Source organism: Thunnus maccoyii, chromosome 8, assembly GCF_910596095.1.
Source record: "Thunnus maccoyii chromosome 8, fThuMac1.1, whole genome shotgun sequence".
NCBI lineage: Eukaryota > Metazoa > Chordata > Actinopteri > Scombriformes > Scombridae > Thunnus > Thunnus maccoyii.
Window position 1 is genome coordinate 34,131,857 of NC_056540.1, and position 144,179 is coordinate 34,276,035.

At 40.3% G+C, this 144,179-nt stretch overlaps 4 protein-coding genes and 2 long non-coding RNA genes across 8 annotated transcripts; 1 reads left to right on the top strand and 5 right to left on the bottom strand.

Moving 5' to 3' along the window:
• Positions 1-10,039: 10,039 nt before the first annotated feature.
• On the bottom strand, positions 10,040-15,145 carry LOC121901564. Its single transcript, XR_006097308.1, has 3 exons — positions 13,118-15,145; positions 12,563-12,642; positions 10,040-10,128 (listed from the first exon to the last, which is right to left on the bottom strand). It is a non-coding gene; the product is annotated as an uncharacterized LOC121901564 (long non-coding RNA).
• A 33,056-nt stretch (positions 15,146-48,201) lies between these two features.
• On the top strand, positions 48,202-61,370 carry LOC121901481 (serine/arginine repetitive matrix protein 2-like). Its single transcript, XM_042418271.1, has 21 exons — positions 48,202-49,619; positions 49,823-49,884; positions 50,133-50,171; positions 50,438-50,514; positions 50,593-50,624; positions 50,738-50,860; positions 51,557-51,682; positions 51,983-52,099; positions 53,297-53,421; positions 53,516-53,997; positions 54,871-54,958; positions 55,410-55,560; positions 55,700-55,765; positions 56,142-56,227; positions 56,387-56,423; positions 56,514-56,642; positions 56,761-56,891; positions 56,974-58,336; positions 58,966-59,017; positions 59,187-59,308; positions 60,549-61,370. Exons 1-21 carry the CDS (start codon positions 48,564-48,566, stop codon positions 60,579-60,581), a joined length of 4,497 nt encoding a protein of 1,498 aa, XP_042274205.1. The 5' UTR covers positions 48,202-48,563; the 3' UTR covers positions 60,582-61,370.
• Positions 61,371-63,434: 2,064 nt separating this feature from the next.
• On the bottom strand, positions 63,435-83,342 carry LOC121901522 (NLR family CARD domain-containing protein 3-like). Of its 3 annotated transcripts, XM_042418356.1 has the most exons (16): positions 83,205-83,342; positions 76,776-76,834; positions 75,992-76,093; positions 75,766-75,894; positions 75,461-75,580; positions 72,784-72,885; positions 72,558-72,686; positions 72,250-72,369; positions 69,713-69,791; positions 69,076-69,304; positions 67,126-68,929; positions 66,845-67,018; positions 66,333-66,506; positions 65,948-66,121; positions 64,881-64,927; positions 63,435-64,720 (listed from the first exon to the last, which is right to left on the bottom strand). In XM_042418356.1, exons 3-16 carry the CDS (start codon positions 76,078-76,080, stop codon positions 64,167-64,169), a joined length of 3,924 nt encoding a protein of 1,307 aa, XP_042274290.1. In that variant the 5' UTR covers positions 76,081-76,093; positions 76,776-76,834; positions 83,205-83,342; the 3' UTR covers positions 63,435-64,166. The 3 variants fall into 3 exon arrangements, with proteins under 3 accessions (XP_042274290.1, XP_042274291.1, XP_042274292.1); XM_042418357.1 differs by lacking the exon at positions 72,784-72,885 and having other exon boundaries at positions 83,205-83,340; XM_042418358.1 differs by lacking the exons at positions 72,250-72,369; positions 72,558-72,686; positions 72,784-72,885 and having other exon boundaries at positions 83,205-83,336.
• Positions 83,343-89,697: 6,355 nt separating this feature from the next.
• LOC121901526 (NLR family CARD domain-containing protein 3-like) lies at positions 89,698-104,092 on the bottom strand. The gene is made up of 11 exons (XM_042418362.1): positions 104,041-104,092; positions 99,357-99,404; positions 98,982-99,083; positions 98,556-98,675; positions 96,362-96,440; positions 95,972-96,200; positions 94,022-95,822; positions 93,729-93,902; positions 93,067-93,240; positions 91,980-92,026; positions 89,698-91,825 (listed from the first exon to the last, which is right to left on the bottom strand). Exons 3-11 carry the CDS (start codon positions 99,068-99,070, stop codon positions 91,227-91,229), a joined length of 3,312 nt encoding a protein of 1,103 aa, XP_042274296.1. The 5' UTR covers positions 99,071-99,083; positions 99,357-99,404; positions 104,041-104,092; the 3' UTR covers positions 89,698-91,226.
• Positions 104,093-124,256: 20,164 nt separating this feature from the next.
• Positions 124,257-129,465, bottom strand: LOC121901535 (NLR family CARD domain-containing protein 3-like). The gene is made up of 6 exons (XM_042418374.1): positions 129,340-129,465; positions 129,137-129,256; positions 126,961-127,039; positions 126,571-126,754; positions 124,638-126,432; positions 124,257-124,516 (listed from the first exon to the last, which is right to left on the bottom strand). Exons 1-6 carry the CDS (start codon positions 129,402-129,404, stop codon positions 124,315-124,317), a joined length of 2,445 nt encoding a protein of 814 aa, XP_042274308.1. The 5' UTR covers positions 129,405-129,465; the 3' UTR covers positions 124,257-124,314.
• A 206-nt stretch (positions 129,466-129,671) lies between these two features.
• Positions 129,672-134,324, bottom strand: LOC121901560. The gene is made up of 3 exons (XR_006097304.1): positions 134,265-134,324; positions 129,955-130,002; positions 129,672-129,706 (listed from the first exon to the last, which is right to left on the bottom strand). It is a non-coding gene; the product is annotated as an uncharacterized LOC121901560 (long non-coding RNA).
• Positions 134,325-144,179: the final 9,855 nt, after the last annotated feature.

A 144,179-nucleotide genomic window follows, 5' to 3' on the forward strand; every position in this document is an offset into this window, starting at 1 on the left:
ATATCAGGACGGTAATTTGACCTCATTTGACTCATCAATATGTCAGATGTTTCTCCTTCATACAGAATCTCCATCTGCAGTTGAAAGTGATGAGACCAGAGGTGATAAAAGTGCAGGAAAGATGATTGATGACAGAAAGAGTCATTCAACACAACAGCCACATTTTTATGATCAACTTTTTAAATGTTGGTTGTTTTTGAAGCAGATTTCAACAACAAGGTGATTCAAAGTTCTTCACATAGAACATAAAAGACATTAAAACAGAATATAAAAGCAACACAAGTAAAAAGACATAAAAACAATTTAAAAGTGTTAAATTTGGAAATAAAAAAGAAGCTAAAAAGGGAATAAAACAGATAAAACATGAGAGTAAAACAGTGCAGTGTAAAATATTAACCCTTAATGTGGTTTAATGAAAAGTCTTCAGCTGTGATTTAAAGAACTGAACGTCGCAGCAGATCTGCAGTTTTATGTGGAGCATAAAAACTGAACGCTGCTTCTCCAGGTTTAGTTTTTACTCTGAGGACAGAAAGCAGACCTGATCCAGACCTGATCCAGACCACCTGAGAGGTCTGGATGGTTTAACTTTATCTTTTAACGTCTGGATCTTAAGTTGTTAGAAAAACCAGCTGAGCAAACGTTAGCAGCAGCTCGGCTAGCAGCCCGAACAGCGTCAGACAAACATTGATTTTTTAGGTGAAACAGCTTCATTCAGTGTTTTTACCTGTTTTAATCATCAGGTCCGTTTGTTCTGGGAGGAGGAGATGTCTGCGGATAAAAACATCCTGAACGATGAACACTGTAGTAACCCTAACCGGAGGAAGCTAGTTGTTTAACAATGAAGACAACAAGTCCCATGATCCCTTGCTCCTTCACACCGTCATCACGAAAATACTTACTGTGTGTTTAATATCCAGATAAATAATCAGAGCTGCACTGTGAGGACGGAGAATCTTATGCTCAGGTATATTTAATAAGACATCATTTCATTAATCTTTACTGAGGTAAATATGACAGTTAATCCTGATATTGATCCGTATATACGCCTACAAGATAACACGTCAGCGTTGTTGTTATAAATAGACTTTTATTCAGTTTTAAGCCACATTTTTATGATAAACTTTTTAGATCTTAGTTGTTTTTAACTATATCTTTTAACCGAATGAAGGATTTAAGTCATCGGACGTCTGGATTTTAAGTTATCAGAGACACCGGCTGAGCAAACGTTAGCAACAGCTCGGCTAGCAGCCCCATGATCCCTTGCTCCTTCACACCGTCATCACGAAAATACTTACTGTGTTTAATATCCAGAGTTTTCTGTCTATTTTTCAGCCCAGATAAATAATAAGATATCATTCTATTAATCTTTACTGAGGTAAATATGACAGTTAATCCTGATATTGATCCATATATAATAAATAGGAGCGAGATGGAATACATGTGTGTGAATGAGAGGGAGCAGCAGAACAGTGAGGATGAGAGGTGGCGAAGGTGGATGAGGTTAAATACTGTTCAGAGTAACAGGAAGTGAAGAAGAGATGAAGAAGAGATGAAGAAGAGATGAAGAAGCAGCAAGAGTGAAAGGAAGGTTTATAAGACAGTAGTGAGAGCAGCTGTTACATCACTATCATTTAAACTCTGAATCAAATCATTCAGATGAAAACTTTCAGGTCAGATTAATGTTTTTACGTCTGTTCATGACTCGTACGACGGCTTTGAACTCGTTCATTTTGTTGGTACCTCAGAAAAAATTGCAAGAAAATTGGTGAATGTTTCTGAATTGAAGATGTTTCTGTCTGACTCCTCCTCCTCTGACCGTTTCTTCCTGTTTAAATGTTTCTGTTGTGACTTTCATAGTTTACATCAAAACTTTTTTTTTCACACATCTACAGCAGATAAATAATGAAACATCCAGAATAAAACTGAACCAGACTGACCGCTGATGTACAGACTGCTGGTTGCATTTTATTTTAATTTTATTGTTAAATTTCTGCAGAAACACAAAACTCTGATTCATATTCATCTCCGATCCTGCAGATCCAGGTGTGTGTGTGTGTGTGTGTGTGTGTGTGTGTGTGTGTGTGTGTGTGTGTGTGTGTGTGTTCGCCCTGAGGCTTCGTCTCTCTGTTTGTGCGGCCTGTTGAGGCTCGCTCACCTCACAGCAACACACACACACACACACACACACGTTGTTCAGCAGCAGAACGTTGAAACACTGCAGGAGGATTTAAACGCCTCCTCTCTCTCTCTCTCTCTCTCTCTCTCTCTCTCTCTCTCTCTCTCTCTCTCTCTCTCTCTCTCTCTGACGTTCACATCTGCAGCTCTCTGCAGCCACTCGGCCTCTTCGATGTTCAATATTTCAGACGATGCGACAGGGATTCGAGCTAATTACCTCGCCAGCGATCCCTGCGCCCGGCAGGAGAGGCTGCATTAACATGTGAGGATGCAAATGAAATCTGTCCCTCCTCTCCGCTGCTGCTAGCCTTTATCAAAAAATGATGACCCCCGGCTAATTATCAGCGAGCGGGGCCGCCGCCGGGGGACAAGCCATTGTTCTGTCGGAGGCTCCTACATTAAAGATGGATGTCGGAGGGGAGAGCGTGTAGGAGGAGCGGGGAGCAGGAAACGGGCCGGTTGACTCGGACGCTCCGGCTCTGACCTCTTAAATCTTCACCTCGGGTGTTTTTCTGCCGCATCCTTTTTATCCTGCGGCGTCCAAACTCTGCAGCGTCCTCCGAAGTAATGCGAGACAAGTGCGTGGCTGCGGGGCACAACAGTGCCGAGGCCCCGGCGGGGACATGACCCCCGCTCGCCGCCCCGTCCGACTCCGTAATCAGATCATCACATCGGAGCGGGTGGTTAACATAAAACCCTCGCAGACACGGTGGCGGCGCCGTCTGACGCGTCGTGTTTGTGCAGATGTTTCAGCCGAGGAACATTTAGAGGAACAAAAGCAGCGGCGAACTCTGCAGCGTCCCACGTCGCGGGACGAGCGGCTGCGGGGGGAAATGTGCCGCTGCTCATTTAGAGAAGCAGCCAAACAAAGAGCAGCGCTGTAAACAATAGGGAGTGTCTCCATGGCAACCAGGGCCCCATCTGTTCAGCGCTAATGACCTCTCCTACGCATACACTGTTTTAATTAAACTGTACACACACACACACACACACACACCTTCCTGCAGGTCTGCTCTTCAGTCCAGTTTCCAGCCTGGGGGGGGGGGGGTCGGTAAATCTGGGGGGGGGGGTTACGAGACGATCATCTTTATAATCTTTATTCAACAAACTGCACAAGAATTTGTTTCAGTGCAGGTTGTTTAGATTCTCATATTTCCAGTAATTTCCACCAAAATGTGGTCTTATTTCCAGGTAAAACCCCCGCAGGTGTGTGTGTGTGTGTGTGTGTGTGTGTGTGTGTGTGCAGCACCAGTCAAAAGTTTTTTTACTGTTTTCTACATTGTAGAACAATACTGAAGACATCACAACCATAAAATAACACATATGTAGTAAACAAAGGCCTTGAATGAGGAGGTGTGTCCAAACTTTAGACTGGTGTGTGTGTGTGTGTGTGTGTGTGTGTGTGTGTGTGTGTGTGACACTGAAGACTAAATGTAATATAATATAAAACAAAGACTCCAAACCTCATTAACACTCACACACACAACAGTCATAGATGCAGTTTATACTTCAACAAACTTCATCTAAAAACACAGATCTGGTCTCACAGCTGAACGCCGTAAAACTACACACCGAAGAGTCTGCAGCTCTGATATGAAATAAAGGGGGGGGGGTCACTACTGGAAACTCGTCCAGCCAGAAACGTCGAGACTTGAATAAATGAAGTTAGTTCCACTACTGGAAACTATTCTTTGACAACTTATTGACTTTTTGTGCAGGTTTAATGTTTTGTGTCTCTCTTCACATGTTTAGATAAGGACGGGAATTTCCTGAAAAACCATCTAATATCTTTGTTTATTCGATATTCAGGCCTTTAGCCAACATCGTTTCCCATAAGTCCTAGAGGTTTGTGGGCTCAGTTCATGAGTGAGTGGAGGGCGGCGGCGAGTTCAGACATGTCAGTGATAACAGCAGGACAGATAGAAGAAGTCTTTACAGCTCAGGAGGAAGCACAGCGGAGCTTCGACCACCGTATAAAGATAGATGTAGTGAGATGTGATGTCACCTGTTGGTTTGTATTAGAGCCTTTTTCTTTTCCGTTTGGAGTCAGGACCTTTCGAGTAAGGAGTTCAGGGTTTTGCCTTTCAGGCTCTGGAAACACGCCGCGCTACCTCGGAACGAAGCTAACGCTAGCTTACAGATTTGTGCTAACATTAGCTAAATAACACGACAGGTGTCGTTAGAAAGTCACATTAAACTAAACGTATAAAATATTGTAAAATATTGCGACAACAGTCTGACTGGAGTGAACTGTCAATCACAGCTGTCACTAAACGCCCACATGAGTGAGCAATAACTTCCAAAATGACCACCAGCACATTTACTAGTAGGGCTGTAGTCTCCTGGTCAACCGGTTGATTAGTTGGTCGATATGCTCTCATCCGACTGAATTCTCATTGGTCGAATAATCGCTGTGTCACTTTCATAAGAAGAAAAGTGCTTCATCATTAACCTTCCAGGATTAATCCATTATTTCCTGCGGCGGGAGGAACACACTAACAGATCACCTGTGAAAACAACTTTTCACAACTTTGAACTCCCCAACCTGATGGAGACTGCTGAGTCTAACTGTACTCAACATTTACTGAATCAGTGTTTTAATTATGTGTTTAATTATAACAACAGGAACCCGGCCAGGCGAAAAAATATTTATTACTGCCAAAAATAACCAATAATATCCATTCACTCAGAAATCAATAGCATTTGGGAGTCTCTGTGCAGCGCTGTTCCAGTCATAGACTGTATATAAATATGGACGCAGTTACCGTGACGTCACCCGTTGGTTTCTGAAGAGCGGTTTCGAAACTCATGGCGTCGCCATCTTGGCAGTGCGTGACACTGCCTAACTCCCAGCCAATCAAAAATGGGCAAAGAGGCGGGGCCGAATGGCTGAAACAAGCCACCTAGCGGCTGGCGGACCTGTCACTCAAAGCAGCCATGTCCTTCATTATGCAGAACTTTACGGCTTAATAAAATTTAAACAGGTGAGTTATAAAAACATTCACCCCCCGTACAGTTGTCATGAAAGAGGAAATTAGCTACAGAGACCAAAACCGTTGTTTGTACCAGGCTGTAAACATGTTTATTTCTGCTGTAAAGTTGGACATTTTAACATGGGGATCTATGATTGACTCGCTTTTGGAGCCTCAAGTGTCCATTCAAGGAACTGCAGTTTTTGGCTTCATTTATCAGCCCCGGAGGTTGCTGCTTGGTTCCGATATGTGAGTCAACCTCTGTGTCGTCGCCTGGGAAACTATTGGTAGCGTAACTCCGTTTAGGAATACAGCAGCATGTGATATGTTTGCGTAGCGAGCGGCAGAGAAGTGAGGGTGGTCAGTAGTAAGTTATCAGTCTGGCAGTAAATGTTCAGTACAGACGACAGTGTGTCTGTTAATTAATGCTGCAGCTTCTCAAGATCAAGAAAAGTCTGTTGTTTCCCCAACTGCTGGAAGAATGACGGGTTCAGGGGGTCTGTAGTGAACTGCACATCACTGCCCAGATATGAGGCAATATAAAATATTAAGATATTAACATCTGAATATAAATATATATAAAAACATCAACTCCTTCTCCTTCTACACCAGACGTCTCCTCCTTCACTATGAAGTTTATTCTCAGTGTTTGTGCTCTGGACGCTTCAAGTTTCCACATCACACTGGTGTCAGTTACTGGACTGCGACTGGCTCCAAACTAGGTGTGATGTCATAAATCCTGCAGGTGTTAAACTGAGATTTTTAATGTGAACTCAGAGAAACTTTCAGAACAGAGAAGAACAAGAAACGCTGTTTTTATTCTGGAGGACCACTAGTTTTTAAAGACATTTCATCCTCAGACCTTCAGTAAGGTCATGTGATCGACAGTTTGCAGGATTTTTTTGGTTCTTTCACAGTCAGAGTTTATGACCTGATGACCTGCTACCTGATACCAACCCGACCAACCCGACAGACGTGGGTCTGGGTCATCGGGCGCCTCAACTGATAGTTTCATCCTGTGTCGTGAATCACAGTGGACGACTACCGACGCCACATCTGGGACGCCTCACGACGTCCCGACAAAGAGACGAGCGTGTCAGAACGTTTTATCTTCTCTCACCGAGTACGACAACTTCCACATGACGTTGACCAACAGGAGCACAGGTAAACATGCCGAAGCGAAAGAGGAACGATGTTGTCGGTGCTGCGAGGTGGCGCTATGGCAACCAAACAGCCATACATTCTTGTTCCTGGTACTTCCTTCCAGTGACATCACACAGGTCATAAAAGACGGCAGGCTGTGATTGGTCGGGTGCCGACTCTGTAAACTCCTAGTTTAACATAGAAACATCTTATCAGACAAAAATAAGGTTTAGTCTGAACCTGGAATAAGACTTTACAATCATAATCTCAGTCTGGATGATGTTCACAGTGATGAAGCTACATGTATATATGTGTCTCTGCAGTGGGAGGGGGGAGGTCAGAGGTCAGAGGTCAGGGTGGATGCAGAGACCCGGGTTCACATCCTGAGTCCTGTGTGAGTCTGAAAACAACCACAAACTCTTTCACGCTGCTGCATCTTCTACCAGCTGATGTTTTACAGCAACGTCAGAGATTCAGGTTAGTTAACAGAGAACTACGTTCACTCAGTTTCAACATTTCTGATACGTTTAGTAACTTTTTCTCTTCAGCAGCGTCACATTTCTAACAGAACGTATTTGCTGTTGCAGTTTGGACTGAATCTGGGATTGAATCATGGTGAAATTAACAGATTATAACATATTAAGGCTTCTTAAAGGATTATCACAGTTTAACCTTTGACCTTTTAGCAGGGCTATGGACCAGTGGTTCTATAGGTTTCTGTTTTGTTGATCTACAGGTGGCAGCAGACGAAGGCAGAGAAGAAGAAGAAGGCTGTCACTGATTGTGGATCAGTTCCAGGTGTGAGATGTGTGTGTGTTGAACTTGAGAAGACAAAGTCTAGTTGAGACGTCGGTTATATTATAAAGTTATTGGAGCTCAGTTGGTGTTCAATAAACACTGAGAGAGCGTTCATTCCTTCCAGGTTTTAGTCCTTTTTAAAGCAAAAATATGGAAAATTCACACGTTCCTGTTTCTGAGACGTGAGGGTTTATTTCTCCGTGTTTGTGTCTCAGACCTGCTGACGGGTCTGAAGGTTTCCTGCAGCACACGGTTCACTCAGACAGCAGAGGTGATGCATTTAGAGCTTTTCTGAAGAGTTTACATCACAGAACATGAAGCCAATCAGTGTCCTGCATCAAGTGCAGGTGTGTGTTTACTCAGGTGGAGCATCTCCCCCCCCGAAAATATAAAAAACTCTTCCAAAATGTTTGGTTTCAGACGTGTGGAGACACGGTGAAGTCAGACAGGAAGTATAGAAATATAAAAGCCACATTATGATGCACAAACCCTAAAATCACCTCCAGCGTTCTCCATGAAGACCCAAAAAATACTCAATGAATGATGTTTCGTTTCCATCTTTACTACAATACGTGATCTGCTGCTGCTTTATCTGACTGATGATCAACTCTAGTGTCTTGTTTGGGTGAATTATCTGTAAATAAAAACTGGTTCATGTAGAGCAGGTAAAGGTTTTCAGCCCTGAGTTTTGTCTGCAGGCTTCCTGTCTGTCAGGCAACAGGAAGCTGTTTGAGGGAGTTTAGTGAAAGTTTTGTTTTCTTGATTCCTCTATTAGTTGTTTGTTTTGTCGATCACAGTTTCCCAAAGTCCAAGATGCAACCTGAAATATCCCCAAAGATATTCAGTTTACTGTCAGAGAGACTAAAGAAACCAGAAAATATTCACATTTAAAAAGCTGGAATCTTTGTGTTTGGACACAAGAAGACATCTGAAGACGTCACCTGCAAACAAAATGCAGATTAACAGCCGATATCGACTTTCTAACACAGCGTCATTGTTTATATTATCAGCTGAATGTCATTGGTCATCTTGTTTACTTTTTGTTTTCTTGTTTGTTTGTTCTAATATGTTGCTTTTATATATATATATTTATTCCTGTTTGTCTGTATAATAATAAAACAGAGAAGAAGACGAGTCAGTGGAGAGAAAAGGCTTCAGGTTGAGTCTGAAGTCTTTTTTTCTCTCCACTGACTCATCTGGGACACAACTCTGAATTCTCTGGCACGACGCCATCTTGACTGGCGATAAAACTCACTCCTGATTGGCTGCGTGGTCCGGACTTGTGATTGGTGGAGGAGCTGATTATCAGACTCAGTGGAGACGCTGTGATGCATTCTGGGAACAAACAACAACAACAACAACAATAACAGTCTTGAGTGTTTCTGTTTTTTTGACTCCAGCGGCGGCGGCGTCTCCTTGACCCAGAGCCGGCGGACATCTCCACGCCCCCCCCCACACTGCCCCCCCCACCTCCCCACCTCCCACCTCGGGCTGTGTTTGGGTCTTCGGGGCCTCTCAGACCTTGACTGACTGATTAATGGACTGGACGGCAGTCAGCTGGTGAGATTACAGAAACGCCGCCTCCTCGTCTGGGGACGCCGCTGCAAAGAGAAACATCCAGCAGCCTCGGTGCCAACAACCCCCCCCCCCCCCCCCCCCCCACTCACCCACCCACCCCAACGCCACCCCACCTACCCTGGAATCTCAGACGTTGGGGAAATTAACGCTGGGATGGAGGAGGGAGGAGGGAGGGGTGACTGCAAACCACTTGCCAAGCCATCTGAGATCTTCCTCCTCCTCCTCTCTCTCTCTCCTTTTTTCGATTTTGTTTGTGCCCGCTGCCGATTCCCCGGCCGGAGTTTTTCGGCTCGGCGTCAAATCCCCGCCGTCCTCACGGATTCTCCAGATCTCATTACAGTCAATGAGGCTGCAAAGACTTTCAGATCAAAGTGAAAGACTTCAGCCTCTGAAGGAAGCATGAGGGCCTTTTTCTTTTTTTTTTTTTTAAATTCAGAGGAGGAGGAGGAGGAGGAGGTTCATCGGCGGCGCTGCCAAAGCCGTGTGAGAGCCGTCCAGGAACGTCAGCCTAATAAATAATCAGCAGTCAACAAACCTGTGAGTTTCCTCGTCTCTGCATAAACATCAGCCTCGCATGCATACATTCACAGCTTTGTGTCGGACATAAATCCTCCGGGCTTCCTGTTTTAACATATTCATCACTCTCGGCCCCCGCTGCTGCTGATTTCCAAGTCGGAGGTGCTAAGCAGCGATAATGCGCGGCGCCGGATGTCCGGGGCAGGACTCCGCGGGCCTGAGCGTGAATAAATTGACCGGGTCGCTGGCGGAAGACGGCGCTCCGCGTGTCATAATGAGAGCGAGAGCCGATGTCGGTGCGGAGATCCCTGAACCCTCGCTGTGATCCACTGTACACACACACGCCGACACCAGATTTATGTCTCACACACACACACACACACAGACGGGTTTTTATTTACAGACGTGGCGTGTTTCCTCTCCGCCGTGACGCCGTCTGGATTCAAATGTGCTGTTTTGTGTCTTTATGTTGCAGCATGCAGGAGGTTCAGGAGGTTGCAGGAGGTCACATGACACTAAATCAGCCTGACATCACCTCATCGCCGCTTCAACATGACTGACACATTACTTAAAGAGGCCTTTATGGTGTTTTTATTGTAATGAAAACGCTGGAAGTCTTTGTTTTTATCTTTAATTTGTTTGTAAACATGAAATAAGACAACAAATATTAAAATAAAGACGGGAATCTGATGGAGGTGAAGCATTTATCTCTGAAATTATGTTTACAAAAGTTTAAATAAAAAAAAAAACATGAAACAGAAGATGTGATTTCCTCCTTTGCAGACGGTTTTCTTCTTCAGGTTATAAAAGCTTTCATGACATCCGTCCTACGTCGTCGTCATCATCCGCTCTCACTGGTTTCCACACTGCCGACGGCAGCAGCTCAGCTTCAACACACCTGTACCTGCCTGCGCTGTGACATCATCACCGTCTCCACGAAACCGACCTTTTAGCGAGAAAACAACAAACTCTGTTCGTTTGAATATATTTATAGAGTCACAGACGCAGCGCTGTTCTTCTGTCCAATAAAAACATGAAGCTTCATTTTAATTTAACTCACGAGGAAGCAGCAAATATATAAAGTATAAAAAAATGACATTATTTGTATAAACTGACCACATGTTAGAAATCTAAACGGTTACTTTCTTAGTAAAGTGACGTGACAGTGGTCTGAGGATAGTAGTGAAATGCATTCTGGGATACCTGGACTGGAACAAGAACACACATGAACGCAGACCGAGAAACAGCTGATAGAAGATAATGACTCTGGTTATGTAAGAGAGAGTTCATCACTGTTTAATGTCCTCTGGTTAGAATCACTTTGAGTCGCCTTCATGTTGAGTTAAAACTTATATAATTATTTTATTTTGTTTTAATTCTTTAACTGTATTTTACATTTTTCTCTGTAAAGCACTTTGGTCAACTGATGTTTTTAAATGTGTTCTATAAATTAATTGGACTTGGTTGTGTTTGTGTTTTGTCTTTGTTTGTTTTGTGAGTTGTAGTGCATTGAGCTCTCCGGGCCACCGTACTTTACTGTGAATCCTGCATCAGACAATGCCCCAATCAGAGGACACTGGACTAAACTAGCTAACTGTATATAAAGTAGTGTAAACTAGCTCCACCTCCAGCAGCTACAACAGTAACATGCTGCTCTAACACTGATGCTTCACTATTAATAATCTAATGATGTCATATATAATAATATATCAGTCAGAGGGACCAAACCACTACTTTTACTGCAATACTTTAACTACATCAAGCTCATAATACTTATGTACTTTTACTGCAATACTTTAACTACATCAAGCTCATAATACTTATGTACTTTTACTGCAATACTTTAACTACATCAAGCTCATAATACTTATGTACTTTTACTGCAATACTTTAACTACATCAAGCTCATAATACTGATGTACTTTTACTGCAATACTTTAACTACATCAAGCTCATAATACTTATGTACTTTTACTGCAGGAGGATTTTTCTTGCAGGACTTTTACTTGTAATGGAGTACTTTTACATTGCAGTATTAGTACTTTTACTGCAGTAAAGGATCTGAGTTCTTCTTCTGCTGTAAGTATAAAACAAAGCTGCAGACTTCAGGCAGAAGTTGATAAAGTGAAACCAGTTCAGTTCAATAAATCATACAAATGTCCTTTTAACTGCAGATTAAAAAGTAAAGCAGGAGCAGAGTAAGATGGGGGGGGGGGGGGGACAGTGAGAGCAGCAGCGTTGTGAACAAATGAACCTGTACTGTCACTCAGCCAGGGGACGCTGGGATGTTACACTTAAAAGTGAGATGCACTCGGAGCACGCTCAGTTGGAGCTGAGCCAGGCTGAGCTGCTGTTGCTGGTGTGGGGGGGGGTGGGTGGGGAGGGGGGAGGTGGCAGGGTGGAGGTGGCGGCGGTGGGGGTGATGGTGCTATGACCCGGGGAACCTGCGGGGCCGTGTTTGACCTTGGGCTGTACAAGTGGTTAGCACTCTGCGTGTGAAACAGGAACCCTCAGAGTGTGTTTGACTCTGGATGCTAAAGCACTAACCCCCCTTCCCCACCCCCCCACCCCCCCCCAACCCCTCCTCCTCCTCCTCCTCCTCCTCTTCACATATCAGGTCTTTTGTTTTGCTTTTGTTTTGGTTCGTGGCGGGCCCTCCTCGCTGCTCGCCCTCCTCGCTGCTCGCCCTCCTCTGAGGCTCACAGAAGAAGAAGAAGAGGGGAGAGGAGGAGGTAGATGGTGGATTTCTGGGGGGGGGGGGGGTTTGAAAACTTCTTCTACAACCACACGCCAGCTCACCCCCCCCCCCCCCCCCCCCCCCCCCCCTCCTCTCTCCTCCTTCCCTTTCCAAGCCCTTCAGATCCCTGAGCTCTCCCTCTCCATCCAAACCCCCACTGCACTCAGCATCTGCTCAGAGGATGAATAAATGAAGCGCTCCCTCCACACCCCCCCTCACCCCCCCTGACTGACAGAGGCCTATCTTAATTGTGGCTGAAAGCTGGCTTTTCTCCCTGCTAATTAGCAGATTGCAGCGTTAAATGATTCAAAAAGTCAGGGCTTATACGAGCGCTGCCGATCATCACTTATTCACGCGGCGAGCGGCGCTTTGTGCGAACATCGGCGCCCGAGGTAAATTAATTTACTCCAATTAGCAGCCGCTGTCAGCGCACATCACCGTCTCCCGACTTCAGGACACGTCTTTAAAAAGTAATGCACTTATTTTGTCCTCTGGTTTTGTTACATCCGATGTTCGCTGGAGGGAAACGGGGCAAACATAAAGAGACCACAGGAAGCTCACACACACACACACACATACACACACACACACACACACACACACACACACACAGAAACATGCGTGCACACACACACACACTCACGCTGTAACACACTCTCAGGGATGTGGGCCAGGCCGAGCTGCCGGTGAAGGTGGAAGCGTCTCTTTCTCTGCAGGCGTCTCCTGCAGGAACACAGATGTAGGACGAAGAGGATGATGAAGCTGCAGCAGCGATGAAGAGCCGAAGGTGTTCACATGTTGTTAAGATATTATTCAGGCTCATTGATCGTTTCTGCTTCACGTGAACGTTCACTTCAGCTCCTCCTGAGATGTGTGTTATGTTTATTAACGAGTAGTTTAATGTTGTCAGTCAGTCTAACATTAATAAAAAGCTACAAGCTTCACAGCAAAAAAAGGAAGTTTAAAGGGCCAGTGTGTAGGATTTAGTGGCATCTAGTGGTGAGGCTGCAGATTGCAACCAACTGAACCCCCCTCTAGAGCCAGTGTTTGGTTTGTCTGTTCTGGGCTACCATACAAACATGGCGGCTCCGTGGAAGAGGACCTGCTCCCTCTGTAGATATAAAGGCTCATTCTAAGGTAACAAAAACACAACAATTGTTATTTTCATGGGATTATACATTAATTAAAACATACTTACGAATATTATATTCCATTTCTGCTAGATCATCAGCTGAAGCTCTTTCTTGTCTGTTAATCTTCAAAAGCAAAAACCTCAACAACGTCTCTGCCTGTTGAACAGATCTGACTGTACAGCAGCGACTGTCAGTAAGCTTGTTAGCTTGGTCACTAACTGGACAGTGTACGTTAACACAGTTTGTTAAAGTTCATAGTTAAGTCAGAACATCTATAGCTTCTGTACCTCCCAGTGAAGCAGAATATGTGGGCGGTACACAGTTACAAGAGGATTACAGTACGATATGACCTGAAAACAGCTGAAATCCAAATACACGTCCTGCTAAGATATCGCTCTGTTAGCTAACGAGCTAACGGTCAGGTGTGAGTTTATACAATGGACCAGGTTAGCTTGTCTCCCCACATCACATTTGATTAAATACACAAATAAAGTTCAAGAGGAGTCATCAAACTTATTTTAATGTTTTACAGGAAGAGAAAAGTGAGAATGACTGAGAGTAAACAGAGCTGCTAGCTAACCTTAAACAAACTGTTTAAACCACTAAAACTGACTGATAGCTAATCCTGTTGTGGTTGATAACTCTTTATCTAACTTAAACTAAACATAACTAACTTGAATCAAACTGTTTTAACTGTTAAAATGAACTGTTAGCTAACTGACCAAGCAGTTTAACTGTCATGCTAAGGTTAAAATCTTTCTGGTCAACCAGTTAATGGTGGACAACTGGTTGAGTTCACTTACTTTAGTTTCACATTTTTGCCCATAAATTCGCTAAATACTCGTCAGATCAAACTTATAAATATCGTGTTAATTTCTAACTGTTTAGTTTGAAGTTAATCAGCACTTTTCAGTCTGTAACACCTACTTTACTGCATATGTTTTATTACATTTGTGCTGATTTCACCAGATGTATTTGTTTGTGAGGTTGTGATCAGTGCAGCTCAGTCACAGCTGAGCGCCATCGCAGCCTGAACGTCCTTCTTCTTCTTCTGCTGCTCGGCTGTATTCCATATGCTTCATCATTAAAACTGCGGATGCTGTAAGGAAGCATGTATAAATGTTGAATCGCAGCACCGCGCGGCGGGACTCCAGAGACGACAGATGTTAGTGCAGAGACAATTAATTAACAAGCGTCAGAAAGCCGGCGGGGAGAGTTTGGTCATGGAGATCTTGTTCTGATCTTGTTCTGATCGAGTGGATCCGCCTGCAGGATTTTATCTGTTAAAGAGTGAAAGCTGTGCTGACTGAGCTCCACCCCGATGATGACCACAAAACATCTGATCTACCGTCTGCAGTCTGCACGGCCTGCGGTTTACAGAGTCAAAGGCACAAAATATGAATTCAAAGGGACTCATTTAGTATTTTGAAGGTATGAATGTGTGTCATGAGCCCAGTGAGCACACTGATGTCATGTCCTGACCTTTATTGGACATGGGGGGTATTTTTTAGAGGCCGACTACAGTAAATTATATTGAAATTTCACCACTTGTAGAGTTGCGTTGACCCCTGTGGGCGCAGCCAATCACTGTTGATCACTGCTTGACTTTTGGTGAAATATCAGCATGCAGATGCAGCTACAGGTTTGTTATAAAAACACTGTTGGAGTCTCTGAAACTTCTACTGCAGCAGCATTAGCACTGTAGCTAACGTAGCATGTGCAGAAATGTTACAGCGCCACCAGGAGTTCTGGCGGGGAAATAGAGGTGTGAAGTGGGAGGAGACCGTGAGTTAGTGAAACTCAATTCTCTCCTCTGCAGTTTGGATCAATATGAAACTCCTTGTTGAGCCATCAGAGCAAAAGATGAACAACTGTGTTAGAAGAAGATACTAGACTGTGGACATAAAGAATTTATTTACTAACAGCTGGTAAAAGCTAAAGATCACGATGTTGAGAAAACTGGTTTCACAATCTGCAGATTAAACGAGTTCACTTTTAACGAGTTTTGTTTAGCAACAGCAGCCGAGGCTCATGGGTATTGTAGTATTCTGACAAAACAAAGTGTAAATAATGCAAACTAGTGTCAGAATATAAACCAGTAGGATTGTTACATTATCCAGGAGAGTCCTGAGTTTCTGTGTTCAGTAACATTAAGATTAAAGAAATATTTGAAATGTGAAAACAGAACGAGGAAAAACGCTTCAGGAACCAGCAGCTACTGTCGCTTCACACCCCTCTGTACAGCAGGAACCAACAGGGAACACGCAACGCCAGACTGCTGTAACGTCAATACAAAAAAAAATCAATAAAACTGGAAATTTGAATGAAATATTCCAATTTTCTTACTATATATGATTTTTTTTTTTTTTTTTTTTTTTTTTACAGTATATGGAAAATTTTAATAATAATAATCACACTGACATTTCATGTAGGGAAATATAATTATATATATTTATATATAAATATATAAATATAATTTACAGAAAATATAACTTATATAAGATTTAAAGAAATGATGAGGTGTGAAACAGCTTTGAGACCGCCACACGGTAACCAGCATCTAACGCGTCCGAAGTGACGTCTGCAGGTACGTTTACATGCTGTTTAATGTGCTGCAGCAGCTAATTAGCTACGTAGCTGCTAACTGACGTTAGCGGTGAATGTTTGTTTGGTGGCTCGTTCAACAAGCTGCAGGACGAGATGTGTTCGTGTTTGTACGTTATCATTGACTACCATGTTTAAAAGAAGAAGGTATCAGGCCTCATATTGGATTAATATAACAACTGAGTACTGAACATTTTATATATTTTAAGATTCTATTTTAACATCGAACATCTTGAATGTTGTTTTCATTTAATATCAGTGGTATCAGTTTCCTGCTTTAAAAGTGTTTTACAGAATAAATTGAAATAAAAGTTATATTTGTCTCCTTATTTTTCTTTTTTTTTTTGCTGATCTGAAAAATGATCCAATCTGTGACTCAAAACCAGGATACGATCTGAAACCGTGAGTATTGTGATCCGTTGCACCCCTAACAAACAGTAACATCACTGCCGTATTTATACGTGCATACCACGCCGAAGAGGGGGGTGAGGTGAGCGGGACAAACACTTAAACCAGCTGCTCTGAACAGGGCTGTTTAGACAGGATGAGAACGCTGCTGTGGTGCTTGATCCTAGTTGTATTTTGACCAAAGCATGTCAGATACATTTTATTAAAACCCCAAGAGAACTGTGTTAACTTGTGGAAAAGGAGTATAATAAGGTCCTTTTAAAGGCAGGTGAACATCAGCGTTCGTACAGCCAACCCATCCAAAAGTCCACGACACATTTTTTTGATGGAAATGTTTTCCCAGGCCCGGTTTTTCTTCTGGTTATCCTTATAAGTAGCCAGTGCTGTGTTGTATAATTCTGGGTATTCAGATACCAGCATCATCAGCTCCTCCTTCTATTTGATTGGCCAAAACCAGGCGGTTTCCGCTAGAAGTCAACACAGTGAACTTTGGGCAGCAGAGCAAAATCTGTGCGCGTTCACATGGGCAACAACCGCCTTATACCCCTACCGCCATGATCTGAAATGACTGAAGATGGCAAGTTACCGCACAGTGGTGTGAAAACCCCGTAAGTGTTGGGATGACTTGGGCTCATATCTTCAATATTTCTAAATCCCTGCTTGCAGCTCTGCTCACAACCCAACCTTCAGTGAGCTCCATCCTGCCGGAGACGTCAGATGATCATCTCTCCACCCTCCGCAGGGGGCCACGACGGTCTGCACTTTTTCACGGCCCATCCACTGGTGAAGTGTTTTCTGCGGGGGCCCGCAGGCTGAGGCCCCCTACTTGACGCTTTGTTCTTCAATGGGACCTCTGGAAGGTCTTGCAGGTCCGCCTTGTGACCCTCCAGATCAGGTGGTCCTGGAGGTTCTGTCAATTTAGATGGCGCTCCTTAGCCCTTAGCACTCCTCTTGCAGGGAGGAAGAGCACCTTCACACCTTGAGTGCTACCCCCTGATTGGGTGGTGAGTGCAGATATTTCTTCTCAGGTGCCGAGGTGAAGCCTTGCAAGGGAAAACCAATAGCAAAGCCTGTTAGAGGGCTACACACCTACTCATAGAACTGGAGTTAGGCCTACATCCAGGTAAGTACTACTTCTCAATAGATGTGCTTCCTGTTTTAGAAACTTATTTATGGACACTTAAAGCAACTTGCTGAAAACCAGTAAAATCACTGTTTACAAGTGAATTTGTGAGCAACAATCATCTTTGCATTTTTTAAAACTTGTTTTTTGTTTTTTGACCACCTTTGACAGACATCAGTCAGCTCTGGCTAACTAACAGTGAGAAACAGCATCTAGTAGCGGTGATAACAGACTACACATAGTTGCACTATGGACAGTGAGACATGAACTGTGAGCGTCCTCAACATCAAGTAACGTCAGCATGGAAACAATAAAACACTGTTACTTGCTTAGTTTCTGCATCCCAACTTACATGTGTCATCACATATGTGAAGTATTTCAATACGATGATCTCTGAGTATCAGCGTCTGTCAGCTGATCAGTAACAGTGACTGTTTCTAGAAAGACTGATCATCAGGAGAGACGTTGAGATGTTTCTTAGTTTAATCTTCGACAGCTCTGCATTATTAAACCAGATGTTTCCAATCAGCTGCAGGATGTGACATCATTTTATTGTCCCTGAGAAGCTTTTAAAAAACAAGTGTCACTTTGTTTCATTGAACGAATGCAGATGTGTCGGAGGGTTGAACGGAGGCTGATGTGCCATTTCCACTGATGTGATCCAGGAATTCAAACTAACACTCAGGTTAAAGCGACGCTGAGTTCGACTGCTGGTTGTGTTCAGACTGAATCATCTGCTGCCCACATGCTGCTGGACGGGTTCAGGTCTTCTGCTGTAAACCAGTCAGTACGGATTATTCTGAACCTCCACCGCACAGTTCACAGTCCGCCATCAACCATTAACCATCAACCAGCAGCTGCTTCTGTGTCTGGTAGTTTCAGCAGAGGTGTGTTAAAGCAGTACAGACAGAAACAGACTAGGGACCAGTTTCAGTGTGTTTGTGTCTTTCTATTGGTCTGTGATGGGAAAATCACCATCTAACTGAATCTGTAGTTGTGTGTTTGTGTTGAACACATCACACAACTCTGTTTAGTTGTATTGGTATTTTAAGATTCGGCGTGCCTCGGAAGTTAGTAATGAGTTCCTGGGCTTTAAGCAGGAGGTTATTGTTTGCGCACCAGGTTGCAGCTTTGGCTGCCTCAGTGCGGTACTAAGCTTCATCATTGTGATGAAGCCTACAATGGTTGTCATCTGCATATCTGATTGTTTTCAGAGAACTTGGATGTAAAGTGGGTGGTGAGCAGTGAGAAGACCTGGAGGAGAGAACAAAGCCCTGAGGAGCTGCTGTGCTGAGTTATTAACCTTCGCTCTCTGTGGCCTGTTACACAGGAAGCTCTGAGCTTTGTTTTGTGGCTTTATTTCTCTTAGTTTAGGTTTAATGTTGGTTCAGGTCAGGGGGAAGTGCCCAGATCCATTGACCCATTGTGGGGTTGGTCCAAGCCCCCAGGAACAGCGCCGGGCCGTGCAGCTGATTTGACATAGCAGCCAAACCTTGTAATTACATCATGTGATGTTATTGGGCCCAAAAAGACTTTTCCCCGTAGATTTCCATTGTGAAAGAGACGTCTGTAAATCAGATCACATTTCTAAAGTGTAGATGATCCGCACGATTTAATTGTTCTATCCTCATTCACGTTAGCTGGAGGGCTAAACCGACAGTAGCCAGCTCAGCTGGTGAAAGTCACTAGTGCGCTTGCTCTATGGGTCCCACAGATGTGGAAGAAGTTGAACTTTTTTGGCTTCATGCGCCATTGAACAACTTCCATAGGAATGAACGGAGCCTCCGACGCTGTATCCAGTTTGTGGTCTTGGTTGCTTCTCTTTGTTTTGTTAACTTTGGCCGGCCCATCATTCTCCTTTTATTACTCTTCATTAGTGTTAAATTGTGACTTGTTTGTTTATTTTTCTGCTACTCTTCAACTCTTTAAGTTATGTTTGACCTCTTTTGTAGAGAACCTTTCTGGGGTCCATCACACAGCCTACGTCATTGCCTCCTTAGAAGTATTCGTAAAATGGCGTCTAGATACAGTGAGTTAGCTGAGCTACAACTTGAGATCCGTTTTAACACCTTATATGTTATGATTTATCAAATAGTCTCCATTAAAAGGGTGCCATGCCATTGGCCCATTACTCTGAAACCTAAATAATGCCCCAATATCCCGAAAACAAGATCCCACTGCTCCGAAGGCCCGTTGCTCCGAAAATACACCCTGGACGTGCAAATGATCATTTTAACCCAAACCATGATCTAAACCTAACCAGACCTCAACAACAGTGATGTCACACCATAAAACATAACTTGTTAATAAGAACATCAAAATACACTAAGATATTAAGGGCAAAAGATGACAGAGGTAGCCTAACCATGAATAACGGCAGTGTGTCATTATTGGTTATGAGAAAAAAAGATCTTTTAGAAGAAGTAGATGTTTACTGATGAGCTCGATTCAATTAAATTTAACAATAAGTTGACGCAGGTTTTCCTTCCACAGTAGGAAACAGTCAAAGACTCTGTTTGCCTCGCTGTCAGTCATATAAAATATAAATTAATTTATCAAACAGACTTTTCACAATTCACTCATTTCTTCTGATAAATTTGGCCTCATGTCTCACGAAGCAGAACTCTGCGTGGACGTGCTGATTTGTGGTGTTTCCGAATATCAAACACTAACGTAACACGTCTTATTTTAGCTAAACTGAGCTGTTGAAGTTAAATATCAGCTGAAATGAAAAGTCTTTCTTTGGGATTATTACAAAGTCATACGTTATGACTTATGTTATTTATATGTTATCTGTTAATTTGAGCAACATGTTAATGGAGTCTGGAGAGTAGTGAGGCCAGCAGTCACTATTTTCAGAGCAGTAGGCTTTTGTTTTCGGGATAACAGGACTTTTTTTTTTTTAATTATTGAGGTTTCAGAATAATGGGCCTTCGGACCAATGGGCTGTCCTCATTAAAATCTGCTGAATCAGCTGTTAGCAGCTCCTGTCTGCAGTGTAACATGATGTACAGACAACTATGACTGATTACTGTGATACTGAAGAAAACTAACCAGATTTATGGAGGTTTATTCAGGATGCACATCAGATATTATCTTTGGGAAGTCACACTGAATCTAAGAATGTATGTTTCATGTCTTTGTAAGTTAAGACTCAAAAAAGGAGTTCAAGTTTCAATGTAAATCTGCCTCAGTTTGAAAACATAAAGTAAAATCACAATTAACAAAAATAACTACATGTATTAACAGTCTTTGATGTCCTGCTTCATTTTAAGCCAAGTTAAAATATATACGAGTGTTAAAAACAGCAGGCGTCAGAGTGAGTTTCAGAGCAGCTCGTCTCTCCTCAGCGACGGCGTTTCCTCCACAGACGGCAGCCTCTCTGAGCTCTGACAGTCCAGAGATGAAGTGAGGAACGTGGGAAGCGGCGAGCATCTCTCAGGAACGACAGGAAACTTGTGCGAGAGTGTTGATGGAGGAGATATTAACCCGAGGAGGAAAAACACAGTCAGATTCATGAGGACCAGTCGGTTGGTGGGAGGCTGTTTGAAGCTGCCAGTTAATGAGAATCTACATCTCAGTATTCACATGTTGGACTGTTGTAGAGTTTTGTTTAGTTTTAATGTTTTTATCCATGACTGAAGTGAAAAACTACCCACTTTCACACAAAACTACACTTCACTACTTTAATGAGATTAATGCATTCTGCTCCAAATCTCCATGTTTAGTAAAGGAGACGTTCATGTTTAAAGGAGAATTCCAGTTTATTTGTAGCTTATGTATTTCCCATCAATGTGTCATGCTCACTGTCGCCTGTATGACCACTACTGCTGCTAAAATTTCACACTATCATTAATATTAATGGGCTACTAATGATTTTCACTTGCACACTGTGTGAGCACAATAACACACTATGTTACCGTGGAATTGTTGATATTATATATGTTATAGGGCAGTGCGTAACGTGCGTGCGTAACACGTGTGCGTAACGCGTGTGCGTAGCTGAGCGAGCTGCAGAGGAAACGGTTATCAGTAGTAAATGTACAGACTAATGTGTCCGTTAATAAATGCTGCAGCTTCTCAAGACCAAGAAAAGACTGACCTGACCAGGCTCATTTAAGGTGGACTGACCTTTAAGGTGACAGATACGTAAATAAACACCATATTGGCCCAAATATAAAGTGACCCTGATTAGAAGATAACCCCCCCCCCCTTCCTCCTTTTCCAGCACCTGTTTTTGGAAAAATACTTTTTGAATATAACTCACATCATATTATAGTTACACACACTCTCTCCTATCAGGCTCTTAAACGAAAATAATTAAACACTTTGCTCATAGAGTCGGAGGACAATCTCCCAGGTTTCGTTATTAAAACTGGGTGGAAACAATTAGAGAGTTAAAACCCTGCATTGCAGAACCAATCCAAAGTCTTTAGGGCGGCTCTTCATTCTGGGGAGGTGACATGCAGTTCACTACAGAGGAGAATGTGGGGGGAGCATCATTTCTGGTAAGACGTGTCCTTGACAAAATCTAAGGGGTTTATATTTGTTAGCAGTCGTTAAAGCAACTAGCGTGCATTTAGAAATCCCAGACCTGGTACTGTGAGACTATACGACTGTCTGTTTGTCTTTCTGCGACTGTGGTATTTGGCGGCTTCGCATGTTCCGTTTCTTGCAGCAGAGACGTCAGGAGACGCTTTGGACTCGTTCTCACTCATCATGAATTTATGTCCTCTGCGGCAGAAAAACACGTTACACGAGCCTTCAGACACTCCTGCAGGTTAAACTGGACTAATGAAACACTTCAGTGCTGACTGACTCCAACCAGACGTTAAGACACTCGCTAGCTTAGCAACAGTGATGCTACAAACAACCCACATTCATTCTTTATGTCAAGCCTGAGAGAATAACTAAAGTCCCATCACATGAGCCGCTCGCTCAGCTTGACTCTGCGGTGGGTGTGATGTGATTGTGTTACAGCTCAAGTTACAAGAAAATTATATTTGTATAACAATAAACCTTTCCTCGGACAGTGTTTCCCTGCTGAGCTGCAGGTGGAAGTATAGTAACAAAAAGAGGAACTTTGGCACTAAAAAGACTGTAATGTTGAAAGATATCTACTCAAGCTTCATATTAGCTTCAGATAAACTTTTAAATATATTTTTGTCCTCCATCACTTCCATTGTAAGGTCATTATGAAGGGATCTTATAATGGTCAGTATGAACAGGAGGAATGATTACAGCAAGAAACACAGCTTTAATGTTCATTTGATGACTGACTGTTGGTTTAAGACGCACTAGAACAGTGAACCTGTCCTTTAAATGAAGTGAAATGTTATTAAACAGAATAAATTAACAATAATATGATTCATCTCGCAGCCCTTTTGGCCCGTCCTCAAGGCGTCCACTCTGGGAACCACCGACCTGTGTGTGGTTCAAGTCCAGGTGACCTTTAGATCAGCTGAGGATCACCTGACTCCCTCTGTGTGGTCCAGACTGTCGATGACAAACTCACATGAGAGTAAAAAACAACAGATCTGTCAGAATCTAGAAGATGACAGAAAGCAAATAAGTGTTTTGTTTGACTCTCCGGCTGAATATTCATCAGCACCTGCCCTCCTGCTCTGCTTAACACCAGCTTCAAAGTCCTGTGTTTATTTTATTTTTTCCTCGTCGCCCCTGAGAAGGACCTCGGAGGTCCGAAGCGCTTTGAAGCGGCGAGCCGAAGACCTTCTCCGTGAACGGCCGGTCGTCCTTCGCCCCGCCGCCTTTCATCGCCATCTGCAGCTTCTTGTAAACGGCGGTTCTCTTCCATCCAGAGAGCCATCTATCAGGATGAAACAAATGAGTCATTACGGGAGCTCACAGTGCGTCCCGGCAAGGCTAATTCTGCCCTCCTCTGAAACGTGTGGGAGTTTTTAATATTGTGGAGAGAAGAAGAACGTGTCATCCTGGGACCAGTTTGGCTTTTCATCAATCTGCCATTTCCTCTTCCTTTTTTTTTTTTAGGGTGTTGTTATTTCTCTGCCTCCTCAGCCTCCCTCTCGCCCACACAGAGAGAAACAGTGATACAAAGAACCCAGAACAAAGCTTTTTCATTGTTCTTCAGTTTAAAATCAGCTCTTGTTTTGTGGAAATCTCACAGGAAACTTGGACTTCACAGAGGTGGATGTTTTTCCAATAAAAGCTCTGGGAATATTATGAAATCTCTTTGTTATGCTCCACTAAGTTTTGCTCCTCTTTAATTTTTTTCTCTCTTTACACAAATTGAATATCAAAGTTATCATTTGTTACGAAGCCAAGGAGCCATTTGAACCTGTGTGAAATGCATATATATATATATATATACATATATAGTGTTTGGCAACAGGTGCAGAAATTCCAAAATAATACTGTCATTAAAAGTGGAGAAGAAGATGAATCAGTCCTAGAAGGACTCAGAAGGATCCGCCTTCTGTCACACTTAAACCTAAATGTCTCCAAAAATGTAAGAAATGTGTCTGCTGGAGACCAGACGCTCTGCTTTTGGAATATGGGATTCATTTAGTTAGTTAATAAAAGTAAAGAAATGTTGGAACACAAAGCATCCAAAAAACAAATGATTATCATTCCAAACTCTGTCAGAGATGAACAATGTGGAAATCACAGCTTCACTGCGACTGTCTTTCGATTTCTGTTTTTGGTTTTCCACTTCGCAAATTTGTCTTTTAGTTTTTTCTGAGAATAACATCTGACTTCCTGTGCAGGTTATTGGACCAATAGAACAGCAGCAGAGCAACAACACACAGAAAATCTGTCTAATTAATGTAAAACTGAGGAGAACTAAAGAAAAAACTAAGAACTGCACCAGAAACACAAACCAAAAAAGAAAAAATACAAAATGTTAACATTATATTCTTTATATTTCACATCGTGGCTCTTTGTAGGATTTTGGAATAATGATAATTTTGAGTTGCAGTTATTGTCTTTACAGTCTGAGACAAATGTCTCTGTGACGTCTCTCTGATTGTTTTCTGTATATTTATGCAACATTTTAAAGAAACTGGATAAATAAAAACTGTAAACCACGAGGCCGCATCGGTTTTCAGGAACGTTTGAAATCAGTGCGGTTTGTTTCTTTCGTGAGGCGTCGGAGCCGAAGTGGAAACATGTCGACACGACTGCAGAACATCAGTGACACGAGGAGGAGGAGACGCTTCACTTCCACCTTCCCTCTGTTTCCTCTCACTGAGAGAGAGACGGATTATTGAGCCTCATAAAGAATGACTTCCATCTGGACGGAGAGGTGTGTGTGTGTGTGTGTGTGTGTGTGTGTGTGTGTGTGTGTGTGTGTGTGTGTGTGTGTGTTTGGGGATTTCTTACCCTGTAAAACATCTGGAGAAACAATCTGCTGTAAATAAGCAGCAGCGACTCGCTGCCACCCGATAAATAAAAAGAGAAGAAGCTGCTGCAGCCGCTTTCTGCTGAATCTACAAGACACACTAACACACACACACACACACATACACACACACACACACTAACACACACACACACACACACACACACACACACTAACACACACACACACACACACACACACACACACACACTAACACTAACACACACACACACACTAACACACACACACACACACACTCTAACACACACACACACACACTAACACACACACACACACACTAACACACACACACACACTAACACACACACACACACACACACTAACACACACACACACACTAACACACACACACTAACACACACACACACACACTAACACACACACACACACACACACTATAACACACACACACACTAACACACACACACACACACACTAACACACACACACACACTATAACACACACACACACTAACACACACACTAACACACACACACACACACTAACACACACACACACACACACACAGTCCTATTGTGGTCACACTTGTTCTTGTTTGTCTGGTCGTTGTTTTGTTGACACACGATGGATGTTCACACACACACACACACATGCAGCAGCGCATGAAGACCCTTCAGTGAAAGTATTGATACAGTAATGTAAAATACTCAATTACAAGTAAAAGTCCTGCATGAATCCTCCTACAGTAAAAGTACATCAGTATTATGAGCTTGATGTAGTTAAAGTATTGCAGTAAAAGTACATAAGTATTATGAGCTTGATGTAGTTAAAGTATTGCAGTAAAAGTACATAAGTATTATGAGCTTGATGTAGTTAAAGTATTGCAGTAAAAGTACATAAGTATTATGAGCTTGATGTAGTTAAAGTTGTAGTTTTGCATAAATAAATGAGCAGATTATTAGTACTGATGAATCAGTGTATAAGCAGCGTTTCATAGTTGTATCTGTTGATGTGGAGCCGGTTTCAGCTGCTTTGTGAGGGTCAGAAGATAAATCTGAGGGTCCTGAGATGATGGATCGAGTAGGAAAGATGAAAAAAATAAATTTTCTTTAATCTTTTTTTTTTTTGGTCTGATTTTCGTGAAGTATTGGAGAATTTTACCTCTTTGACACATCTGAAACGCGTCAAAGACACAAATACACACTGATTCTTTGTAAAGGATCACAAGATAAAAAGTTTGGGAGCCGCTGGTTTAATGTATGATAAAGAAGTGTGATTTATAATCTCATCATTATATTATTTTATGTCAAATCTTCATCTGAAAAGTAACTAAAGCTGCAGCACGAATCACTGAACATTCATCTCCAGCAGACGAGGAAGCAAATACACTGAATTTAAGGAATTCTGACCCTAGTTTACTACAATGTAGTAACTATTACATTTACTACATCTTTTTACCTGAAAACAAACTTAATTTTATTTTTAATTTAATTTTAATTATTAACATAATTTAGAGCATCGTTTTGTAGAACCTCTTCCAACTTGCACCAAGTGCAAAAGCTCCTATCTGCACTTTGAGAGGCATTAATATCTATAACACATAATATAATAATATAGTCCAAAAACAGTGTTTTATGTGTTGGGTGTCCTTAACAAATAACATTCTGCAAGAAAACAAGTTTTTTTTAGTTTTCTCAAAAAAGTGCATTTTTCAGATCGGAGGTTTTGCTCTTCGGTCGTCCAGTATTCATACAGATTATTATTCTGGGAGAAAATCAATACAACAGGTCATAATGAGTCTATAGTTAGTTTGATTGACAGCTGCCATCTAGCGGTCGTCATAGTAACTGTGAGGTGGAGCAGTGATGACGCTCAGATGACGGAGGCTTTAACCCAACAGAGGACTTAACTACCATCGTCCCCTAACCTTTAACCCTGTAGTTATTATTGTTGCCATGACGACGAAGGTGGCCTAACTTTAAGGAAGTAGTAACTTTAACCCGCCACATGTTTCTCTGACCTTAACAAAGTGATCATCTTTAAACCACAGCGCTGCCACATCATCAATCATCATTATTGATTAACAGTGACGTGTTGATGATGTCATCCTGCTGATCACTGCTGATAGAGACGCCAGATTAGAGTCACATGTCATTTCATGTCGTATTCTGATTGGTTGGTTTGTAGATGTGAGTTACAGCAGCAGTGACTGTGTGATAATTTGGTCTTAAATTTCTCACAGTGAGATCTAGAACACTGTTTTGGATCAAATACAAGTCCTAAAGGTCCGATCAATACATTTCCACATCACACATACAGCATTTCTGTATTAATATGAAACACTGGTGACACTCACAGCAAATTGTATCTCTGACACATGACGCCATCTGGGTTGTGTTTCAATTAATTCAAATTTCTTGTTAGTTAGACTTGGTTTGAACTTGACTTTTTGATAAAGTGACAGAGCTACAACCTCGCTGACTGCTGAGGTGATGTAACAGCGATGCGTCACTCAGGAGTCCTCCGGGTCAGGTTGCAGTAATATTTCATTTCAGGTCCGGATTAAACTGTTAGGAGACGTCTCCTCGTTTTAAAGAGTCTAGACGACAGAATTACTTCATGTAGTAATGAAACTACAGACTGAATGTGAGAACTTGTATTTTATTGACTACATTCAGTTTTCAGGTTCTCAGCTGGACTTTAGCTGAGACTCAGAGTTCAGGACATCAGTGTTGTGATGAACACGTCTGTTCTCTGTACACGCGTGTTTGTGTTTCTGATGCACAGATATTCTTCAGTGTGTGTTTTAAATCATCCCTCCCTCCGTCCCTCGGGCCTCTCTTGGCGTAGTCTCCCATCATTCCTCCTGTCCACGCCACAAAGCGTCCTCCCTCAGCAGCCTGCGGTCCATCAGAGAGAGAGAGAGAGAGAGGAGCGCTGAGCCGCCGCCGCCGCCGCCGCCATTACAGCGAAGCGCGGGGCGTCCTCGCGGGAGCGGCGCTCTGCCTCTGAACCTGAAACATGGAGCTGTTTGTGTTGTTGTTGTTGTGCTGTTGTGTTTGCTTTCCTTGCGTTCAGATCGACGCTCTGCACAAACAGCACGCTGGCTGCTTAGGTTGGCAGCGACGCAGGTTGTTAATTATGTTTTCCATGCCAAGCATACAATCACACGGTAATTGGAGTTGGAGCAGAGGATTGTGGGAGTGGAGTGAATGATAATGACTGTGTGGTCATCTGCATCATCATTATCATCAGTATCATCAGCAGCTCGTTCACACTCAAACACACAGAGCAGGAAAACCAGACTGAACCCTCCGAGTCGACGTTACATTCTGAGGAAACACGACGTCTCAGTTTAACACCTTTTTAAAAGAGTCCTTTCACTTCTATAACACCATAAAAAATTCAAAATAACATTCACAGTTTCTCAGAGTCCAGTGTGATGACTGAAGGACGAGTTCACAGGTTTTCAACTGGAGGATTCATCGGGGTTAGTTTCTCCTGTTATCATCATTCCTCCTGTTCATACATCAGACACTACAGAACATCTTTAATACACACACATATCAGTAGATTTCAAAGTATATAAAAATATATTTAGGCTATATCGCCCCAGGAGCAAAAAGTGTTAACAAATATTTAATGGGTATATTGCTGGCAGGAAGGAAAAAAAGATGGATGATGCATGTTGGACCGACCGTAAATAACTGGATAGATGTGATAATGAAGACTTTCTCTTTAAATGTAAAGATGGACGTCTTCATACAACACTGGGAAAAATGGGCACAATATGTCAAACCTCTGAGACCTGATTTTGTTATAATAATGAATTGAGGGAACATCCGTTTTTTTTTATTTATTCCTTTTTGTTTTCTCTTTAATGTCCAAATATCTCACAGTAACATGAAGACAAACTGCTACAAACATGTTATAACTTATATATATTTATATTATGTGTCTTTATTCATATCTGTCCCTTGAAAATGAAAAGAAACAGACTATGAGTCAATCTAAATGAAAACAATGCTGAGAGACTATATTTCTTCTACAAGATACTTTCTTCTTTATACTTATGCTTTGCACATTGCTTGTATATCTATTTGCCTATGGATGAAGAGACAATGCACTATGACATTAAATAAAGAAGATCTCTTCATAATGCACGTATAATGGAAGTGATGGGGAGAGAAGTTTATCTGATATATATCAACAGCAACATGAACATCTGATCTGTGTTTGTTCAGATTTGTTTCTCTGGACCAGAAGTTTCCACCACAACACAAATATCTGTATATGAATGAAATACAGGAGAGTCAATATAAGATTCAGAGTGTTTGTGATGTCATAAAAATATTGAAAAAACTTCATATTCATGGATTTTGTCTCCTGTTATTATTCTTTGTTACTTGTCTGACTTTGATTTTGGGGGATAATCATGTTCTCAGTGTTTGGAACTACAGTTCCCATAATGCTCTGAGGGATTTAGCTGAGGGCTTTTATATTTTTGGCCCATATTTGTTTACATTTAGACAAATAGTCTCCATTAAAGTCCTGTGAATCAGCTGCTCCTGTCTGCACTGTATTTTTTTAGTGGATTTAAGTGGGTTTTATCTCCAGGAAGTCGCACTAAATCTAAAAATATGTTTCATGTCTGTGACTTATGACTTGAAGAAGGACAGATGTTTTCAATACAGCTGCAACTAAAGATGATCTTAATTATTGAATCAGTTATTCTCAATTAATCAATTAGTCGTTCTGTCTATAAAAAGGCATAAAATTGTTAACAATGTCTGTCATCTGAGAGACTAAAACCAGCAAATTTTTGGTGTTTTTTGCTTCTAAAATGAGTGAATCAATCAATCAATTATCAAAACAGTTGCTGATTAATTCGACTGACTAATCAATCAACCAGCTAATGGTTGCAACTCTAGTTTCCGGTTATTTCCAGGACCTGAGCTGAAGTTTCAGTAGTTTTCTGTCTTTTATTTTGTTAGTCACCATCTAACGGCCATTTGGACCGCCACCCCTGCAGAGAGGTTAGGGGGTTTCCCGCTCAGAGCAGCAGGGGCGAGAATGATGGCGAGGGGCGAGTCGGGCCTCGTCTCAACATCCATCAGGGCTCAGTGTTAATGAGTGGAGGGACGAAGGGAGGGGGAAGAAGAGGAGCGAACAGGTGAGGGAGGGGGGAGGCGAGGCTCAGGGGGGAGATGAGGAACGGAGAGGTGAGAGATATTAGTGATGGTGATAAATAAAAAACAACAGGAGGCAGAGAGACAGAGGGGGATGATGCAGCAGGAAAGAAGAGTTTCATAAAAAGAAGAAGAGAAGAAGAAAGTAAAGGAAGAGAGAGAGAGTCACGAACGTCAGGAAAAAAGACGCTGAACCTCCTCTGAAGCTGCAAACATGGGAGTTTCAGCCTGGATTTCTAGATCTTTTTTATCCAGGATGAAGCCCAGCGAACAGGTGAATGTTGGAGTTAATGTGGAGAGAAGATGGTAAAACATGCACATGTACTGTAGATATCTGAGTATGAGACTGAGAGACATCAGTGTTGGGAGAGATGGAGGACTGATGATGGACAGACGTCACTGAAACAGACTGAATAACAATCTGACAAATGAGGGAACAGAACATCTTCCTCCCTAACAAACATTGATGTAATGTCTGAAATGCACAGTGAAAATGTTGCACCCAATAAAAAAATAAAATACAACATTGTCATTTCCTCAGAACTCCTCGTGCACAGCCAGTGTTTTCAGTCAGGTGCTGCTCGGTCGCAGGAACATATGAGGTGAAAATCAGAATATAACACACTGTGACTAATTATCACAGTCTTCATTTTCTCAAAGTGAACATTTTACAACTGACTGAATAGGAAGGGTGTGTTGTGATGTAGAGGGACGGCTGAAGGACCTGTAGTCCATTCTGCTGAAGGAATTTTACTCATCCTCTTCAGTCAGTTGTTTACGGGACTGTGATAATAAGTCATGTGACTCAGATGTATTTATCACACCTGTGAGCACGCAGCAGTTGTACTGAAACGCGTTGTCCGCTCTTAATAAAGTCACGGTAAAGTCATTACAGTGTGCGCTGGTTCATTTTGATTTTCTCATTGTAATTTCCTTGTTTTAACGTAATAATCACCACCTGCACGTTTTGGAGCTGCGCGTTCGTTATATTTGTTCATTAAAAGCATAATCAACATCCTTAAAGTGGCGAAAGAAACTCCTTCTGCTGTTAAGTTGAGACTCGCCTTCAGTTCCTGTTAGCAACATGTATGTTTTATGTTCATTCATCCAGTTACAGTTGTTGCTTAGCTAAAAATATAAATAAATTATTTTTATTTTCACTTTTACAGACTGATCTGACATGAGAAAGTAGGAATATAGAATATGTTTTACAATGTAAAATCAGCTCATTCAGTGTTTCATCGTATGTAAAAGTGAGTTTTCGTAACATTGATGTCAGCGTTTCTTTATTAAGAAGGAAAGTTTCCATCTACCTGTTGTTACGCACAACTTCCAGTTTGTGCAGAAGAAAATCCCATCAAGCGGCGTATAAACAGCACGCTAGTTTCTAAAGTCATTTTTAGTGTTATGCATTTTTTATTTTTCATGTCATTTCACATCATTTAGGTCGTACATTCAGGGGCCAAAAATGATCCATAGTTAACGGGAAGTGACGCATATCAGATGACGTCAATATAACGTGACTTTCTTTTCTTCGATAAGGTGATTTTGGCTTGTTAGTCGGAGGCGGGTTGAGTAGATGGTTAGATAGTCGGCAGCTATCCAACAACTGGAACATTTTGACCACGTTTTACTGATCATTTTAACCCAAACTATGATCTCTCCTCGACTCTTACTAAGTGTTTTTTGTGCCGAAACCAAACCAACAGTGATAAATGACGTGAAAATCTTAAAACGTGTAGACACGACATGCGAAATGGCCTTAAAAATGGCGTCATCTCATCCCATGAGACCATGTTGGTTTTCCCGTCGTTTCAGCTTTGTCTGTCGCTCTTTTAATGACGTCGTCTCGTCGTGTCGTCTTCTTCTTCTGCGACGGTTTAACGGCACCGACTGGAGAATTAGCGCCACCTGCTGTTTATCTGCTAATATTCACACAACAGCGGCGGATGGAAACAAACATTCAGAACATTTTACTTTGGAGAACTGGTTGAGAAAAGTAGAAATACAATAATATAAAGAGAGAAATTATCAAAAGCAACAATAGAATAATGAGGGATGTGACAGAAAAACCTGGAAAGTGATGAAACAAAAACAGAGGAACGAAGGAATATGAATAATAAAGAAGAAGATGTAAACTCGGCGTTCCTCAGGGCGCCACGTCGGGCTCCAAAATGTTTTTCAGACAAACTTTAAAACAGCAGAAGAAAAAAAACAAGAGAAGAAGAAGCTGCCTGTGATCAGAAATTACCTCCCTGCGTCCCTCCAGGAGCTTCACTCCATCACCAGCTCTCCCATCATGCCTCACCTGACAGAACATTACAGATGCATTATGGGATCTGAGGGAGGTGGGCAAGGGGACGCGGAGCTTCATGAATACTTGATAAGACACGAGACGACCAAACGGAGGTCGCCAGGAGAGCAGGAGGGTCATCAATATTACATCACAGCGCCACACGGAGGGAACTGTCTCGCTCTCTCTGCTGCTTCGTCTCTCTTTTCTTTGTTCCAGGCAGATTTTGGAAAGTTTGACCAATAAAATAAAAGTTTCACAGAGAGAAACAGAGAGTATCCTCACCCATCTGACTGCAGCTGAACGAGGAAAACTCTCCTCTAACTCTTCTGTTTATAAGCCGACAGTTTCTCCTTCACAGCTTTTCATGTTGATCCGTGTTGAACAACCGGAGGATTTGTCTCTAATCGTTATCAACAAAGTCGATTATGCGAGCAGAAAAACTCGGTCACTGAAGTCACATCTTCATCACAGAGACTCGGCAAAGATAAGCTGCCGTGAAAAGAGCTCAGCTTCATCCTGTTTGCAGCGTGACTCGCAGCGGGACGCCGCCGCCGCCGCTGTGAAGACAACAGGACTGTAATTACAGGAACGTCTCCGAGGGACAAACCACTGACCTGATTACAAACTTAACTTTATAATGTGGCTCGCTGTGGCGTCACACTGACAGGACTAAAGAAAACACTGAAATAATATGTGTACCAGGTTCAGTAGATCCTCTGAAACTCTTTAGATTACGTCAAAAAGTCTTTGGAGGATTTTTTTTTACAGAGGATTTCCCCTTTTCAGGCTCTTAACAGCCGAATAAACATTTCTCCTCATTCAGTGAAGGACCACACAGAGGTTTAATAGAGGAAACCTCTGAACATCGCCTGTTTCTGTTGTAAATTCATACAAATATCTGCTGCAGCTGATTTATCAGCACAGACTGCAGCAGGAAACGTTTAACATCAGCAGCTCAGACGATGAAGATGCAGTTATAAAGAGACACTACAGAGTGAGTTCAGCAGAGCTCTCTGAACAAAGAGCAGGAAGCATCAGTCTGTTATGTTTCTCTTTCTCTCAGCTCCGTCCTGCATGTTGTTCCTGTCTGAAGCACACAGTTACAGTTATTGTTTATTAAAACTACCCTGTAAAAGAAGTTTAAAAGTTCTGCTAATAGCTCATGAGATAAAACGTGATAAGAACTTGGATTAATAAATACAAACAAAATTAAAGCTGCAAGCAGCGTTTGCTTTTTAAAAATGAGGGATATTTATTACAAGTGTGGTGTGCTTTTATTTGGAAAGTTTGATTGACAGGATGAGAATTTTCTGCAGGATGAGACATGTTTTTAATAACTTTTTTAATCACAGTGTCATAAGTCATGTATTAAACCATTAACGCCCTCGGAGGAGACAGCGTTTGTTCGGGGGGCCAAAATTGAGACAAAGTCTTATTTTGAAAGGCTGATTGTGGACTTCCTGTTGGATTTAGGTCAGGGGTGTCAGTGTATGATTTGTAGGTCTTGATGAGACGAATAATTGAGTTTTGGTTTGATCTCTCTACGACATTCCTACGGGCCATGGTGGCCATTTTTGTTACATAGGTGGCGCTGGAGAGCACAGTTAATTTTTACATTTTATCAAATTTTTCACCAGACCTGATGCGCGCGCCAAATTTTGGTGAGTTTTTGAGCATGTTTAGGGGGTCAAATTTAGGGTTTAAGTCCCGTAATAATAAAGAAAGAAACAAACAAACAAACAAACACACGAAAAACAAAAACAGGACTAGTGTTTTACACTACTGTTTTACACTAGTGTTTTACACACTAGTAGTGTTTTACACTAGTGTTTTACACTAGTCCTCTGCCTTTTGGGCTCGGTCCCCAATGAGAAGTCAAGTAAATTTCAATCTATATACATTATAAACATTACAGTGCTGAGACTGTATACATGACCTGAAATTAAGTTGTGCATAATATGTGCAGAAGTAAAGGTTCTGGTGGGTGTAGCTCTAATTATATATTCAATTCAAGTCAAGTCAATTTCATTCATATAGCGACCAATCATAACAAAAGAAAGAGCAGATCTAGACTGAACTCTTTCATTTACAGAGACCCAACATTCCTCCATGAGCAGCAGCAGGAAAAACTTTAACAGGAAGAAACCTCGAGCAGAACCGGACTGTAGCTGGACGCCATCTGGGTTGGGTTGAGAGAGAAAGGGAGAAAACAATAACAACAAATAACAATATATGTATGTTATATAGGTGAAGTAGTAAATACTAAATAAATTCAGTCAGTGACGTCTTTGTTGAGCCGACAACATCAGGAGATTTAACTCGTATTACAAGATGAAAACATGCTCTTCAGTCGACGTCCGCTCCGACTGAGCAGCACTTTAAAGTAAATCAGATGAACTGCAGCTCATTTACATCTGCAGCCTCAGTGAAAACCTCACTAAATAAAAAACTTGCAGTGACCCAACAGTTTGCACCCCTGACAGTAATACGCAGCAGCCTCATAAATATCCTCCTGTGTGTCATCCAGCTGCTGCTACAGCCGAGCGTCTCCAGGGTCAAAAGCTCAGGAACAGAACAGCTACTAAATGAAACCTTCGTTTGCTCAGGTGGTGACAGAAGAAGCAGAAAACATCCAGTATTTCATAAAAACATCAGCAGGTCGTCACACTGCGTCGTTCCCTCAGTGATCGGTGACCTCCTGCAGGGCCGCGGACCTCAGGTTGGGCCACAGCGCAGGATCTGGTTTATCTGCAGTCTGATGGCTCCCAGCGGGCGGATTCAACATAATAGTTGTTCTGAACGTCGCTCCGTCATTTAAATTGCTAATTATGATGGTGATGGTGAACAAATAAATAAAACATGACCTTCACGTCTTTTATCTCTGACTGTAAAAACTTTGGACGGACGTAAATCAGCTGATGACTCGCCTGTCGTCGGGTAGACGCCGGCGTCTTTTATCAGCTGCTCTGTGAATGTCACAGGAAGACGCGTCGTTTTACCTTCTTCTAGTTTGGATCTGAGGAGTCAGCGGATCAGTTCGTTAGTGACGTTTAATTTGTGAAAGACACCACATGATGATACAACATATATTTTTCTTCATGTTTGGATCCAAACCAACATTGAACTGATCTCCTAACAGTGAGTCACACCGCTAAACATCATGAAGAGTTTGGTCAAAGACTAATAACAGCATCATGTAGTTCTGTGTCAGGCGGACGCTACTGAGCATGTGCAGGAAGCCTGTTGTGCTGCAGATCACAACGTCTGGACTTTATACTGGAGTTCTTTGAGAAATTTACAAGTGCAGTTATAAAAAAATATATTGATTATAGAGGCTTTAAGGATTCTGGTTTCTTCTGAATGCAAAGAAAATGAATCATCAATCAGTAAATTAAGTAAATGTTGATTTCTCCAACGTTTTCAATCTTTGATCTCAGATTTTAAATCTATGACAAAACTACAGTCTAAAAAACTCTAAACTAAAGATTATGTGAACAGATGGCCGTATATATTATGTAAACACCCCACTTATTTATTTATTTATTTTATATATAATATATATGTGTTGTTGTGGAAATTTTCTTGAGAAAGAGGCACATGGAGACACAAAGAAAGCATTAAACATTGTTACTTGTTGAAGCTGTAGACGCTGTACAATCCATCACATCATCAGTAACAATTATACAAATAATTGTCCAAACACAAACAAAAATATAATCATCTTGTATTTTTGGAGAGAAAGCTTGTTGTTCAGACGGTCCTTTCTCTAAAGATTATGAACCCAAACTAGACAGCTTTATACGTCTCCAGGAGCAAAGCTACAAACAGTCTGGTCCCTAAACGGACACTTCCACGAACCGTTACACCTTCTTATAAACTAGTATGGTCTCTAAAACAGCAGGTTTAAGACAAAGATATCTCTAGTTAACCCCAGAGGTCAGCAAGCAGCCTTCAGATAGACTCAGGGTCAAGAGTTCAACTAGACTACTCATTAACATGTATCCCCAAAATGACATTACATCACATTCAGTTGACAACAAACATTGACTCTTTAGTTTGAAAACATTTGTAACATCTATACAAAAGATTTATAAAATGATAACCTACTATTTAATTTTCTTTCACAATGTGTATATATATATATATATATATATATATATATATACACACACACACACACACACACACATATATATACGTGTATATATATATATACAAATATATATTTATGTATATGTATATATATATACACACATATATGTGTGTGTGTGTGTATATATATACACATATATGTGTGTATATAAATGTATATATTTGCATATATATATATACACACACACACACACACGTATATATACGTGTATATATATGTGTGTGTGTGTGTATATATACGTATATATACACGTATATATACGTATATATACACGTATATATATGTGTGTGTGTGTGTGTATATATATATATATATACACACACACACACACACACACACACATATTTATATATGTATATATATATTATTCATTTATTTTGCATCGTGTTAATGGATTTAACTGGGTTTTATATGGATGCGGTGTTGAAATGTTTGTGTGTTAATTAAAACAAAAATGTAAATGTTGAACCTCTTCTTTTCATCACAACTAGACAAACTCCATCCTGTGATGAAGATCATGTTCTATAATCAAAAGCTCCACATCTGCCACTAAATGAACCTTGAGGTCAGATTGTTTTGAGGTTTTATTTCTTCTTCAGGGATCATATTAAAATCTGATACATGGAAACATGATGATATTCAATAATAGTTTTTATATGTACATATGTACAAATACATATATTAACATATATTTATATATTTATATAAACTGTATGTACTAACATGTTAAAGACACATATCACATGTAATCATATTCATGTTTGCATGCATGTATTTCTAATATGTGTAAAATAAAAACATATATTCAACATAAAAATGTATATTTGACCTTTTAGTTTTATGAAATCATGACCATTAAAATTTGTCTGCAAAATGTTTTAAAATTGTTGAAAACTTGAAAATGATAATAAATTATTAAGTAAGAAATGTGCGCTTCGGTTTGTGTTGTTGTAATAAAAACTGTTACATGACTGCAAATTAACCTCCACTGATGAATATTTCATTTCAATTTCAATTAGCAGAGACGTGAGTGATGTGAGCTGCTCTGTCATTTTAACGACAAAACAAACTGCAGCTCAGACAAAACACTTCATTTAAACATTTATGTTGCTGCAGATGTAAATCCAGAGAGGAGGAGGAGGAGGAGGAGGATGAAGAAGACAACATACATAATGCAGAAACATGCAGCTATTGGACACACAGCAGCCAGAGAAACATCACATTATTATTATTATTATTATTATTAATCTCAAATCTTATATCTATATGAGCAGCAGGAAAAAGTCTGGATCACATCAGCAGAAGTGAAAACAGTTGAACAGACTCAATAAAAACGTCGCCTCTAAATGTCGTTAATTCTATAATTTGGGGAAAGTTTCACTTTGATGAAAAGGTACAAAAATAACGTGATTTCTGGATAAAATAATCACTTGTTCAAGATAATATTTTCCTTCAGTGTGATATAATTCATACATTCACATGGACAAATTTGTCACTTTTGTCTTAATTGACTCACTGTGTTCTCACATCCAAAGATTCATAAGTGACAAAAGCATCCAGCAGTCGCAGAGCTTCAGACGCCTCGGCGGCGGCGGCGGCGGCAACGAGCAGCGTGACGTCAGCGCCAAGAGCGACGAGTTGAAGTTGAGCAGAGTTCAACTTTCGTCCTGTAGCAACTAAACTAAAGTTCTTAGCAAACATGTCTTACTACTGTATTAATATTAGACTATTATTGTTGTAGAAGTATTCGATAGCTAGCATATAATACTTTACTCCCTAAGCTACTAAGCCAACAATGTGATTTTGAAAGTGAATTTTTTATTTTCTAAATCACAGAAATAAGACTTGGAATATTTTTCTTACTAAATAAAACACAGTGGAAACATGAAAAATTGTATATTTTATCATCCTTGTCATAGTTCAAACTTGATATTGGCCACAACTGAACGTGACGTCTGCAGCGCTGCATGAACGACCCGCAGCCAGCGAGCAGAGCGCCCCCTGCTGCAGCCAGCGAGCAGCTAGTGAGCAGAGCGCCACCTGCTGCAGCTAGCGAGCAGAGCGCCCCCTGCTGCAACCAGCGAGCAGAGCGCCACCTGCTGCAGCCAGCGAGCAGAGCGCCCCCTGCTGCAGCCAGCGAGCAGAGCGCCCCCTGCTGCAACCAGCGAGCAGAGCGCCACCTGCTGCAGCCAGCGAGCAGAGCGCCCCCTGCTGCAGCCAGCGAGCAGAGCGCCCCCTGCTGCAGCCAGCAAGCAGCTAGTGAGCAGAGCGCCCCCTGCTGCAACCAGCGAGCAGAGCGCCCCCTGCTGCAGCCAGCGAGCAGAGTGCCCCCTGCTGCAGCCGGCAAGCAGCCAGCGAGCAGAGCGCCCCCTGCTGCAGCCGGCAAGCAGCCAGCGAGCAGAGCGCCCCCTGCTGCAGCCGGCAAGCAGCCAGCGAGCAGAGCGCCCCCTGCTGCAGCTAGCGAGCAGAGCGACCCCTGCTGCAGCCAGCGAGCAGCCAGTGAGCAGAGCGCCCCCTGCTGCAGCCAGCGAGCAGAGCGCCCTCTTCTGCAGCCAGTTACTGTATCTGTGAGGCAAAAACAACACATAAAAGAAGTTTTTGAATCTTGAATTTTGAGGCACAGGGGTCCAAGTAGAGCCAAACCAAATAACCAAATAATGAATAAATGGTACATTAAAATCAATATTCAGCAGAACAGTGTCTGTTTAAGATTTTAAAACCTGTTGATGAGGAAGAAAGGGAACATGTGTATGTGAATAATATGTAGACTGATATCTGTAAATGCAACAGCGACACATCACAGGTACGAACTTAAAACAGGATATAAATATCATAACCTACAAGTCATTTATGTCTGAAGATTTCTATCATGTTTCTGTGGAGCACAAAAAATGACACAAGTATAAATAAATGCAATAAATAATACAATACATGAATAAATTAAAAATAAATACATGTTGGTAATGAAAAAGGACATCATTAAATTAATGTCTTGGATTTATTTTCTACTTTTCCATGAATCATCTTTTATTTAGTCTATTTCTATATTTCTACAATCATTTATTTATGCATTTCTTCATGTATTTACTTGTTTATATTACATTTATTAATTTATTTATTTATGCATTTCTTCATTCATTTATTCCTGTATTTATTTATTTATACTTATGTCATTTTCCGTCCTCCACAATATAAAGTAAAATCATGTTTGTAAAATCAGTGAAATGTCCCTTTAATCCTCATGATTGGCTCACTTACACACTGAATATCTTATCCTATATTTTTATTTAACAGCATTAATGTTGTTGAATGAAACTGTCGTCTTCTTAGCAGCAGAATCTTAATTATCCCCCAAAGACGACGTGTTGGATCCTCGTCAGCTGATTAAAGACAGAAAACACAAACAGAAACAATTTTAAGTCACTCATAAACACAAACACACACATATATACATATACATAAATATATATATATATATATATATATATATATATATATATAACAGAAGCTGGACAACATTAAAAAAGTGTTGAAGATTAAAAAGCTCAAACTTTTGGTTCAGTGTGATTGACGTTGTTAATTACAATTTTTAAGAGTGATGGAGGTGATGGAGGTGATGGAAGTGATGTTGGGTGATGGAGGTGATGGAGGTGATGGAGGTGATGGAGGTGATGGAAGTGATGGAGGTGATGGAGGTGATGGGGGTGATGGAGGTGATGGGGGTGATGGGGGTGATGGGGGTGATGGAAGTGATGGGGGTGATGGGGGTGATGGAAGTGATGGAGGTGATGGAGGTGATGGGGGTGATGGAGGTGATGGGGGTGATGGGGGTGATGGAAGTGATGGGGGTGATGGGGGTGATGGAAGTGATGGAGGTGATGGGGGTGATGGGGGTGATGGGGGTGATGGAGGTGATGGGGGTGATGGGGGTGATGGAAGTGATGGAGGTGATGGGGGTGATGGAGGTGATGGGGGTGATGGGGGTGATGGAGGTGATGAAGAGGAGCTCCCTCTTTCCTTATAGCAGCGTTTAAACAGGACTTGATGAAGGTCATCTCTGACTCTTTGTGGTGTGTGTGTGTGTGTGTGTGTGTATGTGTGTGTATGTGTGTGTGTGTGTGTGTGTGTGTGTGTGTGTGTATGTGTGTGTATGTGTGTGTGTATGTGCGTGTGTGTGTGTGTGTGGGTCAGGACAGGTGGTCATCAAGTACATTCGTATCCTCCAACTAACAGTCCTGTTAATAAACGGAGAGGAAATTACTTGATCAGCGTCACAATGAAACAAGCAGTATATTAATTGTGTATATTTGCCAACTCTGCTCAAACCGGTGACCCGGTGACGACTCTCGTCATGAACCGAGTCAGACCATCTCACATCCACACATGTGACCGATAATTGAAGGTCACAAGTCATCTGCAAAGACATTTCAGATTAATTTCACAATGAAATCACTGAAACAAAGATACCAGTGAGCTTATTAATGCTGACAAAGTTCTGTAACAAAGTCTGTGCTGTATATGAATATTAATGACAAATGTGCAAAGTCTACAGTGCAGCACTACTACAAAGCTTTAATGTACCTGCATGAAACATGCACATGTGCCACCAATCACCTGATAAAGGTGAGTAATAAACAGTTGACCTGAACATTGATGCTGTGAAAAGAGTTGATGGGAATGTGGGTGAAGTCTACTGCAGCTATGACTTTAGGGAGTCCTATGAAGGAATTAGATTTATATATTATATTTCATATGTAAGTAAACGTCATACTGATTAATAACATAGTGAACTATTAATGTTTGCCACCTTTGATTTTATAGAAGGCTTCTTTTATAGCCAGCGGGGGCAAACGGTGTGAGAACATTACAAATATATTGAGTAGTTCAGTGAGTAAGAACAAGCTTGTGATTAGTGCAGCAAACAGTATTCTAGCTCAGATTTTCTGAATGTGTGTACGTTCCCGTGACAAAAAAACGCAACGCAATGCACAGAGTTCGGACTACTGTAACTGCACAGCTTCCTTTGGTGGCATCATTAAGTTTGCATATGTAACAAATTCCCTCAGCTGAGAATCACTCATAGAGAAAATAACCATAAAAGCCAACGGATCGCTTCGGTCTCTAAACGTTCTCTCCCTCCGAAGGGAACCTCTTGTAATTCTGCATCCACGGGATTCAGCATGAATGGTGACGTCATCTCCAAAGGAGTTGATTAGTGAAAGGTGGCACTTTTTAAATTGTGAACTCTGAACTTAAAGTCTTCCAGAACAGGCTAAAAGAGAGCCACCTTCATGACTTTGGTTTTAGGCTCAACATACCTCACTAATCTCACTAATCTCACTAATCTCACTGTGTAATACAAACCCTCAGCTCCTCCACATGCTAACAGTTAACATATCATCACATAAATACAAAGAATATACAAATAAGTTTATTAATTGCAGCACTGATTGATAAGGAGGAGAGTTCAGACCAGACTTCAGTTTGAAATTCACTGTTATGATGTTTATGAATGATTTGTGATATTTGCATGTTTTCAGTGATATTTGACATATATTTCTTTTTAACTTTTTATGGTTTTGTTTAATAAGTTTTGCCTTTTTGTTGGTCTTGTTTTTAGCTGTATCACTTGTGATTTTGTATTAATTAAAATGATTAAACATACCATAATGCCTCCAATAGTGGCCGGTGATAATGGACGGGGGCGTGGTCGACACAAACACCTCGGCCCCAAAAACAGGCGGCGGGGGGGAACGGACGAAGGTGGATAAACTCCTGGAGCCTGTTATATATAAACAGTAATAACCTGGATGTAACTCCGGTTCTATGAGTGAGAGAGGAGACGTGATATCATTTAAATACGCAGATAACGAAGCATATGTTGATAATAATGACGGCAGCAACACACTACATGAGCACGGGTAGCCATGGTAACCAGGGTAACTTGGCTAAAATGTTGAGCATACCTTCTTGAGCGCGCTACAGCTAAGCGTCGCACCGCCAGAACGTTCAGGGTGGAACTAAAGAGCTAGAATTATTGTTCCTGCATGTCGGAGCAAGTGGAAGCAGATCAGAAAACAACGAGCATATATCAAACAGCAGGAATTAGAAATAAAGGCGTCTCTCATATAAACCTGCCTCCAGTAAAGCCTGGTACCTGCTGCAGCTGAGGTAAATAAAGGCCTCGGCCACTATTAGAGAAATACAGTTTAAATCATTTTAACCTTTGCTTTGGCTCATTTTTCACAACAGTTTAAATGAGCAAAACAGACATGAAATTCATACCTGCAAACACAAAATGCTGCGAGTATAAAAAACTAAATCAATTCAACATTTCTCCATTTTTTACAGCATCGTCTCTGCTCACTTCATCACCTGCAGTTCATTTCTGTCCTTTACTGCTTTCTGTTTTCCACTATTACAGTAAAACATTATCTGACTGAATTTTAGATTATTAAACTGAGGTTTGGTGTTCTGAACAAAACAGAAGTTCAGTCACAATCATCATTTTGTCTTTATGAATGTAGATGTGAGACTTTATCATCTATATTCAGGAATACATTAGATTATTAATAGTGAAGCATCAGTGTTAGAGCAGCATGTTACTGTTGTAGCTGCTGGAGGTGGAGCTAGTTTACACTACTTTATATACAGTTAGCTAGTTTAGTCCAGTGGTTCCCAACCTAGGGGTGGGGCCCCTCCAAAGGGTCAGCAGATAAATCTGAGGGGTGGTGAGATGATTAATGGGAGAGGAAAGAAGAAAAAACAAAGTTCTGATACACAAATCTGTTTTCAGTTTTTGGACTTTTTCTCTAATCTTTGATTTTTGCTGAAATATTGGATCATTTGAACATTTATTGAAATGAAAGCATGTGAGAAGTTTAGAGGGAAACATCACTATTTGGTGGAGCTGTTAACAACTCATAGACATGTGAAATGTGACCCCGACTACACACTGCTTTTTGTAAGACGTCAAAAGACAAAAAGGTTGGAAACCACTGGTTTCATCTTTAACAATGTGTTGTATTTTAAAAGCTTGTTATATTATCCATTGTGTCAAATCTTCATCTGAAAAGTAACTAAAGCTGTCAAATAAATGTAGTGGAGTAGAAAGTACAATATTTCCCTCTGAAATGTAGAAAGTAGCATCACATGGAAATACTCAAGTAAAGTACAAGTACCTCTAAACTGTACTTCAGTACTTCATCGAGGGTCTAATGTTCAGTTTTTCAGATGAAACATCATAAATTACAGCCTCAAAAATGACCATAAAGTTGAATTAAAACATTTATATTTCTCTCCTATGAGGATGTGATATTCTATCAGGCTGCATTAGTTTTATGTGTATGATGATAATAAAGTTTATCGCTATTAACAAAAAAACTACTATATAGAAACACACATACATCTAAACATATACATGAAATGTAAGTTTAATATAGACAGATACACGTATAAAACATATCAGATGTTGGTGACTCTTGTCGTGTCGTTTGAGTTATTGATATATTTTTATTGATTAAGTCGTTCTAGACAAACTTCTCTCGTATCTTTGTGAACTTATTTCACAGAAACGTCTCTGCTGTCCGCTGCAGACACTCAGAGTAGTTTATTTATTTATTGCTCTGTTGTTTTTTTGGATATTTTAATCATTTATTTTTCCTTATTATTGCTTACTGCCTGTGGAGGAGCTGAAATCTGAGATTTTACTGTCTTATACTTAATGAGATGTAACAATAAAGAATCTGGATGTAAATTAACTCTGTGCTTCATCATTTCTTCACTAATTGTCTCTGGTTTTAATTTATTTCACCTTCTTATTAGTGACAAGTTATTAGTGTTTTCTAACTTGTCATCTGGTTTTCAGTTTTGTTTAATTTTTTTTGTCCCGTCTGAAACACCTGATTAAATAAAGAAATTAAATAACTGGTTTAATCCTCAGAGGTTCAACTGTGAACCACTTCCTGTCACATTTCTGTGCAGATTAACAGCAAACATGAAGAAGATGAAACGTTTCTCTACAGTTATAGTTCCTCAGTTTCATCTTTATGTTTTTACCGTAAAATCAGCTTTTATTTATGTGTTTTATATTAAAGTCACTGTAAACTGCAGTACTGTTCCTCAAGATTTAAAATACAGTAAATGTTCTTTTATTTAGTGTTATTTAAACGTTTTATTCACTTTATGTGTGTGTTATCTTTTCATGCTGTGTCTCTATAGATAAATTAGCTTTTTAATTGTTTTCTGCAATCAGTCAATCAATCAATCAATCAATCAGTATAGCATCTTTTGATAAGTGCAGTTCAATAATGTGAACAAATAATTTAAGACACAATAACATTTTAAAAAGATGAAATTTTAAGAAAACTAATTATAGATTTTAAATGTAATATATATATATATATATATTATAATATAATTATAAAACACTTTAAACTACGTTTCTCCTGTTAAAAGTTCTACAAATCAGGACTCGATTGATTGATTATTTGATTGATTTTCCAGCATGTTAACAGACGTTTTTACAGCTGGATTTCACTGACGTCCTGTTTTTCTTTGACAGATTTATTTTAATTCTGTAATTGGACTCAAACTAATCATGTTTCTGTTTGCTGCTGCTGTATGAAAATCAATATGATTCTATAATAACACTCAAACTGCTGCCGTGTTTTTATTGTAAATACAGAAAATTATCTGTAAATTTCTTTTAAAAGTCAAAGCAAACTGAGCTGAAATCATTTCTGCATTAAAATGTTTGTTTGGTCGTTTATTGAATTTTGACAAATGTACAAACATAATAAATCCTTTTGGATATTTAGTAAAAACGACAACACAAAGACTTTGATTTGATATTAATGTCAAATATCATCAGTGGAATTTTCTGAAGAAGCTGACGGTGTTCAACATGCGGTCTGTGGCTCCACCAAGTGATCGTACAGTAAAACTTTATTCTACTAATTCAAACACATTTTCACTGTTAATTCTGTCAACTTTGGTTTTTATTCCAGATATCAGAAGAATAACAGAAGTCGAGAAACTCTGGTGTCACACTGTGGAAACATTTAGAATAAACAAAACAACAAAAGTGAATATAAATAAATCTAATGTGATCGATCAAATGAGATATGGATATAGATTCATATAGAGATGAAATAAAGGACAATAAGAGACACATAATTAGAGAAATGCAGAAACGATCTGCTGATTAAAAAAAAAAGAAAAAGAAAGAACAGAATGAAGGAAAATGTAAATTAGACTTTATGAATTCAATGAAATGACAGTTTCTTTATTTTTAAATTTAACATCAGTATTGTGCTTCAGAAATAACAATAAAAATAATAAAAGTAGATAAACCCAACTACCTCACATTTAAATCCTGTTACTTCAGATATCCGTCATGTTCACACTGATCTCTGCTGATCTGCTTTCAGTCTCTCACGTCTCTTGGAGAATTTACAGTTTCATTATCTGATGTCGTTATGAGTCTTGTAACTGTTTATTATTTATTATTTATATGTTGATGTGTGGATGTAGCTGTGATGTTCCTGTTAAACCCGACAGAGTTTCGGCTCTTTATTATATTCTGAGTATCAGAGTCAACACTTTGTAAAATAGTCTCACGGCGCCACCTGCTGGTCGAAACTGACAACATGGAACAATAAAGATTTCAGAAAACCTTTATAGGAAAATTATAGTTGCAAAACAAAAGGTTGAATACTGGTGATTCCTCCATATTCAGTATAATTAAATACATTATTATTCATTAGTTTATTTTATTTTACACACATTTATACATATGGAAAAGGAACATTAATATAGATAAATCATTACAAATAAAAACACAAAATATGAACAAACAAACTCACTCACAGCTATATATAACATATATATATATATATATATATATATATATATATATATATATATATATATATATATATATATATATATATATATATATAAGGTTAAACAGACAATACACAGGGTTCATGACCTTTTAAATGTGATTGTTGAGCTAAAGAGTAGAAGATAGAAATATAAACACCCAAAACAGTACATTATACATTTTCAGGTCCTAATATTTTTCCCTCCTCATGTTTGTTAATGGAATGGACAAAATATTAGGAACACCATTCAATATAATGCACTCTAGTAAACCACCGCCCACCATGACCTTAATAATAAACATAAAGTAGAATTATCACCTTTCTGACAACGTCAACAAAAACTGAAAATGTAAAAGCTTCATAAATGTAGAATATATGGCAGAGCTGTTGTGTTGGATTACATTAGATTGCACAGGTATTAATGACGTGGCTGGTGAGTATATGTATATATATAAAAATTCTCCCTCTCACCCCCCTCCCTCCCATGGGGGGGTGGTGGTGTGTCTCTACCAGAGTTCTGGGAGTTTGAGGGTTCTGTGCAGTATCTTAGCTGTTCCTAGGACTGCGCTCTTCTGGACAGAGACCTCAGATGTTGTACCTGGAATCTGCTGGAGCCACTCTCCCAGTTTGTGGGTCACAGCCCCCAGTGCTCCCATTACCACTGGCACCACTGTTGCCTTTACTCCCCACATCTTTTCCAGCTCCTCTTTCAGCCCTTGGTATTTTTCGATCTTCTCGTGTTCCTTCTTCTTGATGTTGCTGTGGCTTGGGATCGCTACGTCTATCACCGCTGCCTTCTTCTGTCAACACGATGTCCGGTTGGTTAGCCATCACCAGCTTGTCAGTCTGGATCTGGAAGTCCCACAGGATCTTGGCTTGGTCATTCTCAACCACCTCAGGAGGTGTCTTCCATTATATGTATATATATATATATATATATATATATATATATATATATATATATATATATATATATATATATATATATATATATATATATATATATATATATGTATACACACACACAGACATATGAATATAATAGCACTTTTCAAAAAAAAACAGTTACAAAGACCTTAAAATTAAATTAATACAAGACAATAAAAAGCTGACAGTGACTAAAATATTAAAATAATATGATAAAACACAACGAAAGATAATGAAACCAATAGTAAAATCAATAAAATACAATTTTTATACTTGTAAATGTCTTATAAATTAAATGACTTTAAATGACTTTAAATATAAGAGCATAGGTAAAACAGAACAAGTGTTTATTTATTTTTTGTTAAAGTTTTTATTTGATTTAATTTGATCTTATTATGTATCGATTTAATGTAATTGTATTTATTTTAATGTAGTTGTGCTGTATTTTATTTTTATGTGTTAAGGCCCAGTGGAGCCTCCTCACCAGCTGGCGGCGGTAATGCTCCACTCTGTTGTTTACAACCGTCTTTAAAGACGACGAAGAAGAAGCTTTAGCTTCAGTTAGCTTGTTATTATTGCTCGACTTTCTGTTTTTCGTCTTCGTTGTTGAAAACGTTTCTTTATAAAGTTGTTTCATCCTGTCGTTACCAGTTCAGCTCAAGGTGAGATATTAGCCGTTGTTGATGTTAGCTTGCTAAGCTAATGATGGTAACCGAATAAAACACATTTCTGCCCTTTAACATTTTCAGAAAACTGTGATTTTATAGGTCAAAAGACGCCGAAATTCTCTGATTCCAGCTTCTTTGGTCCTCTGACAGTTAACTGGATATCTAAGAGGACGTCATGTTGGGCTTTAGGAAACACTGATCGACATTTTTCACTATTTTATGGACTAAATGATTAATTGAGAAAATAATCGACAGATGAAGCGATAAGTTAATGAAAGTAATTGTTAGTTGCAGTTCTTGTTTATTTTATAGCTGTAACTGTTACTTTAATCTTTACATACAAACTCTATCATTTTTTGAATACCTGAAGCTTCCCTTTTAAAGGATCAACCTGCTGATATTTTTTTATTGTCAACAAATCTTCATGTTTTGGATCCAAACCAACAATGAACTGATCTACTAACAAGTATTGTGTTTGTATCAAAGCTGACATATCTGATTAAAAACACGTCAGTGAGTCTCACCGCTGCTCTGGATGACATGTTCCTTCATCATGAAGAGTTTGGTCAAAGACTATTAACAGCATCATGTTTTCAGTCTCTGGAGAATCTCATGCTTGACTAACATGTAGTGACGCAGGAGGCTTAATTTATCCTTACAGCTCCGTCAGATGTTAAACATCATCATGTCTCTGTTCACTTCTAAAACATGTTGTTTCTTCTTCCAGAGACCAGAACAAGTTGTTCTTCTGCGGCAGTGTTTTCATGTTTTCAGATGAAATATTTAGTCTGTGGACAAACCTTCCTCAGCGTCTCTCTAAGTCGGTTTTTACATCTCCTGTCTTCCCTGGCACCTTCTGTCTGCAGCATTAGTCCACAGCCGCCTTCCCGTCATGTCTCACAACTACCCGTACAGACGCCCGCCCCCGGACACTGACCTCCGACCGGATCTGGGAACTTACAGCTCCTCAGACCGCCGTCACGCCTCCCCACACCACAACTTTTACAGACCGCATCAGGAGCCGCCGCTGCCACCACCGTCTCGTCTGTCGTCCTTCTCCTACCCGTCCTCTTCCTCCTCCAGAGGCTCGACGGCAGCGGCGGCGCTGCCCCCGCCTCAGGGGTCAGCGGACGGCGCTCTGAGCATCCTGAGCAGCTGCGGTCTGGAGCCCAGCGACCTGGCTCTGCTGGCCGAGCTGCCTGAAGACGTCCTCACCGTGGAGTCGCTGCCTCACCTCCTCCAACAGATCAAAGGCAAGAGAGGGACGGTCAAACCTTTCCCCCCCAATGCTCCTTCCTCCTCCTCCTCCTCTTCCTCCTCTTATCCTGCCAGCGCTGTGCGGCATCCTGCAGGCGAGTGGGATCACCTCCGCAGCCAGCCGATCCATTACCCACTGGACCAGGTCCCCTCCAGTCCTCTTCCCTCTGAGCAGGTTCAGGACCGCTGGGGGAACCGGACCAGCAGGTCTGTCTCCTACGCGCCTTCCTCCAGGACCGACCCACCACCACTACCATCATCATCATCATCATCTTCCTCCAGCTACATGGTGGACTACAGCCACAAAGCGGGCTCCTCTGATTATGGTAAGACAGCAAGAGACGCCGGTCCGTCCTCCTCTCAGGATCGACACTCTTTCAGCTCGCCAGCAGCAAGAAGAGGCAGAAGAAGCCGTCCGTCCCGTTTCTCTCAGCCAGCTGAGTACAGGTCAGCTCCTCCTCCTGAGGAGCACCATCAGAGACCTCGGTCGGAACGCCGTGAGTTTGAAGCCTCTTACAGCAGGAGCAGCAGCAGCCGGGTCGTCGCCACTACCGCCGCCACCGCCACCGCCACCGCCACCATCACTGCCACCATGCCCTCAAAGAAAGAAGCGCTGGACTTCCACGGGACGACGCCGGCGGTGTACCCGTACTCGTGCTCTCTGTGTGATATCACTGTGCTGTCAGAGAAGGTAAGTACTCCACCTGCACCTCGAGTCTCTGGCTACAGAGTCTGATGGGGGGGGGGGGGGGGGGGGGGTTATCAGGCTTCCTGCTGCAGAGGCATGCTGGGAACAGGTGGAGAGTTTGCTGAGTGTGCTGCTGCAGCTGCTGGAGAGACACGGTGCAGTGTGACAGAACAGATCTCATTTCAGTTCTGCTTTTTGTGTTTCAGGTGTGGATCAAACACATCAACGGCACTCAGCATGCAGACGGACAGCTCAGCCTGCTGCAGCAGTAAGTTTCCCGCCGCTGACGGACTTTGACTCATATATTCAACCTTTATTGATACGTGGAGGGAACACAGAGAGGAACAAGAGGTTTGGGTCTCTAGTTTCACAGCAGTGGCTGCCAGTTTACCACCAGTTTACCACCAGTTTACCACCAGTTTGCTGCTGTGAAACTAGAGGACTTATTGACTTTACTTCTGTGTATTGATGTTCTCTCAGTTTTGGTTTTGTGACTCTGTCTTGTTTCTTCTTCAGGTTTCCTAACTGGGACTGTCGCATGGAGACAGTCAGCAGGTCAGTGGACTGTATGACTGTAATCTTAAAGTGTCTGTAACTCCACAGTCTGATGTGTCAGCGTGTAATATGTTGGTCGTGGCTCGTAGTGATGAACCTCCAGAGAATCATCAGTGAGCTTTATAGTGAGTTTCAGCTCATTGTTTATCTGTCTCCGCAGCAGGCAGCTGTTTTCAGAGAAAAAGCTCTAAAAAGCTGCTGTACTTGTTTCTGCTGAAAACTATTCAAAAAAACACCAGTTAAATCAAATCCTTCTGTCATCCAAGGGCTGACGACCAATCACAGAAGAGGAAAGATGAAGGAAAACCCACCCAGCCGGCCCAAACAGCCAATCAGAACACCAGTAAGTAAAGGCATGGTATCGTTCTCTCTGATGCTCTTCATCGCTGCTCTAACGTCTTCGTCTCTCTGTGTTCAACAGAGCCTCAGCCCAATAAAAAGTCCCAGAAGAAGGTAAAGTAGAGATCCTGCTAACTCTCAGAAAGATCACGGATATGTTTCTGACTGTAGTTAGTTTAGTCGCTCCAGGATGAACTCCACTCATGACTCTCTGGTGTGTCTCTCAGACGTCAGAGAAAGGTAAAGTGGTGTGTGTGAAGTTTCCTCCTCAGTCTGTGGACGAGACGTATCTGAGGAAACTCAGCGAACCGTTCGGAAAGATCGTCAAGATCCTCATGTTTCCATCTTTGGTGAGTCCATGTGGTTTATTACGCAACCATGTATAATAATACATGTTTGCTGTTCTTCTTCGTATCTGCAGTGTTTTGATTATTATTATCTGATTATTTCTTTGATTAATCAACTAACTGTTTGGTTTTTAAAACATCAAAACACAGTGAAAAATGTCGGTAACAATTTCCTCAAACCAACAGACCAACAGACTCGTGTTACCTGTCGTGTAACACGAGGAAAAGCAGCTAATTCTCAAATTTCAGGACATGAATCAAAATTGTGGCCTTTTTGTTTAAAATAGTCAACGATCAGTGGATTATATATGATAGTTGATTAATGGACTGATCGTCGCAGCTCTAGTCAGGAACATTTTTGTGTATGTTGTACAGAGTTTAGTTCAGTTTCATGAGATTAGTCACATCGATGTCAGATGTGTTTCACTCCCATCTGCTTGTCTTTTAAGGATCCGTCTGGTATTTTTCTCCTTGTCAACAAATCGTATGTGCAGATAACTGATTAATGATTAATGAGACTAGAAGAGTTCTGCTTTTGAAGGAAATATTCTCTAAAACATGATCTCAGTGATGCTCTCCTCTCTTCAGTCTCCTCGCTGTAGTTTTCAGTTTGTATCTTCAGCCTCGTTTTCAGTAACAGAAACAGATTTTTTCTTTCCTTCATCCCGTTGATCTTAAACTTCGCTGTAAACCCTGCAGGCGTTTGTGGAGCTGGGCTCCATCGACCAGGCGAAGGACCTGGTGAAGTTCCACAACAACTATCCTCCGACTGTGAACGGAGAGCAAATGGAGTTCAGCATCTCCAACACTTTCAACTTCCTCCAGGTGAATATTCATCCAACCAGCAGCTCACACTGAAGAGTCACGACCTCCTGATAAAGTAATACTCTACTTCAAATACTCTGAAGACAAGAGACGGTACAGCGCTGATGCATCATGTTGGGACGATCAGCTTGTTTACACAGATGTGATAAAAACAGTAGAGTCAGACGATACCAACATTAAAACCATATGACACCAGAATAAAAACGCACATGTAAAACTTTCTGAATTATTGTCTGAATATGAATATTGTCTCATCTGTGCACATATATGTCAGATTATAGTGTGTGTGTGTGTTTTCAGAGCTCTCGGGTGGTGAGTTTCACTCCGGCTCCAGCAGGAGAGGACGGCCAATCAGATCTCATCAGCATCGTCAAACGCTTCGGCCTGCCGCTCTACACTCTGTTCCTGCCGTCTATGGTGAGATCCGACAAACTGTCAATCACGCACAGGTCAAAGAAGAAGAAGAAGAAGAAAAATTACGTTGGAGTCAGAGACGAGACTAGAGAAAGGTGTTTTTATAGCTGAGACATCCGGTCGGGAATGAAGAGTTCCTCCACAAACGTTCAGAAAAAAACACATTGAGCTTCAGAAGAGCTATAAAACACAGTGAAAGCCACATGTTTAAAGATCCCGCCCACACTGTGTTTGAACAATACTCTGATTGGATTAAAAATTGTTTAGTTGACAAGTCAGAAAACGTTAAAACATCCTCTCCTCCTTCAGGTTTCCACATCACGCTTGTGTAAGTCGCATACTGGACCACCATTGGCTCCAAACTAGTTGTGATGTCATAAATCCTGCAGGTGCTAAACTGAGATTTAAAGGTGTTCTGTGCAGGATTTGTCAGAACAACCACAGTTGACCAAAGTGCTGTACAATAAGATATCAAGAATAAATTAAAACAACATAACAGGGTAACAGCAAACAAGAACAAATAGAAAACAAATAATAGTAGAACACTGGGTTTTAACGACTGTCAAAGGCCCGAGCGAGTCTTTAGTTTGGCCTTAGAAGTGTCTCGGGAAGGGGAACACTTCATTCCAAGAGGTCAGCTGTTCCAAAGTTTTGGGGCAGCTACAGCAAATGCACGGTCACCCCTCAGCCGCGATCGAGGGATGTACAGGGGCGCCAGGCCATGTAGAGCCTTAAAAACAAAAGTAGCTTAAACTCAGTCCTTTACTTGACTGGTAACCAGTGCAGGGAGGCCAGTACAGCCAGATAAAGGACATCACAGTAGTCCAGACGGGAGGAAATCCGAGCAAGTCGTTGAATGAGAGGAGCGGTGTAAACAAGTTAAAAAGTGTTTTACAGACATGAGAGCAGATAAGAAACGTTCATGGATCACATGACATATGTAAACAGATTACCGCAGAAAATATGTAAATAAAAGCAAAAATAAATCAACTAAATGAAGAAAACTGCATAAAGTGAATGAGAATCTTCAGTGGAGGTTTATTGAATCCTTAAATACTGTTAAAGCTGAAATGTAATGAATTGATCAGACTACAAAAAGAGTCACTTTCTGCTTTATTATATTATTATAGTTGTTAAAGCTCATATGATCTTTGAGCCTGTTTTAGTAGAGAAATAATAAACTTTATTTTTATCTTTCAGGCGTTTGTTGAGATGAAAATCGCTGCGGATGCTGAGAAGCTGGTTGATTATTATTCTTCCAACACTCTGAGGATCAACAGCGACTTCATCAAAGTTTCCTTCTCTGGAGAATACAAGAGTCTGATGTGAGTCACTGAGGGCTGCTGGGAAATGTGTCAGCCGCTTCCGATGGATGGGTTATTGATCGGGAGTTAATATTCCCTCTGTCCTGTCCTGCAGGCGGGTCCCGTCAGCCAAGAGGTACGAAGAGGAAACCTGCTCAACCAAGAGGACGAGGAGTCCGAGCGCAGACCGAGAGGACAAGACCACGAGGACCGACGGGGAGAAGACCAGGTCCAAGTCTAAGTCCAGGTCCAGAGATAAATCCAGAGAAAGGTCCTGCAGCAGATCCTCCAGGCAGAACAGGTCCAAGTCCAGAGAGAGGAGGACCAGGTCCAGCACAGAGAGGAAGACCAGGTCCAGAGATAAATCCAGCAGCAGATCCTCCAAGCAGAACAGGTCCAGGGAGAGGAGGTCCAAGTCCAGGTCCAGAGAGAGGAGGTCCAGGTCCAGAGAGAGGAGGTCCAGGTCCAGAGAGAGGAGGTCCACGTCTAGAGAGAGGAGGTCCAGGTCTAGAGAGAGGAGGTCCAGGTCCAGAGAGAGGAGGTCCAGGTCCAGGTCCAGAGAGAGGACTGTGGTTCCAGAGAAACCTGATAAATCTGGTAAGAAAACTCATCTCAGTAAAAACATGTGTCTCAGTAGTTGTTGGGATATTAGTTGATTTACTGCCGTCTAAAAACAAGCCGAGTCGACCAAAGAGCTTCAGATCACAGTGGAGGACGGAGAGATGACATAACAGTAGTTTCCTGCAGTAGAAGGCACAGTGGGAGCAGTGAAAGTAGGGAGGTTCTGAAATGTACCGTTCAGATCGATTTCCTTCTCGTGTCAGGTTAGCATAGCTTAGCTTAGCATAAAGACTGGAAACAGGTGGAAACAGTTAGCCTGTCTGAATGTAATGAACACGTTTCCAGTGTTTATGCTAAGCTACGCTAACTAGCTGCTGGTTGTAGCTTCATATTTACAGTTGTAGAGCTGCAACAATTACTTCCTTTATTTATTGATCGACACAATCAGTCAATCAATGTAGTTTTGTAATTTTTTTTAAGAAACATTCTAAATTCCCAGTTTGCAGCTTTTCAAACGTGCGGATTTGAAGTTTTTCTGTGATAATAAACTGAGCATCTATCGATGGATTTTGGACGGTTTCCATGGCATTAAAGGAACGATAACAGGCATTCTTCACTCTTTTATAGACAAACGATGAATCAGTAATGAAAACAATCGTCAGTTGCAGCTTTTTACTGCACAGGCATGAGAGAGAATCAATCTGAACATTTAACGCGCAGCTAGAAAGAAAAGCAGATTTCCAAAATTGTTGCTCTTCCCCTTTTTAAATCTTTAAATATTAAAAAAAATATGTATAACTTTTTAAACAGAGTCTACAGCTGTTTTTAAACACAGCTAAACTAAAGTTTTATGGTTGAATGTGTGAAAGTTGTATTTAAATGTACATGAAGTTCTTCTTCTGTCCACAGAAAGCGAGTCCAGGACTGAAGCCGAGCCTCCTCTCAGAGACGCCCAACCTGAAACTGGAGAGAAAGAAGCGAGCGAGCCGGAAGCAGAGTCAGTTTTTTAAATATCACTTTGATACAGTTATTTTTAAAAAGCTGCTTGTGTTTTATAATAATAAAGTTTATTTATGTGGCACTTTTCAAAACTCAGGTTTGGTTTCAGAGGAGTTGAAGCAAATATGTAAACAATATTCCCTGTTTATATACAGAACTGATGCTTTATTATAAATATCATCTGATGTATTATATTATTATTAAAGAGTTGTGCCATTTACTTTGACTGATGTTCAGCATCTTTTTAGAATATTAATCATAAACAATAACATGAAATTATTGACTGAAAAGTTAGTTTACAGTATTGTTACATCCCTGAGTAGTGCCTGCAGGTATAACCTCCGGCCTCTGTGTAGCCTGAGAGGCTAAACTCGGGGAAAACTTTACTACTCGTAAAGTGAAAATCCTGTGAAAATGTAAAAGTGAAAAGAAAGAAAATGCTGCTGCAGGTCGTCTGCAGAGGAGAGCGACATCGAGGGGATGGAGGTGATCGGAGAGGACGGAGAGAATCTGGAGGATGAAGATTTGGAGACTCTGGATGACGCTGACGTAGAAAAGGAGAACGAGGAGGAGGAGGAGGAGGAGGAGGAAGACTTACCTGTACAAGGTAGAGATACAAACTGAGCTGCTTCTGAAAAGATGAGACAAACTTTCAGGTAGAAATGTTTTTAAACTGTTAAACTACTTTTCAGACGAAGGAAAGGAGGAGAAAGATGGAGAGGAAGGTGATCAGGAGAAGAAAAATGAGGAGGAGAAGATGCAGGAGGAAGAGTCAGAATCCATCAGAGCAGCAGAGGACGATGAGGTAAAGAACAGGCTGAAAACTGCTGCCGTACTGTCTTTAAAGTAACATACTTATTAATGTGCAAACAAACACAATAAGTATAAATATACAGTGGTATATTTATATAAACGCTATATAAATAAAACTAGCAGCTTCAGCGCAGTGAGATATATGAATAAATAATCCCAGTTTAAACCAAAGTGTTCATTGATCTGCAGACGAAGCAGAAACGTAACATCAGGATTCATCAGTCTGAAGATGTTAAAGCTGGACTGAAGCTGTCTGAGTGATATTTACTGCTGTCACTGAGACACGTCCAGAGAGACTGACTAAACTATTAATCATTGATTCCTGATAATCATTGATAATCAATAACCAGCTGTAACTGAACCTCCAGGAGGAACCAGGCTTCCCGGTGGACCTGGAGAACTGCATCACTCTGGATGAACTAGAAGCGTCCGATGAGCCAGAAACTGAAGGAGGTCTGGAAGTCTGAAAATGACGGTTTAATCATCTTATTTAACATTTTTTATTCAGCTTTTAAAACATAAGCAATACTGAACTCTCTACTTGAACTTAATTACAGACAGTTTTCAGTTTTCTAATTCATGTTTTATTTGAATATGTTGGTGTTTGTGTTACAGAAGAAGAAGAAGAAGAAGAGAGAGATGAACCCGAGGTGAGGAGGAAATATTTCTGTTGGTAAAACATCTCGACATTTGTTTACTGACACAGTTAATTTATTTATTATTTCATTCTTTTCCTCCAGGGTCCGTCTACCAGAGTGGTTTACTTCAGAAACCTGCCGCTGCGTTTCTACACCGACGTGGAGTTCATCAGCCTGGTGAAAGGTTTTGGGAAGGCGGTGCGCTACTTCCTAATCCGCCGCCGGCGAGAGGTCTGAAAATGAACGTCTCTTTTTACTTATTGTTCATATAAAATGCTTGTTCCATACTATAACTACTGTATGAATTAGTTGTATTATTGTTGCATAACCGGGAATCTTCATGTTTCAGGGTTTCATCGAGATGTCGAGCTCCTCGGAGGCTCTGAGAGCTGCCACAGAGCTGAGCTGTAAATCCGTCTCCTTCAACGGCTCCAAACTTATCGTCCACATCTCCCACAAATACTCGCGGCTCACAGCGGGGTCAGTGTCTCCGAACGTCACCTGTTCTGTCTCTGTGTTGTTGACTCCTGATGCCTCAACTCCTGACTGTGTGTGTCTGCAGGTGGACGGTTCAGTCGGACGAGGACGAGGACGAGCGGAGCGAGCGAAGGAGTCGAAGCAGCAGCGGGAGGAGGAGCGAGAGACGCAGCAAATCCAAGACATCAGAGAAGGAGGAGTCCAACAAGGAGTCCGGAGGGAGGAAGGAGTCCCCAAAAAAGACCCCAGACAGAGAGTCAACATCTAAAAAGACTCCAGACAGAGAGTCAGTGTCTAAAAAGACTCCAGAGAGAGAGTCAGTGTCTAAAAAGACTCCAGAGAGAGAGTCAACGTCTAAAAAGACTCCAGAGAGAGAGTCAACGTCTAAAAAGACTCCAGAGAGAGAGTCAACATCTAAAAAGACTCCAGAGAGAGAGTCAATGTCTAAAAAGACTCCAGAGAGAGAGTCAATGTCTAAAAAGACTCCAGAGAGAGAGTCAACGTCTAAAAAGACTCCAGAGAGAGAGTCAACATCTAAAAAGACTCCAGAGAGAGAGTCAACGTCTAAAAAGACTCCAGAGAGAGAGTCAACGTCTAAAAAGACTCCAGAGAGAGAGTCAACATCTAAAAAGACTCCAGAGAGAGAGTCAACGTCTAAAAAGACTCCAGAGAGAGAGTCAGTGTCTAAAAAGACTGAAGAAAAGAACTCCAAAAACATGTTGGAGAAGGAATCAGCTGTCAAAAAGACTCCAGAGAGAGAGTCAACTTTAAAAAAGACTCAAGAGAGAGAGTCAATGTCTAAAAAGACTCCAGAGAGAGAGTCAACGTTAAAGAAGACTCCAGAGAGAGAGTCAACGTTAAAGAAGACTCCAGAGAGAGAGTCAACATTAAAAAAGAGTTTAGAGAGAGAGTCGGTGTCCAAAAAGACTGAAGAAAAGAACTCCAAAAACATGTTGGAGAAGGAATCAGCTGTCAAAAAGACTCTAGAGAGAGAGTCAACATTAAAAAAGAGTTCAGAGAGAGAGTCAGTGCCTGAAAACTGTCCAGAGAAAGACTCTGCATCCAGAAAGATCTCCGAGAAAGAGTCAATGTCAAAAAAGACTGAAGAAAAGATGTCAGAGGTCGATAAAAAGACTCCAGAAGAGCAGTCGGTCTTCAAAAAGGCTGAGGAGAAGGACTCTAAAAAGGAGATCCTGCTGAAGACGAGTGAAGAGAAGGAGAAGCTGAAGAGGAAGGTGAGTGATGAGAGCGACTCGGTGCCTGAAAAGATGCTGAAGAAAGAGTTCAAAAGAGAAAAGACTGAAGAAGAGTCGGAGGAGGATCTGTGTGAAGATAAAACGTCGTCTGTAGTTCAGCGAGTTCGTTCGGAGACGACTTCAGAATCAGGAGAGAAGAATCCAGATCAACCAGACTCCACCGCAGATCCTCAGAGACCACGAACTGAGCAGGTACAGCTGAGACCTGAAGACCTTTTTACTGTCTGAAGCTCAATGCACAACACAGTCACATTAAATTAATTAACATATAAGCTATTTAATACCTGTTTCACCGTCATACAGGCAGTGATTGTTGATGGAAAACCAGTGTACACAATATGAGTTGCAGTTGTTTTATTTATATATTATTTTAAAGCATATAATTATTATTATTATGGCTTATTCACAGTTTTAATAGATTCAAAAAAGTTTGGATCTATCTATTTATGAGTTATTTATCTATTTAGTTTATCTCACAGATACTGACTGATACTGTGGTGGACAGACCGACTAATATTTCCATCCATAGAAACGTGTTTTATTGACTCAAAATAAGTCAATAAAACACATTTAACTGACTCTGACGTTACCTGAGCTCTCTTCAGTGAGTTTTTAAAGACTGTACCAGCATGTTTGCACCTAAATCACCAAACCTAAAGAGTAAAATCATCTCTCTACACGCCTCAGTGGCTGTTTTTGTACTTTATGTTGTTATAATAATGTATAATGTTGTTGGAGTTATTAAAGTTGAAGGAGTGATGAGTTTGAGATTTGTTTGTTCTAAGAAGAAACTGACTGCTGTTTATCTGTGATGTTTGTAGAAAGCTGCTACTGGACGTGCAGAGGGCGCCGCAGCTCCGCTCAAACCTGTTGGTAAGAAGAGACACTTCCTGTCTCCACATCATTCTGCTGCTTCACATGTTTCACTCACTTTAAACTGAATGTAAACACCTGTACGAGCTGCTGACATCATTTTGTGTCTGATTGGAGGAGCAGCAGCGGTGCGTTCACTGACACCTCGTTGTGTCCGTTTCTCCTGCAGGAACAGAGTTTGTTCGTCCGGTCGTCGGTTACTTCTGTAACTTGTGTCAGGTGATCTACGCCGATGAGGACGAAGCCAAACTGCAGCACTGCAGCAGCCGCTCGCATTACACTAAATACCAGGTGAGCTCCCAGAATCCTTCACTGCTGCAAACTCAAGTGGATGGAGAAAGGTGACGTAACCCCTCTCCCACTGCAGAAAACACGTTTTATATCATTGTAACTTCAATATCTTTAGTCATTTGAAAACGTCACCTTATGAAAAGTGTTTTTCACTGTTTTCTGATATTTATTGACTGGACAGTTGATCAAAACAACAATTGATGTGAGAAAGCTGCAGCTGTGGATACGAAACAGACAGAAGTAACAGAATGACTGAATTAACAGGTTTGATGAAAGCAGAAATCACAATCTGGACTTCAAGTTTATTAACTGTCAGTAAACAGCTGATAATGTGTTTCTATGTATTTTTAATCTAAAACTAATCAGTTTGATCCTTTAAGGTGACGTCAGATTTAAAACATTTTGAATCCAGTCAGTCTAAAGTGAGTTTGGAGTAAACAAATAAAACATTATTCGAATATTTTAACAGATTGGTTAATGGATCAGTTTTCTTTTCACAGTCCAGGTTAATTGATTAATTATATTACTGAATTGTTGTTATAAACAGCTCGTATTACTGACAAAATGTGATATAAATGTTAATAAATTCATGTACTTAATAATTGTAGACTTTTAGATAGAGTTCTTAGACTAGAAGACTAGTACTAGATACTAAACCTAAAGGGAAATTAAAGTAATTAAATATTGTACCAACTGGTTTTCCATCATTCTTTGGCCATTAGAAAGATGTTAAATTATATTCTATGTGATATTAAAAATATCTTAAATTTAATTTGGTCATCACTGCAGAAAGTCTGGAAATGTTTGAGAGATTCGCTGATTCTTTTTGTCTTAATTCCAACTTTATCTTCACGTGATCTTCATTAGAAACCAGTTTTTGAATAAAAACATCCAACATGGCTTCTCTGACTTGTATTTTTTCAGTTTTCCATCACTGGAATGATGGAATTATAATAAAACTAAAACTATTTCCCTGTAGAGTTGAGAATGTGCTCCTCACTTACAACTTTAATACAAAACATAAAGCTCATCTTTTTAAAGTAGCTTTTACAGAGAAACTTTTACATTTTAACTTCACCTACCGTATTCATCTTAAATGCGTCCTGTTGTTTTTAATGTTCCTGTTTCATTTTGTGAAGCTCACTGTATTGCATTTGTTATTATGAAATGTTCTGTATAAATAAAGTTTAATTATTTCTTGCTGCTGATTCTGACGGAAAGCTTTGATCTTGTGTTTTAGGAGCAGACGGGGAAAAATCCATGGACGAGCTGAACACCTGACCTGAGAGGAATCAGCTGTTTGGTGTCGACTCAACGAACTGACTCTAACAAACTGTTTGATCTAAAACTCCATGAGGCACTTTTAAGTAAAATGTTTCTGCTCAGGATTTCTGGGAAATGAAGTCCTCCAAATTCAAACTGTCACAAAAATGTAAAAGTCAGACAGAATCTGAAACTGAGAGCAAAATGATTTTTGGATTTGAGCTCTGTTGGTTTCATCAAACTCATTTTTCCTGAAGAGATTCCGTGTTTTGCTCAAGGACACTTCAGCATGTTGAGGATTTTAAAATCTGACTCCAGATGTGGTGGAAACATCTGGAACAAGGTATTTCAGTTTGTCTGTTTTAAAATCAGATCAAACTGAAACTGTTTAAAGGTACATTGAAGCTGCTACTTTAAGTTTTGTTTTGCATTTTGACAGAATCCAAGGAGGGTTGAATCGAGGGCAGCTGGACTTCTTGGTTGTAGATACTTGAAGATGTTTCCCTTCAGTTCTAACTTCAGTTCTTCAGTTAGAGCTGAACAAGCCCCTCGAGAAGTGAAATATCTTCGAATATCTACAACCAAGAAGTCCAGCTGCCCTCAACCCACCTTGGAAAACCATGACCTGGATGACTGAGAGTCTTCAGACATTTTGAAAGAAACACAGTTTGTTGTTTTTAGGGTTAAAATGTTTAATTTTGTACCCAGTCAAAGAGAAAGTGTCTATCTGTAAAATAACTTTCTAATCAAAGTGTTTCATGATTCTGTTGCCAAATAAATAAAACCTCCAAAAAAACTCCATAGGTGAAGAAAGTTTTATTTTATAAAACGTCTAATGAACATGTCAGCTGCAGACTGCGCAGCTTTAAACACAGTTTACCTCCCAGATACAATGGATGTCTGAGACCTCACATCACCATGACAACAGCTCTGAGACTTTAGAAGTCGTCTAGTCAGCACTGGACTTTAAAACTTTAAAACAAATCAAAAATAAAAACTTCCAGTCATTCTAGTTGAACAGTCGCCTTCTTCCCTTTCTTCTTCTCTGCTTTCTTCTGTTCTTTCTCCAGGTGTTTCTAAAGAACAAACAGGGAGAAACATCAGTTTACTTCTTTTCATTCACAACAATCGTGTAGTGTAGGGTTGGGCTGATGGATGATGAACGCAGGTCGGAGTCTGTGTGGATTGAGCAGATATAACGCTTTCCTCTTCTTTTGTTGAGTGAGGAGAAGAAGCACAAGATCATCTGGATCACTGGAGGATGATGTCAACATCCTCCAGTGATGATGATGATCTCCGACCAGCATTCAGTGTCCCTGTCCACAGAAGCAGCTGTCTGTGAGCTGCAGTTCTGGGAAGCTGAGAGGACAGCGGCCAGACAAACTGCCTTCACCAGCCTGACTGACAGCAGAAATTTACAGAACCAACAACAGTTTGCATGTCGGCTCCACGGGAAGAAGTCCACAGTGTTTGTATTTATAAATACATGGTGATAATGCATATGATGATACATGATACATCAATGTATTGATTCATGGGCTTTATTTCTTCGCCCACTGTAGCGAGTGAGCCTACTTGTCTGCCTGCAGTGAAACAGGCAGTTCACAGACAGACGGGGAGCTGATCAATCAACGTAGATCCGGTAAATAAGTTCCAAACACATACAGCAGGATATTCAACACTCCACTTGGGCCTTTACAATCAACAGCTGTCTGTCCAGATTATGCTTCGTGATTGGTTGATGCTTTTATTTGCTGTGTGAAAACTCAGAAAAATCGACTGGTTTCAGAGTGAGTGTGGGCCCTTTAGTTTAGAGCTCTTGAATTGGTAAATAAGAAAGACCACGGTCAAATTTCAGAACTGAAATTGAAGGAACAAAAATTGACTGCATATTAAAACTTTTGAGAGAGGTTTGAATTCCAAAGGAAAATGCATTATGTGTTTTGTTATACTATTTTTATACCTGTTTTTTAATTAAACTTTTATAAGTGGTTTAAACATTTGTTTTTCATTTAACTTGTTATTTGCATTTAAAGTACTGTCTATGTGTGTGTCATATTTACATTTCATTAGGGTGTATTTTGAATGTAAAAAGTGAATAATAATGAAAGAAAACAATTCTTAGTGGGATTTAAAATGAGTGATTCACATATTCCTACTAAGTAGAGGGGCCATCATTTATTTATATTTGTTGAAAAGCTATGAATTTCATTTCTGTTACGCAAGTTATTACATCCAGCCACAGGTAAATGTGCCCATGTCCCGGACATGGGTCAGATGCTACAGTTATTTAATTTATTAATGTAATTGTCCAAATATGTTTTGTAAATTTGACTAAACATGAAGGTCTAAATGTTTAAAAATGTCCTCCAGACTGCAAGGAATGTGGTGACATACAAAACCCATTATTAGTTATTTAACTTTGGTTTAAAAAGAATAAAATAGAAACATAGTATATTAAAAGCACAGGATGGTGTTGTAATTTGTCACTGACCACCAGAGGGTGCTAATATTCATCCTCATTTATCATCATATCTCTGTCAGTATTAGTATCAGAATTATCTTCATTAGTGTGAGCTTGTTAGAAATAACTGAGACAGAAATACTGATGATAATAAGTTGTAAAAAGGGGATTTGTGTTTCCATAGAAACAAAAACAAAGAGGAAGTACAAAATCGACTTGCAATTTTACAAAATAAAACATAATTCAACAGTAATGGTTATGGTGATGATAATAATACCAGTGGAATCAATTTATAACAAATATTTAAATTGATATTTAAACAGACACTGAAAGCAATGATACCTTTGTATCTGAAGCTGGTAAAAAAGCTTTTATGTTTTGGGCTCTTACCAGCTAGAATAAGTTACCTACAAATATCTGCTCTCTGTCATCATTTTGTTTGTTTAATAATATTTTGTTTTCTCATCTTAAAACAGATTGCCTATGTTTTCAGTAATGCCATCACTGTCCCTTTATTTCCATTATTTCCTGTAATTTTGGACTGATCAATTTTTCCGCTTCTATAAGGTTGTAACATTTTTTGTTTTTGTTGTTTTTTGTGTTTATTTTATTTCATTCATTTATTTATTTTTCTACCTGTTATACAATTTCTTTGTTTGTTGTTTGTTGTGTCATTGTTGTATTATATATCATTGTGTCTTGTACCTTTTCCATTTGTTTTGTGAGTGTTGTTTGGGACCCCCTTGAAAATGAGATAATACATCTCAAGGGGTTTATATATATAATACATATTAGATATATAATAAAATTTCCAACATAAAACTTCTTTTTAATACAAACAAATATCCACATATCAGGATGAATTAACCAAAGGAATAAACAGTGACACCTGGTAGCTTTAATCAGACACCTGAGTGCTAATGGTGCAGAACTTAATAAAACTGTCAATGACCAACAGCTGTCAGACTGTTTGTGAGCTCAACACATTAAACTGACACTTGGTGTTGCTTACATTTACAAGCAGTGAGAGATCATGTTGGTACTAAATACCATCAGCTGTGTGATCCTGTACAGACTGAACTATCTGGTCAGCAGTAAGAAAGTTTCTCTAACAGGAGGAGACTCTTCCTCCTATAGACGACACACAGACATGGATGAAACAGACCAGTCATACCAGAACCCAAACCCAGGACACAAAGGCTGAGTGAATGGGGTGTTAAAGGTGTGAAGGTGGATCAGTGTGTCAGAGGAGACTCTGTAGAAGGACAGAGTGCCAGCAGGATAGTCCACATATACTGCCACTCTGTTAGAGACAGAGGAAGAGGTGGAGGAGGAGGAGGAGGGAATGGATGTTTCTCTGTTATTGTACCAGACAGAGTAACTACCATCACAGCAGAACAGACTCCAGGACTGATCATTCTTTCCAAACTCACAATCTTCACCGAGTCCTTTCCTTCTGATTCCTCTGTAAGTCACTGATATATCAACTCCTCCTCTCAACTCGACCTCCCAGTAACAGCGACCAGTCAGATCATTTCTACAAAGCAGCTGAGGACACCAGTCAAATCTGTCTGGATGATCAGGATATGACTGATCCTCCTCCACACGTGTCACCTTCCTGTTCTTGTCAGACAGCTTGAGTTGTGTGTATACTGTGTTTGGATCCAGTGTGAGTTGACAGAAATCTGATGGAGAGAACGGGACACAATACAGCTGCAGTTATTATTATTGATCTGTCATCTGTTCGATGATGACACCATCTTCATCCTCAGTAGGATGTGAATGAGTGATGTCACAATTTGAAGTTTGCTTTGTTTTCATGAGTGAAATAAAAAACACACTTACACTTCCTCAGACCTGGTGTCAACCATTGGACTCCAGAAGGCTGCAGCCTGAAAGAAGGAAGGGGGTCAGAGCAGCACGTTCTCTTTCAGCATGCAAACATGGACATTCAATTACTCTCATACACATACATTGTTCTCATCAACAAATCTGCTTATATTTCCAAATAGGACACTTATTTATAACGTGATGATAAACACACAGTCATGTACAGTACATCTACGCAGTAGCCCCTTTTACACAGCTTGCTGTGCCTTTATTCTGCCTCGCTGTTCTGTATTAAAGGTACAGGCACAGAATGGGGGGGCAGAGTTGCTCTGCCAATAAGCCGGCAACAGAGATAGTCCCAGCGCCAGAGACAGGGAGCTGACAGGGAGCTGACGCTGTTGTGAGCGTCAGCTCCCTGTCAGCTCCCTGTCTCAGCTGTCAGCTTTCATCATGCCTCCGAAACCAGAACACTGGCATACTATGTAAAACCACACATGGGGCATATTATGCTGGATTTGTTTGGTTAGGTGTAAAAAAGCAAAGGCAGCTTAATGACGGATCTTCTTTACAGCTATAATGTGGGATCTCTGTATGAAAGAGCCTAAAGACGTGCATACACTCTATAAGACTCAGCAATATATTGGTCCTGCAGCTCTCTCTGCTTTGCTGTTGCTAGACGACAAAGCTATCAATCAACTGTCCGCCGGTGAGCTACACATGACGACTATCATCAGCAGCTACATTCAGCTAATCAAAAACGTTCATTCATTCATTCAGCTAATCTTGATGTCAAATAATATCAACAATGACACTTTTCTTTTAAGTCTCATCAGTTTGTACTCTGAACAGATGACAGGACTTTTAAACAGATTCACACTAACATGAAAATGATTAACTGGCCTGTTTCTGTTTGCCTTTCCTGAACAATCTTTGGACTACTGACAAGTCATTTCTTCTCACACAGGTGTGGAACATTTGTGCATGATGGTTACAGCTGACAATTAGCTGCAGTCTTAAGTGTTTAAGGTGAGTTCATGGCAGCTTTCTGTTTTGTAATTTAGTGTCCACCTGTTTGTCCATACCTCAGATTGTCCAGTACCCAGTGTGGATCCTTCAGTCCAGCAGACAGCAGCTTCTCTCCTGAGACTCCTGGATGATTGTAGCTCAGATCCAGCTCTCTCAGATGGGAGGGATTGGAGCTCAGAGCTGAGGCCAGAGAAGCACAGCCTTCCTCTGTGATCAGACATCCTGACAGCCTGACACACAAAACAACACACCAATGCGTTTCGAGTTAAACTTAACACTTTGAGTCACTACCTCTCAATTTTAAAAAAAAGTCAAAGATTTCCTACATTTAAAATCCTAATGACAAGGAAATTCTGAAATACTGACATGAGAGAGGCTGTTTAAGTGTATGGTGTTTAGAGAAATTTCTCAAATCACTTGAGACTCAAATCATGATCTGACCTTAGAGTTTTCAATGAACAATGTGGACTCTCCAGCCCAGCAGACAGTAGCTTCACTCCTGAATCCTGAAGGTTGTTGTTACTCAGATCCAGCTCTCTCAGACTAGAGGACTGGGAGCTGAGAACAGAGGAGAGAGCTTCACAGCTTTTCTCTGAGAGGTCACAGTAACTCAGTCTGAAAAGACAGTAATGAACAAGACACTGGCTACATGTTCTGAACAAGCCAGAGATGTGACAGTTAATCAATTAACCGGAATAAAAACTACGTCAGTAATGTAAAAGAACATGGTATCAAAACATAGATGAGTTTCTTAATTTCAGTCAAAGTTCATATATTTGTATTACACAGTACATGAAGCTTAAGTAGAGAAAAAGATGTTAGATTTTCTACACTGTGAAATTTAAAATACTGATGAGATTCTGTAAAACTGACATGACAGAGGCAGTTTAAACTGTATGGACCTTGTAGTTTAGAGAAATATCTCAAATCAGTTGAGCCAAACATGATCTGACCTGACAGTTTCCAGAGGACAGTGTGGACTCTCCAGTCCAGCAGACAGCAGCTTCACTCCTGAATCCTGCAGGTTATTGTTACTCAGGTCAAGCTCTCTCAGACTAGAGGACTGGGAACTGAGAACCGAGGACAGAGCTTCACAGCTTCTCTCTGAGAGGTTACACAAACTCAGCCTGAAGAGACAATGTTAACAAAACATTTAATAAATTATTTATTTTTCCCCATTTTAAATGCTCTCTTTAAAAGTATTTTCATTAAATCTAACTGTCTGTGTACTTACAAAGCTTTGTTGGAAGCTTTGACTACTGGCAGCAGCCTTAGAAGAGCCTCCTCTGAAGCAGAGTATTTCTTCAGGTCAAACACGTCCAGATCTTTTTCTGATGACAGTAGGATGAAGACCAGAGCTGACCACTGAGCAGGAGACAGTTTATCTGTGGAGAGACATCCTGATCTCAGGTACTGTTGGATCTGCTCCACTAGAGAACGATCATTCAGTTCACTCAGACAGTGGAACAGATTGATGCTGCTCTCTGCAGACAGATTCTCATTGATCTTCTCCTTGATGTACTGGACTGTTTCCTGATTGGTCTGTGAAATATGTCCTCTCTGTCTAAGCAGACCTCGTAGGAGAGTCTGATTGGTCTGCAGTGAAAGACCCAGGAGGAAGCGAAGGAACAAGTCAAGGTGTCCATTTGGACTCTGCAAGGCCTCGTCCACAGCACTCTTGTAGAAACTTGTCTCTGCAGATTTGTCTTTTCTTGATTCAGAGTTCTGAGATGTTTTTTGTTCTTCTGCCAGCAAATTGACTCCAGACTTGATGAATGTCAGATGGACATGAAGAGCAGCCAGAAACTCCTGGACACTCAGATGGACGAAGCAGAACACCTTGTCTTGGTACAGCCCCCTCTCCTCTTTAAAGACCTGTGTGAACACTCCTGAGCACACTGAGGCTGCTCTGATATCGATGCCACACTCTGTCAGGTCTGATTCATAGAAGATCAGGTTGCCTTTCTGCAGCTGCTCAAAAGCCAGTTTTCCCAGAGACTCAATCATCTTCCTGCTCTCTGGACTCCAGTGTGGATCTGTCTCAGCTCCTCCATCATATTTGACATTTTTCAGTTTGGACTGAACCACGAGGAAATGGATGTACATATCAGTCAGGGTTTTGGGCAGCTCTCCTCCCTCTCTGCTTTTCAACACATCCTCCAGAACTGTAGCAGTGATCCAGCAGAAGACTGGCATGTGGCACATGATGTGGAGGCTTCGAGATCTCTTGATGTGGGAGATGATAGTGCTGGCCTGCTCCTCATCTTTGAATCTCTTCCTGAAGTACTCCTCCTTCTGTGGGTCAGTGAACCCTCTGACCTCTGTCACCATGTCAACACACCAAGGAGGGATCTGATTGGCTGCTGCAGGTCGTGTGGTTATCCAAAGGTGTGCAGAGGGGAGCAGTTTCCCCCTGATGAGGTTTGTCAGCAGCACATCTACTGAGGTGGACTCTGTAACATCAGTCAGGATCTCATTGTTGTGGAAGTCCAGAGGAAGTCGACATTCGTCCAGACCGTCAAAGATGAACACAACCTGGAACTCTTCAAACATGCAGATTCCTGCTTCTTTGGTTTCAGTAAAGAAGTGATGAACAAGTTCCACCAAGCTGTACTTTTTCTCTTTCAGCACATTCAGCTCTCTGAAAGTGAATGGAAATGTGAAGTGTATGTCCTGGTTGGCTTTGTCTTCAGCCCAGTCCAGAGTGAACTTCTGTGTTAAGACTGTTTTCCCAATGCCAGCCACTCCCTTTGTAATCACTGTTCTGATTGGTTCATCTCTTCCAGTTGAGGCTTTAAAGATGACTTCTTGTCTGATTGTTGTTTCTGGTCTGTCTGGTTTCCAGGATGCTGTTTCAATCTGTCTGACCTCATGTTCATCATTGACCTCTGCAGTGCCTCCCTCTGTGATGTAGAGCTCTGTGTAGATCTGATTCAGAAGGGTTGGGTTTCCTGCTTTAGCAATCCCCTCAAACACACACTGGAACTTCTTCTTCAGGTTCGACTTGAGTGTATGTTGGCACAATGGAGCATGAGTTCCTTAAAGGAGAAAGAACAAATTAAATCAGTCAAAATAAAGATAAAGATTTCAACAATAAGTACATAAACATTTTCCTGCACCTCTTGAGACATCAGTAAATGTCCCATTTATCCAACATGTTAAATCTTTATAGAAATCCTCTTACTGCTCTGCAGACGGTCAGCCAGCTCCTTCTTCTTCATTCTCCTCAGGAAGTGCAGTGTGATCTTCAGAAATGCCTCTCTGCTGCTCCTCCTCTTCTCTTTCTCCTCACCGTCCAACACCTCCTCATCCTCCCTCTGACTCTCTAGGCATTCTGGGTAATCTGAACTCAGAACCCTCCGCATCTTTTTCAGCTCATTCTTCACAAAAGTGACGATGTTCTCCTCCAGCCGCTGGAAAAGAATACTATATGAATGACACAATTAAACTAATTATGAAGCAAACATCAGATCCATGTTGGACAGACTGACAATCCACTCTGTGCCTTTACAACAATTGCATAAAGACACTGAAAATACTAAAACTATTAGGATGAACAAAAGATGCAAAATGAGCAAGCAAACAAGATTGTGCAAGCTGCACAAGGTCACAAGGCTGTATGCTTTCCTGTCAGCCACACCACTAGGCTGCAGTACCTGACCTTAAAAGGAGAATCAACATCAATAATCAGAAACTGCACACACAATACAAAATGGCCAGTGTATCAAATTAAAGAATATAAATAAATATGAACAAAGGAATAGGCTCCTACAGAGATGATTGTGAACAGATGTAAAAGTTGTTATTGTACATGTACAGACCATAAATACGGAGTCCAGGTGTGTTTGATGCTGCTGGGCAGACTGACCACTGGGAACCTCTGAGCTCTCCTGGTCCACTCTGTGGAGGAATCATGAAGAATGGGCTCACATTATGTCTGTCCACACAGAGAAAAACACAATCTAAAGGTCCATCAAGTGATATTTGGATGTGAACAGAGAATCAGATGACTCCCTGTAGTGGTAAAGCTTTACTAATCCTGCTGATCCCACTGAGAATCAACAGCTCAGTCTGTTTGTAGCTTTCAGCTCAGTGTTTTGCTTTTTCAGTCAGTTTGGTTTAGTCCCAACAGCTCTGAACAACCCTCCATACAGCTCTCCCTCCCTCACTGTACGCTGCTGTACAGTGCCATGGATCAAGGCAGCTAGAACCTCCAGCTGCTCCAGTGGAGCTGCTCAGTGTCTGCTTGTATCAGGCTGGTTGAACTGGGCAGCTCACACTATGAAAATGACATTCAGGTGTGAGAAAGTAAGCAGGTGTCATGTCTGAGGCCTTGCCTGGAGCTGCGCCAGAGAGGAAACATCGAAAGCAGTGCAACAGGATGTGGAAGCAGGGCAAACTCGGAGGAGTGCAAGCTAGGCTAACTGTTAACCGATACAAACCAGAGCAAAATGGATTATATAATTTCCATCAGTGCTGGTCACTCGTTGACATGCAAGAGTTGTCTACATTGAACTGAGACATGTACTTTTCTCTCTAAATACGCTTTAATGCACTGTGCTTTTAACTGCTCGTTCTTTTCTTGTTTTGTTTTTTTCTCTTGGGATTATATGTTTTTTCACGTTTTAAAGGGAATTTTAGATATACAGTATATCTTCATCCTTTCTGTTGTTGTTGCATTGCTGTGGGCTGGGAGGAACATTTCGGTTTTTTGTGTATGCAAATACACAAGAAAATGACTAACCAAATCTTGAATCTTGAATCTTGAGCAGGTTGAGGAGTATTTAGGAAGACACAATTTGTTGTATAAGTGTAAGAAAGGCTCATAGGACAGGACTTTATGCTTCCTGGGGGCCATGAAGTTTCTGCTCCTGATAGTATCGTCAGTCCCGACAGAGCACCAGTGAAGTCACTGCAGAAATTACTAGCTGTAGGTTTACACCTGCATCCCCAGTTTGAGAGACTGAAAAAATACTCCATACATGTGTGTCTTTGAATTAAAGTAAGTGTGATATCACGAGTAGTGATGGATATGGTGATAATGTTACATCATATCACTTAGTTGTTCAGTTATATGGCATCAGCTTGTTCTACAGGGATAGCTAATTATATTTTTACTTTTTATCTCGACATCACTGTTCTTCATCTTGTATTCAAGCTTCCCATTTCTGTTTAGTCACCTTAAGGAATGCCATCATGTAAATAGATTAAGTATTCCTGTCTATGGAGTTTCTGGAGAATGTAGGCAGCTACAGTATATTGCACATGGTTAGCTAACTACATGTGGGTAATCCTGTAGCTTCTGTCAATTTGATGGCAAGTTTCCATGGTCTGTAGTTGTTGCATTTTAAGCCCAGGAGAGGGCAGCAAACACCACACAATGATGACAAACCAAAGCAATGTTGTTCTAAAGCTAAAGGAGACCAGTGAAACTAGTATTGAGCAGTAGATAATTGCCATTAATGCTGTTAATTTACATCTATTTGGATTAATTATATACTTAAGTTTATACACCTGTGTTTGATATTAAGGGCTGAATTACAGTGAATCATTTGTACCTGAGTTTCCTTTTATTCTTATTTCTCAGAACCATGCACACAGTCATATCATTTCTGTCTACAAACATAGCTCTGTCTACTGTGCTGCACTATTGAAATTTGCTGAATAAATCATTGGAAGGAAGATACGACTGTCTGAGTATCGTGTCCTGACCCACACCCAGGAGTGAATGCCATTTCATTACCTAACAATACAGTCCTTCGCAGATCCTCCGATACAATAAGCTTCAGTCTGGCTTTACAACAGCATACTCTGCTGACACCTGTCATGTTCATTTGTTTGATTTTGTTAGACAAAACCTTGATGGAGGAAATTATGTTGACTTGAGGAAAGTTGTTGACACTGTGAATCATTCTACAAGGTTTCTTACTACTGTAGGTTTATAATGAAATCTGCAATTCCATTTTTACCTCAGCCATCAAATTGTCTTTGTTGTACTTTGTGTTTAGATGTGGGTGTTTATTATTTAATTTAATTTGTAGCAACTTAGTTTTATGTTGTATGTCTTGTGTTTTGTCTTTTAACCTCTTAGGACCATGTTGGAAGTAAGTGTTTTCACTTTAACATGTTTTTTATGTCTGTAATATATAAATAAAATCATATAATATCTCTTTTCATATGAACAACTGAGTGCAACACCATTAATGTCTTCCAGGAGAGATTGTCTGAACATGTGATTTTTTATCTCCATATTTAAATGATTATCATGTCTCCTCCCCCTCTATGACAGACGGCCTTTTTAATGACGTGGTCAGACAACATCTGCATAACCCGACATTTACTGTCTGTTACAGCTTACATCTGATCAGCATATGGACGTCCTCCTTTAAAATCAAGGAAATCCTCCTTCGACTGATTGCTCTTAAAGGACAGACAGCTGGGTTCAGGTCCAGAAGTTTCTGGTCTCTGCTGCTGGATCCTGAAACAACAACAGCTCTGATAAATGTGCATGTTGGATAGAAATTAAACATGTGTTCAGTCTTTGCAGATTTACATTCTTACCTTCTATGAGAGTTTCTCCTTCGATAAGATGTTGTTGTTGGAAAATTTTCTTTAAAATATTTAGTAACATTGCTGACATTATAAACTAATCAGATGTTGACTTACTCTTTCTTTGAAGAAGATGGTCTTATAAGATATCCATGTTCATCTATGAGCCTCATGGACAAACAGTTGGGTTCAGGTTCATGTTCAGGTCCAGGTCCAGCAGAGTCTGGTCTGTGCTTCTTCTTTGTTCTTCAACACAACACACACAGAGCTTATAGTGTGAATAATGATGGTGGAGTGATGTGAGTGGAGAACAGTCATGGACAGTTAGAGATTCTCATCTCACTTCTGAGCTTTGGTCTGGCTGTCATGTTCCCCAAACAGAGAGCTTTCAGAGGGAGCTACTCCCTCCTCTCTGTACTCACACTGATCCATAGCAGAGAAACACCTTCACACAAACACAACAACACATTATTTTACATCAATCCTTTCAGTCACATGACAAACACACAGAGCTGTATCTAATATCATCCACCCCTTCATACACCCAACAGTGTGATCTAATAATCTTGTGGTAATTAATACTTTGTGACAGGTGACTGTCAGAGTATGAGAGAACTGCGAGGGATTCAGATGGATTGAAACCAAAGAGGGTTTGCTGATGGGAGTCAGACTGTTAAAGAATGAAAATATTTGTTGAAATAATATGAAAATAACAGGCTCTAATTGACTAAAACAAAGCAGAACTCTCTTGGCTGCTGTTTATCCACACATGTCTGTATAGAAAATAAAATCATCTTTAGCTACAAACAACAAGTACAGAGGATCTGTAGAGATACAATTGAGACTGATTTATTTCACCTCACAGCTTTAATATTATTCAGTTCTGAAGAAAGATTCTCCACACTCACAGCTCATCTAAACTCATACTTCACCTGACCATCTAATACACACTACATACTGGGAAGAGTGACCTCAAGTTACCTGAAGCATTTGTGCACTTTATACTGATTTATTTACATCCAGAACACAAGCTAGTACATGTACACACACCACAGGCCAGTGGCGGAAAGTAATTAAGTACATGCACTCAGGTACTCTGCTTTAGTACAGTTTTGAGGTATTTGTACTTTACTTGATACTTTTACTCCACAAAAGTACAATATTGTACTTTTTACATTTATCTGACAGTCATAGTTTCTGGTTACTGACTCAGTCTATAAAATATAATGCATTATAGATTGACTTACCCTGAAGTATATGAAGCAGTAAATATCAGCTCCACGTCAACTAAATACAACATTACAGTAATGATTACATGTAAATGCATCAGTAATAATCATCAATAATAATAATAATAATACAATGAAGTTTTTAAAACTGTCATTAGTAAATGAGTTATTGTGTTTTCTACTTAAATGTAATATGACAAAAACAGATTTGCTATTTAAACCAGTTTTTTAATGTACTAACTACTTGAAATGACTTAATACTTTATGATAGATAACAAAGCTAGTAATACTAGCTAGTGGTAAAGTATTTGTATGTTTACCACATAGAGTACTGGACTTTACTGTCTTTCTGTATGATTTATGGTTGGTTCTAGCAACTTTATAGTAGGATATTAACTGGCAGTTAAAAAATAGAATGAATATACTTTTTTACAATCATGCAGAGAAAGTAGGATCATGGCCTACCAATAGCACAAGACTGTACTTCAGTGACTGGAAACGTGGTACTTAGCTAAAGCTAATTAGCAGCAAGAAACCCCCCCCCTTCTCCACAGACAACTACCATGAACTTCTGTAGAGGATTGCAGTGCTGGAAACAAAAGTCCACCAATTAGAATGTGGAGTTAGTGACACCAGTGACCACAGTCCAATGCACTGCCGGAGCAGGCGACATAGAATCAAATTTAAAACTGCTGGCATAAATATGTTATGATCATTATTTACCTTGGTGGTAATTACTCCCAATTACGCCAATTGGAGGTCATTTAAATTAATGTTGAGTCGTGTGTACATAAGCAAAGACAGTGTTGGACTCCGTAGTTTTCTCTGGGACACTGCCTAATCTGACCAGTGATGACATGTATAGCCGCATGTCACAATTCAACTGCTGGCTGTCGAGGTGGTGTCCAGCAAATGATGTGGGCTTCATAGACAACTGGCGGACTTTCTGTGGAAGACCTGGTCTGATTAGGAGAGACGGCATACATCCCACTTTGGATGGAGCTGCTCTCATATCTAGAAATATTGCTCAGCTTATCAGTAGACCAAAACCATGACCACCAAGAGTTGAGACCAGGAGGCAGAGCTGCAATCCTGCACACTTCTCTACACTTCCATTAGACCAGTTACCCACCCAAAACCACATAGAGACCGCATCTGTCCCCAAAACTACATAGAGACTGTGTCTGTCCCTCGACCACTTAAATCAATTAAATCTAAACAGAAGAGGATTTATTCATAAAAATCTAATAAAAATTAACACCACCTCTTCAATAGTACAACAAAATAGGATAATTAAATGTGGACTCTTAAACATTAGATCACTATCATCTAAAGCTGTATTAATAAATGATCTAATCTCAGATAATCATATTGATTTATTTTGTCTTACTGAAACCCGGCTATGTCATTAATACTCACATTCCTCCAGACACCTGCCGAGGAGGTGGAGTTGCAGCCATTTTCAACTCAAGCCTAATCATCAACCATAGACCTATATTGAATTATAACTCATTAGAGAGCCTTGTTCTTAGTCTCTCTCACCCAACCTGGAAAACTTTACAGCCAGTTCTATGAATTTATGAGCTTCTTTAATGATAAAATAATATCTATTAGAGACAAAATTCATCACCTCCTGCCCTCAACAGGCACCGATTTATCCCAAAACACAGGCACCTTAGAAACAGCTGTAAAACCTTATACATATTTAGACTGTTTTTCTCCAATTGACCTTCCTGAACTAACTTCTGCGATTTCTTCATCTAAACCATCAACCTGTCTGTTACAGCTTACATCTGATCAGCAGATGGACGTCCCTCTTTAAAATCAAGGAAGTCCTCCTTCGACTGGTCGCTCTTAAAGGACAGACAGCTGGGTTCAGGTCCAGCAGAGTCTGGTCTCTGCTGCTGGATCCTGAAACAACAACAGCTCTGATAAATGTGCATGTTGGATAGAAATGAAAAGTCTGTTCAGTCTTTGCAGATTTACATTCTTACCTTCTATGAGAGTTTCTCCTTTGATAAGTTGTTGTTGGAAAATTTCCTTAAAAATATTTAGAAATACTGCCAACATGATAAACTAATCAAATGTTGACTCACTCTTTCTTTGAAGAAGATTGTCTTTTAAGATATCCATGTTCATCTATGAGCCTCATGGACAAACAGCTGGGTTCAGGTTCATGTTCAGGTCCAGGTCCAGCAGAGTCTGGTCTGTGCTTCTTCTTTTTTCTTCAACACAACACACACAGAGCTTTGAGTGTGAATAATGATGGTGGAGTGATGTGAGTGGAGAACAGTGATGGACAGTTAGAGATCCTCATCTCACCTCTGAGCTTTGGTCTGGCTGTCATGTTCCCCACACAGAGAGCTTTTAGAGGGAGGGACTCCCTCCTCTCTGTCCTCACACTGATCCATAGCAGAGAAACACCTTCACACAAGCACAACAACACATTATTTCTCAAGGAAGTGAAAAGTGAAAAGTGAAAAGTGAAAACACACAGAGCTCTGACTGGAGGAAAGCAGCTCATCCACTACAATACTAAATACACTCATCTGACAGTTTCCATGTTGTTGGCACTTTGAGCTGCAGTGTCATATCTAACAAATCACTTTCACAATGCTCGCAATGGACCTTATGCAAGAAGTACTCAAACCAACAGATTTGTTCTTAAGTGACACGTACGAGTGATTTAAGAGAATTTGTGGCTTCACCAATTTTCTGAGACTTCTCTCTGAGGTACGAATGAAATTGACAAGTTCAGAGCTGTCGTACGAGTCCGAAACAGACGGTCTGACTTTCTTCACAGTTTAAATATGATACAGAAACCAAGTGAAAATAAAATATAAAGGTTTATATATTACAGAAGTTTAGGAGAAGAGAATGAAAATGTTTTTGCAGGAAGCTTTGGGATGGTTTGAAGACTAGAGGGACACACTTCATATTGCTTTTTCTTTGGCTTTCTTTGGGGATCAGATCACTTTTCACTTCTATTTGACAGACTTTGAAAAGCTCTTCAACATTTGAAATGTTCCTCTTTTTCCAAGTCTACTATATCCAGTCAGAGCATGCAGTGGCAGTTCGTCCAATAATCCAAAATCAATCATGTTACCTGGACAGATGCTGCTGAATTCACATCCACATCAGCTCACAGAGACTTTCTACCTTCATCTGTAGAGGAAACATAGAGAGAACAGCTGAAAGCATCAGTCCAATCATTGATCAGCAACTGAACATTGATCATCACTCATTCATCCTTTACATCATTTCTGCTGGAAACATCCTAAATATCAGCTGCTTCTCCTCTGATTGGCTGCGTCTCTCTGGTTCATATCAGCTGAATCTCTTTGGGTTTTTGGACTAAACAAGCAGTTAGAAAACATGACGTCATTAAACATCTTGTATTCAAACCCCAAAATTTTCAGTTTACTATCATATAAGATCAAGAAAAGTAGCAAATTCTCACATTTGAGAAGCTGGAAACATCAAATATTTGTATAAGAAGCTTAAATATTTGACAGTGTGATGTGGAGCGCTGTCTGTGATGATAGCGCTGCTGAATGTGCACAACTGACCCAATGACCCAAACACCTGGCTTTCATTTTAAATGTCAGAAGGATAAAGATTTATAGAATCATTTACAGTAACATCAGACTCTGACTGATCATTTAATAATATGAAGTTTCAGTTTGTACAGATGGGCACACAGGCTGCCATGATGGACAACAAACATTATCAGCCTAAATCCAAAGTCCTGAAAGGCAAATGGTAACCAGAGCGCACACACAGACACACCGAGCTGTATTCAACTCAACTAACAAGGTTCAACTTCAGTTTGAATAGTTAGATTGGCTCTGAGGATGACAGGAAGTGCAGCGTCCTGGCTTTAACCATTACGCATGGGTGACAGGTATGTTACAGTCATTTTAAACCTCATTTCATCAGCTGACATCATTTATTATTAAACTATAGAAGCTCATAAAAAACATTTTTTACATATTTTTATCCCAAATTTCTCCTGCAGTAGGAATTTACATCCTTCGTTGTCTTGTTTGAAACTAAGCGGATGACATGAAAAATCTGTTATTAATAAAGTCTAATTAGTCCAATAGACAAGAAAACACATCAATAATACTCTTAAATATTTTACAAAAACTAAAAGGACCTTTTTTAATAATTAATTATATCCTACATAGGTGATTTGTGTATCAGAATATTTTCATGGATTTAGGGAGGAAAATAGTGGATTTACTGGAGAGGGAAACTACTGATCTACTCATTTATATGTATAGATAGACTCATTGATTTTTAATGGAAGATTTCTCTCATCTGAATTTAGACTTTTTCTCTTTTATTCTGGTGCAGCAGCTGCAACTGAAAGTGTGCATTAGGTTATGGAGACGATGTGTATCTCTGTTATGTTATTAATTATTCATGACAGCTTGGCAGTTCCAAAAGGCTCAATACGTTCAGTGCAGCATTTTTCAATATTCATGGGTCACCAAGTCAGGTCTCCTCAGCTTTTTACCTTCAAGTCTCCAGCTCTGCTTGATTCAGTCAGAACTGCTTTCATCCAGATGATGAAACTTGTCAAAGTCTGAAGAGAGTTTTGTGCATCAAACTTTGAGATGAATGTTTGAATATATGAACACATGAAAAGACTTTCAGTGTGACAGAGAGAGACTCACTTCCTGTGTTGGATCTCTGAACTCTACACAACATCAACCTGAGCTTTCACTCCAGTTCTTGGACTTCCTGCATGTTTCACCAGCTGAATGAGTTCAAGCTTCTTTCCATCTGCAATAAGACTAATTACTGAGGACATTCAGTCTGAAGAAAGATACTCCAAGCTCACAGCTCCTCTGAAGTCATAGTACTTCTCCTGACCCCCTAATACACACTACACATCTGAACCACCTCAAGTTACCTGAAGCACATTATACTGACTTATTTACATCCACAGCACAACTTTGTCATATTAGCACGACTTTTACAGACACAATTAAGTTAAAAAAAAGTCATCAGTAAATTGTTCACTGTGCTTTCTACATTAATAGTAACATAACTTTTTTACAATCATACAGAGAAAGTGAGATCATTTGTCAGCCCTGAGTAGTGTCTGCAGGCTTCCTTTCAGGCTGCAGCCCCAACAATCTCTAGTAATAAGAAGGGCAGCATGTATGAAGCCTGAGAGGCCAAACTCAGGGCAGAACAGTCTGCAGAGCCTCGCTGAGCTTCTTGCTGTGAGTGAACTGTAATAAATGAAGGATCTTGTGATACAACATCTGTATATATCATCGATCATCACTCTCATCAGAACGATATTCTTACATTAATCAGCACACTTATTCATCCAGTTCAGACATGACTGTTAACTCTCATCTCATCTGTCTCAGGGACAGAAAGTGGATTACTACGCACAGATGTAGAAATTAAAATCACAGGGGGGATGGAAACTATATAAAGTTGATTAACATGCCACAACTTTGTGGGTTTGTGAGGTGTGTGGTTGGTGATAAGACAGCGAAGAGATAGTGAGATATATTGAGTGATTGTCTTTGTGAGTGATAGTGTGTGTTTCTGAGAGAGGCTGGCATTGTAGGTTTGTTGTGTTTGTTTGTCTCTGGTTGTGTATTTGTCATTTTGCTTGTGTATTTCACTGTAATTGTTTGTGTGTGAAGAGCTGAGGGTAAGAAGGTAGACAGAGGTAGGAGTAGAAACAATATTGTACATTGTTCGCAACCAAATCAGTTGGCAGTTATGCCTAGAGTAAAGCTACTGAAGACCAGCAAAATCACTGTTTCTTTCATTTATCCTTTCAGAATAAAACCATCCCTCTTTTTTAAAACATATGTTCATCCTCAGTCTAGTGTGATTTGTGGGTACAACACAGGCGCAAAAGAAACAAGGCGGAGCACTTTCGAAAGGTTGTGTCAAGTGCAGAGGAAACAAACTCCATCTGGAGGAGTTTCACTTCAGTACTTTTGGTGGACATTGTTGGGTGGAAAAACATCAAAGTGCCATCTCACTGGGTGCTATTGGCTTGGCATGTAGGAGGACATTCGCAAGTCAGTGAGTTGGTATCTTCAAAATATTGAGGTGGAATACAATTTAACAACTGTACAGAGGACATTACACAAAAAGTGTAAAAGCTTTTACTGTATGCTAAAGAGCCTACCACTAGTTCTCAATATGGGGATTAATTTGCACACATTTGTCATAAGTTTGAAATGATGTTTGTCTGTTTAGATTGCTCAGTATCCAAGAGAGCCAATATCAAAGAAAAGAGGAAGGATAGGCCAATACAGGTAAAGGAATTAATGGCATCAACAGTGATACAGTGATAGGCTACTGTAATGCTCATGTCTCTCTTTTTTCCTTTTTCCCCTAGGTAACAGAGTTCCATAACAGAGTAATGGATCTGGTGGGTAAACTCATGCAGACACATGGTGGCAACCAGTACATGTGTGTCATGGTTGACTATTTCTCCAAATGGGCAGAGGGCTACCCACTAAAGGACAAAACAGCAGATGAGGTGACCAGTATTCTTGATTCCTTTTACAAATACACTTAAAAGACTGCTAACAGACCAGGGCTCAGAGTTCTGCAACAGGGTACAATAATGAGTCATTATGAATCCCCAATATGTAATGTTTCTGTGCTGACTTCTTCCATTCTTGTCCAACTAATCATTTCAAGGTCAACTATGGTCTGTATGAGAGGCTGGGCATCAAGAGAAGCCAAACTATGTTTTCTACATTTTAACTGTGTGGCAGGTAACGGAAGAAACCTGGTGCGTAATGAGGAAATCCCTGAAGGGCTGAAGAGGCAGAGTGAGACCTACACAAAGCTCATGGTAAACATCAAAAAAAGCCAAGACAAAGTCCACGAACGGAGAGACAAAAAGGGCCAAGAGGACAAATTTACAGTGGGGGATCTTTACAGTGATGGCTGCACAAACATCCACAGAAGGACCAACATGTGACAGGCCATTCACATGCCAGAAGGTCCCAGAACCTTCAAATGACGCAGAAATTAATAAGCAAACTTCGAAAATGTACACCCTAAATAATGCATTTCACAAATAACTGACATTGATATTTTTACAATAGGCCTAATCAGAGACATAAGGGCAGGGAAGAGGAAGGAGACTCTATGGTCCAGGAATGGGCCATACAAGGTGTATGCTGAGAACCAGATGGACCTGGCCCCAGGACAGGAGTTGGATAGTAAGGTACTTTCTATTTTTAAATATATTATTGGTCTGATATTTCCCTTTTTAGATTGTTAGAACAACAATGGATCACAAGTCACTCTTGTACTTTGTGAAGATTGTGAATGCCTACCTGTCGGCCGTGGGGAGGAGAACGGGGACAGGCATTATCGATTTTTATTTTATTTTATTTATATATTTTGGTAATTTCATTTTATTTGTTTAAGTTGGACCTTTCCAGATGTGATGTGGCAGCAGGCACGGTTTGTCATAACAGACACTGGACACTCATTGTAAGTAATCCTAAGTGCTAACAGATTTAGATGCAACAATGGGATCATCTGGTGTATGAGGGTTTGACTATCATTTTTAATTGCATTTCCATAGATCATGTATCTTAAGGAGATGAGGTCCTTGTTTGTGGATCCATTTGGGGCCACTGAACAGCAACTAAAACACTGTGTGGCCAGGTTGCGGCTGGACATAGCAATGTCCTTGCTGAATGACACAGGTATGCAGTACTCTACCAGGTATGCTTAATTGTTGTGTCTGTAATGGCATTTGACTCCATTAATGCCTGTATTTTCACAGATGACCTTTCCCGGTTGTGTAGAGCTTGTGGGGAAGAGATAGGGGTTGACATAGATGACATAGCGGGGCATAGATTAATGGGTGAGAGGAGTAAATGAACTCCAAACTGCCGTTTGCCTGGACAACTGGGATCTGCCTTGGAAAGGTTACCTCAACATCACTGAGAGAACTCTTGCAATCACACAGCTATTGAGTGTGTATAGCTTTATTCACCTAATTTGCATATCTTTGCCCCTTCTCAGTGGTGCAGCTGAAGGAACACAAGAACACACTGACTCCACACAGATAGGACCACAGCTAAGATTTAAACCCAGCATCTGACACACATTGTCACACAATTTTAATTGATTAATTAATAATATATTGAGGTTTTGACTGCTTCATTGTACATACTTATCAAGATGAGAGACCTGAACCTGACAAAATGTTTGACAATGATCTAAAATCAAATCTGTTTTTTTCTTTTTCCCTTTCAGATTGAGTGCACCACCTGTGCTCTGTGGTACCACACGGTCTATGTGCACCATCCCTCCACAGAGGGAGACTATTTTTGCAGAGCATGCACATAAAATTCTTAATGACAAATCATTATTGTTGTCCTTCCTTCAGTCACCGTAATGGGTAACTACTACTACTATGTGAGAAGACATGAAACTTGCATTGCATATTGACCTTGACTTTGTCAACAGTGTTAACATATTTTATATATATATATATATATATATATATATATATATAATTTTAAAAAAAAATTTTAATAAAAGGGCTGGTGTGTTGCCTTTGCTGTTAGGTGAGTCTCACTGCTGCAAGATAGAGAGGGCAGCCAGTATTGTTAGAATACATTGTAAAGCTATATATATAGCCACAATAATATCACAGTTCACTCACATTTTGGATTAAATTATTATTGTGACGCTTTTATCTTACTGTCTCCTCTTCTTCCTCGCTGTCTCCGTGGTTTAACGTTACTTGGGAAGGCATAAGTAGAAACCACATAGGCTAGTTGAAGCGATCTGCTGTTGACTCCAGCGTGAGTTGTTTTTATGTGACCAGATAGCGAATGGTGTTTTCATAGTGGAGAGATCAACTATTTTCTTTTTTTTCTACTGTGACATATCAAAAGACGCCGATAAATTAATGTGATAGAGTAGTGAAGTGACCGGATTGTTTATTTCCTGGTTAGTTGACAAGGGGTCCTGTAAAGCCACGCATATGAAAAACCTGCCTCTATCAACAGTTAATTCAACCACCCGGCCCAATTTAACCCCTTCCTCCACCACTGCCACAGACAGTCTGTATATTGTATATTAAGATATTTTTACGTCTATGTTTGTACTTTTTATGGACTGTAACTCTATTTTTACTCAGCATGTGACCCATATGTGTTCTCTGTGTTTCCTCTTCTTGTAAACAACAAATAAAGTTATTTGAACTTGAAGCTGTCACTAATACAGACAGAGCAGATTGTTTTTTTTCTCCACAAAGAAGACACATGTTGGAAGTTATTGATCTATGAACACTGACTCAGTACTGTCAGCTGTTATTGGACACTTTGAACAGTGACACTAAAATGGAAACTTCAACCGTGTTGATTTGTGTTGACTGTTAGTAGAGTTCTGAACAACAGATTTCTGCTGTTTCTACTGGAACTAAACTAACAAGATGAACAAAGAGTCATTCAAGAGTCAAACAGTGAAAACTGTCACAATACAAACAGAATAAAGTTACAATAAATACCTTTAGACGGAGAAAAGAAGCTGCAACACGACGAGAACGGAATGAGGAAGTAAACTTCAACAGGAAATAACCAGAGAGAGAGAGAGAGAGAGAGAGGATGTGCTGTCTCTGGTGGTACAAACACAAACTGCAGGATGTCAGTTTCACTAACAGATCAAAAGCTGTTTTTTAAAGTTTTTACATCATAAAATATCAACAGTTACAGATAACTGTCAGAGTCTGCTCTCCCCCTCACCTGTTGCTGTGGGAATTATCCAATCATTCAGTCTCACTCTCTGCTATGCCACACCCCTCATTAGTTCAACCACTTTCACCTGGCGCTCCCACCTGCTCATCGTCTGCAATCAAGCCAGTATATAAGCTGCCTCGGCCCACTCCCTCTTTGTTGCGGACAAGGTGATAGGCGTTGCGCAGGTCGAGCTTGGTGAAAATGGTGGCCCCCTGGAGCAGCTCGAAGGCGGAGGAGATGAGTGGAAGCGGGTACCTGTTCTTGATAGTAATGTCATTTAGCCCTTGGTAGTCAATGAAGGGCCTCAAGGTCTTGTCCTTCTTCTCCACGAAGAAAAAACCCGCCCCGGCAGGAGAGGAAGAAGGACGGATGAGACCCGCAGCCAGAGAGTCATTGATATAAGTCTCCATGGCCTTCCTCTCAGGCTCAGACAGGGAGTACAGGCGCCCCTTGGGGGGTGAAGTCCCAGGCAAGAGGTCAATAGCGCAGTCGTAGGGATGGTGCGGAGGCAGAGATGTGGCTTTGGCTTTACTGAAGACCAGGCAGAAGTCGTGGTACTCCGGCGGCACCCTGGAGAGATCGGACGAGGAGCTGAGGCTGGGGGAGTGAAGTGGCAAGGAGGCTTGCTGCAGGCACCTGAGATGACAGGAGGGGCTCCACCCTTGAATGGCCCCTATGACCCAGTAGATGTGAGGGTTGTGAAGACGGAGCCAAGGATACCCCAGGATGAGAGGCAAACGGAGTGAGCTCAGGATGTGAAACCGGATTGTTTCATGGTGGTTGCCAGAGAGCAGCAGAAGGACAGGGAAGGTTTGATGTGTGACGTTGCCCAAGATGTGTCCATCTAGGGCTCTAGCGGGAACCGGTTGTGGCAAGGGAACCCGCCCGAGCCCCAACTGAAGGGCCAGCTCCTCGTCAATAATGCAGGCATCAGCCCCAGAGTCAATGAAGTTAGCCATGGTGTGGGGACCGTCCGGAAGGAGGAGCCGGGCCTGGAGCAGAGCTCTTTGGGGACGGGGAGACACTAGGGAAGTTGGGCTCACCAGGATCTCCCCCATTACTGATGAGCCCTGGCTTTTGCTGGACATCTTGAGATGAAGTGCCCTGCTGCTCCACAGTAAAGGCAGAGGTTGACCTTACGGCGATGCTCCTTCTCCTCTGGGGTGAGGGAGGTGCATCCCAGCTGCATAGGCTCAGGATCCCCTGTCTGCAGAGCTGAAGAGGAGGCAGAGTTGGCTGCGACGGCACCCCCATGGGAGCGGAACGGCAGAGGGCGATGGCCTCCCCCTTGACGCTTCTCTCATCGCCGGGCCTGGATGCGGAGGTCGATGCGGGTGGCCAACTCAACCACCCCATCCAACGTGGTGGGCAGGTCATGGGAAACCAGTTCATCCTTGATGTAGTCGGCCAACCCGTTGAGGAATGCGTCGCAGAGGGCCAAGTAGTTCCACTTGCTTCGGCTGGCTCTGTTGCGAAAGTCTATGGAATAGTCTGCCACTGTTCTCTCGCCCTGTTTCAGTCCAATCAGACCTCCGATTGCCTCAGGACCACAGGTATCCAAGCCAAACACCTTGCGAAGCTCTGTGGCGAACAGGTCAAAGGAAGCACAGGCTGGTGACCGTCTCTCCCACTCGGCTGTCCCCCATAACCGAGCTCTGCCCGTCAGATGGTTGATGACGAATGCAACCTTCGCTCCCTCAGTGGCGAAGGTGCGGGGCTGCAGAGCAAACAGGAGAGAGCAGTTGGTGAGGAAAGTGCCACAGGTCTCTCGGTCACCCTCGTAGCGCTCCGGGATTCCCACCTGGGGCTCAGGGGCATCCACGGGTGTCAAAGGGGCTGGAGCAAGTGCAGGAGCGGTAGCAGGCGGAGCAGGAGGAGAAGCAGCCCCGGAGGCTTGAGGGGCTTGGGTTAGCAGGGCTGTTAACTGCTGCAGCTGTCCGGCTAACATTGTTAGCGCCTGCTCATGGGCTGCTGCTGCCTGTTTGGTTTCAGTCACAGCTGCTGTCATCATGGCCTCATGCTGCTGAAGGACGCCTTCAATCCTTTCAAGGCGACTCAGCGGTGGATCCATAATTGGTCAGATTGTACTGTAACGGGTATAGAATGGACCCAATAGCAGCACAAATGACACTGGTATAAATTTTGCAGTCTTTATTTCACACAATGTCAAGGCAATAGTAGCACGGTTGGAGAAACACAGTTCTAATGAGTATGGCTCCACCGGAAATTGAACCCTGATCTTCCACTCCCACAGCGGACAAAGACCAGGGAACAGGCAGGCAGAACTCAGAGTCAGGGACAGAAGGCTGGTGGGTTTACCGGGGCAGAGATGAGGAGCGATGGTCGAAGACAAGCTGATCAGGAACCAGGAAGGCAGTCCAGTGATGAAGGCAAGATGACTTAGCATAGTAGCATAGACAATCTGACAAAGAGGGAGTGGGCCGAGGCAGCTTATATACTGGCTTGATTGCAGATGAGGAGCAGGTGGGAGCGCCAGGTGAAAGTGGTTGAACTAATGAGGGGTGTGGCAGAGCAGAGAGTGAGACTGAATGATTGGATAATTCCCACAGCAACAGGTGAGGGGGAGAGCAGACTCTGACAGATAACTTAGTGCTGATGTTTTTAAATGTTCCATCATGTGAGTTCTGAGTAGTTTGCTGTTATTTCCTTATTTGAAAACATTTTAACTCATTTACAGTTTATGAAAATTACTTTTTCTGTGAAAGTGAGCAAACGTCAATTTTATTCAGAAAGTGTCTGAACCCTCAAACAGCACGAAGAAATGAGGACAGAAGAGGAAAATGTGTGAAAGTCAGGTTGGTCCTCACTAAACTTAAAACTCATCTTTGTGCCTTAACCTTCAATTAGTTTCCTTTAATTGAGTCCTTCATGAGCTTGTACTGTGCGGCAGGTCGGTTTCTGTCTCAGTGAATTTACAAAGCGCTGTCCTGCTGATCAGATTATTGATTATTGTAACTGTCCTGATAAACATTGCATCTCTTCTGTTTGTTCCACAAACACATGAGCGTCAAAGCTGTGAGCTCCTCTCTCTTCTCTCCTCCTGTCCTCTCTTGTCTCTCAGGCGTCTCTTGCTGGACCAGAACCCATCCTGGACCTGCTCTGCTTCCCTGCTGTCACTGCCATTTCTTGAGGTTTTGGATCTGGTTCTCCATCCTGCAGGAGTTCAGCCTCACCGCGTGTCTCTCTCTCTGAATGATGTTTTTATCCTTCTTTCTCCTGTGTGAATAATGTCTTTTCTTGTCTCTTCTCTCGTGTATGTGATGGTGTGATGTGAGTCTCCTCTGTGCGCATGTGTAGTCTGTCTTCCTGCCACGTCTCCATGATGATGACGGTCGCGTGGTTCAGGTCCTATTCTGCTCTGGTGGCACCTGAAAGCTGCTCTTCATCCTCTTCATCGCATTTTTTATATATATTATAAATCCATTATAATGTTGTTTCCATGCTGTATTCTGTAATTTGTCTTTCTGGTTCTGTTCTGTACACACAACATCTACTGCACTGTTGGTACGGGTAGGAGTGCGTTTGGTTATTAATAATAATTGATAATTATCCTAGATAATTATGAATTATGAAATCAAAACATTATTAATATCAATCAATAATTCAGGCACCAACTGTTGGCGTCTTGCACTCACCCAATTCCGTGAAAAACGCACGTGTCTGATGGCGGATAACAAGGGACGAGTCCCACGTTATTTGACCATCAGATGTGGAAAAAGATGTCGGTGCGTGTATGTGTGCGTGCGGGCATGTGTATGTGTGTGTTAGTCAAAAGAGAGGGAGGAGAAAGGAGTGAAAGTGATCGTGGGGGGAGAGAAGCGGTTCCTTTGTCCACAGAGAGCGTGCGTACAGACGGCAGTCTGTGACGCACGTTTCTGATCGACAAAGCAACTTACTTTCTCACTCGCGGTAGCACAAACACAGCAGTAGTCCCGAGCAGGACAAAAACAAAACAGTCTAGCGTGGTGAACAAAACTAATCAGGCAGCAACTTTAAACACTCCTCAGTGTAAAGCAGAACAAATGGACTCGGCAATCAGTCAATGCACACAACAGAAATAGCAATACAGCTTAAAAAGCTAAAAGCTAACAAAACAACAACAGCACTGAAGCTAAAGGTAATACACAAACTAACACTGCCTCTGCCCAGACTTAAGCCTCTTACTTGGTCGCTTCAGAAAGCGAGCAGGGTGTGTGTTAAGTCTGTCTTTCGGTCCGGCTCAGTTCCTCGGCTCAGATGCTAACAGTGCCGCTTCATGGCAAGCTGGTCCTCGGCAGCGTGGCGGAGGAAAACAGCAGAGTCGACTCAGTTGAAGAAGAGCGGGGCAGAGAAGTTCGTCTTCCTGAAGAAAATCTGTTTCTTCCTTCTGCAGGATGTGAGAGCGCTGGTTGCAAGAGCGGTCTTTCTTGGATCCAGGGATGGTGTTCGGGTGAACACGGGTGAGGTCTCGTCTCGTCCAGTGAGGGGGGAGTCTTCCGATCGGTGGGGGAAACACGTGCACGGTGATACTTCCGTTAGTCAAGCTGACTCACAGAGGGACAGAAGTTCCCCCTGACTCAGTTGACATGGAAAGGCGCGTTCTTCAGAGTGAGTTCACTTTTTAAAGGGGCAGTGATGTCACGGCTGTGTCATCATGACGCTCCTCTGTACAGGAGCGTCTCTGCCGATGAGGGTTTGTTGAGACCGTTTCCTGTTAAGCACCTAGGTGTGAACTTGCAAAGCATCACTGGAAATGGAGTTTGTGAGCAGCATCTTGGTGCTGTTTCTTTGTCTCAGGACAAAGGAAAAGAGGCGGCCTCATGGTCAGGCCTCAGGGTTTACATGTAGGCCTTCTTTGTGTGACCCAATTATTGAGGCCCAACAGCACCTCTGTCCGTCCTGGGAGAGGGATCCTTCTCTGTTGCTCTTCCTGAGGTTTCTTCCTGTTTTCCTATTAAATGTTTTTAGGGAGTTTCTCCTTATTCAGGGGCCTAAGGACAGGATTGTGTTGCTGTACAGACTGTAAAGCCCCCTGAGGCTAATTTGTGATTTGTGATATTGAGCTTTACAGATAAAACTGATTTGACTCACAAAGAGACAAACAAGAGAAAAGCAGGTTATGGAAGCAAAATATATTTTAATATCATCCTTCATGTACATGAAAGTTTCCAGAACAATCAGGAGAGAAACAGCTTTATAGAATAATGTACAACATATAAATACTGAATATACACACACCATCATCAAACCAGTCTGTCCACTGTTAAATTCATACTGGGACCAGTTAGACTGTGTTATGGGAGGACTGGTGGACACACCTTCTACTTTTCCTCCACATGTCAGAGAGAAACACTCAACTGTTTCATGATTCACTACATTTTATTTCTCAGAGCTTCAACATATTGTTGAATGCAGGACTTTTACTTGTAAAGGAGTATTTGATGATAGTTTTACTACTTTTACTAAAGTAAAGGATGCATTTTATTTCTTACACCTCTGAACATATAAACTGTGTGAAACTGAAGTGTTGGAGGAACAGAAACATGAGCGTCTGCTGCCACCTGCTGTTGTGCTGTCTGTTGTGCTCACAGCATCACATCCTGTCAGAGGAGGAGCTGTTTGCTTCACTCACACTTTAAAACATGAGAACAGGGACATTTAGGCTTTAAATAGAAGAGAAGAAGAACATTAGAAATATCACATGATTTATTTTTAGACTTTGATTATGTATCTCACAATGTGTCTATACAACATGAATCCAATCTATCTTTGACTTTCATAAAACGGATGATTTTTGTTATAAAATCTGACCAATAAACACGAACTGATCATTTTTGAGTCACTCTGACAAAAACCCCAAAAAGTCAGTTGTGCCGTCACAGACTGTCTGAACTTTAAAGATCCTCCACACATGTTTTAAAATAGAAAAATACTCTGCTTGGCATAATAATGTGTGTCTGATGTTGGTTTTCCATGAAAAAGATGAGTTTATTAGTTAAAAATTCTCAAAATGACATCTCATCCTTCATTAAACATCCAGAATCTGTAAATATGCAAATATCTTTAGTTTGCAGTTGAACTGCTTCACTGTAAAGTCCATTCTCAGTGTTTGTGCTCTGGAGGTTTCAAGTTTCCACATCACACTTGTGTAAGTCGCATACTGGACCACGATTGGCTCCAAACTGGTTGTGACGTCATCAATCCTGCAGGTGTTAAACTGAGATTTAAGGTGAGCTCAGAGAAACAGAGAAGAAGAACAATATGTTTGAGTGGAGGAGACTTTAATGAACTCAAGTGTTTGATGTTTTGAATCAAATCAACATAAATCAACAGGAGTCAAAGTGCATTTTGTGTTGTGAAAAGTTCATCAAGTGCTCTGAAATTACAGGTTGAAAATAACATTTGATGAAATGTTTATCAAAATGTTATTCAAACAAAAAAATGAAACTGTGATCCTCTCAACACATTTCTCAACAGATCTTACTCTTCTTTTACAGATTTTAAACTGATTATATATTGTGACTGTCTCTCTCAGGAGTAAACACCTGTCCATGCATCCAACTGGATTCTTCTGTTGGATTGTTTCCTTGGTTACGTGTTCATTTTGCTTCATTGTTTGTTTGTAATATATTATTTTGGTGTATATGTTCAGGGCTGTAGCCAGAATTTCAGAAATACCCAGAATACAACAACATAAATAATATGCATCATTATTTAGATTTTATTCATGTAATTATCCAATTATATACTATATTTTGTACATTTTATTAAACATGAAGGACTAAATGTTTCAAAATGCCCTCCACATTGCCGGGAATTAATCATGGTGGAGAAATACACAATCCATTCAAATGTTATTTAAATAGGAATTTAAAAGAATTAAATAAAAACATAGTAGATAGTAAAAAGTATTTACAGATAGACCTCATTAACATCTTGGATCATAAAGCTGATTATGAGGATTTGTGTGTATCTATAGAAAAAATAGAGGAAATACAAAAGTGACTTGCAATTATACAAAATAATACAAAATAACAATAATTGCTATGGTGATAATAATAATACCAAAGTGGAATCAATTTATAGTGAATACTTAAATGAATATTTACACAGGAACTGAAACCAATGACATAAAACCTCCTTTCAATACAAACTATTTTCCATAAATCAGGATGAATTAACCAAAAAAATAAACAGTGACACCTGCTGGCTTTGATCACACATGACAGCTGAGTGCTGATGATGCACAACTTATTTAGAAACAGTCAATGAAGAACAGCTGTCAGACTGAATGTGAGCTAAACACAATAACTGACACTTTAAACAGTCCTGAAACTGTGTGAATTCTATTTACACGTCAGAATCTTATAATTAGCATCATTCCAATATGATATGAACACAGCATATAAGCAGCCACACTCCAGCTGCTGAGCCTCAGCCTTCACCATTAGAGGTGTTCATTTAACCAGCCAATAGGAGGCCTGTTGTTCTGACCATCATTTGTCATGTGATCTCTAAATAAGTGAAGGAATCAGGTAACATAGTTACTATGAAACTACCAGAAGAACTACAACTAAACATTGTGAAGATCCCATTCCCATTATCCCATTACAGTTCAAGCCTTTCTAATACACTAACAACAGAAAACAACAACAACTGGACTCAGTTTATCATTTGATTCATTTTACAAGCAAACTGTCAATCATGTGGAAACCATGTTTACATTTAGAAGCAGTGAGAGATCATGTTGGTACTAAATACCATCAGCTGTGTGTGATCCTGTACAGACTGAACTATCTGGTCAGCAGTGAGATCGTTTCTTTAACAGGGGGAGACTCTTCCTCCTCCAGACCACACAGAGACACTGAGGAACCAGACCAGAACCCAAACCCAGCATACAGAGGCTGAGTGAATGTGGTGTTGAAGGTGTGGAGGTGGATCAGTGTGTCAGAGGAGACTCTGTAGAAGGACAGAGTGCCAGCAGGACAGTCCACATACACTGCTACTCTGTTAGAGACAGAGGAGGAGGAGGAGGAGGAGGTGATGGAGGAGATGGATGTTACTCTCTTATTGTGACGGACAGAGTAACCATCATCATAGCAGCTCAGACACCAGGACTGATGATTTCTTCCAAACACACAGTCATCACTGTCTCCTTTCCTTCTGATTCCTCTGTAAGTCACTGATATACGAACTCTTCCTCTCCACTCGACCTCCCAATAACAGCGACCAGTCAGATCATTCCTACATAACAGCTGTCCCCAGTGATCAAATCTGTCTAGATGATCAGGATATGACTGAACCTCCTCCACATATGTCACCTTCCTGTTGTTGTCAGACAGTTTGAGTTTTCTGTTTGCTGTGTTTGGATCCAGTGTGAGTTGACAGAAATCTGATGGAGAGAACGAGACACAATACAGCTGCAGTTATTGATCTATCATCTGTTTGATGATGACATCATCTTCATCTTCAGTAGGATGTGAATGAGTGATGTCACAGTTTGAAGTTTGCTTTGTTTTCGTGAATGAAATGAAAAACACACTTACACTTCCTCAGACCTGGTGTCAACCATGGGACTCCAGCAGGCTGCAGCCTGAAAGGAGGAGGGGGGTCAGAGCAGCACGTTCTCTTTCAGCATGCAAACATGGACATGATATTACTGCTGCTCCATTATGGTAAAAACCATAATCACGATTATTTAACATCATTACTCATTAACTCTGGAAACATTGTGCATTTCTTGAACTTTAAAAAAAACTTGTCTTTTTAACAGTGGATTTCCTTGAACAATAACAGATGCAGACCAGGGTTAGATGCTAGACTTTTCTGACGGCCAACGGTTAATATTCCAGAATTCCGGCCATATAGAACAACTAGCGGACATATGTTTAAATAGCCATAGAATATCCTACATTTAAATGGTAATAAAGCACAAAAACACAAACTATGATCCAACAAATGTATTTTAGTCAGCAGAATGAATTCTTCACAAACTTGTGAACTGAGCATATTGGCTACAACTGTAAAATAAAAACAAATAGCCTTGCTGTTGGTAATTTAATGCAGCCATGTTGGCAGCCTGCAGCTGCAGCTCCACCACCTCCACTTGCCGTTGTCTCCCAGAGCCGCCTCTCACTGGGGCCATACGGGGAAAGTTAAACCTCCTACTGATCAATTACATGTTGATGGAGGAGACTGACAGGGCTGAAGGAGCAGGTCTGATGGAGGTTAGTAATCAAGAAGAAAGCCGTTGGGAGTTGTTTAAGCTTTCAGTTAAAATTTAAGACTGAATTTTATGACACAGGCCTATTACTCATACTAGGCATAAACTAGTCAAAATGATTTAATGACAGTTTTAGTTTTAGAGGTTCACACATCAAACATCAGTCTGTGTATCAATAACATATGTAGGACCTGCAACTTATCTAAGAGAGAGGAGATAACATTCCTTGACTTCAATACCTTTGTTTGATCTGTGCCTGAGTAACTATGTAACTACGGAGTAATTACACTGCATGTTGCGGGCTGTAATCTAAAGCTTCCCTTTTTCTTTTCAGACTCAGCAGTTTGTTTTCTGAACAGATGACAGGACTGTTTAAACTGATTCACGCTAATCAACCTGTTCACCTGTACCTGAGATTGTCCAGTTTCCAGTGTGGATCCTCCAGTCCAGCAGACAGCAGCTTCTCTCCTGAAGCTCCTGGACAATTGTAGCTCAGTTCCAGCTCTCTCAGATGGGAAGGGTTGGAGCTCAGAGCTGAGGCCAGAGAAGCACAGCCTTCCTCTGTGATCAGACATCCTGACAGCCTGTAGACACACAAAACAACAACACGTCATATGATCTGAGATCACACACACTGATGAGTTTTAAGTTTGTTTTAAAGAAACAAGAATTAATTGGTGGTTAACCACGTAACAGCTGGGGTTCACTGTCATATCACCATGGCGAGCAAAAAATCACTATCATCCGAGCACAGGTACTGCTCTGAAATTAAAAGAAATTGTAACTGTTAAAAATCTATTCACTGAATAACTGTCTGTATGTGTTTTACTTTAGGCCAGTTACACAGTTCTTCATTCAGTTTTGGATCTTAAAACTCCTCTCTGGTATTTCAGGTTCCAACAGCAGAGACAGAACAAAACTAATAAAAATATATAAATAGATAATTATTCACAAAGTATAAACAAACAACTGGTCTGAAAATAACTTGAATAGAGAAAAGTCCAGGTGTTTATCTACTCATATAAATCACAATTTAAATGGTTATCAGTTGAACAGACTGATGAATCCTGACCTGAGAGTTTTCAGAGTACAGTGTGGACTCTCCAGTCCAGCAGATAACAGCTTCATTCCTGAATCCCGCAAGTTGTTGTTACTCAGGTCAAGCTCTCTCAGACTACAGGACTGGGAGTCGAGAACTGAGGACAGAGCTGCACAGCTTCTCTCTGACAGGTTACAGCCACTTAGTCTGAGAAATACATTTGGAAAAAATATTTAATGAAACATTTATTTTTCTCTCCTCTTGAAAAAATCTCTTTGAATATCTTTTTAATAAATGAATCAATAAATAACTATCTGTGTACTTACAGAGCTTTCTTTGAGACTTTGACCACTTGTATCAGCCTCAGAAGTGCCTCCTCTGAAGCAGTGTATTTCTTCAGGTCAAACACGTCCAGATCTTTTTCTGATGACAGTAAGATGAAGACCAGAGCTGACCACTGAGCAGGAGACAGTTTATCTGTGGAGAGACTTCCTGAATTCAGGTACTGTTGGATCTCCTCCACTAGAGAACAATCATTCAGTTCATTCAGACAGTGGAACAGATTGATGCTTCTCTCTGTAGACTGATTCTCACTGACCTTCATCTTGATGTACTCGACTGTTTCCTGATTGGTCTGTGAGCTACTTCCTGTATGTGTGAGCAGACCTCGGAGGAGAGTCTGATTGGTCTGCAGTGAAAGACCCAGGAGGAAGCGAAGAAACAAATCCAGGTGTCCATTTGGACTTTGCAAGGCCTTGTCCACAGCTCTCTGGTAGAAATGTGTCTCTGCAAATTTGTCTTTTCTTGTTTCAGACTTTTGGGATGTTGTTTGTTTTTTTAACAGCAGATTGACTCCAGACTTGATGAATGTCAGATGGACATGAAGAGCAGCCAGAAACTCCTGAACGCTCAGATGGATGAAGCAGAACATCTTGTCCTGGTACAGCCCTCTCTCCTCTTTAAAGACCTGTGTGAACACTCCTGAGTACACTGAGGCTGCTCTGATATCAATGCCACACTCTGTCAGGTCTGATTCATAGAAGATCAGGTTGCCTTTCTGCAGCTGCTCAAAAGCCAGTTTTCCCAGAGACTCAATCATCTTCCTGCTCTCTGAACTCCAGTGTGGGTCTGTCTCAGCTCCTCCATCATACTTGACCTTCTTCAGTTTGGACTGAACCACCAGGAAGTGGATGTACATCTCAGTCAGGGTCTTGGGCAGCTTTCCTCCCTCTCTGCTTTTCAACACATCCTCCAAAACTGTAGCAGTGAGCCAGCAGAAGACTGGAATGTGGCACATGATGTGGAGGCTTCGTGATCTCTTGATGTGGGAGATGATTCTGCTGGCCCTCTCCTCATCTCTGAATCTCTTCCAGAAATACTCCTCCTTCTGTGGGTCAGTGAACCCTCTGACCTCTGTCACCATGTCAACACACTCAGGAGGGATCTGATTGGCTGCTGCAGGGCGTGTGGTTATCCACAGGCGAGCAGAGGGAAGCAGTTTCCCCCTAATGAGGTTTGTCAGCAGCACATCCACTGAGGTGGACTCTGTAACATCAGTCAGGATCTCATTGTTGTGGAAGTCCAGAGGAAGTCGACATTCGTCCAGACCGTCAAAGATGAACACAACCTGGAACTCTTCAAACCTGCAGATTCCTACTTCTTTGGTTTCAGCAAAGAAGTGATAAACAAGTTCCATCAAGCTGTACTTTTTCTCTTTCAGCACATTCAGCTCTCTGAAAGTGAATGGAAATGTGAAGTGTATGTCCTGGTTGGCTTTGTCTTCAGCCCAGTCCAGAGTGAACTTCTGTGTTAAGACTGTTTTCCCAATGCCAGCCACTCCCTTTGTCATCACTGTTCTGATTGGTTCATCTCTCCCAGGTAAGGCTTTAAAGATGTCTTCTTGTCTGATTGTTGTTTCTGGTCTGTCTGGTTTCCTGGATGCTGTTTCAATCTGTCTGACCTCATGTTCATCATTGACCTCTGCAGTCCCTCCCTCTGTGATGTAGAGCTCTGTGTAGATCTGATTCAGAGAGGTTGGGTTTCCTGCTTTAGCAATCCCCTCAAACACACACTGAAACTTCTTCTTCAGGTTAGACTTGAGTTTATGTTGAAACATGGCAGGAGATTCTGTATGAACAAACAGAAAATAGAATCAATGAATAAATTAGTATTAGTAAATATTTCAAAAGACTATAAACATATTTTCCTCCATCTCTTGAGACATCATTAATGTCTCATTTATTCAGCATGTTAAATTTTTATAGAAATCCTCTTACTGTTCTGCAGACGGTCAGCCAGCTCCTCTTGCTTCATTCTCCTCAGGAAGTGCAGTGTGATCTTCTGAAACGCCTCTCTGCTGCTCCTCTTCTGCTCTTCCTCCTCACTGTCCAACACCTTCTCATCTTCCCTCTGACTCTCTAAGCATTCTGGGTAATCTGAACTCAGAACCTTCTGAATCTTCTTCAGCTCGTTCTTCACAAAGGTGATGATGTTCTCCTCCAGCAGCTGGAACAGAATACTATATGAATGACACAATCAAACTCCAATCATGAAGCAAATATCAGACCCATGTTGGACTGACTGACAATCCACTGGTCTACAAAGTGCAGCATGGAGATGATTCTGAACAGAATGGATGTAAAAGTAGTTGTTGTACATGTACAGACCATAAATATGGAGTCCAGGTGTGTTTGATGCTGCTGGGCAGACTGACCACTGGGAACCTCTGAGCTCTCCTGGTCCACTCTGTGGAGGAATCATGAAGAACGAGCTCACATTATGTTTGTCCACACAGAGACAAACACAATCTAAAGGTCCATCAAGTGATATTTGGATGTGAACAGAGAATCAGATGACTCCCTGTAGTGGTAAAGCTTTACTAATCCTGCTGATCCCACTGAGAATCAACAGCTCAGTCTGTTTGTAGCTTTCAGCTCAGTGTTTTGCTTCATCAGTCAGTTTGGTTTAGTCCCAACAGCTCTGAAAAACCCTCCATACAGCTCTCCCTCCCTCACTGTACACTGCTGAAGTGCCCTGGAGCAAGGCAGCTACAACCTCGAGCTGCTCCAGTGGACTTGCTCACTGTCTGCTCATATCAGACTGGTTGAACTGGGCAGCTCCCAGTATGAAAATGACATTCAGGTGTGAGAAAGTGAGAAAGAGGGCAGATGTCATGTCTGAGGTTTTTGGACGTCTCATGTTTGAGCAGGTTGAGGAGTATTTAGTCAGATACAATTTGTTGTATGAGCTTCAGTCTGGCTTTACAGCAGCAGACTCTACTGGCACCTGTCTTATTCATTTGTTTGAATTAATTAGACAAAACCTTGGTGGAGGAAATTATGCTGACTTGCAGAAAGCTTTTGACACAGTGAATCATTCTTAAATATTGTCAAAGTTACAGTGCATGATGTTTGGACGTACTGCTGTAAAATGGTTTATTTCTTACATTACAGGAAGAACTCAAGTCTGTGATGTTGAAGTGGTTCTATCAGAACCTCAGGATATTACATGTGTGGTGCTGCATGGTTCTATTTTAGGGCCTCTTTTATTTCTTATGTATATAAATGATACAACAGCTGCTGTGACATGCAAGCTGCTGCTCTATGCTGATGATTCTGCATTACTGGTATCTGGGAATGATGTCAGTTAAATTCAGAACTCTTAGTAATGAATCAGAAAGTGTGAGAGAGTGGCTGATAGATAACAAGCTTTCAATACATTTGGATAAAAATTAGTTAATCCTGTTTGGAACAAAGACGTTGTCAAGAACAAATACATTGAAAATCTTTTGTAATGGAACTGAAATTTTATTATATTATGTCTAATACTTAGGAATAATATTGGACCAGTCACTGTCCTGTGATTCTGTTGTTGCTAAAATATTATCGAAGAGTGGCAGCAAACTTAAGTTCCTGTTTCACAGACTAAGGCTCTTTTTGACTTTTCTGTTAAGAAACTTGTCATGTTCTCATTGGTACAGCCTCAGTTTGATTCTGCCTGTCCTGATTGGTTCAGTGGTTTGACATTTAGGAACAAACTGCAGGAGATGAAAAATAATATTATTCAGTATTTATTAAATGTATCCTCTTTAACTCATATTGGTGATGAATTCAGAAGTGTAGGACTGCTGCCAGTACAGCTCAGAGTAGAACAACAGAAGCTGCTTCATATGTTCAACATTATCAATGGGTTTGCTCCTCAATACTTCACAGATAACAATGGAACATACTCAGCATGGCTATAACACCAGGGCCAGTGTGTGCTCATATAAAGTCCCTCCAGTGAATAATGTAGCCAGAAGTTCCTTTTTTTAAGCTGCTGCCGTGTTGTGGAAGAGCCTCCTGTTACACATCCAGCTGTTAAAAATGAGAGGAGCTTATAGAAGTCAGGTCAGCACTTATTTATGGAACATGGTCACAGGTTTATACTGAAATCTGCAATTCCATTTTTACTTCAGCCATCAAATCGTCTTTGTTGTACTTTGTGTTTTGATGTGGGCATTTATTATTTTATTCAATTTGTGGTGATTTAGTTTTATGTTGTATGTCTTGTGTTTTGTCTTTTAACATCTTGGGAGCATGTTGGAAATAAATGTTTTCACTTTAACATGTTTTTTATGTGTGTAATGTATAAATAAATCATATTGTCACGTTTCATAATTACAGCCAAGTGCAACACCATGAATGTCTTCCAGGAGAGACTGTCTGAACATGTGATCTGTTATCTCCATATTTAAATTATTATCACGTCTCCTGCCTCTCTATGGCGGCTTGTTTTTCACTGACGTGGTTGGACAACATGTTGTACAAACCAATTCTTTTCTAGCATAACCCATAACGTTTACTGTCAGTTACAGCTTACATCTGATCAGCAGATGGACGTCCTTCTTTAAAATCACGGAAAATGTCCCTCGACCAGTCGCTCTTAAAGGACAGACAGCTGGGTTCAGGTCCAGGAGAGTCTGGTCTCTGCTGCTGGATCCTGAAACAACAACAGCTCTGATAAATGTGCATGTTGGATAGAAATTAAAAGTAAGTTCAGTTTTTGCAGCTTTACATTCTTACCTTCCATCAGCAGGTTGTCCAGGTTTAAAATGTGTAGGTTCATACACGGACAAGTCACTCTTCATGGACAGACAGCTGGGTCCAGGTCCAGGTTCAGCAGAGTCTGGTCTGTGCTGCTTCTTTGTTCTTCAACACAACACACACAGAGCTCTGAGTGTGAATAATGATGGTGGAGTGATGTGAGTGGAGAACAGTGATGGACAGTTAGAGATCCTCATCTCACCTCTGAGCTTTGGTCTGGCTGTCATGTTCCCCACACAGAGAGCTTTTAGAGGGAGGGACTCCCTCCTCTCTGTCCTCACACTGATCCATAGCAGAGAAACACCTTCACACAAACACAACAACAAGCTCATTCATTACAACAAGCTGCACATAACACCAGCACTGCAGTTACAACGATGTCATTCTTGATTCAACCACCAGATGGCATCAAAGTAAGACATTATTCTTCATTTCCACTGAGGTTTGATGTTTAATGTTTTACTTTCAGAAGCTTCCAGTTCTCTGTTGGCTTTTCATTTACCACTATAGAGCACATTTAATGGAGATGAGCTGCTGGTGGAGTCAGCTGTGTGGCAGAAGAAATAAAAATGCTCACCAGGTGAATTCAGATCCACATCCAGTCACAGAGTCTTTGTAGCTTCACCTGCAGAGGAAACACAGAGAGAGAAACTGCTGCTGATTCTCCTTCATCAGTCCTTCATCATCAGTCTGAGGATTCTGGTTTTCTATGGAGTCATTTGTTCTTCTTGCTGTTTTAATTAGAGATTGTACTGAATGACACTTTATTGATTAATAACAGTTAAGCAGCATATCACACTCAGAGGCCTGACATGTATTTCATCTGATGATTTAGTGAATATACATAAAGATACTGATGCAACAATTTTCACAAATATCAGTGGAGACAAAACTTGTGAAGTTTGTCAGACACTAAACGTGTTCTCTCTCTTTTATCCCCGAGGAGATTAGAAGGAGCCACAAGATCACATGAATGTTTGTATTTCAGAGCATCAACGCATCATATTTTTATCTACATTCATCTTTATTTATGGTTCTGTTATAGTTGCTACAGCTGTGTTATATTCTATTTTATCTTGTGGGAATGTTGTCTGTCAATCAGTGATTATAAAGATTATAAAGATCAAAGTACAGACGTTTCCATGATTTGTGGTTGAATTAATGGAGTATCATCATCATCATCATCATCATCATCATCATCATCATCATCATCTACAGTAAAGATTAAAACAGGCAGAATAAGAGAGAACAATCTGTCTGACTCAACACTAAATGCAGTTCTGTACAGCAGAACAAAGATCTTCCTGTGATGAGGCATCACATTGTAGTTTAAACTCCGTCATTATTCCACAAACAGAGTTTACTGTGTTTTGATGACAGTGATTCACTTTGCAGTTTATATAATGTGACATTGATTTTATATTGATATAGTATAAAGATACTGAATGAAGGTTTGGCAGCAACGTAAACTTTAGTTTCTATTGCTGCAGCTCTTAGCTTGGTTAAAATACTGAATATCATCAATGAAAAGATGTTTTCAACAGTTTGTCTGTGATATAGTTTAGAGAGATTTCGGAATATATTATTTTATGACTTTTTATTACCTGTTAATCACTAACCATACCACCTGTGAAACAAAGTCTCCCTCACTACCAGCATGATACTGGTTATTAAAACATGCACCAGTTTAAAGGTGACTGAATGGGGCGACCCTTCATACTGACACTAAACTTCTCTGACAATGAATAAAATGTTTTACACAAACAAACTCAAGACTGTTTGAAACTGTCTGAGTTCATTTTATGTCAAACTGTCAAAACATAATCACATGACTGTGTTTAAGTGCAGTTAGTGACGTGTTGAAAGCTGATAAAATGTGTATCTGTCAGGTTGGTGAGCTGTTGTTGACTTGCTAGCTAGTGACAGTGTTCCTAATATAACTGCAGCACATTTTACTGTTTGATGAACAATAAATTCACTGCAGAACATCTATTAAAACATGGTTTACTTTTACTGGTCAACATTAAACACAACTAATCAGCATATTATTAATAATCTATTTAATTCATTTATGAAAAGCAGCAGCATCATACATTGAGCCTTTAACACTCAGTGTCAGCTGTGTATTTATTTGAGTCTAATTTATTATTGATGCACATATTACATGTTATATGCAGGTAATTTTTCAGAGTGACAACAGACAGTGAAAGGTTGACTGTTGGAATTAGTGTTAAAATAGTGCAGACGTGGAACAATGGGTAACATTCATTAAGACCTGCATTATTGTCTCTGATGCTGTGAAATACACCCAGTGATGGAGGAAACTCAACTGCAGTCAAATACAACAGTTGTTGAAACAAGTAGATTGAAGGTCATTTGTTAGGTTTGTGATGTCACTATTCTTCAGCCAGCACATGGTCTCAGTTGGGTGTTGTGTGTTAGCAGCGACCCACGCTGACACAGTTCTATAGCAGCTAGTTTAACTGAGATGCTAACATCCAGCATTTCACTCAAACTGAACAGAGCAAACACTGACAGGCATCTTTTATTCTCCCTCTAAATGTTCTTGTTGGTGCATCATCCGTAGATTCTCTTTACATCATAGATGCTTTCCAAGCTAGCAGCATACGAGCTATCTGAAGTGTGTTTACATCCTGTAAATGTTGTTAATGGAACTTTAGTAAACTACAAATTGATTAACAATCATTTACTGTCTGTATACATCATAACAGTGGGGTTATGAAAGTTGAGGGGCATTCACAGCTTTTATTTTATCTGCTTCTCTCCAAATATTTCCCAGTCTAGAGCAGAGGTTCCTGCGCAGCCTCACCTCAAGGTCTTCTCCAAGATGCAGCATGGGAACAGGATGAGGGCATTTAATGATTCTTGGTACAAAGACAATACATGGTTAGAGTATTCCATTAGTAAAGATTCTGTTTTTTCGCTGTGCTTGCTGGCATTTTTCCCTTCCAAATGCCCCATCCTCTGTATTTAGGTCAGAAACAGGCTTTTCCAATGGGAAGAAAGCTTTGTGCAAGGAAGGTGGCTTTAAAGACCACTCTAAACCAGAGCACCACAGAAATGCAGATGTACTGCTATTAACTGCCACCCAGAACATCTCCCAAACAGGTTACAGAGAGTCTGAGGACTCAAATAACAGAGGCAACTTCTTAGCCAATTTAGAGGAAATTACTAAGCATGATCCCCTGATAGAGAAGCACATGAAAGCTCAATGAAATACCAAGTACACTGGCAAAACTATCCAAAATGAAATACTGGAATGCAGAAATGGTACAAGCTGAAGGTTTTCACTAATTGCTGATGAAACCAAAGACCTTCAGAAAAAAGAGCAAGTATCACTTGTCATTTGATACTATTACAATGGGTTGATACATGAGAGCTTTCTTAACTTTCAGAGGGCTGACAGGTCAACTTGATCATAAAATGCATTGAAAGACATGGGCTAGAATATTGATTGGTCAGGGCTATGACGGTGCTGCTGTTATGAGTGACAAGCACTCAGGTGTGTGTACAAGGATCCAAGCAGTTGCAAAGTATGCATTTTATGTGCATTGTAATGCTCATTGTTTGAACCTTGTGATCGTGGATAGTGTCAAGTCAGTCTCCGAGGCTGATTGCTTTTTTTTTACAAGTTCCCTCTGTGTCCAGAATGTAAAGTCACATAGTTCATGCTGTTTAAAGCTAAATGTCAAAGGAATATGTTGCTTTAGATGTCATAGTTCTAGGAGTAATGTGTGTTTAGCATTTAATATAAGTTAGAATGAGCTGTAGTTTGTATTGTGTATTAAAGCTAGACCACAGTAATGTTACTGTTTATTATTGAGCTTAAAAAGGGCTCAGATGGTTGTAGCTGTGGCAGTTAACCTGTGAGAACCGGTTGCTCACTCTCTGCTCTCACTAGCTTTAAATGACCTGCTGATGTTATTTTCTCCTGTTAGCTTTGAGGAGGACTTGGGATGACGAGGGACCGCTTGTTCCCTGTGGCTGTTGGAGAGGAACTGATGGCTGCTGACACAAAACCTCCTGGACAACTTTAGGTATTTAATTTCCCAATTAAAGACAATTAAAGGTAATTTGGATTCCTACTAAAAGAGACACTTTTTCTTTTTTTTTTTAAATTGAAGACAGTTTAGGTTTTACTAGTCCATTGACTCAGAAATGACTCTTTATGTTTTAAGGGCAACATAATACATTTCCATGTTGAACCTGTAATTGTTAATATTATTAAGCCATTTATTTGAAGATACTGACTTGTTACCAGGGTTCAATTTGTTTTGCATCTATAACTATCCATTTTATTTTAATGGAAGTGTAAGTTTCCTTTCATTTCATGTCTATAAGGTATGTAAGGAAGTAGGATAAAGATACTCTGTGATTATCTGAAGTATAATAAGGATAGCTATGCTCCAGTCCAGCAGTTCATACAAATGACAGGATGTAAGTAGTAAACTGCTACCAGACCCTAAATAAATTCTGCTGAGCTGTTACACTCACATGGTTTCAGTAATTATTTTATGGTAAGCTGAAGCAGTGGTTACAACTACAGTAGTAGAAAAAAATTCTTTCATTTTGATTTGGCATGTTGAGACTGGAACAGGGCTCGAAGGCAGGGAGGTTGCTGTGCTCATGTCCCACCTCTAGAACCCCCACACTTTTAAAATCGCTGCTCCACCCCTGCATTAAAGTCAGAGGAAAGGAGCTACATCACACATCTATCAGCGTCACAGAGTCTGAAAGCTCCTGACAGATTTAACCCCTTCCTCCACCACTGCCACACACACTCTGTATGTTGTAGATTAAGATATTTTTACCTGTTTTTACTTCTATGTTTGAACTTTTTATGGACTGTAACTCTATTTTTACTCAGCATGTGACCCACATGTGTTCTCTGTGTTTCTTCTTCTTGTAGACAACAAATAAAGTTATTTGAACTTGAAGCTGTCACTAATACAGACAGAGCAGGTTGTTGTTTTTCTCCACAAAGAAGACAAATGTTGGAAGTTATTGATCTGTGAACACTGGCTCAGTACTGTCAGCTGTTATTGGACACTTTGAACAGTGACACTAAAATGGAGGAAAACTTCCACTGTGTTGATTTGTGTTGACTGTTAGTAGAGTTCTGAACTACAGATTTCTGCTGTTTCTACTGGAACTAAACTAACAAGATGAACAAAGAGTCATTCAAGAGTCAAACAGTGCAAACTGTCACAATACAAACACAATAAAGTCACAATAAATACCTTTAGACGGAGAAAAGAAGCTGCAACACGAGGAGAACAGAAAGAAACTAAACTTCAACAGGAAATAACCACAGAGAGAGGATGTGGCATCTTTGGTGGTACAAACACAAACTGCAGACTTCAGTTTCACTAACAGATCAAAGGCTGTTTTTAATGTTTTTAAATCATTAAAATATCATCAGTTATAGATAATTTCGTGCTGATGTTTTTAACCCTTTCATGTATAGTGGTCACTTTCTTAGATATGCATGGTATAGTTGCACATCAGCCATCACAGCGGACTCTAGTGCATCATCCCATGTTTAAAAAAATGAAGTTCAAATATTTTTTTTCATGCCTAAAGGAGAATAAAAACAGTAAAAATCCTGACTGAGGTTATCATAATTCATGCATGAAAGGGTTAAATGTTACATCATGTGAGTTCTGAGTAGTTTGCTGTTATTTCTTTAATTTAAAACATTTTAATTTGTTTACACTTTCTTAAAATTACTTTTTCTGTGAAAGTGAGCAAACTTCAGTTTTCTTCAGAAAGTGTCTGAACCTTCAAACAGCACGAAGAAGAAATGAGGACAGAAGAAGAAAATGTGTGAAAGTCAAGTTGGTCATAAAGAGACAAACAAGAGAAAAGCAGATTATGAAAGCAAAATATATTTTAATATCATCCTTCATGTACATGAAAGTTTCCAGAACAATCAGGAGAGAAACAGCTTTATAGAATCATGTACAACATATAAATACTGAATATACACACACCATCATCAAACCAGTCTGTCCACTGTTAGATTCATACTGGGACCAGTTAGACTGTGTTATGGGAGGACTGGTGGACACACCTTCTACTTTTCCTCCACATGTCAGAGAGAAACACTCAACTGTTTCATGATTCACAACATTTAATTTCTCAGAGCTTCAATGTATTGTTGAATGCAGGACTTTTACTTGTAAAGGAGTATTTGATGGTAGTTTTGCTACTTTTACTAAAGTAAAGGATGCGTTTTATTTCTTCCACCTCTGAACATATAAACTGTGTGAAACTGAAGTGTTGGAGGAACAGAAACATGAGCGTCTGCTGCCACCTGCTGTTCACTCACAGCATCACATCCTGTCAGAGGAGGAGCTGTTTACTTCACTCACACTTTAAAAACATGAAAACAGGAACATTTAGGCTTTAAAAAGAAATGAAGATGTTTGAAATAATCAGATCCAGTGGTGTCACTGAGCCTCAGCAGCTCTCTGTGGATCAATAAACTCCACCAGTGTTCAAATACAGAGACAGTGTTGCTGTGAACAGAATCACTTATTAAACATATTTATATTTACAACACAATGACAACAAAGACTTTTAATTCACCATCAGAAATCAAACTGTCTCTTTACAGTGTGTCACCATTAAAACCATTAAAACCAGTTTGTTCTTCCACTCTCACATCAGCAGTTTATCATGTGATGTACATTTATTAAATGTATATATACAGTTACAGTCAGGTGACAAATTAAAAGAAAAACCTGAATAAATAAGTGGAGAAATATAACGGATGCAGGATGATGAAGTCATGACCCGCCCTACTCTGCCTCTGATTGGCTAGTACTCGTCGCCTTCATTGGTTGGATTGGTTAGGTTTAGGGTAAGAATGTCAGGGTCAGCCAATCAGAGACAGAGTAGGGCAGTTCAGAGGTGCCACATTTTTATTCAAAACAGAAAATTTTGAAGAAAACAATCTTTATGGTGTAAACTTGAAGGTTTTAAAGTACTGACGTCTTTAACAGGTTTGATAAAAGCAGACAGATGGAGAGGAGGAGGAGGAGAGAGGAGCTCAGTGCATCATGGGAAGTCCCCCAGCAGTCTAGGCCTATAGCAGCATAACTAAGGGCTGATCCAAGGCGAGCCTGGTCGGCCCTAACTATAAACTTTATCAAAAAGGAAAGTTTTAAGCCTACTCTTAAACATAGAGAGGTCGTCTGCACCCTGGACTGAATCCGGAAGATGGTTCCATAGAAGAGGAGCCTGATAGCTGAAGGCTCTGCCTCCCATTCTACTTTTAGAGACTGTAGGGACCACCAGTAAGCCTGCATACTGGGAGCGCAGTGTTCTAGTGGGATAATACGGTATTATGAGCTCTTCAAGATATGATGGTGCCTGACCATTAAGGACTTTGTAAATTAGGAGAAGGATTTTAAATTCTATTCTAGATTTTACAGGAAGCCAATGTAGTGAAGCTAAAATGGGAGAAATGTGGTCTCTTTTTCTAGTTTTAATCAGAACACGTGCAGCTGCATTCTGGACCAGCTGGAGAGTCTTTAGAGACTTGTTAGAGCAGCCTGATAATAAGGAATTGCAATAATCCAGCCTAGAAGTAACAAATGTGTGAACTAGTTTTTCTGCATCTTTTAGGGACAGGATGTGCCTGATTTTTGTGATATTACGTAAGTGAAAAAAGGCAGTCCTTGAGATTTGATTTATGTGGGAGTTAAAGGACATATCCTGATCAAAGATAACTCCCAGATTCCTTACGGTGGTGCTGGAGGCCAGGTTAATGCCATCCAGAGTAGCTTTATCATTAGATAATGTGTTTCTAAGGTGTTTAGGGCCAAGCACAATAACTTCAGTTTTATCTGAATTTAGTAGTAGAAAATTGCAGGTCATCCAGGTCTTTATGTCGTTAAGGCATGTTTGGAGTTTTTTTAACTGATTGGTTTCATCAGGCTTCATTGATAAATATAATTGGGTATCATCTGCGTAACAATGAAAATTTATGGAGTGTTTCCTAATAATATTACCTAAAGGAAGCATATATAAGGTGAATAGAATTGGTCCAAGTACAGAACCTTGTGGAACTCCGTGTCTAACTTTTGCCTTCACGGAGGATTCATCATTAACATGTACAAACTGAAATCGGTCTGATAAATAGGACTTAAACCAGCTTAATGCAGTTCCTTTAATGCCAATTAAATGTTCCAGTCTCTGCAAAAGGATTTGATGGTCAGTTGTGTCGAATGCAGCACTAAGATCTAACAGGACAAGTATAGAGACAAATCCTTTGTCCGATGCAGTTAGGAGGTCATTTGTGACTTTCACCAGTGCTGTCTCTGTGCTATGATGCGCTCTAAATCCTGACTGAAAATCCTCAAATAAACTATTGTTATGTAGAAAGTCACATAACTGATTAGAGACTGCTTTCTCAAGGATCTTAGAGAGAAATGGAAGGTTAGATATAGGTCTATAATTGGCTAAAACACCTGAATCAAGAGTAGGCTTCTTAAGAAGAGGTTTAATTACAGCTACTTTAAAGGACTGTGGTACATAGCCTGTTACTAAAGACAGATTGATCATATCTAGTAAAGAAGTGCTCACTAAGGGTAAGGCTTCCTTAAGCAGCCTAGTTGGGATGGGATCTAAGAGACAGGTTGATGGTTTAGCTGAACAAATCATTGAAGTTAGTTCAGACAAGTCTACTGGAGAAAAACAGTCCAAATATATGTCAGGATTTACTGCCGTTACCAAGGTTCCTGTGTTTGGGGAGAGAACGGTGCCTGCTGAGGGCAGGAGGTGGTTAATTTTGTCTCTAATAGTTAGAATTTTATCATTAAAGAAGCTCATAAAGTCGTTACTACTGAGAGCTATAGGAATACATGGATCAGTAGAGTTATGACTCTTTGTCAGCCAAAGTGCTGAAAAGGAACCTAGGGCAGTTTTTATTCTCTTCTATTAATGCTGAGTAATAGGCGGCTCTGGCATTACAGAGGGCCTTCCTATATGTTTTAAGACTATCTTGCCAGACTAAGCGAGATTCTTCTACTTTGGTGGAACGCCAAATCCTTTCCAATTTTCGCGATGTTTGCTTTAATTTGCGGGTTTGGGAGTTATACCATGGAGCTAACCTCTTATGTTTTATTATCTTCTTTTTTAAGGGGGCGATGGAGTCGAGTGTTTGTCTTAGTGAGCCTGCAGCACTATCAATAAGATTATCAATTTGGGAGGGACTGAAGTTAACATAAGAGTCCTCTGTAGTATTGAGACATGGCAGTGAATTCAGTACTGACGGAATTGCTTCCTTAAATTTATCTACAACACTATCAGAGAGACATCTAGTGAGGACATTTTTGTCTAGTGGTGTATAATCCAGTAATAGGAATTCAAAAGATTTCAAAATTATTAAATGTTAAATTTCAATCCCATAAGCCAGAACAAGGTCTAGGGTGTGGTTAAGACGGTGAGTGGGATTATTTACACACTGAGAGAAGCCAATTGAGTCTAATAATGAGATAAATGCAGTGCTGAGACTGTCATTATCAACGACCACATGAATATTAAAATCACCTACAATAATTACTTTATCTGTACTAAGGACTAAATACGACAAAAACTCTGAGAATTCAGATAGGAATTCAGAGTACGGGCCAGGAGGATGATACACTATAACAAATAGAACTGGCTGTAAAGTTTTCCAGGTTGGCTGAGAGAGACTAAGAACAAGGCTTTCGAATGAGTTATAATTAAATTTAGGTCTAGGGTTAATGATTAGGCTTGAGTTGAAAATGGCTGCAACTCCTCCTCCTCGGCCAGTGTCTCGAGGAATATGAGTATTAATATGACTGGGGGGAGTGGATTCATTTAGGCTGACATATTCTTCATGACACAGCCAGGTTTCAGTGAGACAAAATAAATCAATATGATGATCTGAAATTAAATCGTTTACTAAAACGGCATCTGGAACAAGTTATTTCAGTTTGTTTTAAAATCCGATCAAATTGAAACTGTTTAAAGGGTACATTGAAGCTGCTACTTTAAAGTTTTGTTTTGCATTTTGACAGAAACATAATTTGTTGTTTTTAGGGTTAAAATGTTTAATTTTGTGTTTCATGATTCTGTTGCCAAATAAATAAAACCTCATAAAAAACTCCAGAGGTGAAGAAAGTTTTATTTTACAAAACGTCCCAATAATCCACCAACATAAAAATTCAGACATAAAACAACAAAGTTCAACACATTCAAAGTTTCTTCTGTGTGAAGATGAAAAAAGGTTTAAAGGAATAGTTCAGTATTTAAGGAATTAACGTATTTAAAAATACACAAACACCCTTTAAAGATCAGTAATGAACACATCCTATCTGTTTGTTTAATCGTTAACATTTTGACCAGATGATGGCGCTAAATGAAAACTCAGATCAAAGTTATTATTCTTCATCCTGCAGGAAACATGAAGGTGTGAAACTCATTTAACAGCAATCTGTTCAATAGTAGTTGAGATATTTCAGTCTGAACCATTTCTACATTCATGCTGCTAGCAGAAGTTATATTTTAGGACTATTTCCTGACAAACAACAGTGTATCCAGCCGCTCAGGACGTCACTGAACCCGGCTGTTGTTGGTCAACAAATAGTTCCAGGATGCAACTCTCCCAAACACCTGACACTGTTGTTTTCTTCTTACAATTTTGTTTATCAACAAATTATATCAGATATGTTGTAAAGTTCCTTTAGAAATATCACATGATGTATTTTTAGACTTTGATTATGTATCTCACAGTGTGTCTGTAAAACATGAATCCAATCTATCAATCTGATCAATAAACACCATCAGAACTGATCGTTTTTGAGTCGCTCTGACAAAAACCCAAAAAAGTTTTATAGTCGATGTAAAAAATAAAAACGGACTTTAACTGACGTCAGTTGTGTCGTCACAGACTTTCTGAACTTTAAAGATCCTCCGCACATGTTTTATGAATATAAAAATACTCTGCTTGGAATAATAATGTGTGTCTGATGTCGGTTTCCCATGAAAAAAGATTAATTTATTAGTTAAAAGTTCTTCAAATGACATCTCATCCTTCATTAAACATCCAGAATGTGTAAATATTTAAATATGTTTAGTTTGCAGAGTTGAACTGCTTCACTGTAAAGTCCATTCTCAGTGTTTGTGCTCTGGAGGCTTCAAGTTTCCACATCACACTTGTGTAAGTCGCATACTGGACCACGATTGGCTCCAAACTGGTTGTGACATCATCAATCCTGCAGGTGTTAAACTGAGATTTAAGGTGAGCTCAAAGAAACAGAGAACATCCACCCTGACAGCAGCATGATGCTCCATTAATTCACTGAGCAATGTTTGAGCTCTTTGTCAGTAAATATCACAGAACAGAACAAGCTGCACACTCAGATGTCTGTGATCCGCTCAACACATTTCTCAACAGATCTTACTCTTCTTTTACACATTTTAAACTGAATATATTGTGACTGTCTCTCTCAGGAGTAAACACCTGTCCATGCATCCAACTGGATTCTTCTTTTGGATTGTTTCCATGGTTACGTATTCATTTTGCTCCATTGTTTGTTTGTAATACATTATTTTGGTGTATATATTCAGGGCTGTAGCCAGGATTTTAGAAATACCCACAATAGAACAACATAAATAATATGTATCATTATTTAGGTTTTACTCATGTAATTATCCAATACATGAGTACTAAATGAAGGACTAAATGTTTCTAAATGTCCTCCACACTGCCAGGAATTAATCATGGCAGAGAAGTACAAAATCCATTTATAAGATATTTAAATAGGAATTTAAAATAATTCAATAGAAACATAGTAGATAGAAATAAGAGAAAACTAAATAAAAAGAAGGAAAAATTGCAGTTTGGTGAAAGATATGATATGAATGAAGAGTCCCAAACTGAAGAGAATAAAACCTACTGAGAGGTCTGACACCAGCTGAGAAAATGAGCAGCTGTAACTTATATGTGTGGGAACTTGAGTGCTGAGGTTCACATAGTTTTCAGCTTTGAATTTACTGACATTTACACATTTTATTCAGACATCATCATCATTTACAAATACACATTCACTAACATCTTCATGGATGTACAAAGAGCCAAAAGGCTTTGAATGATTTCTGAACATCATTTCACAAACTCCTGAACAATGCAGGATGGTGTTGTAGTTTGTCACTCTGACCACCAGAGGGCGCTAATATTCATAAGCATTTATCATCGTATCTCTGTCAGTATGAACCAAAGGAATAAACAGTGACACCTGCTGGCTTTAATCACACATGACAGCTGAGTGCTGATGATGCACAACTTATTTAGAAACAGTCAATGAACAACAGCTGTCAGACTGATTTAAACACATCAAAATGACACTTTAAACAGTCCTGAAACTGTGAAATACCTTATATCTACTATATGAAATTAGATATGAATTAACATGCACACACAAAAAAAAAAAATGGAGAAAACTAACATCAGCTACTGATCATCATGAACTTTATTCTCTACAGAGGAACTAAATAAACACTCCAGAGAAAAACTAAATACTTCCTGTATGTCAGAAACACACAACAGCTCCTGGACTTCTCATCTCTAATGCTGTGTTCACATCATATGGGATGGATGGTAGAGGCGGGAAAGATTCCCATGTTTACAACTCGCCAGCGTTCATGTCACACAACAAATCAAGACGGCTGCATGATTACAAAGTTGGTGGAATGAGGCTCAAAAATACTGTTATTGACAATAATCCACCATATCCAGTAAATATCAGAGCTTTCAGCTTTTCCACTTCATAATTACCACTTGAATGTTGACCTGAATTCTATTTACAAGTCAGAATCTCATAATTAGCATCATTCCAATATGATATGAACGCAGCATAAAAGCAGCCACACTCCAGCTGCTGAGCCTCAGCCTTCACCATTAGAGGTGTTCATTTAACCAGCCAATAGGAGGCCTGTTGTTCTGACCATCAGTTGTCATGTGATCTCTAAATAAGTGAAGGAATCAGGTAACACAGTTACTATGAAACTACTAGAAGAACTACAACTAAACATTGTGAAGATCCCATTCCCATTATCCCATTACAGTTCAAGCCTTTCTAATACACTACCAACAGAAAACAACAACAACTGGACTCAGTTTATCATTTGATTCATTTTACAAACAAACTGTCAATCATGTGGAAACCATGTTTACATTTACAAGCAGTGAGAGATCATGTTGGTACTAAATACCATCAGCTGTGTGTGATCCTGTACAGACTGAACTATCTGGTCAGCAGTGAGAAAGTTTCTCTAACAGGAGGAGACTCTTCCTCCTCCAGACCACACAGAGACACTGAGGAACCAGAACCAAACATAAACCCAGCATACAGAGGCTGAGTGAATGTGGTGTTGAAGGTGTGGAGATGGATCAGTGTGTCAGAGGAGACTCTGTAGAAGGACAGAGTGCCAGCAGGACAGTCCACATACACTGCTACTCTGTTAGAGACAGAGGAGGAGGAGGAGGAGGAGGAGGAACGGGAGGAGAAGACGTAGTTGGAAGAGGAGGAGGAGATGAATGTTTTTCTCTTAACGTGACGGACAGAGTAATCATCATCATTGGAGCAGGTCAGACTCCAGGACTGATCATTCCATCCAAACAAACAGTCTTCACTGTCTCCTTTCCTTCTGATTCCTCTGTAAGTCACTGATATACGAACTCTTCCTCTCCACTCGACCTCCCAGTAACAGCGACCAGTCAGATCATTTCTACACAGCAGCTGATACCAGTAATCAAATCTGTCTGGATGATCAGGATATGACTGAACCTCCTCCACATATGTCACCTTCCTGTTGTTGTCAGACAGTTTGAGTTTTCTGTGTGCTGTGTTTGGATCCAGTGTGAGTTGACAGAAATCTGATGGAGAGAACGAGACACAATACAGCTGCAGTTATTGATCTATCATCTGTTTGATGATGACATCATCTTCATCCTCAGTAGGATGTGAATGAGTGATGTCACAGTTTGAAGTTTGCTTTGTTTTGATGAATGAAATGAAAAACACACTTACACTTCCTCAGACCTGGTGTCAACCATCGGACTCCAGCAGGCTGCAGCCTGAAAGGAGGAGGGGGGTCAGAGCAGCACGTTCTCTTTCAGCATGCAAACATGGACATGATATTACTGCTGCTCCATTATGGCAAAAACCATAATCACCATTATTTAACACGATTACTCATTGACTTTGGAAACATTGTGCATCTATTTAAAAAAAAAAACTTGTCTTTTTAACCGTGGATTTCCTTGAACAATAACAGATGCAGAACAGGGTTAGACGCTAGACTTTTCTGACGGCCAACATGTCCGTTAATATTCCAGAATTCCGGCCATATAGAACAACTAGCGGACATATGTTTAAATAGCCATATAATATCCTACATTTAAACAGCAATAAAGCACAAAAACACAAACTATGATCCAACAAATGTATTTTAGTCAGCAGAATGAACTCTTCACACACTTTGTGAACAGAACATATAAGCAACAATAATAAAATAAAACTAATATCCTTGCTGTTGGTAATTTAATGCAGCGATGCGGGCAGCCTGCAGCTGCAGCTCCACCACCTCCACCTGCCGCCGTCTCCCTGAGCCGCCTCTCACCGGGGCCCTACGGGGAAAATTAAACCTCCTACTGATCAATTACATGTTATTTAACCGTGGAGCTCCGGGCTGATCCGTTTGTTTCACTGTGTCAGTGCTGGATGTAACGTTACCTGAGAGAAAACGGTGTTAACTGCTGTGGAGCCAAAGTGCAGGACTGTTCCTGAAGTGTGCGCCGGCTTTTCAATCTCATACCACGCTTAGCCTACATCTGACCAAACATTCAATGAACCACTCAATGTTTTAACAGCAGAGGCAAAACCAAACTTTTGTATAATATAAGTTTAGTTCGTATCACTCAGTCATTTTCGGATAGCACGTGATCGCCTGCTGACGTCATTTCCACATTTCCAAGTAAGAGCACGCAGTCTTCCTGTGAGCTGTTTTTTTTTTCGAATTAATCAATCAGGGATAAGTAACGTGCATTCATTGTTTTGTGTTAATGTCACACAGTGAGTATTAGTGTGTGTTTATTTGTTCTATGTATATTATCTAGCTCACACTTTCGTATACATTTCTGTTTGAGTATGAAAGGCACGAGGATGCTTGTGAGCAATGTTCAGCTCTCTAAAGCGGTAGTTTGGCTGCTTCTTCAGTTGGCAGTTATCAGCCACGTCATCCTTTGTATTTTTCATTTATTCTTTCATATGGGTAAAAGTCACAAAGCACTTCACATCTTATTAGTGGTGTATCCTTACTAATGTAGCTGTCTGTGTGAACCGCACCGTGTTTAGTTAGGTTACATTCTTTCAGTGAGGCTACGTTAACTCTAGTAAGATATGACAAATGACAACATCCTGGTTAAGGTCTTTGATAGTGTAATGGCAATTTTCATTTTTTGATGTCCTTTCTTTTCCTGTTTTTCCGGTTTACCATTACTACACAGGTAGGTTAAGTTAGGAGTGATCTTACGCAGATTCAAGAACAGATTTTCCAGTCCGTTGGCTGCCGTTTAGTTTGTTGTTTTATTGAAGTCTTTGTACATGACATGAACATACCGGGTTTCTATCCTGCCAGCTGTAGTGTGCGTCTGTTCCCGATCTGGTAAGAACTGTATGTGCTCCACCTGCCTGTGCCTTCCGTTTCCTGTCACCTATGTCCCTAAATATACAACCCTGTGCATCTCATGACCGCCACCCAGTGTCCAAAATAATACTGCAAGTTATAACTAAACAAATGACATGCCAACAATCAACATAAATGGCTCCTACATACCGGCCCCTAATTGTTTTAAGTATATAACAAAACAATTACCAATAAATAATAAAAAAGGTGCCATATCCATTATACATTACATATACAATTTTCAAAAAATGCATCTATGTGTTGGCATTAATCTTCTTTACTGATTCTTCAATCTTCCTTTTTTTTTTCTTTTTTTCTTGCCGTTTAGGTCTCGGCTTCTTGGAGCAGACATATCTTTGTTATTGGTCTTTCCAAGATGCTGCTCTTTGTCTGAAGTCGAACTGTGCGCACAAGTCCTTGTGCATCTGGTTTAGTTTCCAGTATTCTGCCCATTAGCCATGAGCCTCGTGGTGCAGTAGAATCAACCACCACAACAATGTCACCTGGAGCAAAGCTTCTTTTCACCTTTGACCACCGTTGTCGTTCTTGGATAAGAGGTAAGTATTCCTGTGTCCACCGTTTCCAAAAGAGATCTGCCATGTATTGCACTTGTCTCCATCTGCGTTTGATGTACAAGTCTTCTTTTACAAAGAGTCCAGGTGGTAGTATTGGCTTAGACTTCAACAGAAGAAGATGGTTTGGCGTGAGTGCTTCCAGATCCATTGGATCATTAGCAGAGATTGCAGATTCCAAGTGAGGTTTTGGCCATTCTCTGTCTGGCTTACAGAGAAAATCTGGTCCCTGGATCCATCTTTTGCAGCTCAAGAAGCGGTCTGCTGTTAGTCCTCTTGAGGCTTCATCTGCAGGATTTTCCTTTGTGTTAACATATCTCCATTGTGATACATCAGTAGCATCCCTTATAAAAGAGGTCCTGTTTGCTACAAATGTTTGGAAGCGTTTGGTTTCGTTGTTGATGTATTTAAGCACCGTTGTGCTATCGGTCCAGAAGATGGATTTGTCCAGTTGAAGCTGTAATTCCTTTCGCAGCATTGTGTCAACTTTGACAGCTAGGACTGCAGCTGTGAGCTCCATTCGGGGAGTCGTTATTTGTTTCAATGGTGCCACTCTGGATTTTCCTATTATGAATGCAACATGCGCTTCTCTGTTATAGTTTTCCAGTCTTATATATGAGGCAGTACCATAGCCACTTTCACTGGCATCTGAAAAGTGGTGTAGCTGTGCAAATCTGATTTGACCAAAGCTTGTGGGCTTCATGCACCGGTCTACTTTAAACTCTGCCATCTTGTTAAGGTCTGCTAGCCATCCTGTCCACCGATGCAAGAAGGTTTGGGGTATGTTTTCATCCCATCCAAGTTTTCTCTTACAGAGCTCCTGCATAATCAGTTTGGCTGGCAGAGTAAATGGTGCTACAAATCCTAAAGGATCGTATATAGAGCCGACTACGGACAAGATGCCACGTCTGGTGTATGGTCGTTCCTGTGCAGCAATTTTGAACTTGAAGACATCTGTTTCAACACACCAGTGCAATCCCAGGGCTCTTTCCATTGGCAGATTGTCTTTGTCCAAGTCCAACTCCTTAGTCTCTTTGGTTCGGTTTTCTTGGGGAATGGATGCCAATACAGCACGGCTGTTGCTGATCCACTTTGACAGCATGAATCCTCCCATTTTGCAGAGAGCAGTCAGGTCTCTTACTATTTGAACTGCTTCCTGTTCCGAAGGCAGGGATTTCAAACAATCATCTACATAGAAGTTGTTCTTTACTGTGTTTGTCACCTCTGATGGAAAGTGACCTTTGTTGTCATCAGCAGTCTTCCTTAATGCAAAGTTTGCACAACTTGGTGACGACACGGCTCCAAAGAGATGTACTTTCATCCGGTATTCAACAAGATCTTGCTGCACATCACCATCGGGCCACCACAGGAATCGCAGATAGTCAACATGCTTTTCTGATACTCTGACTTGATGAAACATTGCTTTAATGTCAGCCATCAAAGCAACCGGCTCTTGTCTGAATCTGATGAGAACTCCAATGAGTGAGTTGGTAAGGTCTGGACCCTGCAGCAATTGGCAGTTAAGTGATGTTCCTTTAAAGACTGCACCACAGTCAAACACTATCCTTAAGGTTCCTTTCTTTGAGTGATACACTCCGTGATGTGGGATGTACCAGAGTTCTCCATCGCTTCGATTCAGCTGGTCGACTGGTACCACTTCAGCATAACCATTGACAATCATTTCTGTGAGGAAAGATTTATATTCATCATGAAATTTCTTATTCTTGGCAAACTTGCGTTTCAGGCTCTGGATGCGCTGCACTGCAATGCAACGGTTATTTGGCATGCTGGGCTTTTCTTGTGTGAAAGGTAAGTCTAGGCAGTAGTGTCCATCTGTCACTTTTGCTGAGCGATTCACAATGTCCAAGAATTTTACATCTTCCCTAGACATTTCCTCTGTTTCCTTGCTGGTTCCTTCACTGAAGTCATGATTGTACTGTTTGACCAGTAGCTCCTCCAAGTTTACAATGGATATTCGATTGACAGCAGCAGCAGGGCAGCCATTTTCATCCCTTATGCTTTTGTCTCCTCTCAGGGGACCATAGATGACCCACCCCAGTAGGGTCCTCACAGCATATGGTCCATCCCCTTGGCTGTTGACCAGCTCCCAAGGTTCCAATACCTTTGAAGCATTTGTCCCGATGAGTAGGTCAATGCCAGAGTCTATTTCATGAATCATGATATCCTTCAAGTAAGGCCATTGTGTCAGATCTTCTTGTCTGGGAATGTTGAGCTGGGAAACAGGCATGGTTTTATGTGTGAACACATCAGATATTTGAATGAAATAGTCTTTGTCCAGACTAGATATTTCCAAACCTGAGATATGATGACTGGTCATAGGCTTCACTTGGTTCATGGTACGTAAAAGAATATTGGTCCTTTGCCCTGTTATGTTCAGCCTTCTCATCAAGCTTTCTGTGCAAAAGGTAGATGTACTTCCATGATCCAAAAATGCATATGTTTGCAACACTGTGTCCCCCTTTTGGCTCTTTACTTGTACTGGTACAATGGAAAAGGTACAGTTTTCATCACCGGCCCCAATATGCCCACATGTATGAGGTGAGAGAACAGCATTACTCCCAGTTGCTTTTTCACTCTGTTCTGTATGTTCTGTTTTTTTTCCTTTGTCCTTTTGTTCAATGTGAAGTATTTCAGGATGATTTTGGTTGCACACATCACAAGTCAAACGACTCTTGCAGTCTTTGCTCATGTGTCCTATTTTTAAACATCCAAAACAGACTCCCTTCTCCTTTAAGAAGTCTATTTTTTCTCTGTGCATCTTCTTCCTGATCTGTGGACACCGCCCCAATGTGTGACCACTCTTGTTGCAGAACAAACAAGAACTTTGAAAATTGGTAGTAGGTACATTTCCTTTCATTCCATTTGTTGTCAAATTTTCTTGTACTGATGTTTTTACAGGTGTTACAGCTGTTGCAAAACTGCTTCCTCTAGGTCTTGACTTTTCTCTTGTTTTAGTAGAGCTTTTGACAGTTGCAGCTGGCTTAGCATCCTGAATGTTTCCAAAAAGTGGATCTGATAGTATTTTCACTTGTCTCTCTATGAAGTCTACCAGGTCAGGAAATCTAGCTCGGTGTCCACGCTGCTCCTGTAACTGACATGCTCTACTTCTCCACTTGTCTCTGAGCCTGTAAGGCAGTTTCAGAAGGATGGTCTTCATACTGGAAGCAACATTCATTTCCTCCATATAGGTGAGATGTTCCATTGCAGTGCAACAACCTCTAAGGAACAGTGAGAATGCTTGCAATGCTTCCACATCCTCTGATTTGATCACTGACCAGGCAAATGCTTTGTCCATATATGCAGTGGCAATCTTATGTTCATTACCAAAATGTTCTTTGAGCAGATCTTTTGCTCTTTGATAGCCCTGGGCTGGGGGCAGATGTTGACAGCTGCGGACTAAGTCTTTTGGAAGCCCTCTTGTATATTGCTCTAGGAAATGCAAGCAGTCACTGTAGTCATCACACTTTTTTTCAACTCCTCTCTCAAATGCCCTGCGGAAAACGTCGTACTGTAAAGGATCACCATCATAAACAGGAATGACTCTTGGTGGTAAAGTAGAAGAGAGACTTTGTTGAGCCAGGAGAGCAGTGATGTCATTTTGCCTCTGTATTAGGTTACACATATCAACTTGATTGCCATCATTCAATACAGGGGGTGTAGTGCGAACATACCCCTGCATACGACTCTGTACATTTTGCCTTTGAGGAGAATATTGTATTAGATGGGTTGTATCATGAGGTCGAACAGATGGTCCGTGAGCTGTTTCTTTTGGTCTAACAACCTGTTGCTGGGAAGAAGAGTTAGTTTCAATCAACACATTCTGTCTTTGCTGCACTTGATCTGGTAGATATTCATTTGTGTGTGGATTTAATTTAGCTGATGTTTCATTTTGAGCAGTTCCTTTTCTCAAATAAGAGTTCATCCCATCAGAAACTCTAGAGCTGCTTCTTGATCCCAAGGCCTCAAGTATGTTGATTTTTGCATTGGTTGCTGCCAGTTCAGTTTCTAGTTCCAGTTGCTCTTTCTTTCTTTTCAATTGTTCTTCTTGTGCCTCAAGCTCATGTTTTTTCTTCAGGGCAGCAACACGTTCCATGAGAGCAGCCTTTTCTGCCTGAGCTTTAATGCAAGCAGAGGATGTTGAAGATGCACGTGATGAAGAACTGGATTTGTGCTTTGATTTAGGTTTTGAGGCATTTGAAACACTGTCATCAGGTCCAATGTCATCTGAATTTACTACACTTCGTAGTATGACACTTTCAGCAATGGAGTGTGCAATTTGCTGTCCAGCCTCAGGTAACCACACCTTTACATTTTGTATACACCCTTTAAAGATTTCCATTTTTCGTTGAAACCACTGATTTTGCTTTTCAAGTTCATCTTCAGGCAGTGGTAAATTCACCAGTGATTCATGGTTTTCCTTGGCTTCATCACAGAGCTTGATTAATTGAAACAAATTAGATTGTACTTCTCTTGCATTTTCCTTTAATTTCATGAGCTCTTTCAGCATTTCCATCAACTTGTTAGCTTGTTTACATTTTCTGTTTCGTGTCTTTTGACAATTTGCAATGAACAATTCCAAGCCTTTGGCAGTGTGTTTGATAACCCTTTTTTCCTTTTCAACATCGTCATCTTGTGACTGAGCATCAGACTTAACAACAGACATATTTGTTCACTGTCTCTTTAAGACTTGTTGACGAAAGCCGTATGCTGCCGGCACAATGTTTCAAACAGCTGATCGATGTGCGATCGTAGCTTTCAGTCTTCAGTCCACCAACTCCATTATAATAGCCGTCTTCCAATACGGCTTCGCATATAGCTTCTCCAATAAAGCTTAATGCTTGCATGTACTCACTCAGTTTGCGGTTTTCAATCACCGTCAGGTAAGCGCAGGTGACGAAGATGTCCACCTGGTTTGGAAATGGCGGCGTCCTCTTTGTTGTTCCGCGTGACAATGCTCAGTCCGTCCGAATGACTCACGAGCTCCAATTTCACTCGAAGAGCGAGTTCTTACTTAGGTGTAATGGCAATTTTCATTTTTTGATGTCCTTTCTTTTCCTGTTTTTCCGGTTTACCATTACTACACAGGTAGGTTAAGTTAGGAGTGATCTTACGCAGATTCAAGAACAGATTTTCCAGTCCGTTGGCTGCCGTTTAGTTTGTTGTTTTATTGAAGTCTTTGTACATGACATGAACATACCGGGTTTCTATCCTGCCAGCTGTAGTGTGCGTCTGTTCCCGATCTGGTAAGAACTGTATGTGCTCCACCTGCCTGTGCCTTCCGTTTCCTGTCACCTATGTCCCTAAATATACAACCCTGTGCATCTCATGACCGCCACCCAGTGTCCAAAATAATACTGCAAGTTATAACTAAACAAATGACATGCCAACAATCAACATAAATGGCTCCTACAGATAGAATGCACACTAAGCTAACGTTAGCTACCGAACCGGCATCTGTTGCCATGGCAACAATAAAACATTCATGCTCCGGGCTGTTGAACGTAGACTGAGTGTGTAACAGCTGACCTATCGGATGTGTAGAAGAACACAGAATGTGAACATAAACATTACTGTTAATACCAGGTGTGAACAGACGTACTTAAAGCTGTCCACTTGTGATCAGATCACCCGAGACGCATGTTAATACCAGGTGTAAACAGTGCCATGGACTGTATGGGTTAGATCCATTGGAGGTACACTTACACTTACACTTACATTTTGCATTTGTATTCATCGTGTTATAAATAGCTGCGTTTATTTTTTTATTTATTTGTTATTGTTTAACAATAAAGCGGTAGATAAAAGTAGTCATCTCTTAAATGCTGTGCTTAAAATGTCTAAATCTTACCCCATAATTTTCTACTGATTAGACTAGTATTAAAAGGTTGTGGACAAATGTCTGGATGTGAGTCACCAGCATCTTCTAAAGTGGCCCCTTCAGGTTGGATGGTATGACTTCTGGTCTATTTACAATGCATCTTAATCGTATTTACAATGTATAAAACCCTGCTCCCTGCTTTCGTTCCCCCAGCCTGCAACATCAATGTTTACTGTTGCCATGGCAACAGATGCCGGTTCAGTAGTTAATGTTAGCTTAGCGTAATCTACATATTAACAATGAACAATAAAACTACAATACGACGTTTCTAAACCAAAATAACTATCAACACCAACAGCCATTCTATCAAAGACTTTAACCAGGATGCTGTTACTTGTCATATCTTACTACACTTAACGTAGCCTCAATGAAACAATGTAACCTAACTACATTAGTAAGGATACACCACTAATAAGATGTGAAGTGCTTTGTCACTTTTACCAATCTGAAAGAATAAATGAAAAATATAAAGGATGACGTGGCTGATAACTGCCAACTGAAGAAGCAGCCAAACTACCGCTTTGGAGAGCTGAACATTACTCACAAGCGTCCTCGTGCCTTTCATACTCAAACAGAAATGTATACAAAAGTGTGAGCTAGATAATATACACAGAACATATAAACACACACTAATACTCACTGTGTGACATTAACACAAAACAATGAATGCACGTTTCTTATCGCTGATTGATTAATTTGAAGAAAAAAAACAGCTCACAGAAAGACTGCGTGCTCTTACTTGGAAATGTGGAAATGATGTCAGCAGGCGATCACGTGCTATCCGAAAATGAGTGATACGAGTGGATTTTCATCCGGACAGGCGGAAAGTTTGTTTCAAAACTCTGTGTGTGTAAAAAGCAAATCCACGCGCGTAGAACTGAGATCCACAAATGTTTTTTTCGATTCACAAATAAAAACTGAGTTCACAAATGCCTGTTGGAAAGTTGTAAATGTTAGGAAAAGATATTCACAAATGTTTTTCATTTATTGCTAAATTAATATAATGTATTCACAGATATTTTTTTATTTGTGGAATTTGTTTGTGTATTTGCAGATCTGTTTTATATTTGCAAAGTATTTTTGTGAGTTTACAAATCAGTTTTTTTGTGTTTGTGGAAAGTGTTTATATTTACAGATAACACATTTACACAGAGATTGTTGTTCTGTTCACACAAATCATTATGAAACAAATCTCACTCCATACATCAGATAACGTGAGTCAGAGACAGCTTCTCTCGCTCTGTCTCTTTGGTTGCTAATTTCATCCCTGATGGTTAAATGTCTCTGTGGCTGTTGTGTGAATTTATCTCCTTAACAAGAATGCAGCAGATATCATATAATGTGCTGCAGGTAGTTTGCTCGTTGAAGTTACAGTGAAATGTCTGAACTCACTCTTGTTTTTAATTGAGTGGTTGTTCAGTCACCTGATGATGTTGTGTGATTAGTGGATGAATGTGCAGGAGGTCTGGCTGCTTGCTTGTGACAATTTCTTCAGTTCGTTTTTAAGCTGAACCATATATTGAGTAATAAGCTAAATGTAACTAGAATAACAAGTTAACATGTCAGCTTTGTAGACTATATTTTGTATGTGGTGCATAAGAGTGTGTAAGTCATGTATTTGATGCATGCATTAATACTTTCTGATGTGAACCTACACTTTTAGATCTGTGAACATTTATAGTGTTCAGTATTTCTAGTATTCAGCACTGATCTGTACCTGTATCACATTATAAGCTTTGTAGTACTTTATATATTTCTGTATACTAAGAAAATACATAGGAAACACATGTAAATCATGTGATATATTGTCTGCTTTTGATGAGAACATAAATCTGTTGTCACAATAGAACAATACTATAAATTTGAATTTAATTTTGTTAAAATGACACATGTAAACCACTCCACGGCTAAAATGAACATTTCTTTATTTAGAAACAATATATATAAATGTCTTTAAAGAAGCATCCTTTTCACCACTCCGGGGTTTTTGTTTTTGGAAGAAAATTGTTTTATTGGCATATAAAACTGCCCTCCACCCCTCCGATTTCATCGGGTGGGGGACAATGATATGGTATGATGTGGTTTGTTGTAAGATTCCATGTTGGTTTTCCTCCTGTCTTCCCCAATTTTTTGAGTCACCAGCCGCCACTGATTATATTGGTACAGACTCTAATGGTACATCGTTAGTACAAAAGATTACACCGTAACTATAGAGCAATTACACTGTACGTTGCAGGTTGTAATCTTAAGCGTTTCCCTTTTTCTTTTAAGACTCAGCAGTTTGTATTCTGAAATGATGACAACCTGTCTGTCCATACCTGAGGGTGTCCAGTCTCCAGCGTGGATCCTCTAGTCCAGCAGACAGCAGTTTCTCTCCTGAATCTCCTGGATGATTGTAGCTCAGATCTAGCTCTCTCAGATGGGAGGGGTTGGAGCTCAGAGCCGAGGCCAGAGAAGCACATCCTTCCTCTGTGATCAGACATCCTGACAGACTGCAGACACGCAAGACAATACACGTCACATGATCTGAGATCATGTGTTTATTACTGTCATCACCATCATGTGTTTCTGTAATCTTTAGAGTTAAGCTTAATACTTTTAGTCACTCTAAATTCAAGTGGCTAACCACTGTAAGGCTTTTCTTGTGAGGTAGTTCAGCTTCCTGTAACCTTAGTCAACATGATGTTAGATGACGGCTAACTCTTCACTGCATAAAATTAGGTATAAATAAAAGAATAGTAGAATAAGAAACAGCCACAGTGAGTTGATTAGATGAAGAGCTGCAGGTGACAGATGCTCACAGCTGAATACAGAACAATCCCAACTAATGTGGCATATAAGGACTGAACATTGTGGAAAAAACTAACAGTAAGGAAACATTTCTGACTCATTCATTCAGTTTCAGTAATCATCCAGAGTTTTAAGGTTGTTTGAAAAAAAACAAAAATTAATTGGTGGTTAACCACATAACAACTGGGGTGCACTGACATATCACCATGGTGAGTAAAAATCACTATTGTCCAAATACAGATACTGCTCTGACATTAAAAGAAACTATAACTGTTAAAAATCTGCCCATTGAATAACTGTCTGTATGTGTTTTACTTTGGGCCAGTTACACAGTTCTCCAATCAGTGTTTGGATCTTAAAACTCCTCTCTGGTATTTCAGGTTCCAACAGCAGAAACAGAGCAAAACTAATAAAATATATAAATAGAAAATTACTCACAAAGTATAAATACACAACTGGTCTGAAAATAATTTCAATAGAGAAAAGTCCACGTGTTTATGTACTCATATAAATCACAATTTAAATGGTCATCAGTTGAGCAGGTTGATGAATCCTGACCTGAGAGTTTTGAGTGTACAGTGTGGACTCTCCAGTCCAGCAGATAACAGCTTCACTCCTGAATCCCGCAGGTTGTTGTTAGTCAGGTCAAGCTCTCTCAGACTACAGGACTGGGAGCTGAGAACTGAGGACAGAGCTGCACAGCTTCTCTCTGAGAGGCTACAGCCATTCAGTCTGGAGAATACATTTGGAAAAATACTTAATAATTGATTTTTCTCCCCTCTTGAAAAAATCTCTTTGACTATCTTTTCAATAAATCAATAAATCAATCTATAAATAACTATCCTGTACTTACAGAGCTATGTTGGAGGATTTGACCACTGGCAGCAGCCTCAGAAGAGTCTCCTCTGAAGCAGAGTATTTCTTCAGGTCAAACACATCCAGATGTTTTTCTGATGACAGTAAGATGAAGACCAAAGCTGACCACTGAGCAGGAGACAGTTTATCTGTGGAGAGACTTCCTGAGTTCAGATGCTGTTGGATCTCCTCCACTAGAGAATGATCATTCAGTTCATTCAGACAGTGGAACAGATTGATGCTTCTCTCTGTAGACATATTCTCACTGATTTTCATCTTGATGTACTCGATTGTTTCCTGATTGGTCTGTGAGTTACTTCCTGTCTGTGTCAGCAGACCTCGGAGGAGAGTCTGATTGGTCTGCAGTGAAAGACCCAGGAGGAAGCGAAGAAACAAATCCAGGTGTCCATTTGGACTCTGTAAGGCCTCGTACACAGCACTCTGGTAGAAATGTGTTGATTTGCCTCTGAACCCTTCAGACCACCAGGATGTTGTTTGTTCTTCTGCCAGCAGTTTGACTCCAGAGTTGAAGAATGTCAGATGGACATGAAGAGCAGCCAGAAACTCCTGAACGCTCAGATGGACAAAGCAGAACACCTTGTCCTGGTATAACCCTCTCTCCCTTCTAAAGACCTCTGTGAACACTCCTGAGTACACTGAGGCTGCTCTGATATCGATGCCACACTCTGTCAGGTCTGATTCATAGAAGATCAGGTTGCCTTTCTGTAGCTGCTCAAAAGCCAGTTTTCCCAGAGACTCAATCATCTTCCTGCTCTCTGGACTCCAGTGTGGATCTGTCTCAGCTCCTCCATCATACTTGACCTTCTTCAGTTTGGACTGAACCACCAGGAAGTGGATGTACATCTCAGTCAGAGTCGTGGGCAGCTCTCCTCCCTCTCTGCTTTTCAAAGCATCCTCCAGAACTGTAGCAGTGATCCAGCAGAAGACTGGCATGTGGCACATGATGTGAAGACTTTGTGATGTCTTGATGTGGGAGATGATGGTGCTGGCTTGCTCCTCATCTCTAAATCTCTTCCTGAAGTACTCCTCCTTCTGTGGGTCAGTGAACCCTCTGATCTCTGTCACCATGCTGACACACTCAGGAGGGATCTGATTGGCTGCTGCAGGTCTTGTGGTTATCCACAGGCGAGCAGAGGGAAGCAGTTTCCCCCTGATGAGGTTTGTCAGCAGCACATCCACTGAGGTGGACTCTGTAACATCAGTCAGGATCTCATTGTTGTGGAAGTCCAGAGGAAGTCGACATTCGTCCAGACCGTCAAAGATGAACACAACCTGGAACTCTTCAAACCTGCAGATTCCTGCTTCTTTGGTTTCAGTAAAGAAGTGATGAACAAGTTCCACCAAGCTGTACTTTTTCTCTTTCAGCATATTCAGCTCTCTGAAAGTGAATGGAAATGTGAAGTGTATTTCCTGGTTGGCTTTGTCTTCAGCCCAGTCAAGAGTGAACTTCTGTGTTAAGACTGTTTTCCCAATGCCAGCCACTCCCTTTGTCATCACTGTTCTGATTGGTTCATCTCTTCCAGGTGAGACTTCAAAGAGGTCTTCATGTCTGATTGTTGTTTCTGGTCTGTCTGTTTTCCAGGATGCTGTTTCAATCTGTCTGACTTCATGTTCATCATTGACCTCTGCAGTCCCTCCCTCTGTGATGTAGAGCTCTGTGTAGATCTGATTCAGAAGGGTTGGATTTCCTGCTTTAGCAATCCCCTCAAACACACACTGAAACTTCTTCTTCAGGTTAGACTTGAGTTTATGATTAAACATGGCAGGAGATTCTGTATGAACAAACACAAAATAGAATCAATGAATAAATTAGTATTAGTAAATATTTCAAAAGAGTATAAAAAATATTTTCCTCCATCATTAATGTCTCATTTATCCATCATGTTAAATTTTTATAGAAATCCTCTTACTGTTCTGCAGACGGTCAGCCAGCTCCTCCTGCTTCATTCTCCTCAGGAAGTGCAGTGTGATCTTCTGAAATGCCTCTCTGCTTCTCCTCCTCTGCTCTTCCTCTTCATCGTCCAAAACCTCCTCATCCTCCCTCTGACTCTCTAGGCATTCTGGATAATCTGAACTCAGAACTTTCTGCATCTTCTTCAGCTCATTCTTCACAAAGGTGATGATGTTCTCCTCCAGCAGCTGGAACAGAATACTACATGAATGACACAATCAAACTGAAATCATGAAGCAAACACCAGATCCATGTTGGACAGATTGACAATCCACTGGTCTACAAAGTGCAGCATGGAGATGGTTATGAACAGAATGGATGTAAAAGTAGTTATTGTACATGTACAGACCATAAATATGGAGTCCAGGTGTGTTTGATGCTGCTGGGCAGCCTGACCACTGGGAACCTCTGTGCTCTCCTGGTCCACTCTGTGAAGGAATCATGAAGAATGAGCTCACATTATGTCTGTCCACACAGAGACAAACACAGGCTAAAGGCCCATCAAGTGATACTTGGATGTGAACAGAGAATCAGATGACTCCCTGTAGTGGTAAAGCTTTACTAGTCCTGTTGATCCCACTGAGAATCAACAGCTCAGTCTGTTTGTGGCTTTCAGCTCAGTGTTTTGCTTCATCAGTAAGTTTGGTTTAGTCCCAACAGCTCTGAACAACCCTCCATACAGCTCTCCCTCCCTCACTGTACACTGCTGAAGTGGCCTGGAGCAAGGCAGCTACAACCTCCAGCTGCTCCAGTGGAGCTGCTCAGTGTCTGCTTTTATCAGACTGGTTGAACTGGGCAGCTCCCAGTATGAAAATGACATTCAAGTGTGTGTAAGTGAGAAAGTAGGCAGGTGTCATGTCTGAGGTTTTTGAATGTCTTGTGTTTGAGCAGGTTGAGGAGTATTTAGTCAGACACAGTTTGTTGTATGTGCTTCAGTCTGGTTTTACAGCAGCATACTCTACTGACACCTGTCTTATTCATTTGTTTGATTTTATTAGACAAAACCTTGGTGGAGGAAATTATGTTATGAAAGCCGTTTACACAGTGAATCATTCTGTACTGTTGTCAAAGTTACAGTGCATGGTGTTTGGACATATTACTGTAAAATGGTTTATTTCTTATATTACTTGAAGAACTCAAGTCTCTGATGCTGAAGTAATTCTATCAGAAACTCAGGATATAACGTGTGGTGCTGCATGGTTCTATTTTAGGGCCTCTTTTATTTCTTATGTATATAAATGGTACAACAGCTGCTGTGACATGCAAGCTTCTGCTGCTGATGATTCTGCGTTACTGGTATCTAGGAATGATGTCAGTGAAATTCAGAACTCTACGTAATGAATCAGAAAGTGTGAGAGAGTGGCTGATAGATAACAAGCTATCAATACATTTGGGTAAAACCCAGTCAATCCTGTTTGGAACAAAGACGTCAAGAATGAATACATTGAAAATATTTTGTAATGGAACTAAAATTTTATTATATTTTGTATCATATTTAGGAGTAATATTGGACCAGTCACTGTCCTTTGAATCTGTTGTTGTTAAAATATTATCTAAGAGTGCCAGAAAACTTCAGTTCCTCTTTCACAGAACAAAAGTAGAATTTTTTTTTAACTTTTCTGTTAAGAAACTTCTCATGTCCTCATTGATACAGCGTCAGTTTGATTCTGCCTGTTCTGATTTGTTCAGTGGTTTGACACCTGAATTTAGGAACAAACTGCAGGTGATGCAAAATAATATTATTCAGTATTTATTAAATGTGTCCTCTTTAACTCATGTTGGACCCTAACCCTCCACTATATTGAGTAGGACTGCTGTCAGTACAACTCAGAGTAGAACAACAGAAGCTGCATGATATGTTCAACATTATCAATGGGTTTGCTCCTCAATACTTCAGATAACAATGGAACATACTCAGCATGGCTATAACACCAGGGCCAGTGTGTGTTCATATGAAGTCCCTCAAGTGAATAATGTAGCCAGAAGTTCCTTTTTTTAAGTTGCTGCTGTGTTGTGGAACAGCCTGCTGTTACACATCCAGCTGTTAAAAATGAGAGGAACTTATAGAAGTCAGGTCAGGACTTATTTATGGAACATGGTCAATGGTTTATAATGAAGTCTCCAATTCCACTTTTTTGTTGTACTTTATGTTTTTATGTGGGCATGTATTAATTTATTGAATTTGTGGTGATCTAGTTTTATGTTGTATGTTGTGTTTTGTCTTTTAACATCTTGGGACCATGTTGGAAATAAGTATTTTCACTTTAACATGTTTTTTATGTTTGTAATGTATAAATAAATCATATTATGTCACTTTTCATATGAACAACCAAGTGCAACACCATGAATGTCTTCCAGGAGAGACTGTCTGAACATGTGATCTGTTATCTCCATATTTAAATTATTATCATGTCTCCTCCCTCTCTATGATGGCCGGCTTTTCACTGACGTGGTCAAACAACACGGCATACAAACCAGTTCTTTTCTAGCATAACCCGACATTTAATGTCAGTTACAGCGCTTACATCTGATCAGCAGATGGATGTACTCCTTTAAAATCAAGGAAATTCTCCTTCAACTGGTTGCTCTTAAAGGACACACAGCTGGGTTCAGGTCCAGGAGAGTCTGGTCTCTGCTGCTGGATCCTGAAACAACAACAGCTCTGATAAATGTGCATGTTGGATAGAAATTAAATGTCTGTTCAGTCTTTGCAGCTTTACATTCTGACCTTCCATCAGCAGGTTGTCCAGGTTTAAAATTTAAAGGTTCATACATGGACCGGTCACTCTTCATGGACACACAGCTGGGTCCAGATCCAGGTTCAGGTCCAGGTCCAGGTTCAGGTTCAGGTCCAGGTCCAGGTCCAGCAGAGTCTGGTCTGTGCTGCTTCTTTGTTCTTCAACACAACACACACAGAGCTTTGAGTGTGAATAATGATGGTGGAGTGATGTGAGTGGAGAACAGTGATGGACAGTTAGAGATCCTCATCTCACCTCTGAGCTTTGGTCTGGCTGTCATGTTCCCCACACAGAGAGCTTTTAGAGGGAGGGACTCCCTCCTCTCTGTCCTCACACTGATCCATAGCAGAGAAACACCTTCACACAAACACACAAAACACAACAACAAGCTCATTCATTACAACAAGCTGCACATCAATAGCGTAATTTTTGATTTTGAAAGGAAGACATTATATTTAATTTCCACTGATTTTTAATGTTTAATGTTTTACCTTCAGAAGGTTCCAGTTCTCTGTTGGCTTTTCATTTACCACTATAGAGCACATTTAATGGAGATGAGCTGCTGGTGGAGTCAGCTGTGTGGCAGAAAAAATAAAAATACTCACCAGGTGAATTCAGATCCACATCCAGTCACAGAGTCTTTGTAGCTTCACCTGCAGAGGAAACACAGAGAGAAACTGCTGCTGATTCTCCTTCATCAGTCCTTTATCATCAGTCTGAGGACTCTGGTTTTCTATGGAGTCATTTGTTCTTCTTGCTGTTTTAATTAGAGATTGTACTGAATCACACTTTATTGATTAATAACAGTTAAGCAGCATATCACACTCAGAGGCCTGAAATGTATTTCAACTGATGATTTAGTGAATAAACATAAAGATACTGATGCAACAATTTTCACAAATATCAGTGGAGACAAAACTTGTGAAGTTTGTCAGACACTAAACGTGTTCTCTCTCTTTTATCCCCGAGGAGATTAGAAGGAGCCACAAGATCACATGAATGTTTGTATTTCAGAGCATCAATGCATCATATTTTTATTTACATTCATCTTCATTTATGGTTCTATTATAGTTGCTACAGCTGTGTTATATTCTATTTTATCTTGTGGGAATGTTGTCTGTCAATCAGTGTTAGATTATAAGGATCAAAGTACAGACGTTTCCATGATTTATGGTTGAATTAATGGAGCATCATCATCATCAACATCATCATCATCATCATCATCATCATCATCATCATCTACAGTAAAGATTAAGAATAAGAGAGAACAATCTGTCTGACTCAACACTAAATGCAGTTCAGTACAGCAGAACAAAGATCTTCCTGTGATGAGGCATCACATTGTAGTTTAAACTCCGTCATTATTCCACAAACAGAGTTTACTGTGTTTTGATGACAGTGATTCACTTTGTAGTTTATATAATGTGACATTGATTTTATATTGATATATTATAAAGATATTGAATGAAGGTTTGGCAGCAATGTAAACTTTTGTTTCTATTGCTGCAGCTCTTAGCTTGGTTAAAATACTGAATATCATCAATGAAAAGATGTTTTCAACAGTTTGTCTGTGATATAGTTTAGAAAGATTTCGGAATATATTATTTTATGACTTTTATTAGCTGTTAATCACTAACCATACCACCTGTGAAACAAAGTCTCCCTCACTACCAGCATGATACTGGTTATTAAAACATGCACCAGTTTAAAGGTGACTGAATGGGGCGACCCTTCATACTGACACTAAACTTCTCTGACAATGAATAAAATGTTTTACACAAACAAACTCAAGACTGTTTGAAACTGTCTGAGTTCATTTTATGTCAAACTGTCAGAACATAATCACATGACTGTGTTTAAGTGCAGTTAGTGACGTGTTGAAAGCTGATAAAATGTGTATCTGTCAGGTTGATGAGCTGTTGTTGACTTGCTAGCTAGTGACAGTGTTCCTAATATAACTGCAGCACATTTTACTGTTTGATGAACAATAAATTCACTGCAGAACATCTATTAAAACATGGTTTACTTTTACTGGTCAACATTAAACACAACTAAACAGCATATTATTAATAATCTATTTAATTCATTTATGAAAAGCAGCAGCATCATACATTGAGCCTTTAACACTCAGTGTCAGCTGTGTATTTATTTGAGTCTAATTTATTATTATTGATGCACATATTACATGTTATATGCAGGTAATTTTTCAGAGTAACAACAGACAGTGAAAGGTTGAAGGAATTAGTGTTAAAATAGTGCAGACGTGGAACAATGGGTGGCACAGAGGTAACATTCATTAAGACCTGCATTATTGTCTCTGATGCTGTGAAATACACCCAGTGATGGAGGAAACTCAACTACAGTCAAATACAACAGTTGTATAAAAAAATGAATAAGATGTTGAACAGTTGAAACAAGTAGATTGAAGGTCATTTGTTAGGTTTGTGATGTCACTATTCTTCAGCCAGCACATGGTCTCAGTTGGGTGTTGTGTGTTATCAGCGACCCACGCTGACACAGTTCTATAGCAGCTAGTTTAACTGACATGCTAACATCCAGCATTTCATTCAAACTGAACAGAGCAAACACTGACAGGCATCTTTTATTCTCCCTCTAAATGTTCTTGTTGCTGCATCATCTGTAGATTCTCTTTACATCATAGATGCTTTCCAAGCTAGCAGCATACGAGCTGTCTGAGGTGTGTTTACATCCTGTAAATGTTGTTAATGGAACTTTAGTAAACTACAAATTGATTAATTTACTGTCTGTATACGTCATGACAGTGGGGTTATGAAAGTTGAGGGGCATTCACAGCTTTTATTTTATCTGCTTCTCTCCAGATATTTCCCAGTCTAGAGCAGAGGTTCCTGCGCAGCCTCACCTCAAGGTCTTCTCCAAGATGCAGCATGGAAACAGGAAGAGGGCATTTAATGATTCTTGGTACAAAGACAATATATGGTTAGAGTATTCCATTAGTAAAGATTCTGTTTTTCGCTGTGCTTGCCGGCATTTTTCCCTTCCAAATGCCCCATCCTCTGTATTTAGGTCAGAAACAGGCTTTTCCAATGGGAAGAAAGCTTTGTACAAGGAAGGTGGGTTTAAAGACCACTCTAAACTAGAGCGCCACAGAAATGTCATGTTTGCATGGAAGCAGCACCACATGGTCATTCAAACAACTTCATGTATGATAGATTCCATCAATAAAGAGAGGGAAAAGACAATTAAAGAGAATCAGGCATACATCAAAACCATTGCAGACGTACTGCTATTAACTGCCACCAAGAACATCTCCCAAACAGGTCACAGAGAGTCTGAGGACTCAAATAACAGAGGCAACTTCTTAGCCATTTTAGCGGAAATTGCTAAGCATCATCCCCTGATAGAGAAGCACATGAAAGCTCATGGAAATACCAAGTGCACTGGCAAAACTATCCAAAATGAAATACTGGAATGCAGAAATGGTACAAGCTGAAATAATAGGGGAAGTCAAACAAAGTGAGGTTTTCACTAATTGCTGATGAAACCAAAGACCTTCAGAAGAAAGGGCTGACAGGTTAGATGCAGCAGGGCTAACCGACTTGATCATAAAACACCTTGAAAGACACGGGTTAGAATATCGAACCAACCTGGTTGGTCAGGGCTATGACCGTGCTGCTGTTATGAGTGACAAGCACTCAGGTGTGTGTACAAGGATCCAAGAAGTAAGTACATGCATTTTATGTCCATTGTAATGCTCATTGTTTGAACCTTGTGATCATGGATAGTGTCAGGTCAGTCTCTGAGGCTGATCGCTTTTCTCACTTCTTCAATTGAAGACAGTTTAGGTTTTACTAGTCCATTGACTCAGAAATGACTCTTTATGTTTTAAGGGCAACATAATACATTTCCATGTTGAACCTGTAATTGTTAATATTATTAAGCCAATTATTTGAAGATACTGACTTGTTACCAGGGTTCAATTTGTTTTGCATCTATAACTATCCAGTGTAAGTTTCCTTTCATTTCATGTCTATAAGGTATGTAAGGAAATAGGATAAAGATACTCTGTGATTATCTGAAGTATAATAAGGATAGCTATGCTCCAATCCAGCAGTTCATACAAATAACTGGATGTAAGTAGTAAACTGTTACCAGACCCTAAGTAAATTCTGCTGAGTTGTTACACTCATATGGTTTCAGTAATTATTTTATGGTAAGCTGAAGTGGTTACAACTACATTAGTAGAAAAAATTCTTTCATTTTGATTTGGCATGCTGAGACTGGGACAGGGCTCGAAGGCAGGGAGGTTGCTGTGCTCATGTCCCTCATCTCCAGAACCCCCACACTTTTAAAATCGCTGCTCCACCCCTGCATTAAAGTCAGAGGAAAGGAGCCACATCACACATCTATCAGCGTCACACAGAGGCTGAAAGCTCCGGCCAGATTTAACCCCTTTCTCCACCACTGCCACACACACTCTGTATGTTGTAGATTAAGATATTTTTTCCTGTTTTTACTTCTATGTTTGAACTTTTTATGGACTGTAACTCTGTTTTTACTCAGCATGTGACCCAGATGTGTTCTCTGTGTTTCTTCTTCTTGTAAATAACAAATAAAGTTATTTGAACTTGAAGCTGTCACTAATACAGACAGAGCAGGTTGTTGTTTTTCTCCACAAAGAAGACAAATGTTGGAAGTTATTGATCTGTGAACACTGACTCAGTACTGTCAGCTGTTATTGGACACTTTGAACAGTGACACAAAAAACGAGGAAAACTTCCACCATGTTGATTTGTGTTGACTGTTAGTACAGTTCTGAACTACAGATTTCTGCTGTTTCTACTGGAACTAAACTAACAAGATGAACAAAGAGTCATTCAAGAGTCAAACAGTGAAAACTGTCACAATACAAACAGAATAAAGTTAAAATAAATACCTTTAGACGGAGAAAAGAAGTTGCAACACGAGGAGAACAGAAAGAGGAAGTAAACTTCAGACAGAGAGAGAGACAGAGAGAGAGGATGTGGCAGCCTCTGGTTTCACTAACAGATCAAAGGCTGTTTTTAATGTTTTTACATCATAAAAATAAAATCAGTTATAGATAATTTTCAATCAATCAATCAATCAATCTTTATTTATATAGCGCCATATCACAACAGAAGTCATCTCAAGGCACTTTTCACATAGAGCAGGTCAAGACCGTACTCTTTAATTTACAGAGACCCAACAATTCCCCCATGAGCAAGCACTTGGTGACAGCGGTAAGGAAAAACTCCCCTTTAACGGGTAGAAACCTCAAGCAGACCCCGGCTCTTGGTGGGCGGCCATCTGCTTTGACCGGTTGGGTTGAGAGAGAGAAAGAGAGAGGGAAAGGGGGAGGGGGGACAGAAGAAAAACAATGACAACAACAAACAACAACAAGCACAAGCACAAGCAGCAACAGCCAGGGAAGGATGCCATCAGGACTGTGAAGGACCGCGAAGGTTCGGCCCGGGAGTCAGGTTTTTCTGTGAGATGAGAAAGCACAAAAAACTCCGGGGAAGAAGCAAAGTTAGTGACATGCATCGATGTTACATGAATGCATACAGATGGAGAGGAGGAGGAGGAGAGAGGAGCTCAGTGCATCATGGGAAGTCCCCCAGCAGTCTAGGCCTATAGCAGCATAACTAAGGGCTGATCCAAGGCGAGCCTGGTCGGCCCTAACTATAAGCTTTATCAAAAAGGAAAGTTTTAAGCCTACTCTTAAACATAGAGAGGGTGTCTGCACCCCGGACTGAATCCGGTAGATGGTTCCATAGAAGAGGAGCCTGATAGCTGAAGGCTCTGCCTCCCATTCTACTTTTAAAGACTGTAGGGACCACCAGTAAGCCTGCATACTGGGAGCGCAGTATTCTAGTGGGATAATACGGTATTATGAGCTCTTCATGATATGATGGTGCCTGACCATTAAGGGCTTTGTAAGTTAGGAGAAGGATTTTAAATTCTATTCTAGATTTTACAGGAAGCCAATGTAGTGAAGCTAAAATGGGAGAAATGTGGTCTCTTTTTCTAGTTTTAGTCAATACACGTGCAGCTGCATTCTGGACCAGCTGGAGAGTCTTTAGAGACTTGTTAGGGCAGCCTGATAATAAGGAATTGCAGTAATCCAGCCTAGAAGTAACAAATGCGTGAACTAGTTTTTCTGCATCGTTTAGGGACAGGATGTGCCTGATTTTTGTGATATTACGTAAGTGAAAAAAGGCAGTCCTTGAAATTTGATTTATGTGGGAGTTAAAGGACATATCCTGATCAAAGATAACTCCCAGATTCCTTACGGTGGTGCTGGAGGCCAGGGTAATGCCATCCAGAGTAGCTTTATCATTAGATAATGTGTTTCTAAGGTGTTTAGGGCCAAGCACAATAACTTCAGTTTTATCTGAATTTAGTAGTAGAAAATTGCAGGTCATCCAGGTCTTTATGTCGTTAAGGCATGTTTGGAGTTTTTTTAACTGATTGGTTTCATCAGGCTTCATTGATAAATATAATTGGGTATCATCTGCATAACAATGAAAATTTATGGAGTGTTTCCTAATAATATTACCTAAAGGAAGCATATATAAGGTGAATAGAATTGGTCCAAGTACAGAACCTTGTGGAACTCCGTGTCTAACTTTTGCCTTCACGGAGGATTCATCATTCACATGTACAAACTGAAATCGGTCTGATAAATAGGACTTAAACCAGGTTAATGCAGTTCCTTTAATGCCAATTAAATGTTCCAGTCTCTGCAAAAGGATTTGATGGTCAATTGTGTCAAATGCAGCACTAAGATCTAACAGGACAAGTATAGAGACAAATCCTTTGTCTGATGCAGTTAGGAGGTCATTTGTGACTTTCACCAGTGCTGTCTCTGTGCTATGATGCGCTCTAAATCCTGACTGAAAATCCTCAAATAAACTATTGTTATGTAGAAAGTCACATAACTGATTAGAGACTGCTTTCTCAAGGATCTTGGATAGAAATGGAAGGTTAGATATAGGTCTATAATTGGCTAAAACACCTGAATCAAGAGTAGGCTTCTTAAGAAGAGGTTTAATTACAGCTACTTTAAAGGACTGTGGTACATAGCCTGTTACTAAAGACAGATTGATCATATCTAGTAAAGAAGTGCTCACTAAGGGTAAGGCTTCCTTAAGCAGCCTAGTTGGGATGGGATCTAAGAGACAGGTTGATGGTTTAGCTGAACAAATCATTGAAGTTAGTTCAGACAAGTCTACTGGAGAAAAACAGTCCAAATATATGTCAGGATTTACTGCCGTTACCAAGGTTCCTGTGTTTGGGGAGAGAACGGTGCTTGTTGAGGGCAGGAGATGGTTAATTTTGTCTCTAATAGTTAGAATTTTATCATTAAAGAAGCTCATAAAGTCGTTACTACTGAGAGCTATGGGAATACATGGATCAGTAGAGTTATGACTCTTTGTCACCCTGGCCAAAGTGCTGAAAAGGAACCTAGGGCAGTTTTTATTCTCTTCTATTAATGCTGAGTAATAGGCGGCTCTGGCATTACAGAGGGCCTTCCTATATGTTTTAAGACTATCTTGCCAGACTAAGCGAGAATCTTCTACTTTGGTGGAACGCCAAATCCTTTCCAATTTTCGCGATGTTTGCTTTAATTTGCGGGTTTGGGAGTTATACCATGGAGCTAACCTCTTACGTTTTATTATCTTCTTTTTTAAGGGGGCGATGGAGTCGAGTGTTTGTCTTAGTGAGCCTGCAGCACTATCAATAAGATTATCAATTTGGGAGGGACTAAAGTTAACATAAGAGTCCTCTGTAGTATTGAGACATGGCAGTGAATTCAGTATTGACGGAATTGCTTCCTTAAATTTATCTACAACACTATCAGATAGACATCTAGTGAGGACATTTTTATCTAATGGTGTGTAATCCAGTAATAGGAATTCAAAAGTTATTAAAAAATGATCTGATAAAATAGGATTTTGTGGAAAAATTATTAAATGTTCAATTTCAATCCCATAAGTTAGAACAAGGTCTAGGGTGTGGTTAAGACGGTGAGTGGGATTATTTACACACTGAGAGAAGCCAATTGAGTCTTATAATGAGAGAAATGCAGTGCTGAGACTGTCACTATCAACGTCCACATGAATATTAAAATCACCTACTATAATTACTTTATCTGTACTAAGGACTAAATACGACAAAAACTCTGAGAATTCAGATAGGAATTCAGAGTACGGGCCAGGAGGACGGTACACTATAACAAATAGAACTGGCTGTAAAGTTTTCCAGGTTGGCTGGGAGAGACTAAGAACAAGGCTTTCGAATGAGTTATAATTAAATTTAGGTCTAGGGTTGATGATTAGGCTTGAGTTGAAAATGGCTGCAACTCCTCCTCCTCGGCCAGTGTCTCGAGGAATATGAGTATTAATATGACTGGGGGGAGTGGATTCATTAAGGCTGACATATTCTTCATGACACAGCCAGGTTTCAGTGAGACAAAATAAATCAATACGATGATCTGAAATTAAATCGTTTACTAAAACTGCTTTAGATGAAAGAGATCTAATGTTCAAGAGTCCACATTTAATTATCTTATTTTGTTGTACTATTGCAGCGGTGGTTTTAATTTTTACTAGATTTTCATGAATGACTCTTCTTTTATATACTTTGGATTTAATTGATTTATGTGGTCGGGGGACAGACACAGTCTCTATGTGGTTTTGGGTGGGTAACTGCTCTAATGGAAGCGCAGAGAAGCGTGTAGGACTGCAGCTCTGCTTCCTGGTCTCAACTCTGGGTTGTCATGGTTTTGGTTTACTAATAAACTTGGCCATATTTCTGGATATGAGAGCAGCTCCATCCAAAGTGGGATGTATGCCGTCTCTCCTAATCAGACCAGGTCTTCCCCAGAAAGTCTGCCAATTATCTATGAAGCCCACATCGTTTGCTGGGCACCACCTCGACAACCAGCGGTTGAATTGTGACATGCGGCTATACATGTCATCACTGGTCAGATTAGGCAGCGGTCCAGAGAAAATTACGGAGTCCGACATTGTTTTAGCAAATGTACACACCGACTCAACATTAATTTTGGTGACTTCTGATTGGCGTAATCGGGAGTCGTTGCCGCCGACATGGATGACGATCGTACCATATTTACGCTTATTCTTAGCCAGCAGTTTTAAATTTGACTCAATGTCGCCCGCTCTGGCCCCAGGAATACATCTAACTATTGCTGCTGGTGTCGCTAACTTCACGTTTCTGACTATGGAGCTGCCAATAATCAGAGTTTGTTTCTCAGCGGGTGTGTCGCTGAGTGGGGAGAACCTGTTAGAAACATGAACTGGTTGGTGGTGAACCGTGGGCTTCTGCTTAGGGCTATGTTTCCTTCGGACAGTCACCCAGCCGCCCTGGCTTCCCGGCTGCTCGGGAGCTACCGGGGGAGTGGGAGCTACGCTAGGTCGGCCCGCACCGGATACTAGGGGCTGGCTAACTATATTAGCAGCTGATTGTTTTTCCATGGTGCGGAGCCGCGCTTCCAATTCACTAAGCCTTGCCTCCAGTGCTGCAAATAGACTACACTTATTACACTTATCACTATCACTAAAGGAGGCAGAGGAGTAACTGAACATTTGGCACACCGAGCAAGAGAGAGCAGGAGAACGAGAGGGAGAGAGAGAAGCCATCGCTAACTGCTTAGTTTGAGTTAGCTGCTAGTGCTAGCTGCAGAGCTAAAGTGACTAACAACTTGTGCGATTAGCGAGAAAAGTCGTTAAGAGAAAAGCGCTGAGAGTGCTTGTGTAAAACTAGCGAAAGTTTAAATATACAGCAGATATTAATCAACAGTAATGTGATATATATAGGAAAATCAACTGAGATGACAGCAGCAACAACGCTATCAGTATACACAGTCGGCAACCGGAAATGATACAATACGCTTACCGTAGCACGTCAGCACGTCTGATGGTATCCATTCATGCATACTAACTTCCACACCAGGTGCTCAAGCTGTAAAGACTGATAATTACACCTTGAGGTGGACGGGCAGTCCACGCCTTTACTTGAAGAGTTTACCAACTTTTATGTAAACAGTGTCACGGCTCTTGTCAATCAGATGTAATTGTCTTTTTAATAATTTTTTAAAAATTTTGTGCTGATGTTTTTAAATGTTGCACCATGTGAGTTCTGAGTAGTTTGCTGTTATTTCTTTATTTTAAAACATTTTAATTCGTTTACACTTTCTTAAAATTACTTTTTCTGTGAAAGTGAGCAAACTTCAGTTTTCTTCAGAAAGTGTCTGAACCTTCAAACAGCACGAAGAAGAAATGAGGACAGAAGAAGAAAATGTGTGAAAGTCAGGTTGGTCACAAAGAGACAAACAAGAGAAAAGCAGATTATGAAAGCAAAATATATTTTAATATCATCCTTCATGTACATGAAAGTTTCCAGAACAATCAGGAGAGAAACAGCTTTATAGAATAATGTACAACATATAAATACTGAATATACACACACCATCATCAAACCAGTCTGTCCACTGTTAGATTCATACTGGGACCAGTTAGACTGTGTTATGGGAGTACTGGTGGACACACCTTCTACTTTTCCTCCACATGTCAGAGAGAAACACTCTACTGTTTCATGATTCACTACATTTTATTTCTCAGAGCTTCAACATATTGTTGAATGCAGGACTTTTACTTGTAAAGGAGTATTTGATGGTAGTTTTACTACTTTTACTAAAGTAAAGGATGCGTTTTATTTCTTCCACCTCTGAACATATAAACTGTGTGAAACTGAAGTGTTGGAGGAACAGAAACATGAGTGTCTGCTGCCACCTGCTGTTCACTCACAGCATCACATCCTGTCAGAGGAGGAGCTGTTTGCTTCACTCACACTTTAAAACATGAAAACAGGAACATTTAGGCTTTAAAAAGAAATGAAGATGTTTGAAATAATCAGATCCAGTGGTGTCACTGAGCCTCAGCAACTCTCTGTGGATCAATAAACTCCACCAGTGTTCAAATACAGAGACAGTGTTGCTGTGAACAGAATCACTTATTAAACATATTTATATTTACAACACAATGACAACAAAGTCTTTTAATTCACCATCAGAAATCAAGCTGTCTCTTTACAGCGTGTCACCATTAAAACCATTAAAACCAGTTTGTTCTTCCACTCTCACATCAGCGGTTTATCATGTGATGTACATTTATTAAATGTATATATACAGTTACAGTCAGGTGACAAATTAAAAGAAAAACCTGAATAAATAAGTGGAGAAATATAACGGATGCAGGATGGTGAAGTCATGACCCGCCCTACTCTGCCTCTGATTGGCTAGTACTCGTCGCCTTCATTGGTTGGATTGGTTAAGTTTAGGGTAAGAATGTCAGGGTCAGCCAATCAGAGACAGAGTAGGGCAGGCCAGAGGTGCCACATTTATATTCAAAACAGAAAATTTTGAAGAAAACAATCTTTATGGTGTAAATTTGAAGGTTTTAAAGTACTGACGTCTTTAACAGGTTTGATAAAAGCAGAAATCACAATCTGGACTTTAAGTTTTTTAACTGTCAGTAAACAGCTGATAATGTGTTTCTATGTATTTTTAATCTAAAACTAATCAGTTTGATTCTTAAGGAAGATGATTAGGGCCACATGTGAATATTTATTTAAGTCAGAATTCTGACTTTAATCTCAGAGCTCATAAATTCTTCACAGGTGGCCTTAATCATCTTCCGTCAGTGAGTGTGGAGTAAACAAATAAAACATTATTCAGATATTTGAACAGATTGGTTAATGGATCAGTTTTCTTCTCACAGTCCAGGTTAATTGATTAATTATCTTACTGAATTGTTGTTATAAACAGCTGGTATTACTGACAAAATGTGATATAAAAGTTAATAAATTCATGTACATAATTGTAGGCTTTTAGATAGAGTTCTTTATTAATCCCAAAGAGAAATTTAAGTAATTAAATGTTGTCCCAACTGGTTTTCTATCATTCTTTGGCCATGAGAAAGATGTTAAATTACATTCTATATATTAAAAACATCTTAACTTTAATTTGGTTATCACTGCAGAAAGTCTGGAAATGTCTGAGAGATTCTCTGCTGATACCAACTTTATTTTCATGTGACCCTCATTAGAAACCAGTTCTTGAAGAAAAATCATCCAACATGGCTTCTCAGACTTGTATTTTTCAGTTTTACATCACTGGAATGTTTTTATTCTGTTTCAGTTGTGCATTAAAATTAAAATAAAACTATTTCCCCTGTAGAGTTGAGAATGAGCTCCTCACTTACAACTTTAATACACAATTTAAAAGTCAGCTGTTTGGTCACATGATGTCGACTCAGAGAGGTGATGCTGAACAAACTGACTAATAAACTGTCTTTGATCTAAAACTCCGTGAGGCACTTTTACATTTTTGTGACAGTTTGAATTTGGAGGACTTCATTTCCCAGAAATCCTGAGCAGAAACATCTTAACTTTAAAGTCAGAGAGAAACTGAAACCGAGAACAAAATGTTTGGATGTTTTTTGGATTTAAGCTCTGTTGGTTTCATCAAACTCATTTTTCCTGAAGAGATTCGAGGAAACTTCAGCACGTTGAGGATTTAAAATCTGACTCTGGATGTGGTGGAAACATCTGGAACAAGTTATTTCAGTTTGTTTTAAAATCAGATCAAACTGAAACTGTTTAAAGGGTACATTGAAGCTGCTACTTTAAAGTTTTGTTTTGCATTTTGACAGAAACATAATTTGTTGTTTTTAGGGTTAAAATGTTTAATTTTGTGTTTCATGATTCTGTTGCCAAATAAATAAAACCTCATAAAAAACTCCAGAGGTGAAGAAAGTTTTATTTTACAAAACGTCCCAATAATCCACCAACATAAAAATTCAGACATAAAACAACAAAGTTCAACACATTCAAAGTTTCTTCTGTGTGAAGATGAAAAAAGGTTTAAAGGAATAGTTCAGTATTTAAGGAATTAACGTATTTAAAAATACACAAACACCTTTTAAAGATCAGTAATGAACACATCCTATCTGTTTGTTTAATCGTTAACATTTTGACCAGATGATGGCGCTAAATGAAAACTCAGATCAAAGTTATTATTCTTCATCCTGCAGGAAACATGAAGGTGTGAAACTCATTTAACAGCAATCTGTTCAATAGTAGTTGAGATATTTCAGTCTGAACCATTTCTACATTCATGCTGCTAGCAGAAGTTATATTTTAGGACTATTTCCTGACAAACAACAGTGTATCCATCCGCTCAGGACGTCACTGAACCCGGCTGTTGTTGGTCAACAAATAGTTCCAGGAAGCAACTCTCCCAAACACTTGACACTGTTGTTTTCTTTTTACAATTTTGTTTATCAACAAATTATATGTTGATAATGTTCCTTCAGAAATATCACATGATGTATTTTTAGACTTTGATTATGTATCTCACAGTGTGTCTGTAGAACATGAATCCAATCGATCAATCTGATCAATAAACACCATCAGAACTGATCGTTTTTGAGTCGCTCGGACAAAAACCCAAAAAAGTTTTATAGTCGATGTAAAAAATAAAAACGGACTTTAACTGACGTCAGTTGTGTCGTCACAGACTTTCTGAACTTTAAAGATCCTCCGCACATGTTTTAAGAATATAAAAATACTCTGCTTGGAATATAATGTGTGTCTGATGTCGGTTTCCCATGAAAAAAGATTAATTTATTAGTTAAAAGTTCTTCAAATGACATCTCATCCTTCATTAAACATCCAGAATGTGTAAATATTTAAATATGTTTAGTTTGCAGAGTTGAACTGCTTCACTGTAAAGTCCATTCTCAGTGTTTGTGCTCTGGAGGCTTCAAGTTTCCACATCACACTTGTGTAAGTCGCATACTGGACCACGACTGGCTCCAAACTGGTTGTGACGTGACTATATTTTATACATTTTATTAAACATGAAGGACTAAATGTTTCTAAATGTCCTCCACACTGCCAGGAATTAATCCTGGTGGAGAAATACAAAATCCATTTATAAGATATTTAAATAGTAAATTAAAAGAATTAAATAGAAACATAGTAGATAGTAAAAAGTATTTGCAGATAGACTTTATTAACATCTTGGATCATAATGTTGATGATGAGGATTTGTGTTTATCTATACAAAAAATAGAGGAAATACAAAAGTGACTTGCAATTATACAAAATAATACAAAATAATAATAACGGCTATGGTGATAATAATAATACCAAACTGGAATCAATTTATAGTGAATATTTAAATGAATATTTACACAGAAACTGAAACCAAAAACATAAAACCTCCTTTCAATACAAACTATTTTCAACAAATCCAGATGAATTAACCAAAGGAATAAACAGTGACACCTGCTGGCTTTAATCACACATGACAGCTGAGTGCTGATGATGCACAACTTATTTAGAAACAGTCAATGAACAACAGCTGTCAGACTGAATGTGAGCTAAACACATTAAACTGACACTTTAAACAGTCCTGAAACTGTCAAATACCTTCAATCTACTATATGAAATTAGATATGAATTAATATGCACACACACAAAAATAAATGGAGAAAACTAACATCAGCTACTGATCATCATGAACTTTATTCTCTACACAGGAACTAAATAAACACTCCAGAGAAAAACTAAATACTTCCTGTATGTCAAAAACACACAACAGCTCCTGGACTTCTCATCTCTAATGCTGTGTTCACATCATATGGGATGGATGGTAGAGGCGGGAAAGATTCCCATGTTTACAACTCGCCAGCGTTCATGTCACACAACAAATCAAAATGGCTGCATCATTACAAAGTTG

Excerpts from the sequence above, each read along its gene's own strand:
- LOC121901481 (XM_042418271.1), top strand. The coding sequence starts at position 48,564 with ATGTCTCACAACTACCCGTACAGACGCCCGCCCCCGGACACTGACCTC. Across the intron at positions 52,100-53,296 it reads CTCTGTTCCTGCCGTCTATG|GCGTTTGTTGAGATGAAAAT; the intron begins GTGAGATCCGAC and ends TTTATCTTTCAG. Across the intron at positions 56,643-56,760 it reads TAATCCGCCGCCGGCGAGAG|GGTTTCATCGAGATGTCGAG; the intron begins GTCTGAAAATGA and ends TTCATGTTTCAG.
- LOC121901522 (XM_042418356.1), bottom strand. The coding sequence starts at position 76,080 with ATGGATCAGTGTGAGGACAGAGAGGAGGGAGTCCCTCCCTCTAAAAGC. Across the intron at positions 72,886-75,460 it reads CGTCCATCTGCTGATCAGAT|GTGTTTCTCTGCTATGGATC; the intron begins GTAAGCTGTAAC and ends GTTTGTGTGAAG. Across the intron at positions 64,928-65,947 it reads TGGGTACTGGACAATCTGAG|GCTGCAGCCTTCTGGAGTCC; the intron begins GTATGGACAAAC and ends TCCTTCTTTCAG.
- LOC121901526 (XM_042418362.1), bottom strand. The coding sequence starts at position 99,070 with ATGGATCAGTGTGAGGACAGAGAGGAGGGAGTCCCTCCCTCTAAAAGC. Across the intron at positions 98,676-98,981 it reads AGCCAGACCAAAGCTCAGAG|GATCCAGCAGCAGAGACCAG; the intron begins GTGAGATGAGGA and ends TTGTTGTTTCAG. Across the intron at positions 95,823-95,971 it reads GGCTGACCGTCTGCAGAACA|AATCTCCTGCCATGTTTCAA; the intron begins GTAAGAGGATTT and ends TTGTTCATACAG.
- LOC121901535 (XM_042418374.1), bottom strand. The coding sequence starts at position 129,404 with ATGAAGAGTGACCGGTCCATGTATGAACCTTTAAATTTTAAACCTGGA. Across the intron at positions 127,040-129,136 it reads CATCCATCTGCTGATCAGAT|AGTGGACCAGGAGAGCACAG; the intron begins GTAAGCGCTGTA and ends ATTCCTTCACAG. Across the intron at positions 124,517-124,637 it reads AAATCCTCCAACATAGCTCT|ACTGAATGGCTGTAGCCTCT; the intron begins GTAAGTACAGGA and ends TGTATTCTCCAG.